Source organism: Bos mutus, chromosome 22, assembly GCF_027580195.1.
Source record: "Bos mutus isolate GX-2022 chromosome 22, NWIPB_WYAK_1.1, whole genome shotgun sequence".
NCBI classification, from domain to species: Eukaryota; Metazoa; Chordata; class Mammalia; order Artiodactyla; family Bovidae; genus Bos; species Bos mutus.
Window position 1 is genome coordinate 31,548,462 of NC_091638.1, and position 144,179 is coordinate 31,692,640.

The following is a 144,179-nucleotide window of genomic DNA, read 5'->3' on the forward strand; positions in this document are numbered from 1 at the left end:
AACAGCAGCTGCAGGGTGAACATCTAGAAAATAAATCCAGAGAGGCTTCCCTTCTTTGTTCTGTTAACCCAAATAGTCTACATATATTTTTCAGTCTCTTTTTTTCTACATCTTTTAATATTAACCATAAGTGATGAATGGCGGGTGTGGAAGGAAGGGGACTGGAGAAACCCCATCCATTTGAAAAGAGTTCATTCTTTTTACCCTATTTTGCAGAGTGTCATTTTAAATAAGTGCTAGCCAGGAGAAGGTTTTTATTGTTTTGAACCACAGGCTTTATATTACCTTAAAAGAAAAAAAAACCTCTCAGCCGCAAGTTAGATGCTTCTGGCAGCAATACAAATCTAGCACCACCCAGGGAGGGAGTGTATTTGCTTCTTCGCTCACTTCTGGCAGGGCAGAGGAATGCTGGACACCGAGAGATGACAAGGGAGGCTGTCCAGAGCATTGCCACGCTGCTTCCCCATCCCTCGCCTTGGGCCTCCTCCCCTGGGAACACACAGGTAAGGACATAGAGGTGCTGATGCAAGTGGAGCATCCTAGATCACTGTGACCAAGTCTGGGAGGAAGTCAAGTGCAATGCACTGAGGATGCTTACTGGGTCTCAATACCTCAGGAAGCTCAATGTGGCCTGGCGGAGGTCATAGGGTTCTCATTTCATCCACCACACTGCTAAAAAGGTCCTTCTGTGTTTCTTAGCCTTTCTATCTTTGTGTATCTCTCTGAAGCATGCTTTTCTCTAGACTATTAAGAAAAACATTGAAACAGCACTGAATGTTTGGATTTTGACAAATCGGAGGCTAGTTGTTCATCTGTTTTTCTTTTGTATTCAGAAATCAGAGCTTACAGCAATCTTGACTGCTGACAGTGAAATATCTCCTAAAGTTTCATTTTCCATGTAGTGTTGTAAAATACTACACGTGGATAAAATATAAAATTTAACATCAGACAGGGAGCTGAAAAACTACAGAGATAAAATGTTCCTATAATATGGCAGTCGTCTCTAAATATAAGGTTCCATGTTATAAATTTGGGTTCTTAATGAATTTTTTATATCATCAATTCTGTTTCCACTTAGATGTCAGAAACTGAGCTGGAAAAGATAAAAGTCAGAACAGCTAAGCATTTTGAAAATGACAAAAATAACATTTCTTGGTTGAAAGAAGGTAAGTTCTCTTACTGTTGATTTCTATCAATGTGAATATTGTGCTTTTGTTTATAAGCAAAAAAGAGTGGGCAGAATGGGGAAAACTGCCCTGCAGTTCAAATGATATTAATACTTCTGATTTTCTGTTTCTTTTTTTTTTTTTTTTTTTTGGCCTAAGTGGTAGATTGAGGGTGTTTAGTATTGAAATGCCTTTTGTATTTCTTAGGCTGCAGGACACTCAGATGATTTTATGGGTAGGGGAATATACACTTCCAGTTCAGATATATGTTAACTATAAGGTTCTTGTGCTAAGGAATTTTCTCCTTTGTACCCAGGAAGATGAAATCATTTGAGGACAGTATTTTTTAAATAATAATCACAGAAAGGAGTGCAGGCTATAGGAAGTCATGTCTACAAATAGAATTGTCATTCACTGCAATTACAGAGCCACCTTCCCAGGGGAGAGTGCTGTCGGCCACAAGCACTGTGTGCGTAAGATGCCTGCTTGAAATACACACACAAATCGATAAGTCCTCCTAGGAGGAGTACAAATTTGTGCACTTTCAAAAACACGTATAAACTCATGATTATTTACTAGAAGGCTTTATTTCATAAGCTTTTCTTTTTATGAATAACTTTAATGTTTCTTAAAGGAAACTGATTTGATATTTTATTTAAATAGATAAGTTGTCTCTTTTACACCATTTCCTGAATCTATTCAATTGTAAAAAGATGGCTCTTAAGTCGTTGCCATTCCTCAAAACTGTTTTCTAAGGTCACAGGAGACTTTAATATATATGTCAAGTAAGTTCTATAACATCAAACATCATCATCATTATTACATCAAACACAATGACAACATGCATTAGTGATTATGCTGAATCATCAAAACAACCTTAGAAAGCACTAATTACTCCTAATATTCAGGTGAGAAAACAGAATCTCAAAGAGTTTAAGTAAATTACCTAAAATTACAAAATTAGGAAGTGACAGAGCTGGGATTTGATCCCAGACTGTGTGACTCCACAGCATATAAATTTAACTACCACCTTTCACTGTCTTTCAAAGAAAAGATGTTTAAGTCACTTGTCAGGACATGATTTGTGCTCAAAAACTTTCCTAAAGTGTTTAAATCAACACCTTCACTCTCACATATACATCTCCCATCCACTCTTATTCTTAATTGCTCTTTACCACCACTGTCATTTTTCAACTGTTCACTTTTTTTAAAAAGATTATCCTTCTGCCCCAGGGCCCCATAATCAAATTTAATAGCTGGCACTCATCTCTAGTGAAGACTTCATTTCAGGATAAAAGTGGGTACAGACATGAAGTATTTTCAGAATCATTTCCTTCCAAAAGCCACAGAGCTAAGAAATCCTTTTTTTTTTTAATTAAACAATCTTTTAAATACAAACTTAAAAAAAAAAAAAAAAAACAGAAGTAAAAAACAAAAAGTGAACTCAGGCTAAAGAGTCCTCTGTGTTTTTGTTGGGAAGACCAAACCCACCAAGACAGAGGAGTTCTTTACTGCTACTTATAGGGAAGTTTATCTTGTTTTGCTTCAGCTGCTCCATGCTATAGATGTATCATAGAGAAATAATGACAAAATTGATAGACCAGTCAATTGCTTCCTGAAAATTTTTGTTTTTAAAAAACTGTCTCCATTAAGTATAATGTAAGATTGAATGATTGTATTCTACAAAATCTAATTTCCCAGGTGGCCTGTTTTATCCCATTTGGACACAGTTTAAGCTACACTCAAATTATGTTTACTGTATTTCATTAATTGTGAATGATCAGGAGGAGTTAGTTTTTGAACATAAATGTCTTTTCATTTACTGTTAAGAAAAAGTTTATATGTTGGCTTATTTAAAAAGAAATAGAGTGGTGCGGTGGTAATAGTAGAGGATCTGAAGTCAGGCAGGTGAAGTTTTAAATTTTCTGCTCAGTTGTTTGCCAGCTGGTGACTATGCTCTTACTTAACCTCTCTGAGCTTCGGATTCCTTAGCCAAGGAGTATAGTATCTACCTTGTGAAATTATGGGGAAGATAGGCCATTATTTTGTGTCTTTTATCCCCTCTTTAAAGCATGGTTCAAAATCAGATAATTATTTTTTGAGATTCTGGTTCATAGTTTGAACGATGAGCACCACGGTAAGTGCTGTCTGTTTTTATAGTAATGTCAACAGAAAGGACCTCTATAAAGAGGCGACAAGGCAATTTATCTGGGATCTTAGAATTGCAGTTTGGGGGATCACAGATTTGGGAGGAAACCAGAATAGTGTCTGATCTGAGAAAATGGGCAGAGGGGTTATGGGGAAGAGAGGAAGGCTACACAAGCTGGTGACTGAAGATCTGGACACGAGAATAAATCTGTTCCACACATGACTCAGTTATGGAGCTTACTTATCCTTTACTGGGGGCAGGTGGGATTTCCTTAGTCCAGAAAACACCCAGTTCTCAGCATTATTCTTTCCTTCTGGCAACTCAGCCAACTATTCAGTTGCTTTATTTTTCCATGTTCAAAGTTCAGCACGGGCAGCAAACATGGAGGTCCTTCTTGCATGCCTCAGTCATTCCTGCCATTGATTCTTTCACAGCATTTCATGTAAATTCCTTCCTTTTGTCCCTGTAACCATTTGGTGTGCTGTAGTATTGGTCCATTTTCCAGATTAAAAGACAGAGGCTCAGAGAAACTAGATCTTTTTTTTTAATCACACAAAAAAATGTTCTTATTTATTTAGCTTCTTACAATACTCACATAACAGAAACTGAAAAATTCGTGTTAATGTTTAGTCTCTAAGTCATGTCCAACTCTTTGGCAACCCCATGGACTGTAGCCCACCAGGTTCCTCAGTCCATGGGATTTCCCAGGCAAGAATACTGGAGTGGGTAGCCATTTCCTAGTCTTTCCCATTCTATTGTTTTCCTCTATTTCTTTGAATTGATCACTGAGGAAGGCTTTCTTATCTCTCCTTGCTATTCTTTGGAACTCTGCATTCAAATGGGTATATCTTTCCTTTTCTCCTTTGCCTTTCATTTCTCTTCTTTTCACAGCTATTTGTAAGGACTCCTCAGACAAGCATTTTGTCCTTTTATATTTTTTTTTCTCAGGGATGGTCTTCATCCCTCCCTCCTGTACAGTGGCACGAACCTCCGTCCAGAGTTCTTCAGGCACTCTGTCTATCAGATCTAATCCCTTGAATCCATTTCTCATTTCCACTGTATAAATCAAATCATAAGGGATTTGATTTAGGTCATAACTGAATGATCTAGTGGTTTTCCCCACTTTCTTCAATTTCAGTCTGATTTTGGCAATAAGGATGATCTGAGCCCCAGTCAGCTCCTGGTCTTGTTTTTGCTGACTGTATAGAGCTTCTCCATCTTTGGCTGCAAAGAATATAATCAATCTGATTTTGGTAATTGACCATCCGGTGATGTCCATGCGTAGAGTCTTCTCTTGTGTTGTTGGAAGAGGGTGTTTGTTATGACCAGTGTGTTCTCTTGGTAAAACTCTATTAGCCTTTGCCCTGCTTCATTCTATACTCCAAGGCCAAATTTGCCTGTTACTCCAGCTACTTCTTGACTTCCTACTTTTGCATTCCAGTCCCCTATAATGAAGAGGACATCTTTTTTGGATGTTAGTTCTAGAAGGTCTTGTAGGTCTTCATAGGACCATTCAACATCAGCTTTTTCAGCATTACTGGTTGGGGCATAGACTTGGATTACTGTGATATTGAATGGTTTGCCTTGGAAACCAGAAGAGATCATTCTGTTGTTTTTGAGACTGTACCCAAGTTCTGCACTTTGGACTCTTTTGTTGACTATCATGGCTACTCCATTTTTTCTAAGGGATTGTTTCCCACTGTAGTAGATAAATGGTCACCTGAGTTAAATTCACCCATTCCAGTCCATTTTAGTTCACTGATCCCTAAAATGTGAATGTTCACTCTTGCCATCTCCTGTTTGACCACTTCCAATTTTCCTGGATTCATGGACCTAACATTTCAGGTTCCTATGCAGTATTGTTCTTTACAGCATCAGACTTTACTTCCATCACCAGCACATCCACAGCTAGGCATTGTTTTCATTTTGGCTCAGCCTCTTCACTCTTTCTGGAGCTATTTCTCCACTGATCTCCAGTGGCATATTGGGCACCTACCAACCTGGGGAGTTCATCTTTCAGTGTCATATCTATTTGCTTTTTCAAATTGTTCATGAGGTTCTCAAGGCAAAGATACTAAAGTGGTTTGCCATTCCCTTCTCCAGGGGACCACGTTTTATCAGAACTCTCCACTTGACATGTCTGTCTTGGGTGGCCCTACACGACATGGCTCATAGTTTCATTGAGTTAGACAAGGCTGTGATCCAAATGATCAGTTTGGATGGTTTTCTGTAATTGTGGTTTCCATTCTATCTGCCCTCTGATGGCTCCTTAGAGGCTTGTGGAAGCTTCCCGATAGGAGGGACTGGCTGTGGGGGACTCTGGGCCTTGTTCTGATGGGCAGGGCCAAACTCAGTAAATATTTAATGAAATTTTCTGTTGATGGGTGGGGCTGTGTTCCCTCCCTGTAGTTTGACCAGAGGCCAAACTATGCTAGTGGTAATGCTGATAACGGTGACCTCCTCCAAAAGGACTTATGCCAGGACTGTTGTGCTCAGTGGCTCTGACCCCACGGAAGGCACTGTTGACCCACACCTCTGCTGGAGGCTCCTGGACACCCATAGGCACGTCTGGCTCAGTCTCTTATGGGGTCACTGCTCCTTTCTCCTGGGTCCTGGCGCACACAAGATTTTGTTTGTGCCCTCCAAGGGTCTGCTTCCCTAGCCCTATGTAAGTTCTGTAATCAAATCCCACTGGCCTTCAAAGTCAAATTCCCTGGGGGTTCTCAGTCCCTTTGCTGGCTCCCCAGGTTGGGAAATCTGTTGTGGGTCCTAGAACTTTAAGAACAGTGTGAGAACTTCTTTGGTATAATTATTCTCCGGTCTGTAGTTTGTCTGCTTGGTGGCTCTGTAGTGGGGTTCACACACCACACCTTCCAGGTCTGCTGTAGCCTGAGTGCCTGTCCCCATGGCAGGCCACTGCTAACTCATGCCTCTACAGGAGACACTCAAACACTCAAGGGCAGGTTTGGCTCAGTCTCTTGTGAGGTCCCTGGGTCCTCGTGTGCCCAAGTTTTTGTTTAAGCTCTCCAACCATCTCTGGTGGGTATAGGGTTTGATTCTAAACATGATTTCACCCCTCCTATCGTCTACTGGGACTTCTCCTTTGTCCTTGGATGTGGGTATCTTTTTTGGTGGGACCCAACATTCTCCTGTTGATGGTTACTTGCATCGGTTCCTTGCAATTTTGGGGTTTTCACAGGAAAAGATGAGCACACGTCCTTCTACTCTGCCATATTTTAGGGCTGTTTGTAATTTATCAAAACCCCCTCCCCCTTAACAAAGAAAAATAAATAAAGCAAACCTTCAGTATCCACCAGGGGATTGGATCCAGTACCCCCTGTGGATACCAACTCCAAAGATACTCAAGTCTCATATCAGATGGTGTGGGGGTCAGCCCTCTCTATCTGCAGATTCAGAACCCATGGATAGGGAGGGATGACTGTAGAGATCTGAAAGTTCTTCAAAACCTTCTTTATGAATAACAAATTAATTGCTTCTCCTATCACAGTGTCTCTTGCCTCCCTCTGCAACTCCAGCTGAATACCGTCCATGGTTAAAATATAGGGAATCACAGCACTGCCTGATTAGGGTTGGAGCAAATGCTCACTGGGTTTATCTACATAAACCAGTTACCACAGCACCTGACCTTGGAGTGAGCATGGAACCAAGAAGAGTCAGCATCATCACTTCCAACCTAAGTACTGATACTCTAACTTTTCATCTTCAAATACTCATTCGGTGTATCCAATTTGATTTACGTTTATTAAGGCATAAGCATAATAGTGCACATTTTAATTAAAAAAAAAAAGGAAGAAAGGAGGAAAGAAAGAAACACAATCTTGCACTCAAGAGTTTTACCTAATTGTCCTGCTTTGGCCTGAAAGGTGAAAAAGTTCTTTGGTTTCTACTTATCTCAAAGGGTTGGTTGAAGCAACATCCAGAGCTTTTTACTAACAACTAGGGTAAATAGTGTTTAAGAAACACATCAATAAACCTGAAAATGTATTCAGAGTAAAACTAACTGAATATAGTTTCATGTTCTATCAAACTACCAGGCAATCTTGTATCATTACAGCCTTTGAACTCCTAAATCCTCAAATTTTAGATTGATCAAATTCCTGACTCCCAATTTAAGGAATTCAGCAGGATATAGATGGAGAGAGGATATAAATGTTAAAGAGCAAGTAACATGAAGTAACACGCTCAAGGATCATACTCAGAGAAAACCTGTTTTAAGACAACCAGAAAAACAAAATATGATTGTGAAATATGCACCCAGGCAAGATGAGCTGTGCTGTGTAACTGTGGGCCAAGATGGTCTTGAAAGGCCAGTCTTGAAGATGGCCATGAGCTATTTGCACAGGGGGAGAGAAGGAGTTAATGCTGGGAGCAAAAGCATCAGAGGCTGCATGATGCGATGCCCGCTTTGGTGCCAGGGAAATGGGCATGTTGGCTAGTTATCTGTGTATGGGTTAACACAAGAAAGGGAGGACAAAAAGACTGAGTGCCAAGTATAAGCAGTTGGAGATGGCTTTTTAAGTTGTCAGTGCAGGCAGGTCTGAGGTCAGGGACCAATATACTGAACTGTGATTTGGGCATATACATCTGTAACTAGAATGCAAACTGGCATGGGACAGGCAGAGGAAAGTTGAAGGCAAGATGGATGATGATGGCTAAGACAGCCACGCACTCAACAGCCTAGACAAGAGGGCCACATGACTGGCATAAAAGTCATAACAAGGAGAAGAAGAAAATAGGCCCAAATGTGAAAAATGTTATGAAGGAAAAATTGATATAACATAGAAATTGGGGCGGGGGGGGGGGAATTACAGGTGGAATAAGATGGCATGTAATACCCCATTAAGCCAGGGAGCATTCTGGGTAACCATTTCAGTGCTTGCTCCTTACATCATTTGATACGGAAGAGAAACAGCAAAATGAAGGGATGGGAGCCTTTAAATTGTTGCCATTTACAGTTTAAAATCACAGCATTGCCAGTGTTTGAACTGCACACAATTTCTAGAGTGTCTCCTGATTTTTCAGGAGAAACTGGATTTCTATATGACATCGCCTGAATTCTAAAGGTTAACTAATAACAATGAACAGCAATAGTTATAAGAAAATACCATGCAGAGCAGATAAACCAGATTCTGTGAGTCTAGCTCAGCTCAAGGGCTACCAGTTTGTAACTTCTGTCCTAAAAGCTTGTATCTCTCAACAAAATATATTACAATTTCCTGAAAACTGGTTTTCCATAAATATTAGTCTCTCTCTATATGTGTATCTATATATATATATATATACACACATACACACACACACACACACACATGTATATACACACATACAAAGTCAAAACAAAGGTTCGACCCAAAAATGTAAAATTAAGAACATTGAAATAAAACTATCTTTCAGAAGACTAGCTCTCCGTGATTGGTTGAGTGAAGCAGTCTCTTTATGGGTGTAATAAATAGAAGAATAAAATTATCCCAAGTTACAAATGTATCCTCAACATATAAGGCAGAGTTTTATACTTCTGACCTGATGCTGACTCAGTCCCACAGCTGCTACATTGGGTGGTACCACACAGGGAAAGTTCATATTATAGAAAATACTTGATTTTTTTTAATGGCAAGGGTGGAGGAGGAGGGCAATGAATAAGTTTGGCTTTCACTTTCCAAAAATGCCAGGAAGAAAAGGTATGAAAGTTCTGTAGTTATTCTGAACAAACTATAGACCCTTTTCTATAAGAGTCACATAATGACTATAATCTTTGATGATTTAAAAATCATTATTTAGATATATTTTCAAGAAAATGTCCCTAAACTTTAGTATCAATGTAGAGAAGTCAGGTCACCAAAGAGCTGGCAACTTGAATACAGTGTTTATCATTTAATCAGAGTTCATGAACATTAGAGACCAATAATTCTAGTTATTAGAAAATATACAAGAAATTAAAAAAGCCATGTTCCACAAATTCCCTTCTCAATATAATCCAAAACCTGAAGTCCATAACACAAGAATCCCATCTCATTTCTGTTAAGGTCTGTTTGCAAATGAGATGGAGAAAGTATAAATCTTACATATACTGACATTCATAAATTCACTAAACTTCCCTTAATTCTAAGTGAAGACAATTCACTTCATTTGCTCAAAAATAATTTCAGATCATGAGGATTAAGACAATTCCAAAATGTGTTTTTATACAATCCAGCAAGCATTTGAAGAGGCTCCTCTTGAACTTTCAGATAATATATTAGGCAAAGAAACAAAGATGCCAAAAAATGAAAATGCCACAGGTTCTTCCCTCAAGGAATTCATGTAGTTTTTGAACTGTGGTGTTGGATAAGACTCTTGAGAGTCCCTTGCACTGCAAGGACATCCAACCAGTCCATTCTAAAAGAGATCAGCCCTGGGTGTTCTTTGGAAGGAATGATCCAAAAGCTGAAACTCCAGTACTTTGGCCACCTGATGCGAAGAGTTGACTCACTGGAAAACACTCTGATGCTGGGAGGGATTGGGGGCAGGAGGAAAAGGGGACGACAGAGGATGAGATGGCTGGATGGCATCACCGACTCGATGGATGTGAGTTTGAGTGAACTCTGGGAGATGGTGATGGACAGGGAGGCCTGGCATGCTGTGATTCATGGGGTCGCAAAGAGTCGGACACGACTGAGCGACTGAAATGAACTGAACTGAAGTGCTTTATTATAATGACTAAATATTAATCCATGCTAATTCTCTCACTCAGATAATTCTCATTTTTAAAGGGGCTACTTTTTGTGTGTCTAGCTTTAAAATTAAGCAAGCGATGGACATGAGTTTGAGTGAACTCCGGGAGTTGGTGATGGACAGGGAGGCCTGGCGTGCTGCGATTCACGGGGTCGCAAAGAGTCGGACACGACTGAGCAACTGAACTGAACTGAAATGAATGTCTATTTTACATTGCTAATGTGCACCAATAGTGTATCTTGATTTCCTTTTATTAAGTGCACACAGGAAATAGAATCATTAGCTCTTATTTCTGTAGTCTTCATGGACTTGTGAACATGTGTTACCTAATAACCAAAACACAAGTAAGGAGAAGGTAACAGCCAAAGAGAATGTTGTTTTGTTTTTAACCAGAGGTGAAAGGAGAAATTAGATGTGAAAATATGCCCTTAAAGAAGTAAACAAGCACAAGATCATTTCCAGAGTAATTATTTTGAAGTGTTAAAACAAGATGATATGAAAGAGACTGGCGTGGGGAACTATCTTTCAGAAGCAGCTGTCAGAGAAGTTTTGAATGAAAGATTATTGACCTGAAATTTAAATAACAAGAGGAAGCCAGCTGTCCAAAAGTCTGGGAAGAGCATTCCAACAGGGAAAAGAGCCTGTGTAATGACAGTATGGTTCAGAATGACTGGATGAGAAGGAAGAAAGGGAAGGAAGAATAAAGGAAAAAAGGGAAGGAAGAATAAAGGAAATAAGGGAAGGAGGGAATAAGGAAGGGAAGGGAAGGGGGGAAACATGTTCAAGTCATAAATAATGTTGAACATTTGCTGGCCATAGGCAGGAATTTAGATGTTTTTCCCTAATCTGAATTAGGAGTCACTGGAGATTCTAAGCAGGGGATAAAAGCAACTATTTATACTGGATGTGGTAAAGAATATATGCAGAAATAAAACAGAAGACCCTGAAATTGACCAAGCAAAAGATGATAAACGGGACAGGCTAAAACTGTGAAGGTGAAAGAGGTAGTATAGAATTCAGGATCTATTTTGGAGATAGAACTAATTGAACTGGCTGGTGCTCTGGTGTGAGGCAACAGAAAGGAGGCAAAGTTAGCTCCTGGCTTGAGACACTTCATGATGATAATGATGCATGAAGAATACGAGAAAATATGGCTGGAGATGGAGGAATCAGAAGATTTGGGTGGGTCCCATTAAATGTGAAATGGTGACATCCCATGAAGATTATAAATTGGGCAATAGGATACATGAGATCAGCTGTTTACTTTAAGTAACGCTAACAGGGAAGTTGGCTAGAGATTTTGCTTTAGGCCTGAAGATTGAGAAAGTATCTGCTGGTGGCAGAATACAGGAAATGAAATACCATTTCAAGTAGAAGGGCTAAGGCAGGAAAGAACGTGTCATGCTCCAAAAAAGTGAATGAAAATAAGAGAGGCTGGAGCATCTTGACCCAAAGGAAGGTTGGCATTTGATGAGCATGGGGAGTTTGCCCAGGAATGGAGCCTTGAAGCTTTTGTAGACCTTGGTCAGCATCTTTGATTCCAATAAACTGTCTACCCTGGAAATGCCTACTAGAGACATATTTTAACTTGTATTAATATATATCCCACTGATTTTATCCTCCAATGAAAGTTAAGTAAAGGACTATCAAAAAGGGAGAAGCAGGTGCAGAGGATGAGGTGGTTGGATGGCTCACCAACTCAATGGACATGAATGTGAGTGAATTCCAGGACAGAGGAGCCTGGCATGCTACAGACCATGGAGATCACAAAGAGTTGGACATGACTTAGCTGAAAAACAACAACAAACCAAAGGATAATGTACTACTTTCAAAATATCACAACTATAAAATGAGGCTTTCATAGTTCGTATTAATCAGGGTTCTCCAGAGAATCAGAACCAATAGGAAATAAAAATAAGATGGACAGATGGAACATAGATCAATGGATAGATAGGTAGAACATGGATGGATGGATGGATGGATGGATGGGTAGACAGATAATAGAGGATTTATTATGGGGGACTGGCTTACACACTTATGTAGGCTGGGTCATCCCATGGTCTGCTCAGGAGGCTCAGGAGAGCCAGTAGTGTAGCTCCAGGCTAAAGTCTCAACTTCTGAGAGCCAGTGGTATAAACCCTGGTGCAAGTAAGAAGTTCTGAGAACCAGAAGAGCTGATATCCAAGGGCAGGAAATGGATGTCCTAGCTCCAGTGGAGAGAGCAAATCTGCTTTCCCTCTTTATTTTCATTCTATTTAGCCCTTAACTCACTCTGGAAAGATGTTCTCTTTAATCAGACTATCAGTTCAAGTGCTAATCTAGTCCCTCAAACAACCACATGGACATGCCCAGAAATAGCATTTTACCAGCTCCCTGGGTATTCCTTAGCCCAGCCAAGTTGGCACATAAAATTAATCATCACATAGTTTTTGAGAGGAAAGTAACAGATACTTTTTCTAGCTAAATTAATGAAAAGAGGAATTTATTGGAAGTCTGAGAGTTGCTCTGCAGTCTACAAGGAAAATTCAGGTCAGGGTGGGCAGGGAGTAATCTAACTCTAGTGACACAGATGGCAAGATTTTACTCCTAAAACATAAGCGCCACACACTTTTCCTGCCCTTTCCTCCCTCCATATTCAAGACTCCAAATCTCAAGGAAGAAAGCTCAAGACATTTGGCTGTGAGTCCCCATCCTGGCGAGGCAAGGAAGGGTACTTTGACTGACAGCACCACAAGGCTATACACGATGGGGGAGAGATGCTTCTTCAGAGGAAATTCAGGGCTCTGACACCAGAATGGAAGAAGGACAAATGCTATGTGGCTTCCAAATAAAGTGCACTCTAAGGGTTGGTACCCACTATCACATTTTCAGTGCTTTGCTCCATAAGGGATAATATTTTTTTTAAGAGCCTGACATGTGCTGTTGTTGGAACGCTGAACATTTCAGGAAGGACAGTACTTACTTTAAATGTATTGGCCTTTTACTTAAAGTTCAAATGTCAGAATCATTTTGATTCTCTGATAACCTTATTTTATGTGGAGAATGTTCAGGAAAAGATGAGATCTTCTGTGTTCTCATAGGTCAACAAATTAAATTCCCATGGCATATCCTACAGCTGACGGTTGAAATTTCTCTCCAACTAAGCCTATAAAGTAGTAAGTTCATTTCTTATAAAATGATGATGTTGATCCCAATGGAATGGAAGGCCTGGAAGATGCCATGTCAGCCATGAGACTATAACCAGATGAATTAATCAGTGCAAAGTCCCTATAAGTTGTTAAACAGCAGATTTAAAGACTCCTTTTCAATGATGATAGAGCAGTACATCAAATCCAGAATGATCTTAGCTCACCATTATTAATTGCAATTTTATGAACTAGGAGTGAAGCCATCTGTAGAGACTGGGAACCAATCTTTCCTGTCTCAACAGGAAAAGAAAATTGTAGCTAACTAGAAACTTCAAGAGATTTACTCCTTTCAATTGAGATTTGCAGGAGACTCATTCATTTTCCTCTCTGTCACAACAGCTGTTGGTGTGACTCACTTAATCAACATTAGTATAAAGAGCAATCTCAGAGAGAGAGGAAAAAAAAAAAGGACCCTTATGTTCTATGGCTCACAAATAAGGACATTCCATTTCTTATAAATTCCACAAAGAGATACTTTATTTTTATATGATTATGGCCCATTTCTTTCAGCTTAGGAACAGCATTTAGAGGGAATATACTCTAATAAAATGCACCTGCACTAGGTGTGCACCAGACCATTAGTAAAAAAAAAAAAAAAATCAGAACGTGAAGCGAGCAAATGAAGACATCCGTCTACAGGCATAAATCACTTCAACCATTTTAGCCATTATGTAAGCCCGTCAAAAAGTAAATGTGAAGCAAAGGCAAAAAGCAAGGGCAATGACAGTAGTTCTGCCAGTGTATAACTTCAGAAAAGAGAGAACAACTCCTAGAGGCATAGGATTAAATAAGACATCAGGCAGTTTCTCCCTTTGAGCCGAACTTCCACACGAGTCTAGATCTGAAAAGAAACAGCTACATTGCAGAAGCTAAGAAAGGTACTTGATGTCTCATCCCAAAGAATAGACAAAAGGAGAGGAAAATCTGCACTTCAGCTCTTTCATTTGTCATTTTTTTCTTTCTTATATTTAGAATATTCAGCATTATAGACAGGAAACCAAATTTCTCTAACAGTTACTGAAAGATCTATGTAAATACTAAAACATTCTGAATGGAAATTTCACTGAAATATATAAAGTTTCTACAAATAAACTGTTCTGAACAATAAAAAATAGTTTATCAAAAATTATATTCTACCCACCTTCAAATAAATAAGATTCCACTCTACGTATGTGTCTTCAAACTAATTTCTTAGACCACTACATGAAAATGCAGACTGATAAGACAAAATGATTCATACCATAAAAGAGGCATTTGTTTTACAAAATAATATACAATTAAGTAAGCCAAATCAACAAATGTTTTGATTTCCTGTAAGGCACAAACTTGTACAAATAATATACCAGGACTTCTGTGCCCAAGGAACTTAAAATTCAGTTGGGGAAATAAAATATCAACATATCCCGTTTGCCATTAGGATTCAGACCAGACAAAAGCAAGCTTTTCAGCTGTATTTGAAACATAGTGTAATGTGCATAACCAATTTGGAGGCAGTTTTTCAGTATCAGATCCCTCATACAGCAAACCAAACGGGTACACAGAATTCCTTAAACAGATACAGATTTCTCTTAAAATTAAAAAAGAGCTGGTTGGTTTCCTTTATTTTTAATGTATATAGCAGATTTGGTCTAAAACAACTGTACTAAAAAATTCCCTTGAAACCAGAAAGATTCATTTGAAAATATTAACTTCTTACCTATGTCCCTTAAAAGAAAAGACCTTTTGTGTAAATATTCCTTAATGTATTAGCCAGCCTTTTTTCTTCAAAAAAAGGGGCGAGGAAAGAAAAAGAAAACAACTGATAGCCTTATTTTAAAAAGAGCAAAACTATAACATGAAAAGACACAGATACTTAATAGTAGTAAGGAACTTCACTTAAGTCTCCAAGGGAAATTCTTTATTTTTTTTTAATTTTATTTTATTTTTAAACTTTACAAAATTGTATTAGTTTTGCCAAATATCGAAATGAATCCACCACAGGTATACATGTGTTCCCCATCCTGAACCCTTCTCCCTCCTCCCTCCCCATACCATCCCTCTGGGTCGTCCCAGTGCACCAGCCCCAAGCATCCAGTATCGTGCATCGAACCTGGACTGGCAACTCATTTCATACATGATATTATACATGTTTCAATGCCATTCTCCCAAATCTTCCCACCTTCTCCCTCTCCAACAGAGTCCATAAGACTGTTCTATACATCAATGTCTCTTTTGCTGTCTCGTACACAGGGTTATTGTTACCATCTTAACATGAATGATTAGTGAAGAGGGAAAACTGCACTAAGGAAGTAAAAAAAAAAAAAGAATAACTGGAAGGCATAGCATATTCATAGGTCATGAACATATTGGTCTTTCCAATATTCTACTGTTAAATCTCTAAATTGTGTAGGCTAACAACCATTCATTAAGAAGCTACTCTCAGGTCTCCAGATTCTAGGGCAAATTACCAAGTCTGAGTTCTAAACTCAATTCATCACTTGCTCTCTAGTAGAAGAATGTAGGTTTTGCTTCAGTCTCTTAAGGACATCAGTCTCATCTTGAAGTCCCCTAGCAACTAGGAGAAATAACTTGTTTTCGTCACTCCACAGGTTAACAATGCTAATTAGAGATCAAATTTCATTTTTGAAAACTCTGAAGAGGGAAAAGTGACATGGTTAAAAAATAAATAATTATGTATTACATATGTATGTTCATATATCTAACATATATATATATATATATTTTTATGGAACAAAATATTTTATTCCATTCTTCTCTCTGCCTTTCTAACACAATACACTTCTTGACTATCTTCTCTAAGACTGTAACAGAGTATTTTATTATGAGACATAAATAACACTCCACATATTCACAATCAATGTGCATTGATATACCAGTGTGTGTGTGTGTGTGTGTGTGTGTGTATGATAAGGGAGAGGTGGTAGAAAAGGAAACTATCATAAGTAAACAGATAAAATAAAGAAAAAATGTTAGGTATTAGATTGTTAATTGCTCAAGGACAAAGGTGTATTACTTCTTACTTCTATAACTGGGAATCCAGATAGCCCCTAAAACATAGCAGATGTTCAAAAAATGATATGAATAAATGAATGAATATATAAATATATTCCAAAGATGATATGATATTCATAAGTAGGAAAGAACATATCTAGAATTCAGAGAAACTGGGGATGTGGTTGGGTTATACATCATAAGTAAAGTTTTAATAGGAAGTAGCATTATAAGCTGATGGAATATGATGGCCCAAAGTGGAGTCAGAGAAGTCTTGAGTTGTTCAGAGAACAGGAGCTAAGTTTGGCTGGGTCAAGGGTATGTGTGTGACAGGAAGAAATAAACACTGGCTCTATCATGAAAGACTTTTAATGCTAGACTGAAGAGCATACACAGAAAGTTCTAGGGCAAAAAGAAGCTATCAAATACATCTGGGATAGGGGTTGGGAAGGGGTACAGGATCTAAAGATGGGAGAAAACTCTGTGCTTTAGAGAACATTTGTGATTTGAGGACGTTAATGTAAATAGACTGAAGGGTAGAAAGAGAGGTGAAGGGTGGAATAGAGTGACTAGTTAGAAGCTTGTTGCAACCGCAGATGAGAAAGAATGATTTCTGAATTGAGTTACTGGTTGCTGGAACAATGAAAACAGAGACCGACGAGGAAGAGAGTGGTAGACCCAACACCTTCGCCATGGACTACATGTTAGAGCATAAGAGACAGAGTGGTTGTCAGAGATACTAGAAATCCTCACGATTTAAACTGAAATGTGCATATGTGTGTGTGTCTGTGTCCTTATGTAAGTAATCTGTTTATTTCAGGAAAATTAGAAAACACAAATGGCAAAAAAATTACTCCAAATCTTAACACCCAGAGGTAACCACTGTACATCTTTCTTTTTCTCTTTTATATGTGTACCACACAATATTTGGTAAATATAATGAAATCTGATTATGTAATATAGTTAATACTGTGTTTTCTTATTCATAAATGAACATCAATACCTTTCCAGGTTGATAAATATACATTTACAGCATCATGCCAATGGCTGTATGCATTGTATGCTGTGCTGTGCTGTGCTACGCTCAGTCACTTCGTCATGTCCAGCTCTCTGTGACCCCATAGACTGAAGCCTGCCAGGCTCCTCGGTCCATGAGATTCTTCAGGCAAGAAGAGTAGAGTGGGCTGCCATTTCCTCTTCCAGGGGATCTTCCTGACCCAAGGATTGAACCCATGCCTCTTGCATCTTTTGAATTAGCAGGTGGCCTGGTTATACACACAGTGCTCCATTATTGAAGTAATAATATATAATCAACATTTCCTTGCTTTCAGATATTTAGGTTATTTCCTCTTTTTTTGTTTTTTGCTTTGAAATCTCAAAAGAATACAATATCTATTGGGATTTCCTTTTACACGGACTAACCAGAAGTAACTTGTATAGTCCTCAAACCTTACCTTTGGCTGTCAGGGAACACTACATAATATACTGCATATCAGTGCTTCACTTATGTTCATAACAGCCATGCACAGAGGAGTGTAAAGGTCAGAGAAGTTTTTAAAATGTTCACAGATAACAGTCCCAGATCTCAAGCTCAAAATGCTGATCCCTAATCCAGTGCTTTTTCCATCACAGACTCTGCTGTCAAATACACTTAAAGGTAGATAACCAATAATCCCTCACCATCACTCATTAAAAGGACAATTAAAACTAAAGGAAACTGAAAAGTTTGGGGAAGTCTTGCGGGTAATGTATCTTTAAACCTCTAATTCATTTAGTTGGATTCTCTACATACCTGTCTTCAGCACAGACATGGTGATTTAAGTGGGAAAGAGGACTTAGTTATGACTTTATGCAAAGATTCAGAAGCCGAGTTATCTACAGATTGCAATGATTAAATAGTTCAGAATGAAGCACAACACTGTAATATTGCCACATTCACATTTAAGAGATAAAAGTTGGGAGTTCAGCTCACATAATATCCAGCCATTTAAGACACAAGAGAGTTAATCATTTTAATATCTTCCCGTTGATGTTGGCTAACCAAATAAAAAACATTGCTGATGGAGGAGGGAAGTGGAAATCTCACTTTGTTTGCTGTTCCTTGTGAAACAAACACTTGAAAAATAAAACATATCACATCAAAGTTGGGGGGGAGGGAATAACTCCAGTTGCAGAATCAACCATGATCAGATTAAGAAATAGCAATATATTTTTGCATGGCTAATAAACAGATCAAAACCCTGCAAAACTAAGGATGTTTGGATTCCAAATCTAACTTTAATTTTCAAATATCCCTATCTGGTCTTACCATCTCTCCAGCAAGAAAATTACATTAAACATAGCCCTGCTTTCTCATATTCAGCAAGTAGCATTCCATTGTCAATCTTAGATGTGACCTTAATTTTTCTTCTTGTAGTTAGAATTTTTCAAAAATTGTCCCCTTAAATCTTTATATAGTAGTAAATGATTTTAGCAAAGAATAAAAGACACCATTTTGTACTAAAAGCCTGAAGCCAGAAACAAACATAATGTATTTCAGATAGACATTATGGATACTTCATCCATTGTCTTTTTCATTTGCAAACTCAATTTGATTATACTTTGGTGATCAGAAGCCTGCTAGTTTACAATAATAATATTTTTTAGTTAAAATAATAAAGCTAACTTTTTAGGTAATCAAATAGCACTTGACAAACTACCCAAATTCCTACCATCTGTCCCACAAAAAGAAAACAACAACAATAACAAAATGCTTACAGAACAATTTTAATTTCTCACTTCACATAGTAAAGGAAACTAGGAAGTTTCATGCAACTCAAAGAATTCTGATTACACAAATACACTTACTTCCTGCTCCACAAGGCACCTAGACATAAGAAATGAAAACCATTCTTGTTTCTATCTAACCAATTGAAACTATGGCAATTAAATGAAATTGGCATTAGTAATAAGAGAAGCTAATTGAATAACTTGGGGTTAAGCAGAAGTAGAGTCTAATTACAGCCCTCTAGCGGCTCAGATACCTTAACTGTTCATTTTCACCAAGTCATCTAGTCTTTGTGATCTGAAGCAATTTTCATACAACCTCTATCTAAACTTTGTAGGCTCTTTGGTTCTTTTGCTTTGTTTTTGTAAGGACTCATTTTACAATAACCAACTACTCAGAGGGAAACAAAATATCTGCACAGTTATTAAGACTGTACAATATTAAATTCAACAAGGAGAGAATTGCACTTAAATGTAAATTTAGTTTGTTCTCTTTTTTAAACCTAAGCAGAGATCAGGGCAGAGAAGGCAATGGCACCCCACTCCAGGACTCTTGCCTGGAAAATCCCATGGAAGGAGGAGCCTGGTAGGCTGCAGTCCATGGGGTTGCGAAGAGTCAGACACGACTGAGCAACTTCACTTTCACTTTTCACTTTCATGCATTGGAGAAGGAAATGGCAACCCACTCCAGTGTTCTTGCCTGGAGAATCCCAGGGATGGGGGAGCCTGGTGGGCTGCCGTCTATGGGGTTGCACAGAGTCGGACGTGACTGAAGCAGCTTAGCAGTAGCAGAGATCAGGGAGAAATAGCTTTGTATCATTTCAGATTTTCATAAGGAATAATATACATACTAATTAGTCAATCAGAAATCACTGGCAAAACCATGATATACTGGGGGTGGGGGTAGGGGGGTATCTGATCAAAGCCTGGCAATAGGCTGGACGAGAGAAGCAGATCATAGTATACTTAGTACCTATGTGAAAGAAGTTACTTAACGGGTAATGAGAAAATATTAAATGGCCTTTAACACAGAAAGACAATTATTAGATTTGCTTTTTTTTTTTAAGACCACTATGGGTTTTTTTTTTTCTTTTTTTTTTTAATTGGAAGATAATTGGTTTACAATGTTGTGCTGGTTTCTGCCATACAGCAATGCAAATCAGGTATAGGTATACATATATGCCCTCCCTCTTGAACCTCCCTCCCACCCTATCCCCCATTCCAGCCTCCAAGGTTGTCACAGAGCTCCCTGGGTTACACAGCAGCTTCCTACTAGCTATCTATTTTACACACGCTGGTATGTATAAGTCATTGGTACTCTTGCAGCAGTGTGGATGTGAGAGGCTTCATAGTAGCTCACGTAGAGATGTTTTAAATGATACTATGAATGAGAAAATAAATTTTGATAATTTGCTGAAAATTACAATTGTCGGGACTTCCTGGTAACTTGGTCCTGCAGATGAAGGAGAGAAAGGTCAAGGACAGTATCTAAGTTGCTGGTCAATTACCAAGGTCCTTGCTCAGTTGGAAACCCAGGAACTGTGGTGTGTATTTCACTTGGTGTGAGTTACATAACTAAATGTTTTTCTTCTTAAAATTACCTTATTTGGAGAAGTATGCCCACCAATGTCAGGGTGTTAGAAGTGTTGGGTTCTATTAATAGAAATGGAAGTTGAGTATTTCTTAGACTGCAGACACTAAAATGGAGTGCATCACATTTTCAAGTAGTTTCTGGATGCTAAACTTAATAGGTAGGAAGCAGTATATTTAGAGTTCTTTCAGTTACTAAGTTGGAGAGATAACAAGCGGAAGATCTGGAGAAGGAAAAGAAGCATAGGGTTTAAATGAAGCTCGTTGGATTCACATATTTTAAACTTCAAGTTTATAGGCATTGGAAGAGGAATCTAAGGTTGTGCTGTGCTTAGTCACTCAGTCATGTCTGACTCTTTGCAACCCCATGGACTGTAGCCCACCAGGCTCCTCTGTCCATGGGATTCTCCAAGCAAGAATATTGGAGTGGGTTGCCATGCCCTCCTCCAGGAGATCTTCCCAACCAGATCTGGGATTGAACCCAGGTCTCCCACATTGCAGGCGGATTCTTTATCTGAACCACAAGGGAAGCCCAATCTAAGGTTAGTAATGGGTATACAAAATTTATTTTCTCTTCACGTTAATACAAAGTAAAGAAAGTATCTTGATAAGTAAAGCTTTCACCCTCTCCCCATCTGTAAAAATGCTGCTACTTAGAATGAATGATAAGATGTAAAAGAAATCTAGAATTCTGTTGATGTATTCAACAAGTTGACTCACACATTAGACATAGTCATAATGGGGTAAATAGAGGTTATGAGGTTTGCAAATCAAGCCTGTGTCTATTTTTACACATAATTTAAATTTGTTATTTCCATCAAGATGAAAGAATATAATGAGCAGGTATGGGAAGCAAAGAGAAAATAAATGTGGGGCAAGTGTTTTTACCAAATCATACTTAGTTTCATTAATTAAAGCCTGTATCAACAACAAAGACACAACACTTTTGCCTCAGATAGTCAGTATGAATCAAAGGATACCATGATCAAAAATACAGAACTTTAAAAACATTTCCATTGCATAATTTATACCTTTGGGGATGATGCCATCAAGAGTAAAGTCTTTGGAACCACACTGACCTGTATTTAAAATCAGGTTCTACTCCTAATTAAATGGTGAATTTAGGCAAATCAGTTAACATCACTGAGTTTCAGTTACCAAAGCTATAAATCAAAAATAATAAAGGCTGTTGCAGCAGATACAGTAGATGGCCTGCCCAATATCCATTTTACATCTCTTCTTAAGGAACCTCAATTTTGTTCAGAACCGACCTATTTCAGCTTGTTTCTAGCTTGAGCTTCATCCAACCCAGCATTCCACATGCTGTTCTCTGTATATAAGTTAAATAAGCAGGGTGACAATACATAGCATTGACATACAAGCTGAAATCAAGATTACAAGGGAAATATCAACCTCAGATATGCAGATGATACTACTCTAATGGCAGAAAGTAAAGAGGGACTAAATAGCCTCTTGATGAGGGTGAAAGAAGAAAGTGGAAAAGCTGGCTTAAAACTTGACATTCAAAAAACTAAGATCATGGCATCCAGTCTCATCACTTCATGGGTAATATATGGGGAAAAAGTGGAAACTGGCAGATTTTATTTTCCTGGGCTCCAAAATCACTGCAGATGGTTACTGCAGCCATGAAATGAAAAGACGCTTGCTCTTTGGAAGAAAAGCTATTTGCCAACAAAGGTCCATATAGTCAAAACTATGGTTTTTCCAGTAGTCATGTATGGATATGAGACTTGGACCATAAAAAAGGTTGAGTGCCAAAGAACTGATGCTTTTAAATTGTGATGCTGGAGAAGACTCTTGAGAGTCCCTTGGACAGCAAGGAGATCAAACCAGTCAATCCTAAAGGAAATCAGTCCTAACTATTCACTGGAAGGACTGATGCTGAGACTGAAGTTCTAATATTTTAGCCACTCTATGCAAAAAGCTGATTCATTGGCGAAGACTCTCATGCTAAGAAAGATCAAAGGCAAAAGCAGAAGAGGGTGACAGAGGATGAGATGGTTGGATGGCATCACCGACTCGATGGACATGAGTTTAAGCAAACTCCGGGAAATAGTGAAGGGCAGGGAAGCCTAGCGTGCTGCAGTCCATGGGGTCTCAAAGAGCTGGAGACCACTTAGCAACTGAATAACACCACCACCTGTTTCAGTGCAGCCATGCATTTCCAGGGAGGCTAGCTCTGTCAACAGTCCCTGAAGTGAAATGAATTCTGACTGGTTTAACTCTAACACTAACACTAACCAATCATGGTGATCCTGTTTTCCCTTGCCAGGAACAGTTTTAGACAATAGTGTGTGAACTAATTCAGGACAATGAGACATTAATCTGCTGGAGACTTCTGGTATGGGTTTTTGTCTTGTTTTATTTTGTGTAAGGAAAACTGAGTTGATTGCTTTGTTTATGTATTCATTTTTATTTAGATTTATTTGGATCCTAAGAAATCTTACGAGAAAAATTCTTCTTACTTTTGGATGCCGTCAAGTCTTTATGTGATGCGTGAAAGTGGGAAGCCACCTCATAATCCTAAAGGAAAGTCAGACTAATTATAAAGCTGCACATCCGACCTAAATTAACACAAGGGGAAAAAAAGGAAACAAAAATCTGTGTTCTTATGTGGGTTGTCTGAGCCACTGATTTAATCAACCCTTGAGCTAGTCTACTTCTAAAACTGACATATAAGAAATAAATTATCTTAGATTTTAGGCAAGTTTGAGTTGGATTGTCTGTTACTTTCAGCTGATGGCTACTTTGCAGAATGAATAATAAATGAAAGTACTGAATACCCAATAATAACTACTATTATACTTTAAACTTTTTTCTCATAATCACCTTTTAAGCCTCTTTCTCTCTTTTCCTAACCCTTTTGAAAGCAACAGGGAATGTGTGGTTTCTTAGTTCTTCCTATATTCCCCAACATACCTACAACAGTGTTTGTCAACAAAAAGGGCTTATAAATATTGTGAAATAGAATAGAATCAAATGAAATAGAATTGAATCAAAGTATTTTCATTCATTGTACTATGAAGGTCTATTAACGAACTAGAGTGGACAGATTTTGTTAGCAAAAAAGGGTATGTTTTATAAAGACTAGTATGAGGAAAATCTGTGTACATTTTATTCTAAAGAATGATATCTTTTTCACTCTAAAGAGAAATATAAATTTCCGTGAACCAAGTTTTAATGCTAGAACAATACCTGTTCTGAACAAGTGACATTTCTAAAGCACTGAAAAAGAAACTCAGATGAGAAAATTTAGAACATGAAAATGTCTTTATGAAAGCAAGCTGTACTTGCTTTCAATTATCAATTGATAAACTTACCAATTTTAATACAAATTGATAAATATTAAAAATCCATTCAACTGTTGCCCAAAGTACCATCCTTGATCTTATATTCATATTCCTGAGTGACAGCTTATGCTTTTAATGTTTCTTTATACCGTCTTTTATCAGACAACTCCACTTTTTTTTCTGACTCTAAGAGTCTCTTTAGGCCTCAATGTGTAACACAAAAATTAAGTAATAAAATAGAAAACAGTACAGTTAATTGTACCAATTAGCAAATATAAGCAGGTTCATAAGCAGGCCTTTTTCCTCCCCCTCTCTTTTCAGTAAGAGTCAGATATTCATTCATCTTTTTTTTCTTTCTTAAGCCTGTCTGGATGAATATTAGTGTCATAAAAAATTGTTACTTCTAGTAGAATCAAGTATTGCATTCAAAAGAGAAAATAGGAAGAAAAGGATGAGGCCTAGCAGGAAAATCTTATCTGGGGACAAATACCAAGCTAACACCATTTTATATCACTGTAACACCCAACTAAACTTTTCACTAAACTCTAACAAAACTTTAGAATTCCTTTCACTCATAAATAAAGGCAATATCATAATAATTTTTATTGGCAACAACTGTGACTAAAAGAAACACAGAAATCATGGATAGTTTCACATCACCTTAAAGTTGTTACTGATATTTCAAAATGTTATTTTTATTTCATCATTAGTTACCCAATTTCTGGATCTTATTGAGTTTATTGGGCTTCCCTGGTGGCATTAGTGGTCACGAATCCTTCTGCCAAATCAGGAGATATAAAAGATGCAGGTTCAATCTCTGGGTTGGGAAGATCTCCTGGAGGAGGAAACGGCATCCAACTCCAGTATTCTTGCCAGGAGAGTCTCACGGTCAGAGGAGCCTGGTGGTCTACAGTCCATGGGGTTGCAAAGAGTCAGACACAACTGAGCATCTGAGCACAGCACACTGAGTTTATTTGATGAACAGGTACATATATTACTTTATCAACAATTTTAAAATATTTTGATAACTATATGTAGCTGGTTTCTTCATAACCCCATGGATTTTATTTTATGCACTTAAAACATGATTCTGAAAAATGGTTATTAGCCTTCACCAAGCTTCCATGATTTCCAAAAACAATATTAAGGACACCTGAACTAAGGAAATGCAAATTAGAACATGTTCAGAAATCTAAAAAGTAAGGAGAGGGGCAGAGCCTAAGTCAGCTAAGACTGAATCTCTGCCCCTCCCATTGCACAATACGCTATATATTTCTTAACAACAAAAATCAAAGTCGACTGCACTTCCTACAAACAGCTTTTACTTCTGCAAAAGGGATAAATTCTTAAGTTTTCATAAATCAATTATCCATATATTTCTCCTGTTGGATAATTTTAAACCAAAAATATTCTAAGCTTATTTTGGAAAAGTTGATTATATTGAACTTATACCCACCAGGATAGTTCTACCATTAAAAGAAAATTTTGCATATAATTTCTACCTTTTAATTGCAATTCCAGTGTGTGACTATGAAATGAAAAATAATTATTTTTTTATCTATAATTTATCTGCAAATTATAGATAACACATTTATATATATATATACACAGATATAGATGCCATATACACATCATCAAATATGTGGTTTTCAATGTCTACACATTGAAAAGAGAACATTTCATAAGCTAAAGTACTGAAAATGAATTTTGATTTTATTAATATCAAATTTTAAGGTGGTATAAAAGTGCTGTTGCTCAAAGAGAAGACAATCCATCCCAATACAAGAATCCATATATTTAACACATATGTAAAAATATGTAACAATATGAAACACTCCTACATATAAAAGAAATCACAAGTCTATGAACTTTCTTTACTCAATGTCTCTCAAATTAAAGGAGCCAGACAAATAGAGCTTGAATTTCATCTATGCAATTGCTTCCAGATTCACCTTTATTATTGTTAAGTGATTAACAGTAAAATAATAGCAACTGCATTTACTAGGTGTCGGGCACGCTGATTGAAGCTATAGCTAGAAAAGAAACAGGGCAAGCCCGATAACTACACTCAGAGTTCTGGTCTGGTAAAGCAGATATCATATAACATAAATACTCAGGTAAACATAATCGCTAATATTATGAAGGAAAATTGTTGGCTGTATTCTCTCACTTAATTCTTAACAACAACTATGTGAGATAGGTCGTATTTTAATTTCATGAAAAGAAGCTTAAATTCAGAGATCCCATGTCATAAGGGGGCCACAGAGGTACGAGTATAACAGAAGAAGTAGAAACATACAAACTTAATTGTAGAGTATCAGCCGACTCTTTGGAAAAGACCCTGATGCTGGGAGAGATTGAAAACAAAAGAAGAGGGAGACAGAGGATGGGATGGTTAGATAGTATCACGAACTCGCTAGACATGACTTTGAATAAACTCCCGGAGATAGTGAAGGACAGGGAAGCCTGGAGTGCAGCAGTCCATGGGGTCAGAGAGAGACTTGGCGCCTAAACAACAACAGCAATGTTTAACTTCCTGAGGGAAGAGAATGATTCTTTATTCATCTCTGAAACCATCACGTCTTGTATATGATAGATAAAACTTAACAAATGAATGATGAAAAATAAATCATTGAACAAAACTTAAGTAAGAGGTAGAGAATGGGAGAATACAAACTATTATATTTCTACGTTATGCCAAGAAGCCAAAGATAAGATCTGTAGACTATATATTTTGGAAGAAAGCTAAGTTCACCTTTGGTTAAAACAAAAAGGTACTATTCTAATGAGTGATGTTTGTGATGGAGGAAGTCATGCATGCCTGGGGACAGAGGTATACAAGAAATCTCTGCAACTCCCTCTTATTTTTGTTTTACCTAAAAACACTCTAAAAAATTGTCTTAACACAGACATAGAGAACAAACCTATGGACACCAAGAGGGTGGGGGGGCAGGATGAAATAGGAGATTGGGATTGATATATATACACTATTGCTACTATGTATAAACTATGTAAGTAATGAGCACCCGCTAAATAGCACAGGTAAGTCTATTCAGTGCTCTGCGGTGATCTAAATGGGAAGGAAATCCAAAAAAGAGGGGATATGTATACATATACATATAGCTGATACACTTTGTTGTACAGTAGAAACAAACACAACAGTGTAAGGCAACGATACTCAAATAAAAATTAATCTAGAAAAATTTAAAAAGAAAATCTTAAAATTTAAAGGACAAAAAAAATTGTCTTTAAATTTTTTCCATCAATATAAAATGAAAATAAACACTGGAGACAGTGTGGAGAATAGGGAACCCTCTTGCCCTGCCGGTGGGAATGTAAATTGATTCAAGCACTATGGAGAACAGTATGGAGGCTCCTTAAAAAAAACTAGACATAAAACTACCATATGACCCAGCAATCCCACTACTGGGCAAAACCAGAATTCAAAAAGACACATGTACTCCCAATGTTCATAGCACATCTATTCACAATAGATAGGACATGGAAGCAACATAGATGTCCATCAAAAGTTGAATGGATAAAGAAGCTGTAGTACATGTATACAAAGGAATGTTATTCAGCCATAAAAAGGAACTCATTTGAGTCAGTCCTAGTGAGGAGGATGAAAGTAGAGACTGTTACACAGAGTACAGTAATTCAGAAAGGGAAAAACATATTTTGCATATATATGGAATCCAGAAAATGGTGCTGATGAACCTATTTGCAGGGCAGGAGTACAGACACAGATATATACAGAGAATAGACTTTGGACACAGCCGGGGAAGTAGAGGGTGGGACGAATTGAGAGAGTAGCATTGAAACATTCTAGGCAAGAGTACTGGAGTGGGTTGCCATTTCCTTCTCCAGGGAATCTTCCCGACCCAGGGATAGAACCCAGGTCTTCCGCATTGTAGACAGATGCTTTACCATCTGAGCCACCAGGGAAGTCCAACATATACATTACCGAATGTAAAATAAATCACTAATGGGAAGCAGGTATACATAACACAGGGAGCTCAATCCAGTGCTCTGTGACAACCTAGAGGGGTAGGGGATGGCGGGGGCAGGGCGGGGGGATGATTCATATTGTTGCATGGCAGAAGCCAACACAATATAGTAAAACAATTATCATCAATTAAAAATAAATTTTAAAAATGAGTAACTAGGCAAGGGAAATAGTATGTATCATTTAACACCTGATGAGCATCTATTATAAAGGTAACAAATACACTGATCTTGAGCTCTTTGGTTTCTAACTGGTTGCCAGTGACTCCTAGGAAGGCTGTGCTGAAGAGAACTCTGAGTGAGTTAAGGGTAGCAGGTAAGTACCAGAGGGGAGAATGAAAGGATGTTTGCCAAAGATTTGCCATTCTTGGCTACTGATGTTGCAATACTGTGCTAAGGGAACTGTCCTTCCTCAGGAGAATCTCAGAGTGTAGTGGGAGATGAGGTTAAAGAACGAGAAAAAGGGCTTCCCTGGTGGTCCAGTTAAGAATCTGCCTGTCAATGCAGGAGACACAGGTTCGATCCCTGCTCCTGGAAGATCTCACATGCCATGTGGCAATTAAGCTTATGTACAATGACTGAGCCTGCAGCCTAGAGTCTGTGAGCAACAACTCCTGAGCCCATGCACCCTAGATTCCATGCTCTGCAACAAGAATAACCACCACAATGAGAAGCCCAGGCACCTCAACCAAGAGTATCCCCCGTTCGCGACAACTAGAGAAAGCCCATGCATAGCAACAAAGACCCCGTGCAGGCAAAAAAAATAAATTTAAAAAGAGATTTAAGAAAGAGAGAGAGGGAGATAAAGCACAGAACACTGTGGTAAGTGCAGGAACAGATCTGTGTTTAAGATGTTAGGTCACTCCAGAGAAGGGACACAGGAGTTCTGTTTGGAGTTACTAGTGAACTTGATTGATTGGTGACAATAATAACAGTAACAGTGGGATACATTGCAAGCTTACAATTTGTCCAGCACTGAATACTTACATGTCTTAATTTACCAAATTATCTCAAAATTCATATGAGATAGCTGTTATTACTATCCATACACACATACAAAAAAGAGAAACAGTTAAGAAAACTGAGCTAGACAATGTTAATTACATTAATTGGCCCCAGATCAACACACGATAGTTGGGAAAGCAGAGTGCAAACCTTAGATAGTTCAGAACCCAAGATGTTACTCATTAAAGTATGTGATAAACACTTTTCTTAAAAAACACTGGGTGTGTTTTCTCCAGAGATAAATAAAATTACTTTAAGAATGTTCTTTTCCTTAGTAAGGAACAAGGTTCCTTACTTTGGAACCACAGTGCTTTAAGTTTAACCTACAAAACACAGTCAGTGAAACTCCAAAAACATGAGTCAGCTATACCAAACCATTCACTCCTGATATTTGTTGCTCTTCAAAGAAGTACCTTTCTGTCTTTGCTTTTGCTTTCAGATAGGTTAATAGAATTTTGTGAGAAATATATGAAGAGTAAAATATCAGTTTTGATAGTTTACCATTTGGAATCAAGTTAATCTCAACTCTATAAAATTGTAGGGCAGGATTATGGAAATAAACCACAAGGATTAACAAATACAATATCCTGGCTTCTTTACTTTTCCTGGTGGTTAATGTTTATTAAGCCTGTTTAATGAGATAAAAAAACTATAAAGTAAACACATGACCATAGCTTTCATGGAACTTTAACTAGAATGAGGTAACAGTTTTAAGAGTCACACTCATGAAAACCAGTCTAATTGGGCTTTAAATCCAAGCTTTATTCAGGATTTTAAAAAGTCACTAGCCAGTGTCTCTGTCACCCAAAGACAGTAAAGCCCTTTGTATGAGCGTGGGAAGACTACAGATCAGGGATCAGAAGCAGAGTTAATTATCTTGTAATAATTGTGTAAGATTATTAACAGCACATATATTAAGTACTTGATTTTTGACATTTTACACATTCTTTTAAAAAGATATTATTTACTCACCACCCAGACTGAACAGATGTTAACATTTGGCCATCTTTGCCTCAGATTCATTTTCTTAAAAAAGAAAAAAAAAAGAGCGCCACATACTCTTTATTCTCTCTTATTTTGTATGAAATCAGGATTCTAACTTGAATTCCCTCTGGAAATGTGACATTCAAACCCTTTTGTTAGGGTCACAGCTATGGAAGGTCGAACACAGGCATCTATCCCTTTCATATGTGCAAACACCACAGAGGTGGGACAACAATCATGTCCACTGTCCAGATGAGGCAGCCAGCTCTAGGAGAAGCTGAGACTTGCCAACTAGTGAGGGCATTTGAACTGAGCTCTGCCTGTACAGTCAGCAAAAAAAGACCGGGAGCTGACTGTGGCTCAGATCATGAACTCCTTATTGCCAAATTCAGACTTAAATTGAAGAAAGTAGGGAAAACCATGAGACCATTCATGTATGACCTAAATTAAATCCCTTATGATTATACAGTGGAAGTGAGAAATAGATTTAAGGGACTAGATCTGATAGAGTGCCTGATGAACTATGGACAGAGGTTCGTGACATTGTATAGGAGACAGGAATCAAGACCATCCCCATGGAAAAGAAATGCAAAAAAGCAAAATGGCTGTCTGGGGAGGTCTTACAAATAGCTGTGAAAAGAAGAGAAGTGAAAAGCAAAGGAGAAAAGGAAAGATATAAACATCTGAATGCAGAGTTCCAAAGAATAGTAAGGAGAGATAAGAAAGCCTTCCTCAGAGATCAATGCAAAAAAATAGAGGAAAACAACAGAATGGGAAAGACTAGAGATCTCTTCAAGAAAATTAGAGATACCAAGGGAACATTTCATGCAAAGATGGGCTCAATAAAGGACAGAAATGGTATGGACCTAACAGAAGCAGAAGATATTAAGAAGAGGTGGCAAGAATGTACAAGAACTGTACAAAAAAGATCTTCATGACCCAGATAATCACAACAGTGTGCTCACTCATGCTCACCTAGAGCCAGACATCCTGGAATGTGAAGTCAAGTGGGCCTTAGAAAGCATCACTACGAACAAAGCTAGTGGAGGTGATGGAATTCCAGTTGAGCTATTTCAAATCCTGGAAGATGATGCTGTGAGTGCTGCACTCACTATGCCAGCAAATTTGGACAACTCAGCAGTAGCCACAGGACTGGAAAAGATCAGTTTTCATTCCAATCCCAAAGAAAGGCTATGCCAAAGAATGCTCAAACTACCGCACAATTGCACTCATCTCACACGTTAGTAAAGTAATGCTCAAAATTCTCCAAGCCCGGCTTCAGCAATACGTGAACCATGAACTTCCAGATGTTCAAGCTGGTTTTAGAAAAGGCAGAGGAACCAGAGATAAACTGTCAACATCTGCTGGATCATGGAAAAAGCAAGAGAGTTCCAGAAAAACATCTATTTCTGCTTTATTGACTGCCAAAGCCTTTGACTATGTGGATCACAATAAACTGTGGAAAATTCTGAAAGAGATGGGAATACCAGACCACCTGACCTGCCTCTTGAGAAACCTATATGCAGGTCAGGAAGCAACAGTTAGAACTGGACATGAAACAACAGACTGGTTCCAAATAGGAAAAGGAGTACATCAAGGCTGTATATTGTCACCCTGCTTATTTAACTTACATGCAGAGTACATCATGAGAAATGCTGGGCTGGAAGAAGCACAAGCTGGAATCAAGATTGCATGGAGAAATATCAGTAACCTCAGATATGCAGATGACACCACCCTTATGGCAGAAAGTGAAGAGGAACTCAAAAGCCTCGTGATGAAAGTGAAAGTGGAGAGTGAAAAAGTCGGCTTAAAGCTCAACATTCAGAAATGTAATATCATGGCATCTCGTCCTTTCACTTCATGGCAAATAGATGGCGAAACAGTGGAAACAGTGGCAGACTTTATTTTGGACTGCAAGGAGATCCAACCAGTCCATTCTAAAGGAGATCAGTCTGGGTGTTCTTTGGAAGGAATGATCCAAAAGCTGAAACTCCAGTACTTTGGCCACCTCATGCCAATAGTTGACCCATTGGAAAAGACCCTGAACCTGGGAGGGATTGGGGGCAGGAGGAGAAGGGGACAAAAGAGGATGAGATGGCTGGATGGCATCACCGACTCGATGGACTTGAGTTTGAGTGAACTCCGGGATTTGGTGATGGACAGGGAGTCCTGGAATGCTGCAGTTCATGGGGTGGCAAAGAGTCAGACACGACTGAGTGACTAAACAAACTGAACTAAACTGCCTGTCTTCAAGGTTTCTATTCTTTGTGTATATCTATAGCCCCCAGGGGGGCTTCCCCAGTGGCTCAGCAATAAAGAATCTGCCTACAATGTGGGAGCTGCAGGAGACATGAGTTTGATCCTTGCGTCAGGAAGATCCCCTGGAAGAGGACACAGCAATACACTCCAGTATTCTTGCCTGGAGAATCCCATGGACAGAGGAGCCTGGCAGGCAGTAGTCCATTGGGTCACCAAGAGACGGACACAACTGAAGCGACTTAGCACAGCATATAGCCCCCAGGGATAATAATGACATCCATCAGTCATCAGATGGAATGGAAGTAACCATTCCATCCCTGCTACTGCTAAGTTACTTCATTCGTGTCCGACTCTGTGCGACCCCATAGACGGCAGCCTACCAGGCTCCCCCATCCCTGGGATTCTCCAGGCAAGAACATTGGAGTAGGTTGCCATTTCCTTCTCCAATGCTTCTGCTAACTGCAGGCCTATTTATACTACCCTTATTGAGCATTTACTATGCACCAAGAACAGTGCATTAAAGATGCAGACCAATCAAAAAGGAATCAATCAGAGTACTGCTGATGTTACAAGACTTTCTCAAATCTATTCCAGTGTCTTCTTTAGTAGTAAAGCTGGGATCACAGGCACCTCCTGCCATAAGACCACTTATGATCCCAACCATCTAGTGCTCTTCTCTTTGCCCAGAGAAATGGATTCTATTGCTTGATTATTAATCACTCAAAAAACACTGGTAGAGAGAATTCTACTGAGGTTCCCAAACCATGAGCCTCAAAAGCTTTAATGATTAGAATATCATTGCGTCATTCTGTCTTGTTACCAGAATTCAGTCTTGTCAACAAGCCTGTCTTGAACACCCAATTGCTACAAGTCTCATTTTCTAATTCCACTCTCCTTCTCTATTTCATATTGGTGAGATAATGTTGGCAGATTCATTTATTTTACAAATATTTACTGAACACTTCCATTTCCCAGACACTATTCTAGGCACTGTGGAAAGAACAAACAAAATAGTCACGATGTTTGCATTTTAGTGGAGAATGGCAGACAACAAGCAAACAAGTACATGGTATTTCTGGTGGCAAAAGGGCGAAGGAGTAGAAGTAGATAGGGTATGAACAGGGTAGTCGGTGAAGGTCTCTCTGATTAGGGAACATCCCAGCAGGGATGTATAGGCAAAGAACTTCCATCATGGTGAAGAGCAAGTGCAAACTCCCTGAATCAAGAGAATTCTTGACGTGTTCAAGGCCAATGAAGCAGGATCAGCCAGTCTGAGTGCTAAAATCTAAGGTCAGAGAGGAACAGAATCAGATGACAGAAACCTTTAAATTTTGTAATCATTAGTATGCATAAGTAACATGACCTGATTTACAAAATTTGGGGGGTTGGGAGTGGACATGTGGGCATTTTGGAATTTGGTGGGAGGACATAACAGATCGTATGGGGTTGGACACATCTTCTTGAATGCTGTTTCTATCCAAAAGGGCTTCTACCCAAGCAGCAACTTGCCATGGGTGATACATAGAACGTTCAAGCAGATCAAGGAGCCAGACACAGTGAAATCACCCCAAGTGCTTTATAAAACTTGAGTCCATGAGTCCAACTCAGACATGATGAACCAGAATTTGTCTGACCAGGGCTAAAGCAACTGCCTTTCAAACAAGGGACCCTAGTGACTTACACTTGCAACAATTTTGGAAAGCTACTGGGTCAGGGAAAGCTTTGCAAAGAAGATGATTCTTCAAATGAGTTCCAAAGACAAGACAGGGATAACTTGAGAGGGAGGGGCAGAGAGCAATGGTGGCAAGGATTCTTCAGGAAGAGGAAAATTATGGACAAGTACCTAGAGACATAAAATATTACCTGACATTTAGAGTCCTATATGCAATTTGACATAATCAAAGCAATCTTTTTTAACTTTTACCCTGTGCCAGGCATATATGTGACCTCATTTTATGAACCCAATCACCATGAAAGGGACTTTAAGGAAAATGAGAACTAGAAAAACTAAGGGATCTATTCAAGATTACTTAACTAGTAAATGGTAAAGGCAGAACTGAAGGAAATGAAGTTTAACTCTGAAGCATGTGATCTTAGCCATTAAAACTGGAGAGAGTCAAACAAATTGTGAGACGTAACTGAACAGATCAGGAGGTCCTTGAGTGCCTTTGTATAAGCCAAAGGGTTTGAAGGTTGACACAAAATCCATGTGGGGTTGCCTTGAAGAAGTTCATGTATGGGAATGATGTGATCAGATATATGAGTTTTGGCGTGTGACTTCTGGCAGCAAGAACATAGGCAAGAAGTGGTGATGGCTGCAATCAAGTTAATGGCAGAGGTAGCGCCTCCATTCTACTGCTCTAGAAAGTAGAGCTTAAGGCAAGGGTACAATTTTGATGGCTCATCTGAGAGGCACATACCTATGGTGCTGAAGGTAAGTAAATAAGGCAAGTGTAGCAGAATGAATAATGACCACCCAAAGACACCAGATCTTTGTCCCTGTAAACTGTAAATATTACCCTTTAAGGAAAAAAGACCATGTGCAATTGTCATTAAGTTAAGGATAATGACAGCGAAGCCTGGCGTGCTGCAGTCCATGGGGTCTCAAAGAGTCAGACGACTGAGCGACTGAACAATGATTGGCCATTAGAGATTATTGTGGATTACCTGAGTGGGCCCTAAACTCAATTGTAAGTGTCTTTATAAGAGACAGGCAGAGAGGGAGGGGTGACACACACAGAAGACAATAGATGATACAACCCTGGAGACAGAGATGGGAGTGAAGCAGTCTCCAGTTAAGGGATACTGTCATCCATTAGATGCTGAAAGAGGCAATAGATAGATTGCCCTAGAGCCTCCAGAGAGAGGAGAGCCCTGCTGACCCAACTGTGTTCACGTGAAACTGATTTCAGATTTCTGGCCTCAAGAACTCGGAAATAATAAATGTCTGTTGTTTTAAGCCACGAAGGTTTTGATGTGTTATAGCAGCTCTAAGAAATTAATCCAGAAAGCAAGGAAAGAAAGGATATGCAAAGCACTGTGACACGATGTATGATGCCTTACTATGCTGGTTAGCACTTCACGAAGAACCACATTAGGACATAAGAGGTGGGTTGGCTTGAAACCTAAGGGACTTCTGGAGAAATATACAAGGAGAAAAAACACTTCAGAGCAGCCCATGAAAGGACAAAGAGTAAGGGATTTATCTGCCTGAATGCATAATCCAGCCCTTAGCAACTATTCAAGAAATCCCAATCCACATCCTATGGTGTGGAAAAAAGAAGAAAAAGAACTGGTTATGTAAATAGGACCCAGCATGTGGTGCAAGAGACCCATGAAAATTTGAGCCTTCAACTCTGATTCGTTTGAATTGGGAGCTCACCAGGGGTGCCAGTAAAGTTGATGGTAGGTTACATGTTTGGCAAGAAGAACATTGTTAAAGGAACTTAGAAGGTGTACAAAATTTGCAGGTAATAGGGAGGTAAAGATGAAATTATATATTCAGGGATGTGTTGGAGATTGTCAAGAGGACCTTTTGACTAGTTCACTGTATTGAATTGTAGTTAATCAAATGAGCATCAGAGTCAAAGGGACCTAGTTTTAAATCTTAGTTCCACCACTTACTCTATGTGTGATCAAGGATAATTTGATCTCTCAAATTCTCAGTTTCTTCCCATCTGTAAGATGGAGAGAAACCTATGCACTTTGCCAGGTTCTAGTGAAGCAACATGTGTAAAGCATTCATTACAGTGTTTGGCACATCAGTTCAGTTCAGTCGCTCAGTTGTGTCCAACTCTTTGCGACCCCATGAATCACAGCACACCAGGCCTCCCTGTCCATCACCAACTCCCAGAGTTCACTCAGACTCACATCCATCGAGTCGGTGATGCCATCCAGCCATCTCATCATCTGTCGTCCCCTTCTCCTCCTGCCCCCAATCCCTCCCAGCATCAGAATCTTTTCCAATGAGTCAACTCTTCGCAAGAGGTGGCCAAAAGTACTGGAGTTTCAGCTTTAGCATCATTCCTTCCAAAGAAATCCCAGGGCTGATCTCCTTCAGAATGGACTGGCTGGATCTCCTTGCAGTCCAAGGGACTCTCAAGAGTCACATAGCACTTGGTAAATAAAAAACCAGAATGGTACTCATTTCTGTCATTATTGCATAGAGTGAGTGAGACAGAGGAAAGATTGTAGGAAGACATTCAGGAGTCTGGCTTGGGCAACAGAATATTTGGGAGGAAAGAAATCTTGAGAACATAGAAAATGAGAGGCTGATAGGCAGCTACATTGAGATGGATCTTTCTGGAGCAGCTTCCCTGTTTTATGTGACCACCCAGACCACTAAGAAGAGAGGAAAGGAACTATCCATTGAGTCCCAGCTATGTGCCAGGCACTATTTCACTACTTTACATGTTATTTCACTTGCTTCATGACAATCTTTTGATTTAAGGTGTTTTGCTATACTCTCCGAAAGAGAAATCTGAGGCATAGGGAACATGAGTTATTTTACCCAGGCCATTCATTTACAAAAAAAGTAGAGACAGAGATGTCAACCTAAATTCCTCTGATCCCAAAACTGGTGTTCTCACCACCTCCCCATGGCTCATGGTAGTCTCTTACACATGTTCAAGTGTACTTAGAAAACATATTCCCAAGCCAAGTATATTTTTTCTTGAATTTCTTACACATGTAGCATATAAAGGCACTCATATTTATTAAAACAGTATTGCAACTGACAATATCAGCTGTTGACAACAACACAGAGCAGCTAGCATTCTCATACACTATTGAAGGATGCCCAAACTGCAGCCAGTTAGGAAAACTGCTAAGCTATATTTACCTAAAGCCAAAAATGTGCCCATTCTACAATATAGGAATTCTATTACCCAGTTTATTTATACTCAATAGAACTGAGTAGGGTTTATGCCCACCAAAATAATGTATGAGAGTGTTCAGAGCAACTTTATTCAAAACAGCCAGTCAGAATAGCCAAGTCACCCAACCATAAAATGGGTAAATAAATTGTGGTGGAGTCCTACAATGGAATACTACACAGCTGTAAAAAGGAGGAACTGCTGTGGTTACACATAAAAATGTGAATGAATTGGTGGTACACATTAAAACATGAATGAATCTTTCCAGAAATAATGGTTAACAAATAAAGTTAGGTATGGAAGAACATACATCAAGTAATCCCATTTATAGGTAAAACAAACAAAAGCAATCTATGGGGATAGAAGCCCAAGTGAGTACTCACTCTTGGGGCAAAGGTCTGAATTAGAGTGTCTCATGAGGGAGATGTCTAGGGTGCTAAAATTGTTCTTTATCTTGATGGACAGTGGTCACATGATTGTACATTAAAAAACTAAAACAATCTGTATACTTAAGATTTGTCAACTTCATTCTATGTAAGTTATATCTCAATAAAATTTTAAAATATTGTTGCTGTTGTGGTTCAGTTGCTAAATCATGTCCAGTTCTCTGCAAACCCATGAACTGCAGCACACCAGGCTTCCCGGGCCTTCAGCATCTCCCGGAGTTCGCTCAAATTCATGTCCTTTACAGTCAGTGATGCTATCTCATCCTCTGCCATCTCCTCCTCCTTTGCCTTCAATTTTTCCCAGCATCAGGGTCTTTTCCAATGAGTCACCTCTTTGCATCAGATGGTCAAAGTATTGGAGCTTCAGCATCAGCACTTCCAATGAGTATTCAGGGTTGATTTCCTTTAGGATGGACTGCTTTGAACTCCTTGCAGTCCAAGGGACTCTTAAGAGTCTTCTCCAGCACACAAATTGAAAGCATCCACTCTTCAGCACTTAGCCTTCTTTATGATCCAACTCTCATGCCAGTACCTGATACTGGAAGGACCACATCTTTGACTATACGGAACTGGAACTTTGTCTTTGCTTTTTTAGGAAGCCAGTGAAATCTAGCTGGCAGGCCTTCAATCATCAACCCCTGATCAAAACCAGTTCCATCTTAGTCAAGTCTATGCTAACCTTTCATCCCTACACCTGGCACACAGTAGCATTCAACAAGCATTTATGTAACAAGTGAGCACATGCCTAGGATATTAAGCAAGTTCCCACCCATCCTTAACTACATCCCTCTCTGTTCCTCAAGTAACCACAGACTATGGTGGCATCAGACTCCATAGCTCAGAAGGTGGTGGAACCATCCCCATACCTGGTCATACTTTCTTAAGAAGAAATAAACCATAAAACCAAGCAGCAGTTTTGCAGTATGACACAGCAGTATTGCTTGCATTAGGCCAATTTTCCACTTATGACAGCAGTAATAGCACTAAAAGCCAATAAAAGCGGTCTGTTCATTCAGAGATCAGCTTTTATGGCTTACTCTAAATATTATCAAGTGAATCAAGAGCCGTCATTATAGTGTCTAAAAAGCCTTCATACCTTGTAAGCAAACAGTGTGACTCTGACAAATAATCATTAGCGTGCCTGTGAGAGGCCAAAACTGAGGGAAAAAAATCAAATAACTGATATTTCCATTTACATAAGTCATTAGGGTAATTTTGGTTAGTTTCAGAATAAACAAAATGGACTGCATATGTAAAATGATATACTATTGCTTTCAACAATCCCAGTTATTTTTTAAAATCTTATTTCCAGGCAGCTGAAGACACCGGCTTCTTAGATTGTTGAAGCCTTCTCAAGCCTTATAAGTAGAGAACTAAAGTTTGAAAAAACTACCGAGGGCTCAGTCAATTACACAGACTTTGCCAATATTTCTTACGTCTTAGTTAAAATATATCTCAATATCTCTGATTGCATTCAATTTCAGATTTAGTAATTACTCATGCTTGCTTGTCTATAAAGACAAGGACAAAATTTTTCTTATTTTCTTAAGAAAAAATAAATAAATCCAGTATCCTCTTCTGAAACTCACTTTACTTACCTGGCTTTCATATATCATACATATACATACATAATATATGTATATATACATACATAATATATGTATGTATATACACACACACATATATATATGATGGGCTTCCCTGGTACTTCAGCTGGTAAAGAATCCAACTGCAATGCAGGTGACCCTGGTTGATTCCTGGGTTGGGAAGATCCACTGGAGAAGGGATAGGTTACCCACTGCAGTATTCTTGGGCTTCTCTGGTGGCTCAGCTGGTAAAGAATCTGCCTGCAAGGTGGGAGATCTATGTTCGATTCCTGGGTTGGGAAGATCCCCAGGAGAAGGGAATGACCACCCACTCCAGTATTCTGGCCTGGAGATTCCATGTGTATCAGATCAGATCAGATCAGACGCTCAGTCGTGTCCGACTCTTTGCAATCCCATGAATCGCAGCACACCAGGCCTCCTTGTCCATCACCAACTCCCAGAGTTCACTCAGACTCACGTCCATCGAGTCAATGATGCCATCCAGCCATCTCATCCTCTGTCGTCCCCTTCTCCTCCTGCCCCCAATCCCTCCCAGCATCAGAGTCTTTTCCAATGAGTCAACTCTTCGCATGAGGTGGCCAAAGTACGGCAGTTTCAGCTTCAGCATCATTCCTTCCAAAGAAATCCCAGGGCTGATCTCCTTCAGAATGGACTGGTTGGATCTCCTTGCAGTCCAAGGGACTCTCAAGAGTCTTCTCCAACACCACAGTTCAAAAGCATCAATTCTTCGGTGCTCAGCCTTCTTCACAGTCCAACTCTCACATCCATACATGACCACAGGAAAAACCATAGCCTTGACTAGACGAACCTTTGTTGGCAAAGTAACGTCTCTGCCTCTGAATATGCTATCTAGGTTGGTTGCATATATGCATATATATAGCATATAAAATACACACATGCATCCACATCTGCATATCTTATGCTAAAGACTGCTCTAAGTACTTCACAAATATAAACTGATTTCATCCTTGTAACAACCCTATGAGGTAATCTCTGATTGACAGATGAGGATACTGAGGTATGGGAGGTGGGACAAGGGACTTGCCCAAGGTCACAAAGCTAATCAAATGCAAGGCCAGAGTTTAAACACAGGCTGTACCATTCTGCAGCTTTTATTTTTAATAATTTTGAATACTATCAATATTTGGAAATGTGATATATAAAACAGGGAATAATTCTTTAAAATCAACTTTTTCTGTAAGTTAAAATTTCCAACACTGATAAAATTATAAGATCAGTAAGAATGATGTGGAGGCGTTTCTGATAACTATAGGAATTTTTGTTTGGAAGTTATGAGTGACAGCCACAGACTTATATCACCCTGAAGGGACAGTTTATTTTTGCAATTTGCTTTGTAAGACAAAGCACTGAGAATCTTTATTATAAGACAAATGATAATAGATTTTATTCTCCCTTTTTATATAATTTATATTTCGAAACTGGCAAAAGTCTTCAACAAAACTAATCCAGAGCTTATAGAAGGAATAGGTAAAAAAAAAAAAAATGATTGGGTTTTAAAGTTAAATCACTAGCAAAATCTAATAATTATTATAACGTTTCTTAATGCATATTGAATTTGAAGGTTCCTAAGTCCTGTACTCAGTTTAACATTATTTCCAGAAATTACTTTGTAAATGTATCTTATAATACCAAGTTGATGAACAGTGTCATTGAAAAATTATATATATCAGTGCTCACTTCTGTCAGATGCTCACTCTATTTTTCAAAAGTTTATTTTGTTGAATCTGACGACCCTAAACCTTGTTTCATTTTCATCAATCATAATTTACCTGCAATCAAAAGCACCAAAATATTATAATCTGAATCACCTAATTGAACTCCCTGAGATGAAAATAACCAGCTCTCTCTCTCTCACTACACACACACACAGCTATTTCTTCATTTTAATTATAATATGTACACCAAAACCTCTTGCTCTGAAAAGGTCAATGAATTTTGGTATCAAAAAGCAAATTCTAGACCTCTGTACATCTGACTACTAAGCAACTATAAAAAAAGCTATCCTTTAAAAAACTATGATCAATTTGTAATGCCCACCACTGGCACAACACAAGGAGAATGGCAACATATGTGTACCAAGTATTCCTGAGCCTCGCCTTTTTCCCCTCTGACACTAGCAAAATACTATTACTACCAAAAATAAGACTCCTTCCTCCTTTTGTAGAAAAAAAAGATCCTCATAACACAGACTTTACACAAGAATTGACTTTTTCCCAATTATATGATATTGTTGTATTATCTGGAGTTTACTGTTTTAGAGAGGATTTTTCTGGAGCATCTCCCAGGTGGTAGCAATCATCCTAAAAATACTCCTGCAGAGAAACAATTCTGTGATCTCATCCTGAAGCTTTTAAGACTTCCCTTCGGATTAAAGGTTTTAGCATCTCATTTTTTTAAGGAGAAAAAAGAGGTGATGAGTACTATATAAACACATATTTTCTTGAGAGTAATCTTCAGAGGAATTGTGGAGTCAAGTAAGTTTTAATGAACTCGCTGGGCTTAGCATGCTTGTTATTCTACCTCTGGGACACGCATTCGCATCTGCATGAAACCTCATGCATACCTTTCATGTCTCACTGATCACTGGGGTAAATCTCAGATTTGGCAGTCCCCTTAGGATCTTATTCATCTTCCTTTTACAGATAACCTTTCTGAGACAAAACTTAGGTCTTTGGCTGGACTTTCTTTGGCAACAGGTAGTCAGGAGTGTGAGAGAGAATATATGAAGCTAGAAAGAGGAGCGAGAATGTTATGTGATCGGGTTTGAGGTCTTAGGGCAACAGTTAAAAGGCACAAGGCCAGGAAGTGTCTTGGGGGAGTCTGTGCAGAACGTTACCTGCTGGCTGTCTCCTTAGTCGTTTACTTCAGTGACCTCCTCTGATCTCTTTTCCATTTCCTTTCCTTCCCAAAATCTTGCTGAAAGAACATTCTAACCCAGTGACCCAGGAAACATTTTCATTGAGAACTTGGCTGAAATATGGAAGAATTTAGAGGAAGGATAATAGGGTTTTGGTATTTCAGCATTTTCAGTCAGTAAAGAATCTGCCGGCAATGCAGGAGAACCAGGTTAGATCCCTGGGTCAGGAAGTTCCCCTGGTGAAGGGAATGGCAACCAGTACTCTTGCCTTGAAAATTCCATGGACAGAGGAGTTTGGCAGGCTACAGTTGATGCGGGCACAGAGAATAGACATGACTGAGCGACTAACACTATCACGATCAGTATCACTATATAAACTCACAATGTGCCAGGAAGCATTTTTACATATGTTACATGTTGAACATATACATGCCATACAACCCAGCAATTCCACCCCTAGACATTTAACCAAGAGAAGAAATGAAGACAGATGCCCACGGAAAGGCCTGCACGTGAGGGTTCATAGTAACTTTCTTCATATTAGCTCTAAACAGGAAATATCCAATGCTTCAATCAGAGGAGGATAAAAGAATTATGGTTTATTCATATTAATATGATGAACTATACACCTTAGCATTACAAATGAATGACCTCAGCAAAGTGGATGAATCTCAGAAACATTATGCTGAGCAAAAGAAAACAGACACAAAAGGGTACACACTGCACGGCTCCACTTACACGAAATTTGAGGAAAGGCAAATTTAATCTACAGGAACAGAAAACAGATTAGTGCATGGCTGGTAGGTGGCATGGTAACTGAAAAGCGAGAGAAGGAAATTTAGGGGGATGATAGGCGCTTCCCACGGAGAAGGCGATGGCACCCCACTCCAGTACTCTTGCCTGGAAAATCCTGTGGACAGAGGAGCCTGGTGGGCTGCAGGCCATGGGGTCACAAAGAGTCGGACACAACTGAGCGACTTCACTTTCACTTTCATGCATTGGAGAAGGAAATGGTAACCCACTCCAGTGTTCTTGCCTGGAGAATCCCAGGGACAGGGGAGCCTGGAGGGCTGCCGTCTATGGGGTCACACAGAGTTGGACACGACTGAAGCGACTTAGTAGCAGCAGCAGCAGGGGCTTCCCAGGTGGCACAGCAGTAAAGAATTTGCCTGCCAATGCAGGAGATGTAGTTTGATCCCTGGGTTGGGACAATCCCCTGGAGTAGGAAATGGCAACCTACTCTAATACTCTTGACTGAAAAATTCCATCGGAGGATCCTGGCGGGCTATCGTCCATGGGGTCGCAGAGAGTTGGATACAACTAAGCGACCAAGCATGTGCACACATGCGGGCACACACACACACACACACACACACACGCACACATGTTCTGCATGCTGATCATGGTGATGATTTCATTTGCCAAGACCCCACCGCATACTCAGGTGCATTGTATGTAAATTACACTTCCATAAAGTTGACCAAAATAAATGTGCTAAACAGCCCTTTGTGATGCAGACTGTCCTTTTTCCTTAAAAAAAAAAGTGAACCATCACAATTTTAACCATTATCATTCAGGACTAGCATGCCATTCCTTTGTGCCTTTTGATAGGATCTTCACTGCAACTCAGCCTTGGCAAGTGTGATTCAAGAGGCTGAGATTCCAGGGGCACCCTTGCCCCCAAATTTCTCTGTGAGGCCTTCCTGGATGGATCGGTTACTTACACAGGTTTCAGTTTTCCCATCTGTATTATGAAGGTAATAGAGCAGGCCAGAACTTGCAAAATGGTGGCTTGTGGATGGGTAACATTCGGGCAAATTTGCAAGTCTCAGTCTATTGTAATTCATGCAGTGTGATTCTTATGAAATATTTGAATTAAGTAGCAATATTGAAAAAATCTGAAATTTTTCATAGAAATTTCAAATTTCTAGCATCTTTGAAAAGCAAAAATCTGATAACACAATCTGCATCTCAAATGGCACCAATTAGCTGGAAATGATAAATCACAACTCAGGTTAGCCATGCATAATACCCTCCAGTTGCCCTTGCCTTCTCCCAGGCCTTTCTTAGTTTACATACCTGCCTGTCTCCTGGTCATGTTGAGTTTGGAAATTCTAAAGTAGATTAATGATGAATAAGTGGAAACCTTGAGATGTAAAGAACTTTCCAGCTCTTTAGGAATAAAATCTTAACATATTTAAAAATCAGTCCTGCAAAGCCACTCACTCAGATATGCACAAAGAGAAAACATTCATAAGTTGTGAAGTTCCAGGCAGCCTTTTGCAAACACTGGAGTAGGACTAAGGAAGCAGCCATATATGTAATAGAGAGAGTTCCAATAATTAAAATAGTCCAGGACCTAGACTACAATAATCAGCCACTAATCTACCAGGGAATGAAACATTTAGCCCTGAAACAGATGCTGCATTTATATGGGATTGCTCTGAGTTTTTCTTTTTTGTTTTTTCAATTTATAATTTGGGGTTCAGAATTATATATTCTTTGCAAAATTATGTTGAAAGCTGTTCTTATTTAACTTCTCTGCTTTTAAATATTTTACAAAGTTCTGGAAATAATTGTATCTTAGAAATTGGAAAGGAATCATCTATAAAATCAACTGATAGTTGAGACTTCAACCACTTCTTCCAAAGTTCTTAGCCTATTCTGCTTGTCTGTGTATTCCAAATTTTAAAATAATCTAAAATTTCTAATTTATTTGCATAACTGTATGGTTTGCATTACAATATTTCTCAGAAGTTTGTGTTCTCAGTGTCTTTCCCTCTCTGGAGGAAAAATAAACTCTGATTTATTTATCTTTGCATTCTCATCCAATTTTTATTTTTCATTCAATGTGTTTCCCTTTTCTTCTCTTTTAATGACTTAGGATCATTTTCTTTTTAAATTTTCTTGAGTTGAATACTTATTTCAGTAACTGTCACTTAAAAATAGTAATTTTCCTTAAGTTTATATTTGACTTATGCTTTAAATTTGGATATTTAGTATCACAGCCTTTGTTTTTGAAACACAATATAACTGTGCTTTGATTTCTTTTCTGATCTAATAAAAGTTTGGAGAATAATGTTTAAATTTCCTATTACCTAGACAGCTCTTTATAATTGCTGTTCTTTAAATTTCTAATTTTAGGTAACCATAGTAAAAAACAATCTGTACATTCTTACAGGTCATATTTTATTATAGTGATCTAAAAGAAAGGCGATGCCAAGGAATGTTCAAACTACTATACAACTGTGCTCATTTCACATGCTAGCAAAGTAATGCTCAAAATCTTTCAGGCTAGGCTTTAGCAGTACATAAACCAAAAATTTCCAGATGTACAAGGTAGGTTTAAAAAGGCAGAGGAACCAGAGATCAAATTGCCAACATTTGTAGGACCATAGAGAAAAGAAAGGAATTCCAGAAAAATATCTATTTCTGCTTCATTGACTATGCTAAAGCCTTTGACTGTGTGGATCATAACAAACCGGAAAATTCTTAAAGAGATAGGAATACCAGACCACCTTACCCTGTCTCCTGAGAAACGTGTTTGTGGGACAAGAAGCAACAGTTATTAATAGAACAGAACATGGAGTAACTGACTGGTTCAAAATTGGAAAAGGAGTATGACAAGGCTGTATACTGTCACCCTGCTTATTTAATTTATATGCAGAGTACATCATGTGAAATGCTGGACCAGATGAATCACAAGCTGGAATCAACATTGCCGGGAGAAATCCACTCTAAGGGCAGAAAGTGAAGAGGAACTAAAGAGCCTCTTGAAAATGAAAGGGGAGAGTGAAAAAGCTGGCTTAAAACTCAATATCATGGCATCTGGTCCCATCACTTCATGGCAAACAGAAGGGGAAAAAGTGGAAGCAGTGACAGAATTTTTTTTTTTTTTCCTGGGCTTCAAAATCACTTCAGACAGTGACTATAGCCATGGAGTTAAAAGTTGCTGGCTCCTTGGAAGAAAACCTGTGACCAACCTCAGTTCAGTTCAGTTCAGTTCAGTCACTCAGTCGTGTCCGACTCTTTGCGACCCCATGAATCGCAGCACGCCAGGCCTCCCTGTCCATCACCAACTCCCGGAGTTCACTCAAACTCATGTCCATAGAGTCAGTGATGCCATCCAGCCATCTCATCCTCTGTCGTCCCCTTCTCCTCCTGCCCTCAATCCCTCCCAGCATCAGAGTCTTTTCCAATGAGTCAACTCTTCGCATGAGGTGGCCAAAGTACTGCAGTTTCAGCTTTAGCATCATTCCTTCCAAAGAAATCCCAGGGCTGATCTCCTTCAGAATGGACTGGTTGGATCTCCTTGCAGTCCAAGGGACTCTCAAGATTCTTCTCCAACACCACAGTTCAAAAGCATCAATTCTTCGGTGCTCAGCTTTCTTCACAGTCCAACTCTCACATCCACACATGACCACTGGAAAAACCATAGCCTTGACTAAACAGACCTTTGTTGGCAAAGTAATGTCTCTGCTTTTCTAGACACCATATTAAAAAGGAGAGACATCACTTTGCCGACAAAGGTCCATATAGTCAAAGCTATGGTTTTTCCCGTAGTCATGTATGGATGTAAGTTGAACCATAGGAAGGCTAAGCGCCAAAGAACTGATGCTTTTGAATTGTGGTGTTGGAGAAGTCTCTTGAGAGTCCCTTGGACAGCAACAAGATCAAACTAGTCAATCCTAAAGTAAATCAACCCTGAATATTAACTGGAAGGACTAAAAGCTCCAATACTTTGGCCACCTGATGCAAAAGCTGACTCATTGAAAAATATCCTGATGTTGGGTAAGACTGAAGGCAAAAGGAGGAGGAGGAAGGGTCAGAGAATGCAATAGTAAGATAGCATCACCAACTCAATGGACATGAATCTGAGCAAACTCTGGGAGGTAGTGAAGGACATGGGAGCCTGGCGTGCTGCAGTCTACAGAGTCTCAAAGAGTCAGACACAACTTATGGACTGAACAACAACAAACATTTTTTGCTTCAGGGAATTTATTGGTATTTTCTTATGACCCAGCATATGACAGGGAACCAATTTTTAATTTTTGTATATACTGAATGTCGATTTTCAAATAAATATTCCACAAATATTTTAAAAGAATATGTATTTTCTGCTATAATTTCACCTTGTAAGCCAAGAAATCCCAAATATTACAAATTACTTAGAAGCTAGAAAGAAGCAAGGAAGGAGCCCTACTACAGAGTCCAGAGGGAGCACAGCTCTGCCAACACCTTCCATAACTGTAAGACAATCAATTTCCATTATTTTGTGCCATCTAATTTATGGTACTTTGTGATGGCAGCAACAAGACTCTAATACAGGGGAGACTACTGATGCAGTCTATACACTTCAGACTTGCAGCATCCAAAACGATTGGAAAAAAGTTGAAAGCGAATCTGGAGGAGTAATTAGATACTTACACATCTACAGCAGAAGAGTAATCTAGAAAGCCCTGCTCAGTGCTTACTTCTGAGATGCCCATGAATGGAGCAATTGTGTCCCTGCTCTTCAAGTGCTTCCAGGCTTGTTCAACACAATTTATGCTCAAGTCCAAGACCTGGCTGATTACTTTCTCTAGACTGAATAAGACCAGTTTTCTTGACAGATTATGTGAAATGCTAACCCTTACTCTCTCTAGCATTGACTATGAATAGAGAGTATTCTGGGAAATGGCTAGAACCAGGGCCATAGAGCAGAAGGACAAAGGGTAAATGATAAAGAACCTTGTCTTCTATCCTGAGACATCTGGAATATAAAATAAGAACTACTGGGTTAAACACTGGATAAAGTAGGGCCTGACCTGATAGGTATATTATTTTGATTTAGTTAATTAACACTAACATCAAGATTTTTCTCTTTTATATCTCTGGTACCTTCCTTTACCTTTTTAGTTGTTTCTAAACTTTACACTTAAATTTTAATAACAGGTTCACTGTTAGCATATGTTCAAAAAATTTTTAAGAAAAAAAATCAGCCACACCCCTCACCCACTGTCAGCATTTTTGCATGCTTCCTTCCAGTTTTATATTTTATTGGATAAATAACATTTTATTGTCTGGTTCTATACCCCTATTGACAGCTATTTATGTAATTTTAAAGTTTTCATTATTTAAAACACGCTTCAACGCACACTCATACATAAAGCTTTGACTGTGTGGTTTCTTTTCAGGTTTTATGAATTTCCAGTAGTGTGAGAGCTATGTTAGAGCATATGAATATTTTAAAAGATTGTGCCAATCAGAACTCCCCATGTGCAAATGGCAGACATTCAGAGCATACTAACTTAAAAGTGAGACTCAACTGCTCTTAAGACTGATCTACAGTTATGACTGCAACCAGAGTTTATGAGCATCTGTGCATGTGCGTGTTCTCAAATGAAGTTCTTTTCAAATAAATATACTGCAATTATTTTCTCCATATGTAATCTGCCTTTTAAATTGCTTACAGTGTCTATCAAAGAGCAGATAATTTTAATTTTGATAAGCCCAATTTATTCATTTTTTATGGTTCGTGCTTTTGAGATCCTAGGAAATCTATCCTAACATTCAAGTTACAAAAACTTTCTCTTATGATGAATTCTAGAAAATGACAGTTTTTGCATTAACATTTAGATCTATAATCCATTTCAAGTTAATTTTTTTGTGTATGAGGTGAGGTGAAAGTTGGGATTTGTCTCTATGAATACCCAGATGTTCTACTAACAATTAGTTGAAAAGACTACTTCCCCTATTGAATTACCCAGTCTCCTTTGTCAAAAATCTATTAGCTTGTAGATTTCAGTATACAGGCTGTATGCATACATCCTTAAATTTACTACTCCAGTATTCCATGGTTTTTGATGCTATTGTAAGTGGGATTTTCTTCAAATTCCTTTTCCAGTTCCTAAACCTAATTCCTTAAAGCTCATGGTCCCAAAGGAGATTTTTCCCTGTTGACTCTTTTCAAAAAGTTCCCCAAGAAGTTTACTCTTAACTGCCCTGAGTGACCAAATGCAACAGGTTTTAAGAGATAAGGAAGATTTTGCCAAGGAAAGTCCTTTCCAATACTGAGTGGCGGTGGAGGGAAAAGGTAGGGGCATTAGGAAGACAAAAAGTGTAATTAACCAAGTCCTATACAATAATCACACCTATTTTATCAAATTACCTCCTAGAAAAGTTGTGCTGGTTGACCCGTCCATAAACACTGTATGCTCTAACATTGATTTTCACCATCATATCTCTGAATTTTATAATACTGACCAGATATTCTTCCTATCACTGGCTGTGTGCTCCTCTAATTTGGTTAGTCACAAAGTCTGGCTTTTCCTTGGGCTTCACAGTGGGGACAAATTTTAATCCATTTCCCAAGGGACTGAAAGCATCTGCTAAATGCCAAGTATTTATCTAGAGAAGTTCATCTAAGTCTCTAGTTGCCTATGAACATAGGGAAAATAGCCTCTATCTACTTTGAATTGTAGTATTAGTGTGTTAAAACATGTTTAGAAGCTCTCAACTTGGAAGTAATGATTAGTAGGGGAAAATCTCTTAGAATAAACTAGAGGACCAATAATAATCAGTTGACCCTTTCCATTGCTTCCCCTTACTCTGGAAAAGGAGAGACATATTTCATAACTTTAGACTCTACTGAATAATGCATTTTTTATTTTACTGATGGAACAGAAAGTGGCATAGATTTTCCAATGTTATATTAATTTCATTAGTCAATAGGATTCCAGCACTAAGAAGAGTTAATTAAGCAATGGGGTCCTGAGACCTGCAAAGCGCTAGCATACCACCCTAAATTAGAACTGGGATTACAAGCTTTTAATAGTTACAGTTTACAGTCAGCATTCTATTTTAAAGAAACTTTAGAGATTGGTTTATACACTGGATCATCATAGGGAAGGTTGATAAGAAGGCCAAACCATGTCTCTCAAGTAATGAGCACATTTCTGTGTGACTCAGAGAACTTGTGACAGAGATACATGTTATCTTGATTTCCAGAAAGCAGCTTTATTTTTACCAGCAGCAAACAGCTTATATGTAATTGTTTTAACAGTTCCATCTTAATTACAAGGACCCATTTCAGTTTTTAGGAAACATAGGGAAACTACTAGATAAAATTCTTTTATCTTGTTGGGTCTCACCTCATCACCTAGAACTCTGAACTTTCATTTTTATTTGTACTGTAAAAGATTTCCAGGTGTTATTATTACCTGTGTTTGGTTAAATTTTATGAGGAGAGAAGGGGGAGAGAAGGTTCTGATTTTAACTCACATATTTAAAATGATCAATTCTCCATGTAAGTAAGACTTTTTTTTCCCCCCACAAAATGTTCAGGATCCATAATTTGCACATAACCAAGGAGCTAAAGCATTTCCCAAAGTGACAGAGGCTTCTGTCAACTGGTGCGTGCTTTCTCCCCAGTTCTCAGTGTTCAGAGAGTACCTAAGGCATAGTTGAAGAACGGGCCGTGTATTCACTCCTGAGTCACAGAAGCAACACATTCCATATTCGCTTGTTATGAACCAAGTGTCAAGGATGGTTCAGAATCATCTATGATTCTTTTATTTGTGTGCCTATGATGCCCACAAAATCACAAAGTACTTTTCATAGTTTTGTTATACACACAAAAAAAATGCATCATACATTAGTACAATTCTGTTCTTTATTCTATAGCTTACTAACATTTTTGTTTGTTTGTTTGTTTTACTTGTTTGGTAATGCTATGCCTCAAAATAACTTCCCTGATATCAAAGAAGCAGCAAGGTTAAATCAGTTTACTCTTTTGTTAATTGAACTATTTACTTTTAATTGCTCCATAACTTTCACTTGCACTTTTTTTTCTCAATTTGCTTCCCCATTCATTCCAAAAATTATTACAGTCCTGCCGGACTTCCACAGGGGATTGGTTTCACAACCCCTGCAGATACCAAAGTCTGCCAATGCTAGGTGAAAAGTGTTAGTCACTCAGTCGTGTCTGACTCTTCAAGAATCCATAGACTGTAGCCCGCCAGGCTCCTCTATCTATGGAATTCTCCAGGCAAGAATACTGGAGTGGAGGGCCATTCCCTTCTCCCTGGGATCTTCCTGACCCAGGGATCAAACTCAGGTCTCCTGCATTGTAGGTGGATTTTTTTTTTTCCCCCAACCTGAGCTTATATTGAGCTTACACAATATGGCATAGCATTTCCATACAACCTATGTGCATCCTCTCATATACTTTAAACCATGTCTATATTACCAGTAACACCTAATACAATGCAAATACTATATGAATAGCTGCTAATGCAGTATAAATGCTACATAACTCAAGTTTGGTTTTTTGGAACTTTCTGGAATTTTTTTTTCCCCCAAATAGTTCCAACTCATGGTTGTTTGAAGCTAAAAATGTAAAACTCATAAAATCAGAGGTCTGTTTTACAAAAGTATAGGAAACAAGCTAAATGCCATAATTCTATTACTAGTCAAATACAGGGGAATACTATAAAGTTATTAAAGAACATGTTAAAGTAGCAAAAGGGAAAAATAAACATCACTCTATATAATAAGCGTTTATTTTTACAATAAAAATGGGAAGTGCAATATATGCATAAATCATGTACAGAGAAACATAAGAAACTGCCCAGAGTCTAACCATCATGCACAGGGAGGTGACTGGATATTGCCACTGATAGAGTGATTAAGTGATGAAAGGATTTCTAATTTCATTTTGTAATTGCAAGGAAAAGACTACCTTTTCTATCACAGTGATAAACTTAAGTAATGAACTTCTTGGAAATTACTGATTTCATAGAAGAAAATTGCTTTCCACATTTTGGTTTGTAAGTGAAACTACCTTTGCCACCTCCCCATTGGGGAAAATAGACTTGTATTTAGTGTTCCAAAGCTGTAGTCCAATGTTTATTGGAAGGAAATCCCCAAGGGAGTTTATTTTTGTTTTATATCTTTTGTATCTAAGGTGGATTATATTATTTCAGATCATACTCACATCTGTTTATAATAATGTAAAAGAAAACTTGTATAAAACGAAATAATAATTGCAGATGGAATAAAAATAAGCAATTTTAGAGTGTTTAGAGTTGAGATTTTTTTTTAAAGATTCTTTTAAGTAGTCTTAAAATATGACTTTAATTTATCCATTAAATTCAACAGAAGTCGAAAACAGACATTACAGCTATTAAAATTATGCAATTGACCCTAATGTTTTTTCATTATTATTTAACATACAATATTTTATGTGTCATTGGAACTAGGTTTTATTACGTACAATTACCAAAAAAATTAATGTTCTGAAAAAAATATTAAAAATATAAACATGCCTACTAAATTCCTGCTGCTGCTGCTGCTGCTGCTGCTAAGTCGCTTCAGTCGTGTCTGACTCTGTGCGACCCCATAGATGGCAGCCCACCAGGCTCCCCCGTCCCTGGGATTCTCCAGGCAAGAACACTGGAGTGGGTTGCCATTTCCTTCTCCAATGCATGAAAGTGAAAAGTGAAAGTGAAGTTGCTCAGTCGTGTCCAACTCTTAGTGATCTCATGGACTGCAGCCCACCAGGCTCCTCCGTCCATGGGATTTTCCAGGCAAGCGTACTGGAGTGGGGTGCCATTGCCTTCTCCGAAATTCCTGCTATACAGATTCAAACTACATAGATTCATAATTAATCTTACATCTGCATTTCTTAACCTTTCTCTTAACTGGACTAACTCAGTTTTACCAATGAGCAAAACAGAAAAGTTCTTGGATTTTGTTTTGCTTTTAGATGTGACTGCACATTTTAATATATTTAAATATTTTTATTTCATGGAGTAGAATATTTCCTTTTAGGTTTATTCAAAGCAAAAATTTCAAACTTCTCTAAAAGAGGTTATGCCACAGTTTTGTTGGCTGTTTTGTGTTTTGTGTTTTTCTGCTATTTTTTTTTCCCTCTTTACCACTTAACACCACCTAAATTTTTTTTATTTCACTTAATTTTTTAGGGTCTGTTTAATTATCAGAATATCAATGCCATGAAGATTTCTGTTTGTTTTGTTTACTATTGTATCTGTAGTATCTAGAATAGTTTTTGGCACATAGTAGGTGTTCAAAGACCAGTGCAGTGCCCTGCATGACAAAATTAGAGCCAAATACCCACTAAAAAGAGCCTCTTGATGAAAGTGAAAGAGGACAGTGAAAAAGTTGGCTTAAAACTCAACATTGAGAAAACGAAGATCATGGCATCTGGTCCCATCACTTCATGGCAAATAGATGGGGAAATAGTGGAAACAGTAAAATAAAGGAAAAATAAAGGATGACTTTATTTTTCTGGGCTCCAAGATTGCTGCAGATGGTGACTGCAACCATGAAATTAAAAGACGCTCACTCCTTGGAAGGAAAGTTATGACTAGCCTAGACAGCATATTAAAAAGCAGAGACATTACTTTGCCAACAAAGGTCTGTCTAGTCAAGGCTATGGTTTTTCCAGTAGTCATGTATGGATGTGAGAGTTGGACTATAAAGAAAGCTGAGCGCCAAAGAATTGAAGCTTTTGAACTGTGGTGTTGGAGAAGACTCTTGAGAGCCCCTTGGACTGTAAGGAGTTGCAACCAGTCCATTCTGAAGGAGATCAGTCCTGGGTGTTCACTGGAAGGACTGATGGTGAAGCTGAAACTCCAATATTTTGGCCACCTGATGCAAAGAGTTGACTTATTTGAAAAGACTGTGATGCTGCGAGGGATTGGGGGCAGGAGGAAAAGGGGACGACAGAGGATGAGATGGTTGGATGGCATCCCTGACTGGATGAATGTGAGTTTGAGTGAACTCCGGGAGATGGTGATGGACAGGGAGGCCTGGCGTGCTGCAATTCATGGGGTTACAAAGAGTCGGACGCTACTGAGCGACTGAACTGAACTGAACCCACCTCCTATAAATAGGGTACATGTTATCCACTTTGCCAAGCATGTCCCATTTCTATCATCTGGCCCACTTAACTGATTTATGTTTTTCGCCTGGCTTTACTTAACTTTTGAGATTATAACTCTAGAATCATGCTTCTAACCTATTAGTCTCTAATCTACTTTAATCCATTTGACAGCTATTACTACAACAATTTATACCCTCAGTTAAGGCTCATTCTTCCTCTATCACTCATTTTAAAAAAGGTCATTAAAAAAAAGTGAATATGTTAGTCGCTCAGTCATGTCCAACTCTTTGCGATCCCATAGACTGTAGCCTGCCAGGCTCCTCTGTCATGGACTTCTCCAGGCAAGAATGCTACACTGATGCAAATGAAGTAGTCCTTGTGAAAGGTGTATGAACCACTAGTATGCGCCACCATACTCCAGTGGAAGTTACAGCATATACTGCTTACATTTAAACTAAGACTTTACATACTTTTAAACCTACATGGTATGTTGGGGAAGAATTACACTCAGAGTTTGTGTAGCTCCATTTCAAAAACTATTTCAAGTTTTCAAAAATCTCCCATTTTATTCTCTTTCACTAAGAAATCAGTTTGGCCACTGATCAATTACACATGACTCATATATGTATTGAAATGTTTCAATCTGTACAGAGCCTGAAGTCAGCTTCAAAGGTAGCATAGAACCAAAAAAGAACAGAGTAGATGTTTTCCCGTACATCAGCACCTGACACCTCTGCAGATGCTGTTTTGAAGACTCTGGTTAAGGAACTATAACCAGGCAGAGTGGCTCAGTCAGACAATGCTATAATAATGTTATATAACAATGCCAGTGAGCATTTATTTCTTGCTTGCATATCTGTGCAACAACTACAGTTTGGCTAATGTGGGCTGGGTACAGGAGGGCTTAGTTCAAAGCTGGGTCCAGATCTACCCATATGTTCTCATTTTTCTTGGAAAATCAACTAGTCGTGTTAATCTCAAATTAAAAGGCACGAGTTCACATTTGCAATCACAGTGCTCGTATTCCATCCCTTATATTGGTCAAGTCAACTCACAGTACTAGGCTCTCCATAAAGAAGGAGTCTGTAAACTCCATCACCCATCATGAGCCAGAGCAAGGGTGTACAGGTAAAATGCTGTTTTAGGGAAGTGAAAATTTCAGACCAATAAACCACTCTAATATACACCCACTATTATATGAAAGTAGACAGTGCCAGTTTATCTATAATCTTAGACCTTTGTATAAACAGTTAGGCAAAATAAAAATTTCAGATGGTGCCTTTATTATAGCAAAGATGAACTACCAACATAGAATATTAAGGCTCAAGACTGTGGTAAATGACTTTACCTTCTGGACATTAAGTTCTAAGAACTCAGATGTTAGAATTGAAACTACAAAGGACTGGCATCTCAAAATCCTGAGACAGCAATAACCACAGAGGTTATTGTGGTGACCACTGAGGAGTCGCTTTGTCTCCAAAGATGTGGGCAGAAACCACCTTTCTGCAATTTCTCAAATGAAATTACAATTAACCACAGGCTTGTTGTGGAATAAGGGTCCACTGGGTATTAGAAGTAAGCTTAATGAATACAATTCAATAGTGTACAGCACGTTCTCTCGGTGTCTCTGAAAAGGTATTTAAATGGTGATTTCACACAATATTACTTTTAATCAAATCACATTGAGACATGTCATTATTTTATAGTTTATCTTTCTCTAAATAGATTAAACTCTACTGAAGATCACTTTTTTCAGCCAAACAAGCTATGTAGCTTTGGTTGAATCCTTATTATTTGACAATATGCCCATTAAACCTGGCTTCCCCTGAAAAGAACTGTGTGCTGAAGAGGAAATATGTATGTTCTTGTCTATAAATCCAAAGGGAACACAGTATTTTCTTGGTTCCATATTGCAAGATGCTTCCAGGACAAACGAAGGATTGCCAGTGGAAACTCTGGATATGAGTTTGTGAAGTGTCCTGGGGAAGCTGGAAATTTTTGTAAAATAAAAACATACAGTAATTTGAAATTACACACATACACAGAATAAACCTGGCCAAACTGGCTGCTCTAAGACTGTTTTTCCACCCAAATAGTTTAATGGTTTTTCTTTTAAGTATTAGTTGAAAATATTTACCTATGAGCTCAAAGGAATGTCCTAGAATTGACTGAATTTGGTTGGAAAACATTCTGAGTTTTTAAAACAATCATTCATTATGAAGAAAAATACAGAATGCTTTTTGGTCAATAACAATTAAATCTGAAACACAGAACGTGGCATCTTCTCAATTACCTAAAAGAATGTCATTGAAAACAATAAAACTGCAAGTAATTGAAAAATTATGTACTAAGAATAAAATAAATACAATGAGAGATTTAGGGCATCAGATACATGAGATGAGAAGAATTAAGAGGACAAACTCAAGAAGTTACGAGAAAATGTTAAAACTTCAAATCCCTCAAAATATTTATGGAACAGAGAAGAATAACTAGCAACAGATTGAAAAAGAAATCCCTTGGCTTTAACCACTAAATAGAAAAAGGGACACAAAATTTGCACAACCTGACCATTTCTTTGTTTAAAAACAATACTTTAACAAACAACTCAAAGGCAGAAGTTCTCTCTTGATTTTTGACCAAAATAGCTCAACATCAGTTGGACTAGTGGATCTAATTATGTGCTAAAACTTAGACCACTTTGCTCACTGCTCACTTTTTTTGCCAAAAAATTCCCTCGCCCCCTCAAGAATGTTTTTTTATTAGCATTAGCAAATAAAGGAATTTTAGTTCTTTATTTTATGACCACTGGCATCGGCAGTTACAATTTGAAATCACTACCGTATCTTAGCAACTTTAATCTTAACAAAATAAATACAGTAAGGAGCAAACAGGCTTCATGCCACATGAGAGTCTCATCATCATCCAGAAAAGGCAAAAGAGGAAATCAACAAAAGATGATTCTCAACGTGCTGGTACTCTGGAATTGGCAGCTCTCCAGTGGCCCAAAACACTACATTTTTTCCCCTTTTCATAGCAGGGGCACATACAAGGCTGCATCTTAGGGAAAAATTCACTGTGATCTAATGGGGCAGTCATGACAGAGGGAAGGGAAAAAGATGATTCATCTGAAAAGAAGGATATGAAGGGAAAATTTGAAATTCAATTATTTTCTGTTCCTTTTCCTCCTGGGACTTGGGGATCACAGCAATGGTTGCATTTCCCAAATTGGATCCAAGCACACTAGCACAACATAAGTTGCTTTCATTAGACACTAATGCTCCAAATTATGACTGAAAATAAGAAAGAGGGTACTTACTAGATATTGAATGAATGAATGAGTCAATACATTTCTGAACTTTCAAGCCAGTTAGAAAATATTAAAGACACAAAGTTCTTGAAATTACTTCATACTCCTGCAGAGATTACTTTAAGTATCTCTGACATACAATTAAGTCCTCGTTCAACTTGGTCCAAACACAAGCATCCCTCTGAAGTCAATCCTAGGCTGTGAGATTTAAAGGAGAGATCAGAGACCTTGTGGTTAGACAGACTTAAGTGGGGACCTCCACACCATCACTGTCTAGCTCTGTGAATTTACAATATTACATTTAACACCTCTGAGTTTTAGGGTAATCTTCAGCCAAATGGGATAAAATTCCATAGGGGGGAAAAGATGGTTGTGAAATTGTCAACTGGAATACTGAAACTAAAGCTGCCTGATCCATTTCCTTTTAACATGATTTACCATCAATAAATCTGACTCACTTTCCTTCTCTTGATATCCTTTCCTTTGAGTTATAGAGACCACCATCAGCAAACACATCACATATGGCAGCCTCCTCATTGCAATCCTGTTTGATGTTAACCAGGTTTATCACCACTCTTCAGAATGTGCAGCTCTTGAGTTCTTTGGCTTATTAAGTTCTGAATTACAAATGGACATCTTGGTTAAGCCTTGACTATCTCTTATCTGAAGAGATTCCCAAGTGGCTCAGTAGTGAAGAATCTGTTTTCAATGCAGAAGACATGGCTTCACTTCCTGTGTCAGGAAGATCCTCTGGAGAAGGAAATGAAATTTGCTTCAATATACATCCCGAGGAAATACCCTGGACAGAGGGACCTGACGGGCTATTGTCCACGGGGTCACAAAAGAGTCGGACACAACTTAGTGATTAAACAACAAGAAATCTCTTACCTGAACTAATGATTGGAAAAGCCCAAACCGTGCTCTTACCTTGTCTTTTCCAATCTGCTGTGAGCATTCTCTTTCTAAATTTGACCATATTTTTGCTCCTTCATATTCTCTTTTCCATGATATTATGGGGCCTCCAAGTTCTGAGTTATGTCTATTTCTCAAGCCCATTTCCTGAAATTCCTGCTATGCTCTAGTCAAACCAGTCTGCTTCTAATGCTACTTCAGACTCAATACAATTGTTGAGATTGTTGCACTCCCTACATAAAATGTCTTTTCAATTTTTTTTGGCCAGTTGATAATTGCATCAGAATCCAACTCAACCATTATCTCCCCAGTGAAGACATTCCTGCAGTTGCTTTACAAGGGCGATAACATTCTACGTTGGACCATGTCTGTACAATATACTCTGTCTTTATAGCACTTAATTATAGTGCAGAGTAATTATTCACTTTCTATCTCTCTCATTAGATCATGAGTCAAAGTGTCCTGAGGTCAGAGATTCCGGTTTAGCATTGGCACAGTGCCTACGTTGAGCAGATAGTAAATGTTAGCTTAGGTCCTCTACCGCTCTCTTCCCTATCCTTCAAATAATATAAAGACGGATTAAATTGATCTGTTTGGACTTTTATTTTGATGAAGTTAACTGAAAATTCTACCTTATTTGTTAAGGTAATGTCTAACCTAATCTAAAAGAAGAGTAAGCATCTCTTTTTCATAGAAAATAAATAGAAACTTACATTTAAGAAACAAAACATTGGTATTATCTTTGTCCTTGATGAACTTCCAGCTTCTGGTTTCTTGATGACCATAATCCTGTTTTGTATGGTTGTTACCTTGGATCTTTTTTAAGGCCCTAACTTACTCTGCTTCTTGCTCGTCTCCCCTACATCTCTCTCACGTTATACCTCCTTGGCAAATGATCACAGCATGTTTACAAGAGGAACAAAATCAATGACAATGATGATGGGAATAAAAAGATTTACCTTTTGCTATTAAAGAGTCATTAAATTCTGAGTTTTGAAACAGACATAATGTTATATATCAAAATTCTAATACAATGTAGTTGCTGCTTGGTTCTGTGGTTCAGTGAAAAGTTAGTACAATGCCTAAGATAAAAATTCTATAAAGTCCTCTAAGAAAATTCTTAACTCACTTGTATAATAGATCTCTCTCTCTCTCTCTCTCTAGTTGCTAAATCATGTCTGACTCTTGTGACCCCATGGACTGTAGTCTGCCAGGCTCCTCTGTCCATGGGATTCTCAGGCAAGAATACTGGAGTGGGTTGCCATTTCCTTCTCCAGGTGTATAACAGATAATATACATTAAATAATAAAGACTACACATGAAGTGCTCAAGAATATAGTTGAATAGCTGAAGTTAAATATTTCTACAACTTGCTTGGTGGCCTTAAAAAATAACTTCACTAATTCTCCCCATCACCAGGAAAGTTACCCCCAATCATCCAGACCTAATCTAGTTCTATCCTTATAAGAAATATTTTCTATACCCTACTGCTAAGATGGTATGACACATCACCCTGTGTATGCTGAAGAATATCTCAAAATGGAAATTCAGCTATAGAGGGAATATTATCAATGTGTCTGAAAACGGAGGGAAATGACAAAAAGTTGGAAGGAAAGAGAAAATCAATTCAATGGTGAGGGAATAAATTCATTTAAGCAGCATAGCTTAGACTCCTACCATTTGTCCTGTATCTAGTACCCAAACAATACATTTTTTAAAAACTATCTATCCTTCATGGCAGCCATGGAGACAGACACCAACTATGATATGACCTGAGCCTTATATTGTTAAATAGTCTGTGCAGGACTTATAATCATAAAATTTTGAGCAGAGAGTCAAGTCTAAACATAATATTATATATTGCTATTCTTTGAGGAGAAAAGAGACTTAAAAATTTTAAGATAGTAAGGCTGTTGTAAGGATAACAAAAAGTTAAAGTTCTATTGGTTTTTCTCTAAAACTTTCTTTACCCCAATTATAATCTATTTTCTAAACAGTACACAAAGCCTTGCTTTTATGGTGAAGACTGCCAGATTAAATACAGGATGCCTAGTTAAATTTAAACTTCAGCTAAATGATGCATATTTTTTTAGTATTAAGTATGTTCCACATATTGCATGGGACCTACTTCTCCTAAAACTTATGCATCATTTATCAGAAATGCAAATGTCACTAAGCATCCTGTATTTTTATTTGGTATTTTTAAACTTAATATGGTGGTGGTGCAGTTTCCTAGGTGGTGCAGTTGGTAAAAGAATCTGGTAAAGAATCTGCCTGTCAGTGCAGGAGACACGAGAGATGTGGGTTTGACCCCTGGGTCGAGAAGATCCCCTGAAGGAGGAAATGGCAACCCACTCCAGTATTCTTGCCTGGAGAATTCCATAGACAGAGGAGCTGGCGGGCTATAGTCCATGGGATTACAAAGAGTTAGGCACAATTAAGGGCACGTACATACAACCCTGTTTATAGGAATGCCTATCCAATCATCAGACTCCCCACTTTGAGTTCACTTGATGTGGTTTTAATGAATGCGATGGATCAAACACTGGCTGACACAAAGCAGTCTATTCAGCCTCATGTTTACCACAACACTGTTTGTCAAGGCCTGTAGACTTGGACAGCTAAGTTCCCAGCTCACTTTTCTAAACTAGTTCGGTTAACAAAATGTGACCTTTCTATCCTCCTCTTCTCCTGAAGAAAACAGAAATTTTCTAAAGGGATAAAAATATCCAAAATTAAAAATGACTATGAACTATTTCAGAATCTTGAGGCTGTCAATACTTGATGCTTTTAAATAGTTGTCATGGCTCGCCCTAGACGCATCTGCATATTTCTGTGGTTTTTTTCATGGTGTGTAGTGAACTTTGATATCTTGGGGGAATAAAAGAACTCTCTATCTGTCTATCTACACATATATATTTAACAATGCAAGTTACTGTTATATAAATGTAGGCTGTTGTCAATTTCAGTTCCCTGCCATATCAAAAGAACAAAGCAGGCAGGAAGAGCAAGAGGATGATCTAATATGCCTACGCTAATAACAAACTCAGTGTCCTAAATTGGCAATGGCAGCCCTCTTCTGCGGAGATTGTTTTTAACACCATCAGTAGACATTTTAAAAAATTGGATGGTGACAGGAAGAGTACATTTTAAATTGTCAACCTTCATGATGTCCTTTTGAAGAATAGCAATTACATAACTCAGGGAGCTTTATTTTGCATTTGAAAAAAATACATATATCTAAAGGAGTCTGCAGAGTTGTGCAAGACTCCATATCCTGAATTCTTTGTAGAAAATAAAGCTCCTTATTTTTTCCTATAATCTCTCTCTCTCTCTCTTTTTTTTTTTACTCACTTCCTAGTTAAGGTGGGTATCAATATTAAGTAAGCAGTACAGAATTAAAACTGCTTTGGATTTAAATTATTAACAAATCCATTTAAAAAGACTTTTGACCATATGCTACTTCTTAACCATATTTAAAGTCCAGTTTTTAATTTTCTAAGGGTGGCATACTTTTTTTTTTCCATCTCTATGGCATTAGAAAGTTTACTTATAGTATTCTAGTATTTTGTTAAAGTTTTAAATTGTTTCCTCTTGGGCAATGAGAGAAGGAAATGTTATAAAAGAATAAGTTTTTATCACACAGAAGTCATTTGGTCTTTTTCTGCTAATTCTCATCTTTTAAAAAAAAAAAATTTAGAAAAAAAACTCTTTAAAAAATGCAGACAATGCCAAGAGAAATGCATTTCAAGTACCCTAAATAGTTAATGTATTTTCTAAATGAATGATTTAAAATAGCTATTAAAGGAGAGGAAATGAGCTTAGGTTTCTAGTAATGACTTCTCCTCTTCAAAATGAAATCTGTAAATCCCTGATTGCAATTCCAAATCCCCAAAGGACCAGCAGTTCTGGGACCAGGGCTCACTGGCTTTATGTCTAATAGCACCAGATAAGTAGTATGATTTTTATATATGTAATTTGGGAGAATATTCAGAATTTATAGTCCTGGAGACAATTTATGAATGAATTTCCTTTTTAAAATACATTATTCTAAAAATCAACTTTTCCATCCCGATTGTAAGCAGAGCACATAGGAATGTGGGAGGCATGGATATATACACAGAGAGACATATATATATATATATTTATATATGCATGCACACACATGCACGAAATATAAGTACCATTTTATTCATAAGAGCATAATGATTCGGCCTGTGATTGTTAATAAAAATGCATTTCTAACCATCAAATTTGAGTCTATTATTCTAAGTTAATTGCATTTGCCCTAAAGAGACTTACAGCTGGCTGTCAGCCTGTTTGTGTCAGTTTCATTTTATTCATCAGTCAATCTTGTCTCCTCTTCTTTTTATATTCCATATATTGATCAAACAGATTTGTTAGCATCCCTCCACAGCTTTCACATCATCAAAAAATTAAAAAATAACCTTGATTTTATCATCAAATACATTTGATGACTTCATTCATTTGTGGGCTATCTTCACTGCTATTTCAGCAGCAAATAGATACCCTGTGGACAGGCCCATAAGACTGCCATTATATATAACAGATCTAAATCACTCAAAGAGGCACTGAGAAAAAGTCAAACAGGAGAAAGTTTACACGGTAGAGGTCCACGGCACCTCCGCTTTTCAGTTGGAATAGAGATACACATCGCCGTAAACATTAGTTCTTTACTGGAGTGTACTATGCAGTAAAAAGCATCTTGTTAAAATTCATCCTCAGAGTAGAATGTACTATGAGGTGGTGAAGTGGATTAAAGAAATAAATGGGCACCATGTTCCCAATGGAGCCAAAGAAAACCAGTGGATGAAACAGAAGAGCAGGGAGGTTAGGGTAGAAACGTAGTTAAGGTGAAAATCTGTGAAGAATTAGAATTTTACTTATGTGAGTCAAGTTGCTTAGAGGGGAGATAAAAGGCATCACAGGGTGAGGAGATAATTAGCTGATCAGAAGCAAAGCAGTTTAAAAGGTGACCCTTACCTCCTCTGTTACTCAGTCTAAGAAACTATAGACAATTATTACAGTATTTTCTCCAGGGATGTGTGATACAGTTTCTCCACGTATCCTCTAAGACACAAAGCTCTCTCAGCATTGTCATTGCGTTGCCTGAGTTCAGTGCTTTTTATGGAAATTCCTTACATCATGCCAGCCTTGTCTTTCAACCTTGCTTTAGATCAGTGATTCTCAAATGGGGTGATTTCACGCCCCCCAGGGGACATCAGGAATAAATACCTGCGGATGCTGGGGGAAGGTGTTACTAACATCTGGTGAGTAGAGGCCAGTGATGCTGCTATACACCCGGCAACGCACAGGACAGCACCCGCCACAAAGAACTATCCAGCCCCAGAGGACAACAGTACCAAAGTTAAGAAACCCGGCTTCAGATGGCGGACTGAAATACAGTTAAAGCTACACAACAAAAACTACATCACAGTTCAGCAGCGGTGCAGTGAGGAGGATTTAGCAACTCTGAGAAGCAGAGAGCAGTCCAGCTATTGCACACAGAATTTCACACTCACCTATTAAATAATACAATTCATTACCCAGACCCCAGGAACAGCAGAGCAAAATACAACCCCGATGTTAAGGAGAACAAAGAAAAATGAAAATCATTGCTTTAGATAGAAGATATTTCAAAGACTTCCAAGACAAACCAACTGAAAAATCCCCAATAAAAAGACTCAGCAAGAAAATTGTGTCACAGCCCCTAATCCTCAACAGACCTTAACAAGATGTTCATGAGCCAAAGACTCATGTCTGCAGAAGACAAAAGACATAGGAGACAATATAGTCTAGAGAAGGATTATCGTTAAGAGGCAGGAGAAAGATAAAATGGATTCCTCCACCTTACAGTTAGAACTCCTAAAGAGAATAAACAGAAATGGACTCAAAAGCATGTTACAGTAACTGTTAAGTCTTTCTGCTCTTGGGAAATTAATATTTAGGTTAGACTCGGGGCAATATTTTTAAAACGTTTTTTTGATGAGTGCTTTTACCCCACCTGACTAGACACCCCTGCCTGGCACAGATGGCCAAGACATTTGCTTTTTTAAATACTCCATATTTCCACAGCCACCCACCAGACAAAAATTAGATTACCAATGCTTGTGTAAACTTTCCAAGCTCTGACACAATAAGATTCCAGGAAATGTACATGCACAGCTAAAAGAAGCATTATACATAATGCACTGTAATTCCAACAGACAAGTTGCTATCTTCGATAGATATACACATTTTCCATGCCAAACACATGAACGTCAATACATTTTTCTCAAGTTAAAATGGAAACCATTTAACAGATATAATGGGCACAATGAATTTCATTTTGCATTACTAATGCAGCAGAGGAGGAGGGAAGCTTTGGCAAGGACTGCAGTAAGACCAAGAAAAACAGGAAACAACTTAGAAGCTAACATGGCTGTACAAGCTATTGCCCCAAAATGCAGTCATGGAACCCAAGGGCAACTGAGACTTCATAGTCTCAAAACTCTAAGTTCATGTAAACACATTTTCGACTTATGGGGAAAAAAGTAAAAAAATGGACAAAAGAGTGGTTGCATTTTTGGAAAAAGGTCAAGAGAGTGTTATCATTTTTGTTTGTTTTTTAACCACCATTCCTGAAGAGATGTTATCACGACCAACTTGAATTTAGGGGAGATAAATTGGAAGTGAAGGAATTAAATGATGTGTCGTGTCAAAGGGAGTTAGAAAAGTAATCCAGGAGCCCAAATCCCTAACTTCTGCTTTCACCACTGGAAATACGTATCCCCCATGACTCTTGGTCATCGTTGTTAAAAAAAATGCAACACCAAAAACAGCATTTATCTCATTGGCCCTTACCTTTAAGTCTTTTGGCACCTAACATAGTTTATTTCAGCCACTGCACACCAAAGAATTTTTTTGGTGCCATCTACTAGATTGAAATAGTAAATTCTGAAGCTTTAGACAAATGCTATTATTTAGACAAATGCTATTTAGACAAAGCCATTTAAAATAAAGGTTTTGAGCACAGGGTTACTGCAGTCAGGCAGCCCTCACTTCCAACCTTGTGTCACCAACACAATTTCATGGGCAGGCTGAGTGAATTTGAGAAATTGTTACCAGAGTTTCAGTTTCTCTATTTGTAAAATGGGTGTATAATAGGCCTTATATGAATATTTTTTGGGGGGTGTCAGACAGTGAAAGTCACTCAGTCGTGTCCGATTCTTTGTGACTCCAAATTCTCCAGGCCAGAATACTGGAGTGGATAGCCTATCCCTTCTCCAGCAGATCTTTCCGACCCAGGAATCAAACCGGGGTCCCCTGCATTGCAGGCGGGTTCTTTACCAACTGAGCTTCCGCCTACGGTAATGGACAGGGAAGCCTGGCCTGCTGCAGTCCATGCGGTCACAGGGAGTCAGACATGACTGAGTGACTGAACTGAACCAATGCAGGAGATGCAGGTTTGATTCGTGGGTTGGGAAGATATCCTGGAGAAAGAAATGGCAAGCTACTCCAGTATTCTTGCCTGGGAAATCCCATGGACAGATGAGCTTGGTGGGCTGCAGTCCATGGGGTTGCAAAAGAGTCAGACACAATTTAGGGACTAATCAACAACAACAACAAAGTCTAGCAGCAGGAGGGACCCTTTCCAGGCTTCAAGTCTATGCTGCCACAGCTTCCAGGCTCTGTGAACTAGGATACAATCTTAGTTCAATCCCCTCTAAAATGAGGATAATAAGAGTAATATCTAAAATAATAATATATATAATTATATAATAATACCAACAATATCTAGGATTGTTACAAGGATGAAAATGAGATAAAAATAGTAGACTTAACAATTTCTAACCTAAAGCACATTGCATTTTATCCACACATGTTTCCATCATATTTACAAAGAGGATTTAACATCTTTAGTATTAGGCTCCAAAATAATTGATGAAAGTGTCTCAGAATATAAATGGAAATAAACCAATTGGAGACAAAAACATAAGACATTCTTCATTATGTTTATCATGAGTTCCATCAAGGACTTGCATTTCTTTGATTTTCTTTTTCTCTTAGAAAATAAAAAGCACATCTCAACGCAGTGAAGCTTTAAAAGTGGATATATGACAATATTTGAAAAGATTTGACCTAGCAATTCTTTAGAAAAGCTCCTACTTCCAGAAATTGATGACTTTTTTGGCTAATGTGCAGATGTGGTACTTCATGTAATGACAGAAGCCGGTACCACCACAGTCAGTCCCGTGGCTGAAAACGATGTGCCAGCAAATTGGTTACGAGGTGTAAAAAACGGTGGACACAAAAAGTGAAGAATATCTTTGACTGTGAAAGGTCAAGATGACTTAGTAAGCTATTAACTTGGCTCATTTTTCAAATGATGAATCAACTTTTATGAGAAATATTCAGTGTTTTCAAACTGCTTATCAAGATCCTAATTCTGTCATCATAAAGACCTATATAACTCAAAATTTTAGAATACCACTTAATATGTTAATTGTTAAATTACAGTGATGTGAACTGGAATATGAAGATAACTCAAACTTTCAACTTGTTTCTCTCTTCCGATACAGAATAAACTTTTCCAAATAAGGGGCTTCTAAGGTGCACAATGTTTAGCCAGATAAAAAATAAAACAGATTGGTATGATAGTCAGCAATAGAAAGAGAAACAAATTAAGTACTTATAATTAAAGCTTGAGGAATGAAAGCATTCACACTTTCTCAGAGCTATTATTTCAGACAGTCTGGTGTCAGAATTAAAAGCCAACCAGTGCATCTGTTTATATTGCCAAGGATTTTCACAGTAAGAAGGGCTAGGAAACACATATTTTTTAATTAGGGTCCAAATCCCAAAGAACACCAAAAAAATAGTATGTCAAAAATAAATGTTCTTGTGATTTGTATTGTCCAATGTCCAAACAAAGACAAAAAATTATGTTTCTTACTTCTCCTTCACAAACACAAGTGAAAGAAAAAAAAAAAAGTAATTCTGTTGCTTTGGCCACAGACTCCTTTTTTTTGTTGTTATTCTGCTTGCTTCTGGCTTAGCTACTGCTTTTCTTTCCCAGGATGAAATAATATAGGAAAAGCTGATTAAGGAAGGTTTCATTCACAGGAAGGTTCACCAAGATGGCTCAGTTACCAAGCCTTAAAAGCTGAATTACAGTGACATCCTAAAATGACCATTTTACACTTTAAAGTACATCTCCTATCTGAAAACTGTGAGTTAACTCTTTGCTTATCTTGAGCTCTGAATTAAAGGAAAGTCCTCTTTAAAATACACACTGATGGACTGAGCACCATAGTACTCAAATCTTCCATCAGCTTAGTTTTACTTCTCACCAGCAAAATTTCAGGTAATTTCCTGCAATTTCAAAGATCACTCTTTGGTCAGTAGAAAAAAATATGTTAAAAAGTAGTATTCTAGATGCAAAAGTGAACAGACTTCTTTCCCTCATCTATTTATTCAACAGATATTAACTGATCATCTATTATTTGTCATATGCTGGGTTCGTTGTTGGGAAAGACATCAGTGCATATAGCATATAATCACAACACAGGGTGTTACGATCTCTAATAGGAGAAGTATAGAGTTCGGAGAAGTGTGTACCCGCAGAAGTAGACTAGGATAGATTTGAAATGTGATTGGCCCTCATATCTTTTATTTGACAGAGGAGGAAGCCTAAGATCTAGAAAGACCGAACTTCGTAACCACAGAGCTTTCCAGTGAAAAAAACATGTATCACGGAACTAGAATTAACATCTCCAAATTCAAATCTCAAATCCCCTATAGAGCAATACACTTCTCTCCAGAACATAATTTCCCCCCAAACAATAATGCCAAACCATGAATGTCAAAGCAGTTGACTAAAAGTTAGAAATGTGCTTTGAGACCTAAGAGTCAACATTCTTCCTAACTGTATAACATTCCAGATGGCGGAGAGGGAGGGCTCAGAGGTCAGACCCAATTGGATCCTAATCTTAAATCGACCACATCTAACCAGCCAATGACCTTCAGCAAAGCACCTAATCTGAAAATCACCTTGATTTTTTAAAAATCTTCTAAGTCAGGATCAGAGTACTTACATGAGAGGGGTAAATGTCATGAAAGAGTTGAATTGAATAGAAACTCAATACACATACATTTTTGTCCCCTCTTCTCACTCAAGTAAATTGAATAAAACTGGTGAAAGACCAGGTCACCAAAAACCACATCTCAGTTTATTTCTTACCAGACATTTCAGCACAAAATCCAGCCTCCAATTTCTACTCTGTGAATGTTTTAGGAGTTAGAAAGAAGAGACTAAACAAGTAAATTTACAGAATTTCATCAGCACACATCCTGTAAAAAAGATATGGGAAGGAAACAGAATCAGATAAATACTTAAAGTTATTTAAACCTCCTACATAATGTTGCGAGCCTCTTTCCATTATGGAAACCCAAGTAGCATAGGTAAAGGGAACTTACTACTACTACTACTAAGTCACTTCAGTCGTGTCCGACTCTGTGCAACCCCATAGACGGCAGCCCACCAGGCTCCCCTGTCCCTGGGATTCTCCAGGCAAGAACACTGGAGTGGGTTGCCATTTACGTCTCCAATGCATGAAAATGAAAAGTGAAAGTGAAGTCGCTCAGTCGTGTCTGACCCTCAGCAACCCCATGGACTGCAGCCTTCCAGCCTCCTATGTCCATGGGATTTTCCAGGCAAGAGTACTGGAGTGAGGTGCCATTGCCTTCTCCAAAAGGGAACTTATAGATTCTCATATCTAGGATCTCCAAAAGTAGATGAGTTTCAGGAGTAAGAGAATCCAGGCACTCAAATGACAAAGTCAATGCCCTTCTTTGATGGTTATTTGGCTCCTTGTTTTAGTTTTATTCTCAGATTTTTATACAAGGCAAGAAAGATAACTTTTATCAGTTATCTTCAACCTCACAAAAGAGGAGAGAACTCTCACTTTCAGGGAACAACCTGACTGGTACTACCTGATTCTTAGAGCCATCCCACAAACCACCACCATGGCTGGGTTTTACAGGATGTGGGTTACCATGTCTCTGCACGGAAGAGGTATGGACAAGACCATTCCACTCAAACTATGTGGAACAGGTCTTCTTTTGGAAAGTGGGGTTCTCTTCCCTGAAAAAAAAAAGGTAAATGGATCCTGGAAAGACAAAAAAATTGGATATTAATGCAAATAATTATTTTTAATTTCCTTTCTTTTAGGATTATCCAGTTCAATTCAAAGTCCTCTGGAAGACCCTGGTAGGTTCATTTGATTTCTTTGCAATAGCTTCCTGTACTAGATAACGGGCACTTTGGGGTAATGTGTTAAGGGAAGGACTCCATCTTTGTCAGTGCCCACAGTATAGTGGCCACAGCACTGGCATAACAGCATCACACATCTGCATTATTCAAAGTACACCACAATCATTTTTTTTCCCTTGAAGGTGCTTATAAGCCTATCTCTACATACATGTTATATAACAAAAGTTGAAAAATCATGTTCTCATTTATACATTACACTGATTCAGAGTCTTCCTATTTAAGACCCTGTGTTTAGCTTTAAGGGATGAAAAAAAGCTCAGTCTCTGTCCTTGAAGGATTGAGCAACTTCTCTAAGAAATCACTTTAAGCTAGAATTAGCCAAGAAGACCCCATGTATAACTAACATTTGAGCTGGGTTTGGGGGGATAAGTAGAAGTTTCACTGTTAGGCATGTACAAAGAAGCCAAGACAGAAAATGTGAAATGTGATTTCTCATTTAGTTAAAAGATGACACAGATAAATGGGGAATAAATAGCAAGGGGGCTTTTAAACATTTAGCAATGAAAGTCTGCCTAATATGTCATGGTGCTCCTGTAGGAGCCACAGTCCTCTAGGAAGAGGTTGGGCTAAATGAACAAGACGTTAACAAATGCAGTATGGCCCATTTACATTAAGTAAGCATCAGACATGTATATGTTCATCAATTTAGATGAAAAATCTAGAAAAGAGTTATCCCTAACTGAAAATAGGAACCACCTCCATAAAGAGTAGTAAGAATGAAGCAAGCAGCAGGGGTGAAGTGAGAATTTTGCTTTTCTTTTACACTTCCATATTGCTTGAGCTCTATTTTTTTTCACAATAAAATTGTAACTATGTGTTGCTCGCTTAAAGTATAAATATTGTTTATATAAAAGGGAGTTTTGATTAAAATAAGGGTCAAAAAAAAAACTGGCAGGATAAGAAGTGTGGACTTGTAAGAATTACAGTTCTTGTTAGTTTTGGTTGTCATTAGGGCAGGTAGCTAAAAACCTGAGCTATACATTAGGAAGAATAACATTTGGTAGATGGGAATATCATTAAGCCAATCAACAGATAGGCAGGTAGACCTCTTTGGAGGTCATTACATAGATAAACACATATATTTTGTAAATGTATATATAAATTAAACAAATATATATACTTTATACTTGAAATATACACATATTTATATACTTGAAATATATACATATTTATATACTTTGAATATATATATTATATATATATATATATTTATTTTGGGTGTGTATAGTGTGCAGTATGCAGGACCTTACTTTCTCGCCAGGGATTGAACTCATGTTCCTTGCATTGGAAGTGTGAAGTCTTAACTACCAAACCACCAGTGAAATCCCACAAATATATTTTATATAGCAGGCTCTTCCAAATATATATAATGAATATATTAAAATGAATAATAAGGGTTAGGGAGAGAGAAGACAGACTAGTTCTTTTCTGAATATAGTGATTTTAAGATATGCAAGAAATGCCTTTTGGGATGCTTGCTTGGGAAATGTCTTAAAGACAACATATCTGGATATGGAGGGCACAACAAGCAGAGTCTGGTTTCATTTAGATGTGGTGGTTATCTACCTGAAGAAGAGAGGTGGAGTAATAAGTGATATCAAAGGTCATCAGGAAATAAATGAGGTCAGCAAGGAAAAGAGTGAATAGAGCCTAAGGCAAGGCTTTGAGAAAGATCATCCATTAAGAGAAACAATGGACTGGCTCATTCATTCACCTTTTTTTTCAAGGATCCTGAGCCTAACACTGTAAGTTTCAAGTATAGAACACAGTGGTGGAAAAAAATGGCCTAGTGACTGCCCACAGGCAGCTTCTATCCACTGCAATGCAAACATCCACTAACATTAACTGAGCACTTAATGACTTCGCAATGGCACTGAAGTATCATATCAATCTTTAGAGCAGTGTTGTCTTATCTCCATTCTATGGATGAAGAAATGAGGCTTGGTGAGGTGGTCAATTTGTTCTAAGTCATGCAACTATGAAGTGGCAGGGACTTGATTTGATGACCAAGTTTGTCTGCTTCCACAACCCATACACCTGTGTAACACTGTGAAGTGGCCAGCCAAGGGGTCGTAGAAGAAATATCAGAATGGGGTGGGGGACAACAACAGCATTCTCTGCTAAAAAAGACAGGGTCAGAATCATGGGCCTGACTACCCATGTTATCAAGGAGGGGGGAAACTGATGAGAGATCATTAATTTGATTATTATAAAGTCATGTATTCATTTATTTTTTCACTCAACCAATATGCATTAAGCAGCTAGCATGTATTACCACAAGGACTTTGGAAGATCAGTTTTACTTGGTAGGCATAGAAGCCAATTGTGAAGGATCAAGGAATGAGTAGATAGTAAAATCGCTTGTGCTAAGGACCCCTCTGAGTAATTGGGTGATGGAAAAATTAGCTTAAGAAGGCTTTTCAGGCTATAGCGCACCTAAGTCAGCCTGCGGAGGCAGGACAGAATCAGTAGAGAGACTGAAAATACAGGGAAAGGGGATCATGGTGAATAAAGACGCATCCTGTGGACAGCGGAAGATAAGGAGATGCAAACTCCTGATCCAAAGGTCATGTTGAAAAGGAGAAGGACCCATTTTCCTCTCCTAGGGGAAAAAAGGAAATATAAAGGATAAATGTTGCTGCAAAATGCAATCATAGGACACTGTACCAATAAGATTTATTTGCATATGTTTGGACAGCGGTTCTCAACCCTGGCTACATACTAGAATCATCTTGGCAGTTGTTACAAACTGTGATACTTTAGACTGAACTCTAGACCAATTAAATCAGAAAAAAATGTGAGGTTTCTTCAGGCTGAGGATATCCAAGGCTGTACAGAGGACTTGGCAAGGTGTGACTAGGTGGGGAGAGGGGGGAGGCATTACTTGAGCAAAATCTGAAAAGCTAGGAACCAATAAAGAAATTAATTTGCCAAAATAAAGTAAGGAAGAACTGGTGGGTGGGGGCTGCAAAACAGAAACTCTGCTATGTGTGTAGATCACAAAGGATCCCTATAAATTTTCAAATTACTGCAAAGCAGACACATGCACATCCCATTACATACAACCGTAACCTGTACTAAGCACAGGTCATATCAGTACTACTCTCTTTTGTATTTCCAATTTCCATCAAAGTCCCTAGCATGCAGTAGATACTCAATAAACATTAGGTAAATGAATGACTTAATAAACAAATGTGTAACTCAGATGGCAGCACAACCCTCTCTTCAAGTGTCTAGAGTCCTTGAGAAAAGCAAAATTGTCTCATATTCAATCCCAACCCACTCACTGCAAATACCTTCCATGTCTCAGATCTACATGGGGTCTAACAGATTTTTACTAAAGTTTAAAGTAAGAAAACAAAGGGGAGAAGGGCTTTATCAGCAAAACTTACAAGCAATTTAAAATTTGCTATTTGTTGTTCAGTCGCTCTTGTGTCTGACTCTTTGCAACCCCATGGACTGCAGCACACCAGGCTTCCCTGTCCTTCACCATCTCCTGGAGCTTGTTCAAACTCATGTCCATAGAGTAAATGATGCTATCCAACCATCTCATCTTCTGTTGTCCCCTTCTCCTCCTGCCTTCAATCTTTCCCAGCATCAGGGTCTTTTCTAATGAGTTGGCTCTTCGTATCAGGCGGCCAACGTACTGCAGCTTCAGCTTGCTGAAAATCAGTTCCTCCAATGAGTGTTCTAGACTGATTTCCTTTAGGATTGACTGGCTTGACCTCCTTGCAGTCCAAGGGCCTCTCAAGAGTTTTCTCCAACACCACAGTTCAAAAGCGTCAATTCTTCAGCATTCAGCTTTCTTTATGGTCCAACTCTCACATCTATACATGACTACTGGAAAAACCTTAGCTTTGACTATACAAACAGCCATATTGTTAACTATATCCCTTGGCCATTCTCACTGGCCACTGTTCCATGGTGAGTCCTTACCTCCTGCCACCTTGCTGTACTTTTATTTCCTTCAAGCTTTACCAGTACCATCCAAATCACAAATTTCACCTGTTCTTATTTAGCACAGTTTAACTATGACTATCTCCTACACCATGGCTTTGAGGGGAACTCACTTTGAGTATCCAAACTTTCCCAGAATTTTTTTTTTCACCAAACCAAATGGTAAATATTAACCCTATCCTTTTTAGGGCCCCAAAGTTTTATGGCCAATTATGATTTTAAATGGCCATTTCCTCCCTCTTTTCATATAAGAGAATGAATCATCTGGAGAAGACAAAAGGAAAACCTCCAACCCAATAATGAATGAGGCCCAATGAGAGAATAAACGTTTGTTATTGGAAGTCCATAAAATATGTATATAATTACTGTTGAGAATAATCCTTACCATCCTTACTGGCGAGTCTCAAAATCAATGTCTTTGTCTGTGAATGTCATCACTGTACCCCGTCACATGAGCAGCGCTGTGAATACAGTGGGCACTCAACACACCAATCATGAGGATAAAGGGTGAAGATGAGATACTCTCTGAGATTTTATACCTTATAATAATAGTGGTAATAATAGCTACTTTCTATGTCCAAAGCCGTTTAAAAGCATTAACATTTCACATGGCCGCATATCCTCAGAAAGCAGATCAATATTTATTCTTCCAAGTGTGTTGAGTACACAATCGGGGCACCTCGAGGTGAAAGCGTCACCCTGCAAGTGTCAGCCTCAGAACTTGGAAATCACATCCCCAGTTCATTATGTCAGAATAATAAAGTGACCCTGGCCGGTTGAATGTATTCATTAATGGCTGAGGAAGGAGAGGGGCAGCAGGAGCAGACAATAAAGCTTGGGGAACTCAGTGGTAACTAGCCAGCAAGGAAACTCTATTATTTAGTATTGCATCAGTTCCAGAAGAGAAACGTATGCATACACACATATATCAGAGCAGGCCTGTTTAGTCCTTTTCAAGGAGAATTTTTTTTTAATTTAATTTAATTTAACTTTACAATATTGTATTGGTTTTGCTATATATCAAAATGAATCCGCCACAGGTATACATGTGTTCCCCATCCTGAACCCTCCTCCCTCCTCCCTCCCCATACCATCCCCCTGGGTCATCCCAGTGCACCAGCCCCAAGCATCCAGTATCGTGCATCGAACCTGGACTGGCGACTCGTTTCATATATGATATTATACATATTTCAATGCCATTCTCCCAAATTATCCCACCCTCTCCCTCTCCCACAGAGTCCAAAAGACTGTTCTATACATCAATGTCTCTTTTGCTGTCTCGTATACAGGGTTATTGTTACCATCTTTCTAATTCCATATATATGCGTTAGTATACTGTATTGGTTTTTCTTTCTGGCTTACTTCACTCTGTATACTAGGCTCCAGTTTCATCCACCTCATTATTTTTTTAACTCCTAGTCCAAGTAATTTTACTATCAATGATTGGATGGGGTGAGGGATAGTAGGAAGAACTTTCTTCTGAGGTCTCTCTCTCTCTGTGTCTCTGTCCCCTTACTTTGTGTTTTGCTGATTAAGCAAATCAACCTTAAATAGTAACTAACTAGAAAAGAACTCTACAAGGTTTCCTTAAGCAGCATCAAAATGACCATGGCCCATTCTCAGAGCCTATTAAGAGTCAACCAGCACGACTAACAAGTCACTCAGCCCAGACTTTCAGAATTTGGCTCTTTTGTTCTGTCAGTTTGAAGAGTGCCCTGCGAGTGATGTAATTTAGAAGGGAGCTCTTTCAGAGCTTTCACTCAGGAAGGCGCTGGGAGCTCTGAGGGTAGAGCTTAGCTCAGGAAAAGGGAAAGAATGCAAGTCTGCATTGACAGCTTGATCCCAGAGAGAGGTGGCAGGGCTGCTTGTCTGGCGGGTCCTCTGGGTGTGGATGAGGCAGGGGCAGGGAGGAGCCTTCATCTTAAGTGAATGTGTGACTCCAATACTAAAAGAACAATTACCTTCCTGCACACCGCTTGCTGTTTGCTACTGCTGTTTCCTTCAATAAAACCTCTTTTCACTTGCCAATGGGGGCCTGTCAGGCAATAATATTTTTCAGGCATGATACACATACTAAAATGCCCTTGTGAGTTTTTAATACATTTACAGTTAATAACAATACGGCTGCTTTGTCAGGAAAGGTAAAAAAAAAAAGGATTTGTTAAAATTGCAGAGCAATAGCGAGACAGGATGGACCAGTGTTGGTGTGCTTCATGCTGCTGGTCCCTCCTAAGGGTCAAGCCAGCCGCCTGCAAGCAGGGAAAAGGAGCAAAGTGTGACCGGGATGTGGCCTTTTTATTCAAATTGAAGTTCACCTTTTTAATAAAGACCTTTGTGTGTTCAGATCCTCTTCTCTCACGTGGGAGGAGGATGATAACACAAGTTAGGTGAGATGTGTGCACAGCATCCTTATATTTGAACATATATTCGGCTCATGGATTTATCATGGAGCACTGTCTTTATAACTCAAGCAGGATGAAGGGATGGGATGAATTGTTCCCAAGGAGAAACCTCTACTTAAAAGAGATTTCCAGCAAAAGACTAGAATCCTTGACTCATAAATTACAGTTTGCTGTGATCACAGCTCAAGTTTGTTTCATCAAATGAAACTAGACATTCAGCTCAGTTCAGTCACTCAGTCGTGTCCGACTCTTTGCGACCCCATGAATCGCAGCACGCCAGGCCTCCCTGTCCATCACCAACTCCCGAAGTTTGCTCAAACTCACATCCATCGAGTCGGTGATGCCATCCAGCCATCTCATCCTCTGTCGTCCCCTTCTCCTCCTGTCCCCAGTCCCTCCCAGCATCAGAGTCTTTTCCAATGAGTCAACTCTTCGCATGAGGTGGCCAAAGTACTGGAGTTTCAGCTTTAGCATCATTCCTTCATTAAGGTATAATAAATAATATAAATAGATAACATCTATCAGTCAATTTCAAGATAGATTTCTATTGTTATTTTCAAACATCCATTTGGCTAGAGTTTTTAAAAAATGTGTGTGTGTATACATGGACTCATATGTATGAGTCATCAATTATGTGCATAATGCTAACAAGCTTGTACAGACTTTGAAAATCAAAAAATAGTTCTAGTGGTCAAAAATAAACGTTTTGGTACTACCACACAAATAAATACATATTTTCATGAAGGGACATACTGGGGAAAAGAATTTCTCTTAAGGGTGAAATGGAGCTTCTACATAATCCTGCAGAATAAAGGCACTTGTCCTGACTGTTGTTAAAATAATTCATGGTATTGGTTGTTCAACATGTATTACAGGATCTACCAATGGGAGACCATATACAGTTAAGTGGATAGCTACCACGTGTGACAGCATGGATGCAAATCCTGGCCACACTACTGTTAATTCTATGACCTTAAGTAAAATGTCTCCAACTCTCTGAGCCTCAATTTCTTAACCATTATAGTGCAATGACTTCTGTTGCTGCTGCTGCTGCTAAGTCGCTTCAGTCGTGTCCGACTTTGTGCGACCCCATAGACGGCAGCCCACCAGGCTCCCGCATCCCTGGGATTCTCCAGGCAAGAACACTGGAGTGGGTTGCCGTTTCATTCTCCAATGCATGAAAGTGAAGTTGCTCAGTCATGTCCGACTCTTCGAGATGACTTCTACTGTTATACAATTATATAATACTACAATTATAGTATCTACTAAGTACATTTCATATAGGGGAAAATCAGAAAATAAATATATTGTATTTTGTACCAATCCTGGCACTCAATAAATAGTATTTTGATCATAATTACTCAATAATAATTACTTAAACATAGTTATTGATTAACTTACATATGAGTTGTATTCCAAATTAACATATTATTAACCAGATTGATAAACAGTACCTGCTGTAAAGTGCTCTTGCTTGGAAAATCCCATGAACGGAGGAGCCTGGTGGGCTGCAGACCATGGGGTCACTAAGAGTTGGACACAACTGAGTGACTTCACTTTCACTTTTCACTTTCATGCATTGGAGAAGGAAATGGCAACCCACTCCAATGTTCTTGCCTGGAGACTCCCAGGGATGGGGGAGCCTGGTGGGCTGCCGTCTATGGGGTTGCACAGAGTCGGACACGACTGAAGCGACTTAGCAGCAGCAGCAGCTGTAAATAATCCCCAAGTTTCTAGGGCCTAATTTAATAAATGATCTCTCTTGGCCACCCAAAGTTCCATGCAGATAAATATCTGAGTTGCCTTCCACCACATGGTGACTCAGGGATCCAAGTTTTTTTCATCCTGTGGCTCTGCCATCCCTATGCGGACCCTCAGAGTTTTCTACTGCATTCTCTGCTTAAACCTGTCCAAGAAGTAAAAAAACAAACTGTGAAGAATCACAGGGCATATTTTAGGGGACAAACTAGAAGTGAGGTACTTCATTTCTGCCCACATCCCTTTTGCACAGAACCATGTACCTAATGCAAGGAGGCCAGAAAATGTACTCTGTGTGTCCAAAAAGAAGTAGATTGGGCTCAGCGGACATCCAGTCAGTCTCTGTCAACAACATAAATCTGTATAAGCTAAAATCAGTATAATTGAGAGTGTTTTCTTTAGCCATATTTGAAGCACTGGGGATACCAATTTATGCAATAAGGAGCTTTCAGAATATACAATGTCCCTATTACATGCACTGGTGATGTTGACCGCTAAATTGTTTTATACACTCACCCACTTTCCTTGGCTGTCTCTGAATTTTTTTTTTCTATCTGCTTCTACCCTCCTTACTCATCTTTGCTGGTTCTCCTTTTAACATGCGTACCAGAATGCTTGCAATTGAACTTTTTTTTCATAGAAAGTTTTACACTTTTTTCTTTTTTAACAAAAGAAAATGGGCATTCTTCCTATGCTTCCTCAGATTCAACTCTTGCCATCCTCTCTGGGAAGACCTCCTCCATGATGGAGACAGAGCTGGGTACCACTCACCAGTATCCCTATAACCTAGGTCAGATCATTTGTTACATGGAATTACCAGGGTCTCCTGAGTGGAGTCTGCTCTTTGACTGGAAGAAATTTGAAAACTGACTTACGTCTTTTATCTGAGTTTCTCCTCATAGAGTATAGTATTGTAGCTGTCACAGAGCAGACACTCAACCCCATTTAAAAGAAGGAATTAAGGAACTTCGAGGTATAATTCAGCCTATACATCTCAGTCAATAAAGAAAACCAAAATACAAATAAAACTTCAATCCTATCAAAAGAAGTCATGTAAAAAAATTAATGAGAGGAATAGACATTTACCTCTATAAAAGTATACAAAACATTTTTTTCAATTTTCAACATTTAACACCATATTTTTTAAAAAGTAAGCAATTTGAGTATTGCACCTAGTTCCAGTAAATTGACTTTGGAAATATTTTTCTTTCCTATGTGTATTCATACACTGTAACTTGAAGGCAGAGAAAAGACAACTCCGAACAAGCCTACCAGAGATCCTACACCCAAAACTTTTGTGCTATCTTAAAAAAAAAAAGGCCATCTCTGAATTTCTAGAAGTGAAACTTTTTTTTTTGAAGCCTAATATCAGTTGTAAAACACGCAATTTCTTCCGAGATATTAAAAAAATGCTAAAGATGAGTGACTTTTCGAATTAAATTCTAATTAGATTTTTATCAAGATTTTTTTCATTCATTTGCTGTGAAAATAATATAACATTTTCTTTAATATATTTGCATTATTTTCCATTTGAGATAAGCATTTATCTCTAAAAAAGTAACAAAACTCTTTATAGCAAAACTTCTAAAACTTAAGGGTAGTACAGACAACTGTTAGTACCTTATTCAGTTCCAAATATATAAATACAAAATATTTCACATGAAATCCGAATAATTGTGGTGACCTATTCAAACAGATATCATTACAGTTTCTCCTTTGCATTGCTATAGGAGATCAGCCCTGGGATTTCTTTGGAAGGAATGATGCTAAAGCTGAAACTCCAGTACTTTGGCCACCTCATGTGAAGAGTTGACTCATTGGAAAAGACTCTGATGCTGGGAGGGATTGGGGGCAAGAGAAGAAGGGGACAATGGAGGATGAGATGGCTGAATGGCATCACTGACTCGATGGACGTGAGTCTCAGTGAACTCCGGGAGTTGGTGATGGACAGGGAGGCCTGGCGTGCTGCAATTCATGGGGTCACAAAGAGTCGGACAGGACTGAGTGACTGATCTGATCTGATCTGATTATGAATATTAATTATTATATGTACTATGAATATCATTATCAGCCTGTTTAGTCTACTATATCACAGGCAGGGCACCATAACAATTTAAAGCTCATCTTCTTTTTTGGAAGATTTATACCCAGACTTTCTGAGTATAAATCCCAGCTTCACCATTCAGTCTTTGCAATTACAGTTCATGACTTATATCACCTATCTGTGCCTCAGCTTCCTCATATGTAAAATGTAGATAGCTTAGCCTACAGAGCTGTGGTGAGGACAAAGCTTACTTTCCTTCCAGTTCATCCTCCATATTGGTATTTCTAAGACAAATACATGACCTTGTTTTATTTCTGCTTAAAATATTTGTATATTTTAAAATATCTTAATATTTTAATACAGACTATATCCATGTTTGGGGGTAAGGGGTTGGGAATCTATATTATATGTCTGTGTATGGTGCATTTCTCCAAAGAAAGGGTCCATATGTTTCCTTGGGATCCATTCCCCTTAAATCAATAACCACTACCCAACGGCCTAAGTCTAAAATCCATAGGTAAACATAAAAACTCCACCATAGCTCCCCTAATCCTTCTTCTCACTTTTGCTTATTCCTCCCCCATGTTCTTACTATGCTCTGCTAAATACTAGTTTTCACACTTCTGTGTTTTACAAATTTTTTCTTCTTCCTTGAATATCAATGGCCACCTGGCAACTAAATACTAATTTTTTGAGATCCAGTGAAAACGTCATCTCTTTTAGATATCTATCTATGTTACACCAAGCATTATTAAAAATCCCTGAATTTGCATCTGCAGAACTGCAGAATAGCCCCTATCTATTATCCATTTGTCATATGCTACTGAAGTCAGCTGAATGTCTGACACTCCACTGACGGGTAAACTCAGAAGACAGGCACCAGGTCTTATTCACCCTTATGCATCTACCAACAATGAGTGTATTGCTAAGTACTATATAAATAAGCCATAAATGTTTCTCAAATGAATGAGTGAATTCCTGACTATTGTCTTGCTTCAGATTCATCTGTTAGGTAGATATTACATGATATTTTCTGAAGGATCTTTTTTTTAAATCAATGTTGGTTAATCTACATGAATACCATATTTATGAATTCAGGCATAAGATGCTATATTTCACACTCTTTCTAAAGTGTTTTAAATCATGTACATACCATATAAAAAAATAATTTGATAGTTGGTGATGGAACAAAAATTCGATAGCATGATTTTATGTCCTAGGAGGTCAACCCTCTTTCTATTAGTAACATGTTTCTAAATGGGACACCTTGAAGCTATTTCAACAAAACCGCCACCACACATTGATATCTTGAACTGAGCACAGCAGTGCTGCAGTAAAAACCACATACACAGAGAAACAGGGAGAACTGATGCAGAAGAAAATGACATATGTTTAAAAGCCATAACAATGTCTAAAGTACTTTTCCTTTATATTAAGTATATTTTCATTCCTCTGTTTCATCTTCATGGATTCAAAGCACCAAACTTCTTTTGATCCAGAAGAGGAACAGAGTTTTCTTACAAACGTATGAAGAAGCTAGGATTAGGCATGCTTCTGGCATCTTCCCTTTTTCAGAAAACAGGATTTTGAAGCAAGAAGAGCATAAACAGAACACACTGACTCTTGACACACCATTGCATTCTTCAACTAGAATAATAAAAATTTGCAAATGAACAAAAGAGTGGGAGGCAGATATCTGATTTACAATGTTTTTGAGCTAAAGAACACTATAAAAAAAAAAAAAGATCCATGTGAATAATAAAGCATTGTTAACCAAGTCGTGACATTTCTATTCTAGTGATGACTTGAACAGCAGAACTGCATGCAGGCGCCTTGTGCCATTTTCCAAGTGGGAGGAAGACATATAATTATAATTCTTACAGTAATGAGAATTCAAGAAAATCTGGGGAAAAGTTTATTCAAAAACATATTGACATATCAGTGTTATAAATTACTTTCTCTTATTAACCTGCCCCCCTCAAAATTCTTTTGTTGGCTAGCTCATCATGGCACAAAAAGGTATTTCAGGAAAAGAGAGACCTACCTCGAAAATCTTTTCATTGCACTGAAAAATACCTACCATATATTTATTCTGTAGCTTGCTCAACACGTGAGATATATGAGAGAAAGATGTTTTCAAAACAGTTTTAACCTCCATTGTCTTGAGCGCACGTATCAACTCTGTCACATCACTTATCGAAAATCCTCACAGAAACCTTGCATTTAGTCAAAACTAATGAATCTGTTTTAACACCCTTTGCGAAAGTCAAAGAGGATATAATATTATGTTTTCACTTAACATACATTTTTCTTCCATTTCCTTTCTTTGTTGGGTGGTTAAGAGGGGGGAAATACTGCAAAAATTACAGTGATGTTATCAACTGCAGTGTTTTAACAGAGAACAGAATTGGAAATGGCATTTTGCTGAGTGAACTTCTAAATGAAAGAGGGGGGGGGAACCCACAGACGGATGGATTTTCTCTTGGTGTTTATCTCCACTGAAGTCTCAGAGGGTAGACTCCCAAGTGTTGAAGGAAGCTCTCTAACTGACCCCATTACTGCCTTGGGCACTGGTGAAGGTGAAGAGGCAGTTGTAAAGTCAGCCTCTGAGTGAGCGCTTCGGAAATTATAGGGCTGTGTTAAATGCATCCTCTGCAGGGTGCTTCCCTATCTTCAGAGGACACGCTCATTAAGTGCTGCCAATGAGAAAACTAAGCATTTTTCTCTATAAAAAGTGCCCCTTTTTGTGGAACATCTGGAGCCTATCCAAAGGCCTTCCAGTCTAGGTGGAAGAACATAATAAAGCAAAACACCTCCCTCATTGAGGCATCAGCCTGAAGGAGTGAGTCGTTGCTGCATATCCACCAGGGTCACTCACCCACCATCATCACATGCTCCCTAGACCGAGCAAGAAGGCAGGGTGCCGGATCCAAGTAGAATGTGACAGAAGGGACACTGAATCAGTATGCAAAAATGCTCACTTACAAACTTAGAAGAAAACATATATATGCTATTTCTTGCAGTTTACTAATCCCATTTCATCCACACTCAATTATTTTTTCCCTCTGCCTGTTAGTTATATAGATACACACGAAGATTTGGTTTCTACATAAATCTGGTGCTTTCTACAATGTCTCCTATGATAAAGAATAAAGATACATGGGAGAAATAGATAAAGACTAGAGATATTGCACTCTTGTATTGGTGTATATTCAATATAGAGAGTGTATCAGCTTAGTCAAACAAGAAAGAAAACCACAAGGATGAGGGAAGAATGTATACAAGTCAGATGGAGTAAAAGGTACCACAGAAAGAAGCACCGTAAAAAGTCCAAAACTGGGTCTCAAAAAGTGATAAAAGTAAATTATCACGGAGGGAGAAAAAAATTTCAAAAGAACCCAAAGAGATCTCATGTTCATTTGCTCATTTTTATGTGAATTAAGTTGACCGCATGTTACTATGTTGACCTGGTTCTGTCCTAAGATGCTCTTAAAACTGGGTAGTATGTTGGGAAAAGAAACATTTCAGAGTTAAGTTCTGGTGATGAATCTAGGACAGGGCTCCAGGCTTTAAGCCTCTTTATGACAGTACGAGAATTTAATAGATTTCTCATTTCCTAGGAGAGGAGAATTCTCATCTTTAGTAATTGAATCACTGCAATTAGTTTCCTTGAAATCTAGAAAAGTAACTTTTTCTCGGAAAGGAAAAGAGAATCATTTCTAATTCTAACTCAAACATCTTCTTAAACATATGTGTGCCCAAAGTATTGGATGAAAGTCTTTATTATCAGTGCTCTGCACTTATCTCAGCTGATTTTAAGGAATCTGTGCAGAGATAGACGGTAACAAGAAAGAAAACTTCAGTTAGAACAAACTGGGTTTGAATCTTTGACAAGCTGCTTCACATCTCTGAATTTCAGTTGCCTTGTGACTCATAATAGGTACACACAAAGTTTGAGAACCACTCTCCTAGATATTATAAAATGAGGTATACACAAGCTCATGCCAACAAGATGTATAAATGAGGCAAAATTACCCTCTGGACTCAACAAGCTGATCACCTGTAAAGATACTCCTCTCAGAGCAACCTTAACAAGAGCAAATATACTTCCTTTAAAACATCAGGACTATCTTCTGATGACTTATGGAGCTCTCTCAGAGAAAGAAAGAAAAAATCCTCTTTCCAGTCTGCCACAGTTATTGAACTGGAATCACTGGGTATATTTATACCTGTTTCAAACAAAGTATGGTTGGCTCATTTCAAGTTTAAATATTCCATTAGCTAAGTGGTAAAGAAACTCATGTAACCCAGGAGGCCCTACGGTTCCACCTTAAGTATTATTCCTTTAGAATTTCTGTTACTGTTTTCAACCCTTTGAGCTCTTGCAAATGTATCTGGCATTCAATTAAAGTGAGATTAATCCAAAGCAGATGCAGCAGTAGTAAAGAACTGCTTTGTTGAAAGCCTACCCATTTAACATACTAAATTGTAAGCACATAGACACAAACAAATCCATAAATATTAATTATTTAAAATTATTTAAAATGCATAGTTTTATATAACTCATTTGACAAAAATACAAATGCCAGTGTACTCTTAACAAAGAGCTAAAATGACTAGTTTTATCTTTATGGCACTATAAAAGTATTTCAGAAGCTGAGAACCTAGAATCTCAAAGAGTCTTCGTCTTCAGTGACTAAGAACAAATTTTACCCAAACTTTCAACTCTTCATGGCTGTAACTGTTCTTCTATTTAAGTTCTTAGATTTCCAAAGTAGTGGTTCTTTGTTTTATAAACCTTGGGAAGAAATTTGGACCATATAAGCACCTACAGGAATTTAAAGCATAAACAGTGGATGTGATTGTGGTTAATATTATTGTTATTTTCTAAGTGAGATAGAGAGCTCATCTGAGAGACACAAAAGATTTCAGCCAGGCTCAGGGGTTCCTTTTCTATGACAACCTAATTGATAGAGGCTCTTATAGAGAATTAGGAGATTAATCTACCCAGCCAATGGAATGAGGACTAACACTCATCATCTAATATTGCAATGCCTATAAATATGAAAGACCTCAACAATGATAGCCAGATAGAATCATATGCATCAGAGTCCCAGGGAGTGGGACAAGAGCCAAAGTGCCTTATCTTTCATCATACATTGTCTTTTCTGTCCCTTCATTTGAACCTTGGCCTCAGTAGGGATTTCTGACCAGCCATTAGTCATTAAGGGGAATTTCATTGGTACAAAATTCAGGTTACAGATGGCAGAGAAGGGATACCTGTGGGCAATCTGTCTGTTGACATGTTTGCCTCCTATAAATAGACCATAAAGACCCTAACGGCACAACCATGACACATTCATCTTTTTGCTCCTGTATCTTTGTTAAAGGAAAGGACAGCAGGTTTCATGCCTCAGTTCAAAATCTTACTCCAATCTTTTCTAGCTTAGAAACATACCAATGAATAAAGCACAGCGCCCTTCCCCTCTAAACTGCGTTTTCCTTGCTAGTTAAACTGTACTTTTAATAACCTCCTCATTGGGTTACTACAGGAATTAAAGGAAAATTCATTTAAAGCCCTTAGCCAAAGCTTCTCACAATGCAGAGCAACTGTTAGTTATCATTATAATCTTTATAATACTTTCATTATTATAGCAGGTGCTAAGTGAATGAATGGATGGATGAATTGGTGAGTGGAAGATGAAACTAACACCTATGGTTTATCCAACATCTGAAATTCTGTAATTGGATAAAGTTTCCCAAGAATTTCATATCTGAAAACTTACCTGAAAATATTTCACCATCCCTGGGTATTATTGTATCTGTTCTAGATGCAATATAATATAGAGGAAAGAGCACACAGCTAGAAGCCAGGAGAACCAGAATTTAAACATTGCATTGCTTATCATCAGTTAGCAAACACCTCTCAACATTCTTTCAACCTTTACGCCAAGTGCTATGTGAGCTCAGGAATACCAAGGGATGGACAGCTTTCCTCACAGTGGGAAAGACGCACTCATAATGGAAGGACAGACAGAAAGGACCTATTTCACAAGTCAAGAAAGGCTTCAGAGAAGTTGAAATGTCCGTGAGGATGGGAAATGGAATTTGTTAATCTCCATAGTCCCTGTACCTGGCAGGTACAGGAGCAGATAACAGGTAGTTATTAAATAAATAAAGTACCATTTCCTCTGAGTTTGAGGGATGAGGAGAAGTTGAGTAAGGTAGGGAAAGAAAACAGTAACTCGAAGCAGAGAGAACGGTACTTGTAAAGGGCATTCATAAAGTTGGGGGAAGCGAATGTCTGTGGGTGTGGAAGGTGCTGTTGGGAGGAAAGGAACTGCAGATCAAAGAGACAGTGGCTCTGAAAACCCTATGAATTGAAAGTGCTGTCTAGGACAGCTGTATTACTTACACTGCTGATCGCTGCCCTGATTTTCTGAGTTCTTCAGCATCCCATATGGTTCTGAGATGGGTTCCTCACCCAAACATTCACTGGCTCCAGGGTCTTCTTCAAAATGCCTGAAATCTCTCTTCCTCCTTTCTTTATGAAAATATTTTAGAGAATCACTGAAAGATAAAGATATAACAATACTTGCCTTCATCACTCTTTCATTAAACAAAGGAAACAGTTATAACACTTTTCAAGGAATAACATTATCAATGCATGCACAAAACATTAGTGCAGACACTAATGTTTCCATTGACTACTTTGGATTCTAATCCACATGATCACATTAGGACATTATAACATTCATTTTAAAGAACCCCGTTCTTAATTGGTCATTTTGAAAGGGAGTATTTTTTTCAATGAAGAAATCTATTTTTCTCAGCTTTTACAAAAGTATTTTGCATTAAAATGCTCATTTAAGAAAACTTGAAAGATTCAGAAAATTTGGAAAACTCATGTTCGTTACAAGCATTTGGAAAATTCAGACACTTTTGTGAGTGGAGGTTTTATCTGAGAATCTTTCTTATGTACAATTTCCAGGTAACTGCCATAATGAAGAATAAAAATTAATAATGCAAAAGTTGCTTTAAATTATACCCAGATACCATCCTATAAGGAGACCAAACACTTCTAAACACTTCCTGGTTTCTGGCTCTGTCACCTCCAATCAGAGTTAGTTTTGAATGACGATATTCGCTTCAATGCTTTCACTAGAATTTAAAACTTGTAACCATTGATCATAACCATTGATCATTTCTCAGGACAACTATCATTCTTTCCTTGCCCCAGCACCTCAAAACTTGGGTTCCTTACTTTGTTCTTGCTTTCTTAGGAAGTGAAAATATAACTTTTCTTTTCCCAAAAAAAAGTTTTGTTAGTTTTATTTAGAGTAGTGTATCTTCTTCTGATGAAGCATTATAAGAACACCTTAGTATACTTTTTCACACAGAAAAGACAAACTGATTGAGGATAAAATGGTCAAGACCTAATCTCACCTGAAATTAAAAAAAAAAAAAGTTGCACCACTGTTTTCTGGCACTTGACTTTGAACAAAGATAATTTGGGGACAACTTAAGAACAATTCTTTCTTATATGATCTAGTTTTGCTTGCCTGGGTGCTTGAAAGAATATTTTTATTTTAAGTTAAAATACTTTGCAGGATTGTTGGTCTCTTTTTAGTAAATTTTAGACAGGTTCGCACTCATAAATTGTTTCTGCTCAAGACATACATATCAAGATTATCTTTAAGCAAAGTCTGTATTTAAACTGTTTTGGTTTCTTCAGGAAACTATAGCTCTTAGGTGAGACTTATGTGCTCTGACCTCTATATGTAGTACCATTTTTTATCAACTTTAATCCTCTGTCCTTTGCTTTTAAACTATGGGAGAGTTGTTCATATTTACTCTCTACATGACTACTGATACTTGCTGTAGGGTTAGTTCTGTGTTTTACTGTTCCTAAGGCAGATTTTAACTCTGTCATAATTTTGACATCTTCAGAATCTCTTAATTCACTGTGTCCCTATGGATGTATCCTGCAGGTTTTCCACCTCCGTTTCCTCCTTAAGATTTTCTTGTCTTTTCTTCACAGAGTTCTTCAGGTAATCTAATGAAAACCTCAAACAATGCTTGAAAATCTTCTGTTTATTGCAACAAATCATATCTGGATTGGTTAGAGTGGCAAAGAACTACAGCTCTCCAATCAGATCAAAAAGCATACCTCTTCAAAGGAGAGGGAAGCCCAATTTTCCAGTTAATATAAAATAGTCATTTCCAGACCATGACTGGGGGTGCTGATGGGGAGGAACAGACATGGTTCATTTCCCTCTCAGCAGACCTAGCCAAAGTGCCAGACTGATCGGATTCTTCAGTTCAGTTCTAATGAGTTGATACGTTGCATCAATTTTTCCCAGAAAAATCAAACCCATAGTTTATGGGCATAAGAATTTTTCTTTTTCTATCTTGTCTGAGGTGTTTGAGAAGAAAGCTAAGAGAAGTTGTATCAGGGATTGCTATAAAGACAATATTTTAAACTTGAAGCTATGACCAAAGTGTCTATTTGGCCTATGGAGATAATTTTTAAAACCTATTATGATTAATACATGGATTAAGTGGAGACTTTTTAAAATAAGACTTCTTTCCTTGAAATGGTCCAAATACTCCATAGAATTGTCCTATTATGTTTTTTAAGACCTGGAAATGTAAACTGACTTTGTGCTAGTTTGTTCCAACTATTCTAAAATATATTCCGAATAGGCTACCTTCACATGCTAGTACTGAATATTTTATGCTTGGACAAGGAGCAAACTATAGGTCTTTCGCCAAGCACCGTCAATGCACTTGAGTATGGGTTACCAAAAACGCTGGAGAATTTTTTTTTTTCTATTTATTGTTATAGCTCAAATCCTTGTGTCTCTGGTAGGCTTTAAGTGACATAAATATGCATTTCCATCTGCACGTCCTTGTCAGGAATAGTTCTGCTGGGAGGTGTTATGCCACCCAAGTACTTCCAGAATAGAGTCTGTTAATCCTGTTACCACTATAGAAACTCAGAGGAAAAGTCTACTCAGGCCACTACTGCAGCTGCTGTGGCTGTCAGTGTTCCAGCAGCCACACCCTCAGTACAGAAAGGAAGTCAAACAAGATGGATTTTCCTTCAGGTGGAGGGGGCTGTAGAGGGCTGACCTCACTCTGTTATTTAGACCAGCAGTCTCTAAGTTTTTCTTGTAAACCACTATTATTAAAAAAAAAAAAAAGGGTGGGGGGGATGAGCAAGCCCATCTTGGGCACACATACACACATACACACACACGTGGGCACGTACAATAGAAATATAAGCTGCCATATTAATTACTATATACACTAAAAATATACCAAAATATCTATTATGTGAGCATTTCCTTTAAAAAATAAATACAAATAGCTGTTTTAACCTGCACTGGATAGACTTGTACTCTATTGCTAAGTTGCTTCAGTCCTGTCCGACTGTGCAACCCTATGGACTGCAGCCCACCGGCCTCCTCTGTCCCTGGGACTCTCCAGGCAAGAATACTGGAGTGGATGGCCATGCTCTCCTCCAGGGATCTTCCTGACCCAGGGTTCGAACCTGTGTCTCTTACATCTCCTGCATTGGCAGGTGGATTTTTACCATGAGTGCCACCTGGGAAGCCCTGTACTCTATTAGCTGTGTGTATATATACGGAGGGAGACCACTGAGCTAAACGTCTACCCAACAGACCACAAGGAACAGATCGAAGACCCCACTTAGGCTTCTCAGATGCCACAATACCCTGGGCACACACGGTGGGCCAGAGGAGCTGTAAATGCGCATGTGCTTCACTCCGCCACTATTCCCTCCTGTTACCTCTCGCCCTTCCACTAGTGCGTCTTGACTTCCAGCCTCCAGGCTCTCTGTACAGATGACACCCCTGTCCTGCGTTCATACAGGCATGTCATGGATGCGTACGAACCTGTCAAGACCTACAAGCCAACAGGCATCCTTCAAAGTCTGTCAACAGCCATCTCACCTCGGAGGCCTCAGGATACAAAGGCAAGAACCAGCTAAATAAACCAAATCCAACCATCAGTCATCCAATAAATATTTTCCAACAAAAGTTTATGGATATATAAACCCAAAATGAATGTCTTTCACTGTCTAATTCCATATAATGCAGGAGAGCTCAGAATTACCCATGAATCTAGCTGTGGAACAAAAATTCTTCAGAAAGGCAGTGAATATGAAAAAAAAAAAATCTCGCACTTCTCATGATAGTGAAAGACTGTCTTTTCAGATATAGAAAACCGAAGACTTGGCTCAAAGTTCCGCTCGAATTGATAAAAATAAATTATTTTATTGGTAAAACCTAGAGTCAGCCAGAAAAAAGTATGCAAACTTCCCCCAATCACTATCAGTGTGGGTATAAATTGACATGATCCTTTTGGAAGGCAATTAGTAAATTACATGAAAAGCTTTAGAAATTTCACCATTAATTCAGTAAGCCCCTACTTATGACTTCAACCTATATAAACAGATAGATATATGAAAAGATTCATGAAAATGTTTAAGAATATTTATAATAGCAAAAATTGTCAAGAATCTACATTTTTATTGAATGGTGGAACTGTTAAACGCTTTATGATATGTGACATAAGAAATGATATACATTATTTGATTTCTTATTTATTAAGTACCTATTATGTACCAGGCACTCTTTCAGGAGATTGCAATTAATAAATATAGACAAAGCCTTCATAAAGGTGATATTTCAGTCAAGGGTAGAAGAGACATATACTACAAAATCAAGCAAATAAGTACACATGCAAAATATTTTTAGAGCAATAGAAAGTAGTAGAAAGCTGAGAGCTGAAGAATTGATGTTTCTGAACTGTGGTATTGGAGAAGACTCTTGAGAGTCCCTTGGACTTCAAGGAGATCAAACCAGTCCATCCTAAAGACCAGTCCTAGGTGTTCATTGGAAGGACTGATGCTAAGGATGAAACTCCAGTACTTTTGGCCACCTGATGCAAAGAACTGAGTCATTGGAAAAGACCTGATGATGGGTAAGATTGAAGGCAGGAAGAGAAGGGGACGACAGAGGATCAGATAGTTGGATGGCATCATCAACTCGATGGACATGATTTTGAGCAAGCTCCAGGGGCTGGTGATGGACAGGGAAGCATGGCATGCTGCAGTCCATGGGGTCACAAAGAACTGGACACAACTGAGCGACTGCTGCTGCTGCTGCTGCTAAGTCGCTTCAGTTGTGTCCGACTCTGTGCAACCCCATGGACTGCAGCCCACCAGGCTCCTCTGTCCAAGGGATTCTCCAGGCAAGACAATGGAGTGGGTTGCCATTTCCTCCTCCAATACATGCAAGTGAAAAGTCAAAGTGAAGTCGCTCAGTCATGTCCCACTCCTAGCGACCCCATGGACTGCAGCCTACCAGGCCCCTCCGTCCATGGGATTTTCCAGGCAAGAGTACTGGAGTGGGTTGCCATTCCCTTCTCCTAACTGAGCAACTAAACTAAACTAAATAGAAAGTACTATGCAGATAATAAAGTAGTGATAAAATAGAAATTGCTGGTGGTGAAAGCTAGGGATTATTTTATACAAGGATTTCTCAACATATGCACTATTGACATTGAAAACCATATTCTTTGTGTAGGCTTTTTTTGTTGGGGGAGGGCTGCGATGGTTCCTGTGCATTGCAGGATGTTTATTTAGCAGTATCCGCCTAGATCTGATAGATAGAGTGCCTGATGGACTATAGAATGAGGTTCGTGACATTGTACAGGAGACAGGGATCAAGACCATCCCCATGGAAAAGAAATGCAAAAAAGCAAAATGGCTGTCTGGGGAGGCCTTACAAATAGCTGTGAAAAGAGGAGAAGTGAAAAGCAAAGGAGGAAAGGAAAGATATAAACATCTGAATGCAGAGTTCCAAAGAATAGCAAGAAGAGATAAGAAAGCCTTCTTCAGCGATCAATGCAAAGAAATAGAGGAAAACAACAGAATGGGAAAGACTAGGGATCTCTTCAAGAAAATCAGAGATACCAAAGGAACATTTCATGCAAAGATGGGCTCGATAAATGACAGAAATGGTATGGACCTAACAGAAGCAGAAGATATTAAGAAGAGATGGCAAGAATACACAGAAGAACTGTACAAAAAATCTTCATGACCCAGATAATCATGATGGTGTGATCACTGCCTAGAGCCAGACATCCTGGAATGTGAACTCAAGTGGGCCTTAGAAAGCATCACTACGAACAAAGCTAGTGGAGGTGATGGAATTCCAGTTGAACTATTCCAAATCCTGAAAGATGATGCTGTGAAAGTGCTGCACTCAATATGTCAGCAAATTTGGAAAACTCAGCAGTGGCCACAGGACTGGAAAAGGTCCGTTTTCATTCCAATCCCAAAGAAAGGCAATGACAAAGAATGCTCAAACTACTGCACAACTGCATTCATCTCACATGCTAGTAAAATAATGCTCAAAATTCTCCAAGCCAGGCTTCAGCAATATGTGAACCGTGAACTTCCTAATGTTCAAGCTGGTTTTAGAAAAGGCAGAGGAACCAGAGATCAAATTGCCAGCATCCACTGGATCATGGAAAAAGCAAGAGAGTTCCAGAAAAACATCTATTTCTGCTTTATCGACTATGCCAAAGCCTTTGACTGTGTGGATCACAATAAACTGTGGAAAATTCTGAAAGAGATGGGAATACCAGACCACCTGATCTGCCTCTTGAGAAATTTGTATGCAGGTCAGGAAGCAACAGTTAGAACTGGACATGGAACAACAGACTGGTTCCAAATAGGAAAAGGAGTATGTCAAGGCTGTATATTGTCACCCTGCTTATTTAACTTATATGCAGTGTACATCATGAGAAATGCTGGGCTGGAAGAAGCACAAGCTGGAATCAAGATTGCCTGGAGAAATATCAGTAACCTCAGATATGCAGATGACACCACCCTTATGGCAGAAAGTGAAGAGGAATTCAAAAGCCTCTTGATGAAAGTGAAAGAGGAGAGTGAAAAAGTTGGCTTAAAGCTCAACATTCAGAAAACGAAGATCATGGCATCCAGTCCCACCACTTCATGGGAAATAGATGGGGAAACAGTGGAAACAGTGTCAGACTTTATTTTTCTGGGCTCCAAAATCACTGCAGATGGTGACTGCAGCCATGAAATTAAAAGATGCTTACTCCTTGGAAGGAAAGTTATGACCATACTAGATAGTATGTTCAAAAGCAGGGACATTACTTTGCCAACAAAGGTTCATCTAGTCAAGGCTATGGTTTTTCCTGTGGTCATGTATGGATGTGAGAGTTGGACTGTGAAGAAAGCTGAGCACCGAAGAATTGATGCTTTTGAACTGTGGTGTTGGAGAAGACTCTTGAGAGTCCCTTGGACTGCAAGGTGATCCAACTAGTCCATTCTGAAGGAGATCAGCCCTGGGTGTTGTTTGAAAGGAATGATGCTAAAGCTGAAACTCCAGTACTTTGGCCACCTCATGCGAAGAGTTGACTCATTGGAAAAGACTCTGATGCTAGGAGGGATTGGGGGCAGGAGGAGAAGGGGACGACAGAGGATGAGATGGCTGGAAGGCATCACTGACTCAATGGACGTGAGTCTGAGTGAACTCCGGGAGTTGGTGATGGACAGGGAGGCCTGGCATGCTGCGATTCATGGGGTCACAAAGAGTCGGACATGACTGAGGGACTGATCTGATCTGATCTGATCTGGCTGCTAGTCACTGAAAGTACTCATCCCAATCATGACAGTAAAACATGTCTCCAACCATTGCCAAACGTGCCTTTGGTGGCAAAATCTGACCCAACTGAAAATCATTCCTTTAGATATAGTGTAAGTAAAGCTTCTTTGTGGAGAAGGCAAGGGCACCCCACTCCAGTACTCTTGCCTGGAAAATCCCATGGATGGAGGAACCTGGTAGGCTGCAGTCCATGGGGTTGCTAAGAATCAGACACGACTGAGCGACTTCACTTTCACTTTTCACTTTCATGCATTGGAGAAGGAAATGGCAACCCACTCCAGTGTTCTTGCCTCAAGAATCCCAGGGATGGTGGAGCCTGGTGGGCTGCCATCTATGGGGTCGCACAGAGTTGGACACGACTGAAGTGACTTAGCAGCAGTAGCAGCAGCAAGGCTTCTTTGAGGAGGTAACATCTGAGATGAGATGTATGCTTTGAAATAATCTTTAGGATATAGAGAAATATTCATGATATAACAGTAACATATATAATATAGTCAATAAAATGTTGATGTTGATCAAGGTGGATATCCTTTTTAAATCTCTATCTAGACAGAGAATATAGCATGATGGTAAGAACCATAGGTCTGTAACCTTGCTGCCTTAATTTCAATCACAGTTCCACTGCTTTTTATAGGTGGCCTTGGGTAAGTTACTTTACATCCTTGTGCTCTTTGGTCTTCATTCAAAGAGTGTGGATGATACTAGTAGTACTTAAATAAGTAGTATTAAATGAGTGTTAAGTACTACTAGTATCATCCCCATGGTAACTCAGAGGGTAAAGAATCTGCCTGCAATGCAGAAGACCAGATTCGATCCCTGGGTTGGGAAGATCCCCTGGAGAAGGGAATGGCAACCCACTCCAGTATTCTTGCCTGGAGAATCCCATGGACAGAGGAGCCTGGTGGGTTACAATCCATGGGGCTGCAAAGAGTTGGACATGACTGAGCAACTAACACTACTACTACTACTACTACTACTACTAGTATTAAACGAGTTAATACCAACAACAGTTCTAGAAGAGTGAGTGACACATCTTGGAAGCACTATATACAATATATGCATACATATTATTATATATACAATATACATATATATTATATGATAATACATTAAAGTTACATTAATATATATTCTAAATTTAATACATACTACGTAGTATAAATCTGATGCATATATAGACACATACGCTAAATATATATACCAGATATTTCTATTGTCTTTTGGTGAGACAAATAAAATGTGTTAATAATGGTAGAATTACAGGGGATTTTATTTTGCTTGTCTTTTTGTATTCTTCACAGTTTTATAGACACAAATGTAAATTCTGCATTCACATCAAAATAAAAATCAATATTATTTTAGCACAAAGAGAGAATTTTTAGACTTTCACCAGGATCAACTGGCATATTGAGAGTGGGATAAGAAGGCCAATAGAAGACATGATCAGAAAAGCCTGTACCAAGGAAAATGAGTCAATTGTCAACTGAAAGTTGAGACACCCCACATTCAATCTGTCAGTCAATTCATCCTTCATCTGAAATTTAACACGTGTTTTTTGCCAGACACTGTGTTAGGTGCTGGAAAATCAAAGACAAATAGAGGTGCATTTTCTGCAAGGAACTCACAGCAGAAAGGGGAAGAGAAATACATCCAAAATTAACCACTGTACACAGAACTATAGGATATAATGAGGATACCTGCCCAGGTCTCTGGGGGCTCCCAAAGGAAACAATTAGTTTCAGCTGGAGTAGGGGGTATTGTAGGAAACTTCACCTATGAGATGTCACTTGCATTTGTCTTTGAGCGATAAATTTGGAAAATGCAATCATTTGTAAGAATTCTGGTTCTAGGCAATCACATAGCATGCTTCCTAATCAAACACCAGCAAGATCACCTAGAGAGGGAAATCACAAAGGACAAAGGAGTTACACTTCAGAAAAGTGTCTTGATCTCATATCAGAGTGCCTGGTTTCATAAAGCAATTTGTGAAAATAAAGTTTGACTGTCATAGGAATTAGAAGGCATAAGTTCAAGTACTAGCTCTGCCCCTTACCAGTCGGGTAATCTTGGGCAAACCATTAAAATCTCTGACCCTCCATCTACTTCCTCATTCATATAATAGTGATAATAATACTTTGCAATAGTGTTGTGAGCGTCAAATGAGATAATGCAAATAAGAGACTTTCAGTGACATTCAAATAGTTGGGATGATAAACTGTGATGGCTTTAACATAATAGCGACAATTGTGAATAATTATAATTTAATTTTTAACATTTATAATTAAATACAAACAGTAAGAAAAGAAATCAACTGTATATACAACACCAATTAGACATGAGTTTATAGCCTGATTGGCTCCATTTATTTTTTCAGAGCTCTTAACCTATTACTAATCCAAGTGCATCAAGCTATAAAAACTTTATACAATTCTTTCCCTAAGATAATATAATCTTTATTTCTTGAGACACTTTATACTAACATTAAACTGAAAGTAACTGGATAAAAATGAAATGGAGACTCATAATTGCAAACTGTTTTCATGTTGAAAGAAGATTCAACCACATTCTAGGACTGAATTGCTCTTGCTACACAGTTTAGGATCGAGCTATAAAAGTATATCACTTAGCCTACATCTGCCTACCAGTGCAAAGTATTGCGGCAAACAGAAAACAGAGGTAATTACCTAGAAGCATTGGGCCAAACACTCCACTTTGGCCCCTAAGACTGAAGTTGCTTTGCAGGCAGCAGGGAAACCTAGGACGGGGCCATGGTCAATTTCCTCTTAAAACTTTCTTCCCCCTGAATCCTTTTCACCTTGAACAGTCAGCCCTATCATATTTGGAGAAATGATACTTGCTTGCTTTTTCTCTCTTTAAAAGAGCGATTTACGAAGGCTGATTGAAAAGGCTTAAGATGTCCTCTTGTCATGGCCCTTGATAAATATTTCATCTAATATTTTTTGAGACAGTTATAGTTGAAGCACTGGCAGAAGACAAATCAAAACAACAATACATAAAACTGCTGCTTTACTTGAGTGTCTTAAAAAAAAAAAAAAAAAACAACCCTGAATGTCTTTAAAGGACATCTAACCAGAATTGGCATCTGAAAAATTAAAGAAAAAGAAGACCCCACATACTCAGTTTATTTCTCCCCCATTAAAAAAAAAAAATTAAAAACTCCAGTACTTTGGCCACCTGATATGAAGAACTGACTCATTTAAGACTCTGATGCTGGAAAAGATTGAAGGCGGGAGGAGACGGGGATGACAGGGGATAAGATGGTTGGATGACATCACCAACTCAATGGACATGAGTTTGAGTAAACTCTGGGAGTTGGTGATGGACAGGGAGGCCTGGCATATTACAGTCCATGGGGTGAAAAAGAGTTGGACACGACTAAGTGACTGAACTGAACTGAAAAAACAGAGGTAATGAACGTAAGATTTTATGTGGTCCTATCTAACAGGATATAACAATGACACATTCCATGAATTACTGACTGCCATTCATCTCAAAAGGTGAGATACTTAGGAAGCCTTCAACTCTCACCTTGAGTAAACTACCCAACTCAGCTTTGAAAAAGAAAATGTGTGTTTTTAAAATACAACTTCTTTAAGTATCAGTTACCTTGTATTACACTTTTGACACTACTAGGGAATCCTTATCGTCCTCATTTTGTTCTGTCGTTAACCATAGTATCAGATCTCAAACTTAACTCAGTTTAAGAAAAACAGTGCTCTATACATCAGGAAAATGATTCTAGCTCTTTCTAATAATTTTTCACCATGTGTGATCATGTATGCTTTTTTCTATTTTGTGTATTGTGTCATTACCCACCAAGCTGTGGAGAAGACAGTCCATATATTCTAACAAGAAGATATCACTTCTGACATTTGTGTGAACTTTACAAACTTTACACACTAAGGGAGAAACTTTTTTTCTTACCTGTACAGTGTCAGCTTACTAATCATACTTATCTGTTAATGGCTTGGTAACTTATACTTACAAATGTCACTTCTCTGTTTTGATCAGATTTCAACTACAGATAATCACAGTACTAAATTCTAAGTTAGAGGACAATTTAAATCCAAAGGAAAATGTAATTCATCATCACAGCTTTAAAAAATAGTCCAAATATTTGAAATGCACACTCACCTTAAAATTCTGGTGCAGAATTAAAATGAAAATCATCCTTCCTTAAAGTCTTATCTAATAATTTTCATAGAGACTTCTGGAGTTTATTGCTCAGAAGGAAAACTTAAAAGCAAGCTACTTTTTTTCAAAAGGCCATTTGTCAACAGAACTGAGTTAAGCCATTGAGAATAAGAGAATGGGAAAGAAAGAGTTACTGACATTTTGTGTGTATGAATGATGTGTGTGTGCTTTGTTTTGCTTTTTTATGAGTAATATGATCAGGAGAATATTGCTCATGATATCATTGTGATCACAGTGTATAAGATGTCTTGGGAGAGCTGCTATTATGGTTGAGATCAATGGTACTGAAATACAGGTCAATCTTGTTTTGTTTTGCTTTGCCGTATAGCGCTTCCCAGATACTGCATTTTTTACAAATTGAAAAATGTGTTAGTTGCTCAGTCGTGTCCAACTCTTTGCTATCCATGGACTGTGGCCCACCAGGATACTCCGTCCATGGGATTCTCCGCGCAAGAATATTGAAATGGGTTGCCATTTCCTTCTCCAGGGGATCTTCCCAACCCAGGGATTGAACCTGGGTCTCGTGCATTGCAGGCAGATTCTTTACCATCTGAGCCACCAAGGAAGCAGTCTATGGCAACTTTGCATGAAATAATTCTATCAGAGTCACTTCTTCCAACAGCAGTTTCTCACTTTAAGTCTCTGTGTCACATTTTAATAATCCTCAGTGCATGCTGTGCTAAGTCGCGCTAGGTTGCTTCAGTCATGTCTGACTCTATGTATTCATGGACTGTAGCCCGCCAGGCTCCTCTCTCCACAGAATTCTCCAGGCAAGAATACTGGAGTGGCTTGCTGTGCCCTCCTCCAGGGGATCTTCCAACCCAGGGATTGAATCTGAGTCTCACATTTCCTGTAGTGGCAGGCAGGTTCTTTACCTGGGTATTCTCACAGTATTTCAGACTTTTTCATTTTTACTATATTTGTTATGGTAATCTGTGATCAGTGATCTTTGAGGTGACTATGACAAAGAGATTACAACTCACTGATGCTTAGCATTTTTGAGCAATGAAGTATTTTTAAGTAAGGTATGTACGTTGTGTTTTTTGACAAAATGCTGTTACACACTTAACAGACTATGCTGCTGCTGCTGCTGCTGCTGCTAAGTCGCTTCAGTCGTGTCCAACTCTGTGCGACCCCAAAGATGGCAGCCCACCAGGCTCTCCCATCCCTGGGATTCTCCAGGCAAGAACACTGGAGTGTGTTGCCATTTCCTTCTCCAATGTATGAAAGTGAGAAGTGAAAGTGAAGTCGCTCAGTCGTGTCCGACTCTTTGCGGCCCCATGGACTGCAGCCTACCAGGCTCCTCCGTCCATGGGATTTTCCAGGCAAGAGTACTGGAGTTGGGTGCCATCGCCTTCTCCAAAACAGACTATAGTATAATGTAAACATAACTTTTCAGATGTGCTGAGAAAGCAAGATTCACATGACCTGCTTTACTGCGATATTTGTTTCACTGTGGTCTTTTGCAACAGAACCAGAGAAATCTCTGAGGTATGCCTTGGAATCCAGAAGTAAGGGCACAGAAGATTAAACCTGACTGGTAGTTTGCAAATGAAAAAACAGAGATGGACTTGTGAGATATTTAGAAGGAAGAACAAATAAGAACTGGTAAATAATATGATGGAAGGACGGACGTGTGTGTGTTTGGTGAGTGTGCTCAGTTGCTTAGTCATGTTCCACTCTTTGCAACCCCATGGACCGTAGCTCACCAGGTACCTCTCTCCATGGAATTTTTCAGGCAAGATTACTGGAGGGGTTGCCATTTCCTACTTCAGGGGATCTTCCCAACACAGAGATCAAACCTGCATCTCTTGCACCTCCTACGTTGGCAGGCAGATTCTTTACTATTGCACCAGGTGGAGGGATGGAACAAATCAAAGAATACTTTAAGTTTTAGAAATCAGCCAAAGGGCAATACTTTGAAAAGAAATTAATTGTGAATTCTTCAGGGATATTCAGAAATATCAAGTTCAGGGAGGAGAATGAAAGTCCAAGTAGAAAGAGACAAAACAATTGTAATAATTTGGCTGAAAATTCAAATAAAATATCCAATAGTCAGCTGCATGTCTGAGATTGCAATCTGTGATGACTGTGGGTCTCTTGAGGACCAAGACTATTTGCTCTTAGTCTCTGAAATCCCAAGCATATCTAGGCACACAGTTATGTGCCTGGCTGACTGACTGCATAGAGATTTGGTAACCAACTGCACAAAGAAAATGAGTTGTGAGTGAGAATTAAGACCAAGGAACAAAGCAAGGAACTAAAAGGACAAAGTTTGAGGAATATTGAAGGAATGGGAGGGGGAAAAACAAACCAGTAACAGAGGTACGAAAGGTCTGTCAAAGAAGTAAACCCAGAGAGAGAAAGGGGAGTGGAAGGGAAGAAAAAAAACAAGAAGAGAATCAGAGGAGTGCCTGTGGGATAGGGTGGGGGTAATGCTACTTATTCATAATTTGAATAAGTAGTTCATAAGTATATTCATAATTTGAATATACATATGTATAGATATATGTATAAACTCTGAAGATGCACCAATGCAAAAATTCTAAAGTCACAATTAGTGAGCAAAAATGAAAATCATTAAAATGTTTCCTTAAAAACTTCAAATAAATAAATTAACATCTCCTCTCACATTGATTCATCCATTGCATGTGGGTACTCAATAAATGTTAATTGAACTAAATTAATAACATTTGCTCAGTGGTAATAAAAAATTAATTAACTGTCTTCTCTGTTACTCACATTTATTCCCACTGCTTCTGCAATTACTTCTAGCCCAAACAGAAATTTTCTATTTCCTTGACTTTTAGTATCCACTTTAATATTTTTCCCCAACAATACAGATGAACTTTTAATTTTTGTCCTAATTTTTGTGATCTTTTTCCTGTTGAAAAAAATTATTTTCTCTAAGTTAATGTCAAGAACTATGTATAACATCCCAAATATAGTTTCACAAATTCCTTATTTAATTCCAAAATAGTTTTCTCTGCAGAAGATGTGATACCACTTTTTATGTGTTTCTCCTTTTAGCTTATGTTACTTTGTAATACTTTGGGTACAAAGTCAAATAACACCACAAAAGAAGGAATCTGGGGAAATTATTGTTAGCACTCCATCTACAAAAGACGGAAGATGTCAGTAACATTCACCCAAAATTGTGACTCATTTCAGATGTCAGAATTCTGGGTTGAACAGACTGGGTTCTGAAATGTGTGTTTGTCAGATGATTTTCTAATGAGTAACAGATAGTTCCCACTGGGGAGTGGAAAAAAATAAAAATATAAACAGATATAGAATTAAAATAACTTTATGAATGGCAGCTTAACTTCTCTATAAAATTCTCTCAGTACAAGCCCAGTGTCTCCAAATGGTTGCTTAATGTAGCACACCACTTAGATTCAAAATGCTATACTTAAAAGTGTCGAGAAATTAAAAAGAGAATCATATACCACTTGGCTGTATACTGTATTCTCCGCATGTTCTTACATTCCAGTAACCTCTATCCAACTTTTTTTGTTACTGAATTACTTTGTGCAAAAGCAATTTACATTACATGCTGCCTGACTACGTGTGATAATTTGCACTGATTGTTAATTAATTCTGTAAGTAAATAGCTGCTGTAATCTCTATACTCATCAAGGTTTCGCTATCTATCAGCTCTTCCTGAGGATAGAGCAGCTGTAACTAAAAAGGCAGGATTCCCTAAATGTGCGAGAAGGTAGTCCTGCTTTGTAAAGACTGCTGAGGGAGAGATGTGTCTATAAAGTGATGTTATTTGTAAGGCTTGATTTCCAGTAGGTGACACATCAAAGGATTTAGAGTGAAAAGGGTTTTGCTGATGTGCAGTTCCAGTGGTGAGGAAGGAGAGAGAAAAGCTAAGAACAAATAGGAGGAAATAACTGAGTAATATAAAGAGACAGGGATAAGAGCAACGGTTTTGGAATCCAAACGGCCTGGGTTCAAATCCCAGGTCTATCGTTTACTAACAAGGAAGCCTCAGGCAACTTATCTAAATAAACTTTCTAAGCCTTGGCTTTACTCATCTGTTAACTTGGGGTACCAATGTATGCATTTCCTATGTATTCTGGGAGGCTGACAATAACTGCCTCCTAGTGTCTTTGTGATGCTTAAATAAGGTACATAGTGGTAACACAGAACACTTGACATAAAATGTATACAATTCTGTGTGTGTGTGTGTGTGTGTGTGTGTGTGCATGCGTGTGTGTGCACGTGCATTTAAGGCAGTGGTTTGGTATTCAAAATGGGTGATTTTAACCCTTGGAGGAAATCTGGTAATATCCACAGACATTTTTGTTTATTGTATCCTGGGGTAATTGGTGTTACTGGCATCAAGTAGGGAGAGGACTGGGATGTTGCTAAACATTCTATAATTTCCCTGTGACAAAGAATTATCCGGCCCCAAATGTCAGTACTTCTCAGAGTACTGAAGGCATAATTTTAATGACTATTTGTGATCATAGGTGGTTAGTCGACACTTTGATATCCAAGTAAGAAAAATAAACTATTCTTTTTTATCATTATCATCATTATCTTAAATCCATGAATCTCTCTTGAGTTAGAGTCCAAGAGTTTCTCAATCTGTTGAGCTAATTCTATCAATTCAATATTACATTGTTATTACTGTTATTCAGTTGCTAAGTTGTATCCAACTCTTTGCAACCCCATGCTGCTGCTGCTGCTGCTAAGTCACTTCAGTCGTGTCTGACTCTGTGCGACCCCATAGACGGCAGCCCACCAGGCTCCGCCGTCCCTGGGATTCTCCAGGCAAGAACACTGGAGTGGGTTGCCATTTCCTTCTCCAATGCATGAAAGTGAAAAGGGAAAGTGAAGTCGAGTCCGACTCTTAGCGCCATGGACTGCAGCCTACCAGGTTTCCCTGTCCTTCACTATTTCCCCAAGTTTGCTCAAACTCATGTCCATTGAGTCTGTGATGCCATCCAACTAACTCATTCTCTGTCACTTCTCCTCTTGCCATCAGTTTTTCCCAGCATGACAGTCTTTTACAGCGAGTCGGCTCTTTGCATTAGGTGCCCAAAGTATTGGAGCTTCAGTTTCAGTATCAATCCTTCCAATGTATATTCAGAGTTGATTTCTTTTAGGATTGACTGGTTTGATCTCCTAGCTGTCTAAGGGACTCTCAAGAGTCCTCTCTAGCACCACAGTTAGAAAGCATAAATTCTGCAGTGTTTAGCCTTCTTTTATGGCCCAACTCTCACATCCATATATGATTACTAGAAAAACCATAGCTTTGACTATATGTACCTTTGTAGTCAAAATGATGTCTCTGGTTTTTGCTGTCTAGGTTGATATTACATTAAATGCTATCAACAATAGATGTTTTCCAGAACCTGTTTCTGCCAATCCCTTTTAACGTGAATCAAACTGCATCTAAGAGATTTAAAGCCAAGAGCATAAGAGACAGAAAAAAGAAATTAAGCACTGTTAAAGTCAAGTCTATTTGGAGGCTCAGAAAGAAACAAAAAAGGCTGAAGACAACTGTGTGTGCAATAGTGTCAGCTCTCACACAAGTTAGGAGCCTTTGGAGAGCAACTGTTTCATAATTAGCTTCTGAAAATCACTGATGTACCTATCAGTAGGCTGTCCTCTCCTTTTTCCACTCTCAAAAGCAGAAGGTCACTATGGCAGTGGTTCCCAAACTTGTCAGCATGTTGGAATCTCCTGGGGAGCTTCCAAAATCTCTGAGGAACTGTAATCCAATCTGTTAAAGGGATAGAGGGGATGCCTGATCTTTAAAATATTTCCAAGTTTTAAAAGATTTCCAAGATGATTCTACTCTGTAGATAGGTCTAGGAACCCCCGTCCTAGCAGGTAGGATCAAGTAGAGATTTTCATCTGCTTCAAACCAAAAAGCAGCTTCTGAAAGGACAATGACAATGGAGTTGGCAAGAAGATACTTCCTGCACTGAGCTGCCTAACCACAGTAAAATTAAACCAGGTTGCCAACTCTTTTATTGATTTCAGTCACTCAGTGAGCATTACTCAATCAGGGACTGGGCTAGTGATGGAAAAGGAAATCCTCCAGAAAGCATCTTCACTACCTCCCAGTAGAGCTGCCCGATCCCCAGGACTGGTGCTTGTTGAGGTCTGGAGAATTCCCTGGGAATCAGTCTGGATGTATGTGTGTCTCACATCTGTTAACCCTTCTCTGCATCTCTGGATCACTTCACTGGTGCAGTTAAGCTATACATTAACTGCACCACTACCCTGTCTTGTCTCTCTCTAACCTGATTTTGTGGTATGCTTCTGTTGTACGCTCCTCAACATTTTACTGCATTGCTAATTTGTTCGACATTTCTAAAAGCCAGTGACCATACCTCTGTTGCGTTAGTCACTCAGTCACGTCTCACTCTCTGCGACCCCATGGACTGTAGCCCACCAGGCTTCTCTGTCCATGGGATTCTCCAGGCAAGAATACTGGAATGGATTGCTATTCCCTTCTCCAGGGGATCTTCCTGACCCAGAGATTGACCCTGGGTCTCCTGCATTGCAGGAAGATTCTTTATTGTCTGAGCCCCCAGGGCAGCCCCAGTTAGGCAGCACTGAATTCTGAGGGCCCAGCCCAGTGCTAACACCCTCAATTATTATGTGGGAATCAGTAAACAAACATGGGAGTTGTGAACCACATGAAGCATCTAGGTCTCCTCAGCCTGCCCTGTGCCTCTCCAAACCAGGATCTCAGTCAAAGAGCTTGCTAGACATTCCCTCCCAGGGCGTTACATGGAAATAAAAGCCTGTTCCCCAAGAAGCACACTCTCAAAGCCACAAAGAAAGACTATCACCTTTATAAGGACCTAACAAATGGCAAAGCAGAGAAAAGACTGGCAACCAAAGAGTCTTCAAGGCAGACATGGAAATGAGCTTATAGGCTGGTTATGTGTGACCCCTTTTCTTATACAGGGAAGGAAACTGAGGTCTGTAAAGACAAAGGAATGCAACAACTTGATTGAGATCATACACATTATTAAACAGTACTGTCCAGCATTTAAAAATCTGTTTATTGGCCAAAAAGTTCATTTAGGTTTCTCCAGGAGATGTTAGAGAAAAACTCAAACCAACTTCTTGGCTAACCCAATACTACTTCTGAGATTCACAACACATTATGACAATAAGCTGACAACATTTTATGAGATTTTTGTTAATTCTAGTGAATGAACACCTTGCTTCTCCCACCCATTACTACAAAGACCACCATGGAAATTAGTGTTACCAATTACCATGAAATGTGAAAATTGCCATGTGTTTTAAATTGTATAATTATTGCACGTTTATTCTTACATATATTTTCATTCAAAATAATCCTATTCAATAACGTTGCATACTTTCAAATAATATTTTAATCTTAGAAAAGTCTAGAATGGGGATTTGTCCGCAAACATCCATCTTTGGATCCCTAGGTCATGTCAACTATAGTGGGTGTCTGTATGTGTGTTTTCTTTTTTCATCTAGATGTGCAACTCACAAATGAAAAGCAGGCAGACCAGAAAGCCATTAATGCTATCGTTATAAATTCAGTATCCGAATTCAATATCACAGATGGACCAGCCAAGGAAACCCCCAGTGAGAAAAAACTGTCAGAATCCAGCATATCACTGTCCTCCCTTGAAGAAAGCCAAACGAAATTTTCCTACCTCCAAACTGATACTTCAGTTCATCCGAGAGACACTGATGGTATGTTTCTCACAATCAACCTATCTCTAAATAAAGCTCCCCAAACCCCAGCCCCTGGAAAATCATCACATATGCTGTTAGGGGGAAAAAAAAGTCTTTATGAATATTAAACAGGAAGACTTTGATTTGAAAACTCTGGTGAATGACACATGTCAAGGTCACCTTGCAATTATGAGGTGCTTGGTAGGTTGTTTGCTCTCCAAGGTGGGAGTCTGAGGCAAAGTGTTTTAAATAGCTTGAGTGAGGTATAATCATCCTGGCTATGGAGTGATGAAGTAAATTTTTTAAATGGCCAATTTTTTTCTCTTCTTGGATCTGGAACTATTCAACCTTTGAGTCTAGACTGAGAGGACTGAGAGGAGAAGAAGGCAGAGTGGAATAGTATCAAAAAGTTGAAAAAGTGTAAAAATAAACTTCTTTAACTATAAGGATGCTGACATCAGCAGCCTGTGGGAAAAGGTTGGTTCCTCTGGTAACACTACCTCCTAGGCGTTTGAATCAGTGCAAAGCTACACCAAACCATCTCGATGTATAACATAAGAGGCATGTTTCATCTGCAAAACCAATTTCAAACTGAGCTGATGTTAAATGATCAGCATAGTCAAGTTCAAAGTAATGGACTTCAGACTAAGACATATGGAATTTTAATCAGGCTAACTTTGCAGTGACCTTTACAGAAGATGCAAATCACTCAAGAGCTTTATAATATTCCATATTGATATTTGCATTTAAGGAAAACTCGAAGTTTCTCAAAGGAAAACATAACAGGGTATAGTTTCTGGTCTATATTTAAATTCATATTTGCCTTTCAAAATAAGACAAAAAATGAAATGAACTCTGTATAACAGGAACTTTGAAATCACATCAGTTTCATTCCTGACTCAAATTTATTCACTGTATAAAACTGGATAAAGTTTTACCACCTATGAATCTCAGACTTTCAGTTATATAATGGTGCTAGTAACATGCCATACGGTATTTTGAAGATCAAATGAAACAGCACGGGAAAACATCCCAAAGTCTATCACATAATGGGTGTCTAATTTTTGCTTTTATTATGATTAGGGTTTTAAAAAGTACGGAAAAGATTTCTAATACATGTTATATATGATCTTGTGAAAATGTCATGGATGCTTTGGACCAGAAGCCACAGACAGGATCGCCTGCAAATGCAGTTGCCAGATGATAATGTGAATAATGAAGCATGGAGGTAAACAATAGACATTGGCGAGTATTATGGCAAGGTAAACAGCACCGCCTCTACTCAGCTCCAGCTAATTGTTGCCAGAAGGAAAAAGAGGTTCAGAGTTGCCAGACCTAGAATGTTACACGCAACCTCTCAATTTGTAAGTGTTGGCAATACTTACGATGTTGCCAGCTTACTTTATGAAGCCCCAGATACTCACAACGAGACATGGATTTTGGCTAACTCTGGCCAGGTTATGACCTTGAGTCAAGATGATGTCCATATTTCTCGTTTTGTTAGAGCTTGGTGCTAATCAAGAAAACAGGCAATACAACAGCATTCTCAACATTTTGACACTAAAGAATTCTGTCAAATCATGTCAGGGTTACACAGCTCTTGTAATGATTTCAGAATCAGGAATTCCCATTACATGTATCCACACACACACACACGTATAGCAGAACCACTCTAACCTGTCTTATCAGGTGTCTTGGCAGAATGAGAAGGCCAATGCAGTCAGCATGTTGCCTGAACCCTTGTATTCTCAGGGAAGACCCAAATGACTATTCTATTAAAATGGCAACTCTACTCTGGTGCCTCATGTAGGAAAAAAACCATTCACTCTGCAAAAGAGCAAAGGAGATTCATGAAGACCACTGAATTAGACTGTCTTGTTAAGGCCTGGACCGAGGATACTGTGGTCCAGGAAATTCCAATATTAAGCTAACAGCCTAGGCAGTAGTTTACCCTTCATTTCCCTAGCTGTAAAAAAAAAAAAAAAAAAATCTCCCTACCATGGTAAGCACTTTTGGTATCTGGTTAAAAGACAGTAAAACATCCAGACAAGGGCCCACAAACAGTGTGAAGAAACTCTTATTATCCTAAACAGCAAACATCAAGGAACTAAAACAGTTAAATCAGATTCACTTCATTTTAGGAAATTTTGATAGTAATTAATTTAAGGATGCAGAAATTGAGAGCTGGGGTCATTGTTCATACTGAGATAAATACAGAAATATCTTTCAGGAACAGCAGGGGAAACAGAAGGGAAAAGAGAAGATTGCATCCACTTCCATGTAGTTTGTGGTTAATTTATTTTCAAATATATAAATGAGTGCATAGGAATGGGTGCTTAATTGCTAATATCTATTATTTATATACATTTCCCCACTTAAAACAAGGATGGAGAAGCCTCACACATGCAGATTTTGTAAAATGTGCTTCATCCATTAGCACAGTTCATGGTGTGTGCACTGATGGGAATTTAAGAAGGATCTTTACTGCGCATCACACACTATGTGCTGCGACATTATTATTAAATCATGGCTCATCCGTGTGGTCCCATTCCTGGAGAAAAGGGGAGAAGTCCAGAGCACTATCTGTGCTTCTGCTTCTATGATCTGACTGTAAAAGCATCCCGGTGGATGATAAAACCAGGGATATACATGCTATGAGAAAACAGGCTGCTTAAAAAGATTCCTGAGAATATACCTAATGGATGTATAATTTTGAATCTGAGGTGTCTCATCCAAGTGGAAAAGGAAAATCATAAATATAAGACACCTCAAAAGAATAGTCTTAATTACACCATGGACTACTGAATAAAATGATTACATTTTCTACACTGTAAATTTCATACAATTAAATGCAACAGTGTCACCTTATAAAATGTTTCAATTTTATAATTATTTCAGTTCATTTGCTCAGAAAAAAACATAAGCACAAATTTACTAAGTATCACCCAAATCTAGTCATTCTAGTTCTAAAGAACTAACTTGAATGTTAGTTGTGCTTGTCTGAACTTAAATAGATCTTGACATATTTAAGTAGCTATTAAAATTGATCAAATCAGGGATGATACCCCAGCTAGAGAAAGGCAGTCACACTTTATCTATTTCCATTCTGCATTACAGACTTTTTTGAAGAACTTAATGTTGGGGGAGTGGGAACCAATTTTTATACTTTTGAACCCAAAACTTCCAGTAACCAGTTGGAGCCACCATGTCATGAATCTTGTTATTAATGCCAAGTTCTCTCGGTGACAGAACACTAACCATAATGTACCAGAATATGCCATTTGGATGAGGTTCATCTTGTCCTTTGCTTTGTTTTTGTTTTTAATTTTGTTTTGGGAGAAGAGGATAGGATTTTTTTTTAATCTGTATTTTTTAAAATCATGTTCTTGCTACTTTGGAAAATGATTCCTGAAGATGCCGGAGCTATGCTTCTGGAGTTGAGAAGTGTGACAGGGACCAGAGAGGGCAGCTACAGCCACCTCTGGCTCCGCCCTCCTCCTGATTCCAGACATGGCGGTGGCAAGAACGACAGCTAGAAGGGCAAACTCAGAGAGGACAGGATCGTGAGTGAGGGACTGACCTCAGGTACAGTAGTGGAAATTCCTTTGCACTGTTACCTTCCCCATTTTAACTAAATATGATCTTTTCTAATGAGGCAGATTCTGCCTCTCTTTTTCTCCCATATTTATTTTTTATTTTTTGGCCGTGTGGTGCAGCATGTGGGATCCTAAGTTCCCTGACGAGGGATCAAACCTGTGCCCCCTGCATTGGAAGTGCAGAACCTTAACAACTGGACCATGAGGGGAGTTTCCTGCCTCTTTAAATGTGAAGTATGCTTGATTTCCAGGACTGTGTTAGCTTCAAGTATATAGCATAGTGACTCAGTATTTTTGCAGATTATACTCTACTATGCTGCTGCTGCTGCTAAGTCGCTTCAGTCATGTCTGACTCTGTGCAGCCCACCAGGCTCCCTTGTCCCTGGGATTCTCCAGGCAAGAACACTGGAGTGGGTTGCCATTTCCTTCCACAATGCATGGAAGTGAAAAGTGAAAGTGAAGTCGCTCAGTCGTCTCCGACTCTTAGCGACCCCATGGACTGCAGCCCACCAGGCTCCTCCGTCCATGGATTTTCCAGGCAAGAGTACTAGAGTGGGGTGCCATTGCCTTCTCCGATACTCTACTATAGGTTATTATAAAATAACAGGCATAATTTCCTGTGCTGTACTGTACATCCTTGTTGCTTACCTATTTTATATACTGTAGTTTGTATCTGTGAAGCCCGTACCCCTAATTTGCCCCCCTTTCTATCTCCCCTTTAGCAACCACATTAAGATATGGTGTACCTGTACACGGGAATACTACTCAATCATAAAAAAGAACGAAATGCTGGCACTTGCAACAACGTAGATGGAACTACAGAATATTATGCTTAGTGAAGTAAGTCAGGCAGAGAAAGACAAACTTTATATGTGGAACCAAAAGTAATACAAATGAATGCATATCCAAAACAGAAACAGATTCTCCCCCTTAAACAGCCAATATTCTAATTACATTTGGAATGGTCCAGAGGCTGCAGTAGTCCTTCAGGATCATAAGAGTATCACTTAGCACTTCACAGTCTTCACATCCTCCATGCACCCTAGGGGTGAAAGTAAAGAGGAAATGCTGCTGCTAAGTCGCTTCAGTCATGTCCGACTCTGTGCGACCCCATAGACGGCAGCCCACCAGGCTTCCCCGCCCCTGGGATTCTCCAGGCAAGAACACTGGAGTGGGTTGCCATTTCCTTCTTCGATGCATGAAGTGAAAAGTGAAAGTGAAGTCGCTCAGTCGTGTCCGACCCTCAGCGACCCCACGGACTGCAGCCTTCCAGGCTCCTCCATCCATGGGATTTTCCAGGCAAGAGTACTGGAGTGGGGTGCCATTGCCTTCTCCGAAAGAGGAAATAAAAGCACCCTAAGAGGAAATAAAAGCACCCTAAGAGGGTTTTTGTCATGGCTTATTGCTCAAAGGCAAATATCACATTCGGCTGAATGGCCTGAAGGTCTCAGATCTCCTTTAAGGCAGGTTTAAGGAAGGAAGAAGTGAGAAATGAGATGGGTATCCTGACAGCAACATGCAGAGCCTATGCTGTGATGCCAGGTAGTTCAATAAAAGGAATTTAATACGTAAGGAATGTGCCACAAAGGTATGAAGAGAGCCGAAAAGCCAAGTGAGGAAATCAGCAGTAATAGGAAAGCTCTGCCACCTCTTCTTTTGGTCTCTCCTAGTTAGCAGTAGATCATCAGCACGCACATTAGCTCCTCAGCCACTAGCAACTGTTAGTAGACAAAACAGAAGTAAGTGGCACCAGCAGAAGCCACAGCGAGCAGGGCATTTGGAAGAAGATAAAACCAAAGAGAAGATTCAAAGCAGAGAGCTTTGTAGCCTGAGGTAAGGATTTAGGACCTACTTCTAAAGGGAGAGTGAGATGTTCTAATTTATGATTTTAAATATCACAAGGGCTAATGAATTTGAGGTGGGCTCATGTGGAAGCAGTGTCCTGGACAGGAGGCTGTTACCATGGACCTGAGAGTGGCTACAGCTAAGACAGAGGACAGAGGCTGACGAATCTCAAATAGGACTCTGCAAGGAAATCAGCGAAACTCAGGAGAGAATTGGGTGGAGAGGGTATGATGAGGAAAAGAAAAATGAGAAGAATGAGGTGCAGCTTTGAGGCAATTCATATGTGCGTTCAGGAGCCATTCACAAGATACAATTAGGGAAGAGACAGGTTTGTGGAATGTGGGAAAGAGGGAGCTCCATGATGCAAGGTGGCCTTGCTAAGTGAGAGATGTTTTGAACACAGTGCAGAAGAGATGAGACGCAGGCGGCTGGATGGATGCTGGGCACGAGGTCATGATGCTTTAGATCGGCCACGAGGAGTGCTAATGATAGGCTATGGAACATCAAGTTTATGCAACATTAAAGTCCTAAGGAATACTGCAGGCAAAGGAAAATATACCCATTCAGGAGAATGGAAAGTCCAATTCTCTTTTCAAACAGTTGAGACTTTTCCCCTGAACTGCTTATGCTACTTCTGTGCAAACAAAAATGGGCCATATGCAAAACAGTTTCCCCTGATCATGCAGAATTATTTAATACGTCTTTTAGGAACTGTGTGGAACACGCTTGAAAGTTGGGGAAAAAAATCTGTTTTCAATTCATTAATATTGCTGTGTTTTTCTGGGCTAGAGGCTCTGCCTTTTATAACCAAATAAAAAGGACTGACTTATAAACAGAAAAAGAATAATGGGCTCTATTCTCAAGTGCAAGATAGAGATAAGGAAGGAAACAAATGCCAGCTTGACCAAAGGATTAGGTCAATATATATATAATATTATACATAAAATCTATGGTGTACATCAGAAGCAGAGAGCTCCAGGGTCTGACCACTTGAGGAGCTGTTGGCAAGAGGATTCAAACCAGTTATATACCTACAGGAAATTACAAGGCCATTTTACAAACAGGTTTTCACACTCTGATAGGAAATACCAGCTCCCATCCCCAGAGGACACCCTGCACCCAACCTGACTTATTTCTAAGCCAAACTTTGAGTCTTGTAATATTTACAAATGACAGGATCTGGTGGGTAAATTATTTTTATATGGTCACAGACCTGAGTAAGTCTCTGATTCTCCAGTCTAAGAGATCAGGGAGCATTTGCTTGGAATATTTTCTCCTGAGAGCCTCTTCTTTACCAGGGGCTGCTAGAGCAGCAGTCTTGGAATTAAAAAAAAAAGTGATGAGGCTTTATGCCCAAGATCTTTGACCACCAACACGCCCTCTTCAGAAATGCATACTGAGAACAGTCTATGAACGGCACTCACTCACTGCTGAGTTTTTGTGGATGATTTGTAGTGACTTGTGAGCTATGGGTGGGTTGGCCACATGCTAGAAGCTGGCTCTAAGGGAATAAAAATACACCCTGTCTGGCAGAGAGATGAGTACACACACCATAGACGTATTATGAAATAGGCCACCTAAACTATAAATACTGAGTAATGGCCACAGCACCTGCAACAATACATAGCAATTAAAGTGGTCATAAAAGTTATGGCCTGGTTCTTTACCACTCTGTCTTACTGGGAAGAAAGAATCAGAAGGTGAGAGGCTGGGGAAGAGGGCAGGAGGGACTGAGGGATGAAGGAAGATTTTTGTTTATCTGTATGCAGAACTCATTTTAGACCTTTATATATATATATTTTTTTAAATAAATTAGAATGAGTGTATTTAAAAAATTTGTTCCCTTTCAGAGAATTTCCATGTTCTCCCTTCTCTTAAACACTAAGCAGTGTTGTGCAACAGAACAGCAGTTCTGTTACGAATAACAGAAAAAAGTTTTCCGGAAGATATTCTTAAGAAGTCAATGGATGGGGACCTAAAAACACTTAGACAGCACTGGCAGATGATGCAGAAGGCAGAATTTGCAAGCTTGTGTAGTCAGTCAACTGAAGTCTGAAGACCAAAGATTACTAACATTCTTAATGGAGGAAAAATAGATTACAAAAGTGTAATAATGTTGATTGACTGATACGCCCATTAGGAGAGGGGAATTTTCCCCAATTCACACTAAAATGTTACTTTCAACCATCAGCAGTCTTCAGTATACTGATTTTAATTACTTAGATGATATATCATATGAACACTTACCTACCCTTTTTAAAGACCCTTACATGTTTTTGACACTTTCTTAACTTAAAAAAAAAAAGAAGAAGGAGGGAGGAAGAATGAAGAAAGAAAAGGAAAGAAGTTATAATTTTAACAAAAGAATTACTTCATCTTCTAACTAATTCCCTTTATAGAAACAAACAAACAAAAATAATCCATAACCCATCACAGCTGCTTGGCTAGAATTACCAATTACCTTCGATGCCTTAGAGATACTTTTCATATTTTTACAAGTCTGCATAGCAAATTTCTAAAACAGTTTTCTTACATAGGATTGATAAGATTTATACCATTTTAAGTGTATATGATGATGTATTTCATTTAACTATATAAAATCAAGGCTGATTCCTCCTTGATCTCCTGGAGGAAAAATGAGACAGGGCTTAAAAATAATATACTACCACAAACAACTACAATTATTTAAAAAGTAATTTATGTTAGGTTTTGAAATGTGCTTTTCACTGGCACTGAATATGGGTGTGGCAGATTTACTGGAATCCACATCAAACAAATAAAAAAGCCTCGTGACGAGAAGCCAGAAATGTGGATGGTCCCTCCTTGTCCCCAAATCTAATTGCTCCTGAAAGCTCCCAGCACTTGAGGAGGACTTACTATTTTTCAGACCACTGCAAGGTTTCAAGAGAGGTAGCTAATTGTGCAGCTTCCCAGCACCTCTATACACAATGTAAATATAGGAGTTTAGAAAAGGGACAGCACTTTAAATAACCAGATTATGTGGAATCAATAGGAAATGCTCAGGAAGTTAATAAAGCAATTACTTAAGTAGAGTGAGTACTGGACAGGGGGTGGGAGCAGCTGAGAAAATAACGGTGTACATCACCTCCAATACGGATAAATAATTAAGAGTCGGCTATAAAGTTATCAAGCACACCACTGCACATGCTTGCCCTGCATCTGCGTCCCCAGATGAGCCACATATAATTGTCTTTCTTTCTTCTTTCCACAGAGGACTGCGCCTCCCTTATCCTCACCTGTCTGTTCTGCCAGTTTCTGGACTGTCTCCTGATGCTCCCGGACACGTGTGAAACGGTGTGTATCAATGTTTGCTGCCCCTCTCTCAGGTACCATCACACCTCAGATGAAAGCCACTCCCGGAATGACTGCAACTGCAACTGTGACATTGACTGCAGCCTTTTTGAATCTTGTCATGAGACCAGTGACTGTCTGGAGCTGGCCATGGAGATTTCCGAAATTTGTTATCGTTAGCACAACAAAGGAACCGTGTTCAGGCAGACCTTTTGGCCCTCAGGGGAAACTTCATGACAATGAGCCTGTGATTTTCATGTGCTGAAATGTAAGGACTGTACACATTTCACCATTTTATTCTGCACCTGTCTGGGGAAAAGCTAGTATTGTCAACTCAATGGTCTTGTTCCAAATTTCCCCACCGCATGGCTCACTGAAAAATCAGATCTTGATCACATGTGATGAACAAATCTTACATACTTCTTAAATGCCATAGGTACAAGATGTTTCTTGACTGCAAAATAGCATGCAGAACCATTCTGTGTTATTGCACTCATTGGCTTGCATCATGGATTCAACTTCATTCACAAATTCAGGACAAATTAGTGCATTCTTTTAGAATTGACATACATTAGCTTGTCTTTCTAATGGACTCATGCATAAACATTATGCATTGTTGGTTATTATTAATAATGTATTGTATAACATCATTTTGTAATTAAAAATTTATTTATACAGTCTCTTAAAATTCACTTATATGTACAGTTTAGGTAGGAAAGGGAATTAAATGAATTAGAAACCGTGTTCCTGTAATTACAACAGATGTCTCTAAGACATACCCAGTGAATTTTGAATATGATGTACTTTGAGAGAGTACTGTAATTCTAGACCATATTATTATATGCTTATGACTATGTCATAACAGGTTATGCATATTCTTAATTTGCTACAGAAAATCTTTTCTTTATTCTAATAAGCAGAAATGGGAATTATGTGCAAGTTTCAAGAAAATGACCCCAGATCGTTAATTCTTCATTTTCCTCATTTCTGTTTGTCAGGTACAATAAGCAACAGGATATTAAAACAGAACCAGTTCATTTTACTAAATGATCAGTTGTGTAGGAACCCGAAAGAAATTCATGTGCAGGTACTTATTCAGCACTGAGTTTCCTAATACAGAATGTGCTGCAGAAACCATATCTTTTTTTCTTTTTCTGAAAATTCAAGTGATTCATAATTATATTGAGCACTTCCTCATATTTATAAAAAATCTTTTAAGATGTGGTATAAACTTAGAAAGTGACTTTTGACTCCAACAAACTAAAACAAACAATCAAACAAATTAAAGCGATTTGTGGAGGTTGAAGTCACTTGAATTTTCTTCGGTCTCTGTAGGCATGGCGCTGCTCACAAACGTGTTCTTAAATATTCTAATGACGCTATCTCACTACCTTCATCGAATGTAAAAAAAAACACACTGTCAATAACCAAAGAACACGAAAGTGAAATGAGTCAACAGAACTTTTTATGATCGAGACAAACAACAACAATAACAAATCCCAAAATATCTATCTTTGCCTGACTTTGGCAATTTGGGACAAAAGGCATGTTTGGTTTGTGTCTGTAGCCAACTAGCACATTTTTCTACTATGCGATAACTTCCTCAAAACACTGAAAACTCTTAATCTTTTGAAAATATTTTAAACTGCCCATATAAAAAACATTGAACTGCTCTTGTCTTATTCCTGGTAACACAGTGCATCTACGGCTCCTGCAGGCTTCGTCCTTGTTCAATTATCGTGTTATCCACAAAGCACAGAGCAAGATAGAGCCCAACCCTTATGAAACACTGTAGTCCCAATTCTTTCTAGAAGCTTAGAGACAACTGTATGCATAGAACTTGCAGATCTTTAGGATGGAAAAATGTAAACTATTAAGAAGGGGACCTAAAGTTGTTGTTACCCAATATTTTCAAAAGAGAAAACAGTCCCCCAAGTACTGACTGATCCTAGATCATACAGTGATTTAATGGCAGTGTCAGAAACTCAAAGTGGTGGTCTAAGTTTCTAATGGCCGTGCATTACCCCAGGATTCTCTACTTATTAGTTCCGCTCTACACAGCTATATACCTGTTCCAGTTGCTCAAATATCAAAATACTACCAGACTGGCTCATAAACAGTTGCTACTGTGAACCTCCTTAGGGCTTCTCCCATACCCCTAACCACCTGGCCCCTCTCCGAGCCCCTACCCACCTCCTCACAGTCCAGTCACTCAAGGAAGAACATCTGGACCTGTAGAGGGTCTTTGGGATCCTGTCCCGATAATATGGTATCTCATTCCATTCATCAGGCCATGTCATATTAAATGTTAAATATTTTGACTATCATCCCCTTATTCTTTCTAGTCTACATAACCCTCAAATTGGGCAAAGATGATCTATTTCAGAAGTGAACTGAATACTTGTCAATTAAAGACATAAAAATTGTCAGGTCTTATTTTATACTGTGGTCAGAATACAACAAGATCCTTCTGTGGCCTCTCTTTCCACGGCTTGTTAACTTATTCCTCACTTTCAGAATTTGCCATGCTCTAAAAGAAAGGGTCGGTTATACAAAGTGTGAAATTTCTTTTCTTTATCACCAATAATAAAACATCATCCTTTTTGCAAACATGAATGGCTCTTTCAATTGAATTCTTACACAATAAAGCATACATAGCTGGGAAAATGCAATTGCAGAGGTAAGACAGATGAAAAAGGAATGTGGTTATTGATTAAATACAAATATCAGGGTCTGAGAAGGTTCAGATTTTTTTTTTTTCCTGCCATGATGAAAGCCTGTGATCACAAATAAAGATAATGTTGTTCTTTAAGGTGGGCTTCTTAGGGAAAAGAACATTCTGATTTAAGGAAGCATACTAGATAAGAGAGCTCTGAGAACATACAACCTTTATAGGGATTCCAGAAAGAGGTTTTTTTTTCTACACAATATAACCAGATAAGTACATTGTCTTTGCTCTGCTCAATGGATTTTTATAAAACCATTGCTTCCCTAAAAGCCTACAAAATATGGGAAGCCATGAAGAAACGAAGTTACATTTAACTTGCTAATGAAATTTTCCCACTACATAAGCTGATAGGCCTACAAAATTAATTATCAATGCTGGACAATCAAAGTTAATAAAGCAAAAGTCACCTCAGTTTTTTCTTTTTTTCCCAAAGAAGTGAGACAACATATTCAGTCAGGGAACCTTCACAAATAGGAAATACCACATGAAGGCATATCAGCATTTTTTCAAGGATAAATGTGTAGGTGGAAATGTCTGAAGGGCAGAATTCATTATCCAATGCCTCTAAATTTCTCCCTTTACAGAACTGAACAAAAGAATAGTACATACACTTAATTAAGGCACTTTGACTCTAAGAATTTTGCCCATTACATATTAAGTTCACCCAGGTTACACAAACTGATGACCTGTGATAAAATTATAAAATTTAAGTACTTGGTTTAATATTTTCTTGGGTGTTCTTCAAAAAAGATACCTGAGTTAAAACCTGAAGAGGAGCCATGTAGAGGCTCATGTGAATTGTTCAGAAAGGTAGGGTGAGTAGAGCATAATGTTCGAGTGATTATAATCAACACTGGACCAAAAGTGCATTATCGGTATTTTCTACATAGGTCTAGACAGCTCGTTACATCACCATGAAGGAGCCCAGGATGTGGGAAGGGATGAGGAATGGAGATAAGGACAGGAGCTGCATCGGTACTAGATACAAGTGCCACTTTCTTGGGCTTTCCTGGTGGCCCACTGGTTAAGACTCCATGCTTCCAATGCAGGGGGTGTGAGTTTGACCTGTGACCGGGGAACTAAATCCCACATACCATGTGGTGTGGCCAAAAGAGTAGAAGAAAAAAGAAAAAGTGCCACCTTCTGGTCTGCTATCCTGATATGCTTCATAGCCTGGCTTTTGCTACTGTCTCTAAAGCAGTGGTTCTCAGCTAGCGGTGATTCGGCACTCATCTGGCAATGTCTCCAGGCATATTAATATTTGGTTGTCACAATGGAAAGAGGAAAGATGCCTTCGAGCTTTAGTGATTAAAGGCCAAGAATGTTACTAAACGTCCTACCACACACAGGACAACCTCCCAAAGAGCTCTAAAAGCTTTTCTATCAGTCTCAATAAATCATTACCAAATGGACCTTAAAAAACTGTTAGAAACAAACTTGCCAGGTAAATTTAAACTTTAAATTTCCAATAAATAACAAACAATATTTTAGTATAAGCAATGTCCCAAATATTGGACATGACATATTAATACTTATACTATGAAGCAATTCCTTGTTTATCTGAAATTCAATTTAAACTGCGTGTCCTATATTTCTATTTGCTAAGTCTAGCAGCCCCAGTGCAACAGACTCCACACTTTGAGAAGGAATTTAGGAAAGTGATGATCCTTTAGCTTCCTCCCTGCTGTCACAAGAGGAAGGGTTGTTGATCTCTTTGGTCAGAAGCCAGGACATTCATTGGGCCACATTTTACAAAGTGGTGTAGTTTAGGTCAGGGAATCTGGTTTAAAGATCAGCTCAAGAGCAGGACATTCTCATTTTCCCTGCTGTCTAAGGTTGCTGCAGGGCATACTTCCTTAGACTAAGCTGGTCATGTCACATCTCTGTTGGCAACTGAGGAACCACCTTAGCCAGGGCTATCCTGATTTAAGAAGTAGGATTGGGGCCAGGAGGAGAAGGGGACAACAGAGGATGAGATGGCTGGATGGCATCACTGACTCGATGGACGTGAGTCTGGGTGAACTCTGGGAGTTGGTGATGGACAGGGAGGCCTGGCGTGCTGCGATTCATGGGGTCGCAAAGAGTTGGACACGACTGAGCGACTGAACTGAACTGAACTAAACAGAGGTCTTCACTTAACCTTGACATCTAAACTGTATTTTCTGATTCAGTCTTAGCTGGAAAGACCTGCCTTGATTAGTGCTTACATCGCTAGAAGAGAATCTGTTCCCCATCTAGCTATTTTTCCTATCCATATAACTCCCTCTGCTGAACTCAACAGGGGGAGAAAGGGGTGAGTGGGAGGGTGAGACCAAGGCATTCTTAAACCTGGATTGCAATACCATCTACAAACTTCACCACACGCTCTCAGTAAATAGTTAGGAGGAGACCAGAGAGCCTGACAGTGTTCCCTTTACTGCATTATTCTTATTTTATAGATGAGAGAAATATTAAGTAGAAAATATAATATTTAAGTGCTTTATATACATTATCACTATTCTCTAAACAGCCCTATGAAACAGATTCTACTAACATCTTCATTTTCCTAGAGAAAACAGAGACTTAAAGAAATTAAGTAACTTGCCCAAGGTTCACACCAAATAAGCAATTGTCGCAAGGCTTGAACCACTTGTGTTCATGTCAAGGTTTTCACTTTTTTATCCCTAAGTCTAAAAGTTGTACATATGAAAAATGATTGCATCAAAATAAAGCCCAAGTATCACTTCAAAAGCAAAAGCAATCATAAAAATACGACACTATTCAAAGAAACCCACTCGCTGTTTTCTGAGTTGTTATCCTATGCAATGATGAGAATTTGAAACATCTTCAATATGCTTTTAAGATAGGTACTCTAATAAGTAATAAATGCATAAGTGAATGTATAGCAACTTAATCTTTATGTCAGGAGCTCTGCCCCATTCATTTCTGGTTACAAAGGCTTACATTTTAGTGCTCCATTTTAGCAAAGCAATTTTGATCTCTGCCTCCAGAGCTCATCCTGCACACAGGACCTGGACCAGTCCCTCATCAGCATTCCATAAGAGCACGCATTGTTTTTAATCAGTCAACAACACTACAGTCAACCAAATGCATTCTGATACTGAGACCTTTTATCTCAAAAGCTATGCAGAAACCAAGGTCACAGTAACCTCTTTTATGGTTTATTGTTCCTCAAATGTACTTAGTGAATTTACAAAGCCACAACTTATTTTGTGGATTCAGAGCTTTCACTACGTTCAGCCCTCTCCTACATCATCTTTGTTCCCTCTTTCAGCACTTGCTGCTTAAGGGTCTTCATTGAACATCAAGTTCCCGTAAGCATTTTAAAAAATAAAACAAGAATATCGAACAAGATTCTCTCAGCAGCTAAGATAATCATCATTTGTAATTGAGGCTCTTCAGAAAACTGCATGAACATTTCAAATCACTGCTGTACAGCTTTGCAATTAAGATGCAGGCAATGGAAGGGGAAGGCAAGAAGGTAGGACCTTGCTGGTGCTGTCGCTCTGCCATTGTTACAATCAAATAACTGCTGACGTAGCCAAGGCAGTAAGCCTTGATCTAGCCCAGGGGGTGAGTGTGTGAAACTGCCCTCGGGAGGTGAGGTAGAGTTAGGGTTCTAAATGCTGTAGAAGTGTTTCAGCAGACCCACAAACCTCATGAGGTTACCCTCCTAGCTCATGTTTTTGATGACTCTCATTTAAGCAATAATGTGGATAAATTCATGGTCTTGATCTACTAGTGGTATTTTTACAATAAAGTATTAATATGTGATTAGAGATAATTTTGAAAATAAAAATGTGTCTGTGTACACAGAGAACAAATGAATGGACACAAGTGGCAGGAGGAATTGGTAAACTGGGATTAATATATATATACGCTACTAATAGTATGCCTAAAATAGATAACTAATGAAAACCTACAGTATAGCTGGGAGAACTCTACTCAGTGTTCTGTGATGACCTAAGTAGGAAGAAAATCCAAAAAAGAGGGGATATATGGATATGTAAAGCTGATTCACTTTGCTGTATAGCAGAAATTAACACAACATTGTAAAGAAACTATCCATCAATAAAAAATAATTTTTAAAAATACTGTCTGTGTAGCACCAAAAATCATCTTGCATGCTACCAATGGTACTGTAATCATAAACTGGGCAACAGCGGGTTTAATGAAAGAAACTATGTAAACAGTAGGGAGGTTATTGCCCAACTCTAGGAAAGACTTAGTAAAGGCCTGAAAGTGGTTAGGAAGTGAGTGACTGTGGGGAAGGAGGAAGGGGCAAGGTTCATATCTAGAAAGGCCTTTGAATGTTAGTTTGTGATTTACTTTGGAACAAATGAAACCCACTGAAAAATGGCACGGGATTACATGATTAAAGTGGGGGTGGGAGGAGGATGGGCCACGACACAGTGTACAGGTCAAATTAGAGCAAGGAGGGATTGGAGACTGACAAAGGAGCCACTGCAGTGAGGCATGGGGTGCTGAAGGCCTGAAATAGGATGGTGACAGGGAAAACAGGAGGAAAGAGATGGATGGGAAAGAAATTAGAAAAGGGCTATTAGTCCTTTCTCAAACTCTTCCTATTTTAAGACTCAAATATTCCCTACTGTCTATCATGTCTATGAGTCATGAAGCCATTATTTTCATTAGGGAAGGAACGGGTTGGGGAGGGGAGAGTTTTATTCCAAGTGGAAAGTCAAGGTATATTTTTAGCTACATTAAGCCAGCCTTCTGCTGCTCTGCACACTGATGTAATTCCAACATAAAACATAATCTATAATATTCCAGGGGAACAAATCCAATTCTTGGTCATATAAATTTTCATATAAGTCCATCACAATTCATTCCCAAAACATCTCATTCTCTTTGAAAGCTGGAACTGCAGCAAGTGATCAAAAAGAGTAGTTTAAAATTGCTCTGGAATTTCCAGAGATGCTAAATCTAACCTGCCGACGGCATAGGACCAATCCCCCAAACTTTAAATCAGAGGTAAAGCATTTTATGTTTTAAAAGATATATTCCTCAAAGTTTATCACAGTGTATTAAAGTCAAATGTGAGTTATTACTCACCAAATCTGGAGCTGATGTCGCCTCTTGATTACCCTAGGTAGGCGAGAATAAGTATCTTCCAACCAACATATTTTTTACCTTTTCATCTGCCTCTTGCTATTTACAATAGAGTGCTAAATAATAGCCAAGGAGTGACTTTTCAGGGTTGGACGAAGTGCAAATCCCATCTGACTAGAGTCTAAATTGTATTCCAGGCCCCTGGCAAGTTCTGCCACATGGGGAAAAAATAATGGAAACTGACTTCTCAATAGCTGGATTGGTCCTGTAGGAATAATCAGTGAAAACTCATCTGATGAACTTTCAGCACATTTGCACTGGCTTAGAACCCATGTATTTATTGTTGGTCATGCTTGAAATTTACTCCTCTCTGTCCCTGCTGGAGTTTTCTGCATGAAGGTGAGCCACACCATGATCAAGATGCCTGATGGAACCCCAGAGTGAGCAGAAATTTTATAACAAATACCACTGATACAGAAATTCAAGATTTCTTCCAAGGGAGGAGGGAGTTGGAAGGGTGGAGGATATGTTTTAGTTTAAAGTGATCTTAGATCCTTTTCTTTTTAGTGCCTAGAATATTACCTAGGCACTCAATTAGAGGAGCATCCCAAAGGTTCACCGTCCTAAAGGCCCCACTTCTGGTCTTGGGGTGTTTGCATTATCAGGACACTCCTCTTCTAGAATGCCCCCATTATAACACAAGTAAATTCTATGAAATGGCTTCAAGAAGCCATATAAGAGTAGATAAGAAGGTTGACGTCTACAGACAGACATGGGTACCAGTCCTTTCTCTGCTGTTTACTAGCTAAACAAACTGAGTTAGTAACTAAACCTATTTGAATCTAACATCATAAAATGTGTCTATTAACACCTACCCCATGGGTCACTGTTAAGTAGAAGAGATTATTCTATCAAAATCTTTTGTGTAGATTTAGTACATGTGTAGATTTACTACTTTCATTAAAATTTTCAGGGACTTCTCTAGTGGCCCAGAGGCTAAGATTCCACGCTCCCAATGCAGGGGCCTGGGTTGAGTCTCTCGTCAGGGAATTAGACCCCACGTGCTGCAACCAAGAGTTCACACGCCGCAACTAAAGACCTCACATGTCACATATTTCGCAGGCTTTTAGAGAAGCAATGGTTTTATAAAAATTCATTGAGCAGAGCAAAGACAATGTACTTATCTGGTTGTATCGCTTAAAAAAAAACAAAAAGCACCTCTGTTCTAGAATCCCTTTAAAGGTTATATGTTTTCAGATCTCTCTTATCTAGTGTGCTTCCTTAAATCAGAATGGTCTTTTCCCTAAGAAGGCCACATTAAAGACATCTGCCATGGAGGAAATTTTCACATAGCCCTTCCTTCTGTGGGAAAATCCAATTAAGGCTTTCTTAGGAATGGAGGCAAATTCACATTTTGTAGGGTGTGGTGCTTAAAACAAGAAAGAATCATTTTAAGATTCAAGGCTGCAAAAATACCTTAATTTTGCACTTTTATAAAACCACAGTCATGAGTTGAAAAGGGTACCCTTTTTTTTTTTTTTTTTTGCAATCTATGATGGAGATCTAGAGATCAACAGGACAAGCAACATCACACCTAATGGGAAAGGGTCTTAGCAGGGATTTGCATACACTAGCATCCTTTCTGGGTGTAGACAGTCCTTTCTCATAGGAAAAGGGCACAGCAAACTTTGCCCATCACACTTCAGATAAGCACACAATGCATTAGTGTCATCTGACAACTTGAGAAGTAAAATATACGATGCCAAGAGGCATTCTGGACTCCATTTCAGGATTCTTCCCAAGGATTCCCCATAAAGGTGACACAAAAGCACATAGTTATTCCAGCAAGGGCTTACAACTAAATTATTCAGTGAGAGCTGAGACTCCAAATTTCAGTTCTGACTTACCCTACTGTTTTCATTTCTTCTTTTACATCTTTAATTTATGGTTGTTGAAAAATCTAATTAGTTATTAATCCTTAGGAATTATGTGTTCCAAGCATGATAAGAAACCAAAAAGGACTAAAGAGAGGGAGAAAGGAGAAGAGTTAACTGTGAAAAACTCATTCACAATGAATGTCCAAGTGGGTGGGGGCTTAGCCTCAATTACTCTGAAAATGAAAACGTCAGACCCTTCTTCAGCTAAGCAACAATACCCCAGCATTTCCCTACCTGTTTGACTGCACAGTAGTTTCAAGTAGACGCTTTTGTGGAAGAAGCATTCTAAGATCAAGGGGTATAACATTACATCTTCTTGGAGACTCATAGGGAATATTAAAGACTCTGAGAAGTCCTGCAGCAAAAAATACCCTACACATATGTGTTGAACTCAGCATTTTCCAAACATATATTAGCCAAAGAATCATGTGTATAAATAAGGGCAAATAGATTTGAGACATTGGTTGAAGCCTTTATTTAATATTTTTAAAAGCATCATGGATGGTGCACTTCATGGGGTATCGTAATTCTTTTAGACAGCTGCAAAAGACAGTACTTCAGAGGAAATCAAATGACCACCCCATCCGTGCAACCACACTGCTTCAAACAGGAATCTGTACCAACATGGAACATCCATCTGCTTTAGCTCACAAACTGAGATTTGGGATTCTTTTCATCCAAATGAAGATTTCGATTCTGCCATGGGGAACTACTGACACACTCATCTTTCTCGTTTCACGGCATGTGATGTGCTCGCTCCTTCTCTATCTCATTATCCCTCTAAATAGATATCTATGGTTCCATTATTTTTTTTCTTTTACTTGCTCTCACTTTGAGAACTGAGAAAATACTCATTTATTTACTGATGGAGTTCATAAGAATAGAGTCTCAAAATTGAGGGCCATGATTCACATTATGCCATGTATATGATGACTAACTTATTTCAAGAAGGGTATACTTTTTGTCACAGTTCTGGCACCCCAGGAGACACTGGGTATGAGCTGGCTTTCAGAGAATGCTACTTCCAAAATAATAAGGAACCTGTAACATCCATATTAAGCAACTCAGGTATTCAGTTGCATATGCCATGATTTCTCTGTTTGAGAAAGGAAAGTCTCAACCTCTGAGAAACCTCCTCCTCCGGGAGCATCATGATTTTTAACTCCATTCCAAGGTAAGTCATTATATAAGCCACTGACAATAGTGAAGTGGATACAACAATATTTACTCTGGGAATATTTTGCTCTTCATGGTTTCTGAAAACTTTTTTAAAGGACCAAACAATAAATCCATAATGGACATTTATAATCATCTCTTTGGGCAAGTTACTTAAATTTCCTAAACCTCAGTTTCCTTACCTAGAATAGGGAGATCAGACTTAGATCTTACAGTTATACTGAAGAGAAAATGAAAAAGTACATCAGATGTCTTTAGGAGAGTGACTGACATAGCAAGTATTCAATTTAAAAAAGTTATTTAAATCCAAAGGTCTGAGGAGGATACAAATGTCTGCTGCTGCTGCTGCTAAGTCACTTCAGTCGTGTCCAACTCTGTGTGACCCCATAGATGGCAGCCCACCAGGCTCCCCTGTCCCTGGGATTCTCCAGGCAAGAACACTGGAGTGGGTTGCCATTTCCTTCTCCAATGCATGAAAGTGAAAAGTGAAAGTGAAGTCGCTCAGTCGTGTCCGACTCTTCGCGACCCCACAGACTGCAGCCCACTAGGCTCCTCCGTCCATGGGATTTTCCAGGCAAGAGTACTGGAGTGGGGTGCCATTACCTTCTCAAATGTCTGCTGCTGCTGCTAAGTCGCTTCAGTCATGTCCGACTCTGTGCGACCCCATAGATGGCAGCCCACCAGGCTTCACCGTCCCTGGGATTCTCCAGGCAAGAACACTGGAGTGGGTTGCCATTTCCTTCTCCAATGCATGAAAGTGAAAAGTGAAAGTCAAGTCGCTCAGTCATGTCCAACTCTTAGCAACCCCACGGACTGCAGCCTATCAGGCTCCATCCATGGGATTTTCCAGGCAAGAGTACTGGAGTGGGTGCCATTGCCTTCTCCGTCTCAAATTGTCCCTAAATTGTTAACAGGGACATTTTACGTTCAAATTTCAATTTTGATTAACTCTCCTGTTGGGAGTTTTTTTCTTTTGCGCTGTTAATATATACTTACCAAAAAATCTAATTAGTCACTAAACCTTTGAAATTACAAGTCATAAGCATGATAAGCAGGCCAAAAAAAAAAAAAGGATATAGAGAAGGTGAAAGACAAAACATTAACTATTAGATGTTCATTCATAATGAACTTGTATGCGGGTGGAAGCAAAGGCACAGCTGCCCTAAATTAATGAAAAATGTATATCATTTAAGAATGATTCTGCCATCTCCATTACTTGGAACTATTAGATTTATGTTTGAGTAAAATTGAGCTAAATTGGGCTCAGGTTGCACTGGGGCCCTCCTTATACATTAACCCGTGATATCACTGAAATTGAGGTGAAATTTCCAAAAGCTTCATCTTCTCTGGGAAAATGAACAGACCAACAATTCCCCGGCGTTAGCTCCACCCCACTCCAATCTGTTACTTTTACATCCAACGTCAAAGGCAAGCTCTCCCCATCCCAACTGTACCCTGAACACTCTCCCCCATAAAATACGGTTTAAAGGCCAGCTGCAGTGTGGAGCCTTTTCTCGGAGCCTACAGTTTCAAACGAATGACTGGGCAGAAGCCAGGATCTATATGGGCTCACGAAGACTGTAAAACATTTGGTGCGGAGTGGAAAAAGACGCCTGAGAGCGCTGCCAGGCGTTTTCAGCTTTCTTGCACCTGTGCCAAGTGTTTTTCAGCTCCCCTACCCCTTTCTTTGGAAGGGGGGGCTGGTGGGATGGAGGCGGGGGTTGGGGAGATAAGCAAGCTTTCTGAGGGCATATGCCATGGGCATTGAAAAGCTTGCTACCACCATTAGACACTTGTTTCCTGCCCAGTCCCTTCTCTGAAGGCAAAATGAGGACCTCCAGCCAATCTTAGTATTGGAATTCTGAGCATTGAGTCTACTTGACATTTATTTTATCCTATCGTGCATCACCATGGATTCCGAAGACCACTTCCTCCTCGGCCCCCTCCCTGAAAAGCTCCTCAGCCCCCTCCCTGAAAATCTCTCCCCTGAGCTCTCAGTTGAAGCACCCCTGCCCATCACCGACACCAAATTGCCAATTATTTCAAGGAAATAATTTACACATTGAGACAGTTTGTAATATGCAAAAATGTGTGTGGAAGAAAGTATATGTTTCTTAAAGGAAGAACACCCAAAATGTTTTCAGATGAAAGTGTGAAAATGTCTAAACATAGATGACATGATACAGATCATGAGAAAGTCGATTTGAAATTATCCTGAAACGTTGTGATAATGTTTTCAAAAGAAGGAGAATTCAGGGGAAGGGAGGTGCTACTCGGACCCTGCACGGTGGTACTGAAGATAAAAAGTTCTCCAATGGTGTATCGATTCCCATGCATTTTTTCAGTTAATTCAACAACCCTATGAATTACTTTCCCCATTTACAGTTAAGGAAACCAAGGGTTAAGAAGATTAAATCACCCATCACACACCAAGGAAGCAGAGCTTGGACTTGATCCCTGATCTCTTTATCTCTGAGCTCTCTGTTAGGCAGGCCACATTCCTCTCCAAAAGAAGCCCTTTCAGCTCACTGACATATTGATGCAAAGAAAATCACATATAGAGATTCATTCCTTTGGCTGAAACTTGGATCTCCCTTAAGATATAAGTGTTCTCTCAAGACCAACTATACACCTTCTTCAGCCACTTAACCTTAGGAGTGAGAAAACTGGGCCTTTTCTCTGGGCATCTCTTATTAGATAGAGAGGGTGGAAACCACTGGGCTGCTATAGATGGGAACAGAGCAATTGCTGGTAGGAAAATGGTAAAAAGAAGTCTCTTAAGGGATTTCCCGAGTGGTCCAGTGGTTAAAAGATAGCCCTTCCATTGCAGCACACATGGGTTCAGACCCTCATCTAGGAACTAAAACCCTACATGCCACAAGGCATGGCCAAAAAATAGAAGAAAAAAAAGAAGTCTCTTACAAATGGAATGGGAACTAAAACTTGTCACTTCCTTGCTCCTTCAATGATTTCCCATTGTTTCCCAATGAATTCCAAACTCCCCACCATGACTTATGCCATGATCCTTGCATAAAACTTCCAGCCTTAGCAGAAAAAGTCAGTTCCCCCAACTTAAGGTGCTCCTGTCTGCCTTGGGCCATTAGTACGTGCTGTTCCTTCCTTTGACTAGTTTCAATTAACCCTTCAGGTCACAGATTTCTATTCCTTCCCTCTGAAACCTCAGTTTACATTAGGAGGCCTTTGTTTCACCATACCTTAGCACTTTGCTTTTCCTTCATGATACAGAACTAAATTTGTAACTCCAGAGCAAGAGAAGGAAGAATATATCTTGTATACACTTTATATACCACTGTATACCCTGTGGGGCTTCCCAGGTGGCTCAGTGGGAAAGAATCTGCCTGCCTGTGCAGGAGACACGGGAGACACAGGTTTAATCCCTGGATCGGGCAGATCCCCTGGTGCAGAAAATGACAACCCACTCAAGTATTCTTGCCTGGAGAATTTCATGAACAGCAGGGTCTGGTGGGCTACAGTCCATGGGGTTGCAGAGTCAGACACGACTGAGCACTTACACACACATGCACGTATACCCAATAACTACTATTAATATATTCCCTGGTACATAGTTGGCACAGATTAATATTTTGTGGCAGAATGAATGGATACAGGGTAGTGCAATCTACCTTTGTACTCCATGATTGTTCAGTGAGGGATAGCACAGCTGAAAGTTCAGTCAAGGACTTGAATTGATTGGACAATGATGCAATTAGAGATTTTTTCCTAAGTAGGTATATAAAAGGTATACAAAGGAGACCCTGACTTTGTAAAAAAGTTTCAGGTCTTAGATATCTATTTTCTAAGGCCTAAGTATCATATATATGTATATGGGTGTTATCTATACACAACATGCATATATATTAGTATTTATATTACATATTATATACATATATTAGCATGTATATTAGCAATTATCAACATGATTATTATTTTGTCATTATAATTTTTTTTATTACTTTTGTTACTGGACTAGCTCACATTGGCCCAAGAATTTGCTACATGGTAGGCACTGGACACAACTGAGCGACTTGACTTTCACTTTTCACTTTCATGCATTGGAGAAGGAAATGGCAACCCACTCCAGCGTTCTTGCCTGGAGAATCCCAGGGATGGTGGAGCCTGGTGGGCTGCCATCTATGGGGTCACACGGAGTCGGACACGACTGACGCGACTTAGCAGCAGCAGCAGCAGGCACTGGCCTAAGCAATTTATATATATTATTTAGTTCAAGCTTCATAAAAGAAGCCTATAAAAAGATATTATTAGCTTCATTTTACATATGAAGAAATATGGCTTATAAAAATTAAGACATCTGAGATTCTTTTCTAGCTAAGATTAAAAGCTAAGTCTCTTCAAAGTCATTTATCTTCAAGGACAACTGATAACCAGTTCATAATTCCATCATTCAAAAATTCAAAGAAAATCAAAACTCTCTCCCCTTAATCCATCTTTCTCTTTTCAAACACACACACACACACTCCAAGCTTAAGTAAAACAACAAAAACCTATCCCATGATGAAACAAAAAAAGAAACACAGCAAGAAAAAGAAGGCCACAGACAGTTGAAACTGTCCATGAACATCTCACTCTCACATCCATCTCATCTACTCAACAAGGACATATACCTGTGTTGTACTTTTCCCTGAAGACTTCTGGATACAGCAAGCCTGACATAATAATCCAAGATCTCATGAAGAAGTGTATTGACTCCATTCAGCTAGAACAGGAGGTATCCTAACACCTAATAGGCAGTTAAGTGAACTCAAAAGTTTTCTTCCAAACTTTGGAAATGACACAGTGATTCTCACCAAGTAAAGACCTGCTTAGAGGCAAAGCTCAGAGCTTGTCGATAAAGATCCTAGTAATGCTGTGTGTGTGCTCAGTCTCATCTGACTCTTTGTGACCCCATGGACTGTAGCCTGCCAGCCTCCTCTGTCCACGTGATACTGGCCTTCAGCAAATAAGTCCCTTGGTAAAATGTGATACTGGACACCATTGGGGTCTACACGATATGGTGTTTTGAAGGGAGTCAGTAAAGACAGGGTGGTGGCCAAGGAAAGCTGATTAGACAAGATGCCGGGCTGCCCTTGCCCTGCAGTCCCTGTAACTTAGGTACTATCGTCCACATATGATTTCATTGACACTCATCTAAGGTTCATTCAACATACACCAAAAATGCACTCATAGAGCACTATGCTATAGGAAATCTTTAAATGGCTATAAATTTCATTTCTGAAAAGAAGAGGGGCAGGGGGTTCAGAAGGGAGGAGGAGAAAGAACAAGGGAAAAAGCACACTCATGAGTGCCTCTCTCATGAAGAGAGAGACGCACCTCAGCAGCCCTTCCAGCCTTGACTTTCTAAGGTAGACATGCAATCCACCTCATGTGCCTCAGTTTCCCCCCTCTTTAAAGTGGGGATAGTTACCCTGCCTCAGGCTTCATGAGATTGTTGTGCTATTCAAAAAAAAATGTAAGGTGAAACTGCTCTGTATCCATTGTAAAGGTCCTATTATTGCTCCATGAGCAACACAATTTTTTTTTTCCCCTCATGAGACATTCAATCATTTCTCATGACCCAATCAGGGGGAAATTCCAAGTGCCTCCCCAGTAGTATCTGCTGAGCTGGAAACTCCCTACAAATACTGGCTTCCCAGTACTGCACCCCAGTTACAAAACATTAGTGCTTTCTCAATTTAATGTATTTTCTTGCAGCAACTGGTCCACTAACAGGCAGAGGTGCATTAGTGGGAGATTTATGCTAATATCTCAGCAGTGGAAAATCATGAGCCTCACTATATTCTCATTCGGTCCGAGACAAGTAGCCAGGGTATGTCCTTTAACAGGATTTCCAGGAAGGATACTGCATCTTAAGAAATGCTGATTTGCTGGCATTTATATATTCCAGGAAGAGGGCTGTCTTAAGTGTATCAGAGCATCAAGCAGAGAATTATTTTAATGCCCTCTGCCTCCCTCCACACATCCCCAGCATAAGAGAAGAGCAGAAAATATCCACTGGCTACAGAAATGCTGGCACTGGAGAAGAGGCTGGAACCGTTCTGAAGAGCCCTCATAAGACAATAAGACAAACGTCCTGGAGAATGGGGTGCTATCCATCCCCAGCAACTGCTTCTACGATGGCCCTGCCAGCATGTGTAACGGCCAACTGGTTCATCTTGCTAACTATAACGCTCAGCATATGGGGCGGGAGTGTTTATAGATATATACATACACCATACATTTTTCACAGCAAGTACATATAGAGACCATCCAACTGTATATTTTGCAGACATACAAACACGCACATATATTGTCCATATGTTCAAACAATTTTTAAGCTATATCATGAACAAATAAAGATCTCTTTACACAAAAAGTTGCTAAAGGTACCATAGCGAACACTTCAGAGTGTGGATTTTAAAGATGAAAAAAAAGTGAACTTGAATCCAGCCTGACCTTTTGCAGGTATGTGACCTCTTCTATAAAATGAGAATAACACTGGAATCTTCCCTGAAGGATAACTTCAAGGATTACTCAGGACGATGCGTGTAAAACACTTAGCACAGCATCCGGTGTAAGGTAAATTCTCAACAAATGTTGGCTTTGTTTCTTCTAGATACCATGTCAGGTGGTAATCACCAAAGTTCTTTTAGAATTAAGAGAAGTCAAAACAAATGGCAAGATATTATACACTGCCCATCTAGGACCTCCATCAACAACTTGATGTCTCTTGTCTGTTTCTCACCATATCCCGAGCATGCATCTGTCACTGTACTTACCCTATGGCAGCTCTCTTCCTTCACTAGCCTATGACTGTCTTGAAATAAGGAACTGTGTGTTTTTCATCTTTGTTTTCTCAGCCTGTGGATCAGAGACCAGTTCATGGTAGGTGCTCAATAAATATTGACTGAATAAACTATTCTTCATAGATGACATGTCCTATGCAGAAAGACCTGCAACTGGGACTTGTCAGATTTGGCCCAGCAGGGAGATGTACAAATGCAAATTATCATAGTAAAAGCTGATCTCTTAAACAAAGAAGTACAGATAAAGCAAAACAGTGATTTTTTTGAAAAAGATTCTACTTTCTTTAGATATTTTCTTTCACTGAGAATATATGAATGTACATATTTTCTCTCATCTTCTTGGGTAACGCCAAAGGACAATTGGATGTTTGATAAAGACCTGAATCCTTTTTCTTGCATATACCACCTCCTTAATGCATAATGTATTCTAGCCTCAGATCTTAAAGCAAAGATCATACAGACTCTTTTAAAAACCTGTGTGAAGAACTCTTCCAAATTTTATATTTTGTCTCTCAATGAATTTGGTGAATTCAAATTCTTACCTAAAGTGTGAAACCCTAGTGCAAGGAGATACTGTATGTATGGTAAATTTAAGTCTTGAAACATGGACAGAAATATCTATGGAAGAAATGTTTATTGAATGGCAAACAATAAAAAAAAACAGTAAGTGTAATGACTATGTGGAAAGGCATTTTGGTGGCCCAGTGTAGCATCAACCATGAATTGTCAGGATACCCCAACTTCCCACTAGCTTTTTCTTAGGGGATCACAGGATCCAACTTTTCACCATCATCAAAGGCAGTTTTATTGTAAGAGTTCCTTGCTCTAATGCAATAATCTTGAGAAGCCAACCAAGTGAAGTCATACTAAGCCATTCTCACCTCATCAGGAATTTATCATCCAGTCATTTGGCACAGTTTCTGGAGGATACTGCAGCAGGAATGGGTAAGAGAAAGGATAAATCCAACTCCTTGGATATTATCTATGAAGTCTCAACACACAACATCACTTTTTTTTCCTAACCACAGTAAGTTTCTATACTGGGCTCAGCTCACACATATCCACTTCCTTAAGATGGACCTTAAGATGGACACTATGAGTTGTCTGCACCTTCTGTCTCTCATGTGACTCCAGGGACACAGGTAAAGCTTCAGGGGTAGAGCCTGATGAGAATAAATGAATCTGACTGGTGAGGATGGCCAAACGGCCTAAACTGACCCTATCCGATTCAGAGGAAGGACTTAAATATCAGGGTAAGGGGAGAGGTGTACTTTGTCATTTCATTTGGTATGAGCTAAAATGTCTTGCATAAGCTAACATTTCATGCTAAGATAGGCTATAAAGGACAGAAACAGTAAGGACCTAACAGAAGCAGAAGAGATTAAGAAGAGGTGGCAAGAATATACAGAAGAACTAAAAATCTTAATGACCCAGAAAACCACTATGGTATGGTCACTCACATAAAGCCAAACATCCTGGAATGTGAAATCAAGTGGGCTTTATTCTTAAAGCATTACTATGAACAAGCTAGTGGATGTGATGGAATTCCAGCTGAACTATTGCAAATTCTAAAATATAATGCTGTTAAAATTCTACACTCCATATGCCAGCAAATTTGGAGCACTCAGCAGTGGCCACAGAACTGGAAAAGATTAATTTTCATTCCAATCCCAAAGAAAGGCAATGCCAAAGAATGTTCAAACTACCAAACAACTGCAATCGTCTCATATGCTAGCAAAGTGATGCTCAAAATCTTTCCGGGTAGGCTTCAAAAGTACATGAACCAAGAACTTCCAGATATAAAAGCTGGATTTAGAAAACACAGAGTAAGAAGAGATCAAATTGCAAATCACGTTTGGATCCATTGGATCATAGAAAAAGCAATGAGAATTCTAGAAAAATATGTACTTCTACTCCACTGACTATGCTAAAGCCTTTGTGTGGATCACAACAGATTGTGGAAAATTCTTAAAGAGATGGGAATACCAGATCACCTTATCTGTCTCTTGAGAAACTTGTATGCAGGTCAAGAAGCAACAGTTAGAAGTGGACATGGAACAATGGACTGGTTCAAAATTGGGAAAGGAGTACGTCAAGACTGTATATTGTCACCCTGCTTATTTAACTTATATGCAGAGTATATCATGCAAAATGCCAGGCTGAATGAATCACAAAGTGAAATCAAGACTGCTGGGAGAAATATCAATAACCTCAGATATACAGATGACAGCAAAGAGGAACTAAAGAGCCTCTGATGAAAGTGAAAGAGAAGAGTGAAAAATCTGGCTTAAAATTCAACATTCAAAAAACTAAAATCATGGCATCCAGTCCCATCACTTCGTGGAAAATACACGGGGAAACAATGGAAACAGTGACAGATTTTGTTTTCTTGGGCTCTAAAAATCACTGTGAATGGTGACTGCAGCCATGGAATCAGAAGATGCTTGTTCCTTGGGGGAAAGCTATGGCAAACCTCAAAAAGAAAGTGAAAGCAAAGTTGCTCAGTCATGCCTGACTCTTTGTGACCCCATGGACTGTAGCTTACCAGGCTCCTCTGTCCATGTGATTTTCCAGGCAAGAGTATTAGGTTGCCATTTCCTTCTCCAGGGTATGTTCCTGATCCAGGGATGGAACCCTGGAGACAGTTTACCATCTGAGCCCCCAGGGAAGTCCAAGAATACTGGAGTGTGTTGCCATGCCCTTCCCCAGGGGATCTTCCCAACCCAAGGATCGAACCTGCATTTCTTACTTCTCCTGCATTGCATGGTGGATTCTTTACCACTAGCACCACCTGGGAAGCCCCGGCAAAACTAGACAGTGTATTAAAAAGCAGAGCCATCACTATGCCAACAAAGGTCCATATAGTCAAAGCTATGTTTTTACAGTAGTCATAAACGGATGTGAGAGTTGGACCATAAAGAAGGTTGAGTGCCAAAGAACTGATGCTTTTGAATTGTGGTGCTGGAGAAGACTCTTGAGAGTCCCTTGGACAGCAAGGAGATCAACCAGTCAACCCTAAAGGAAATCAACCCTGAAAGTTCATTGGAAGGACTGATGTTGAAGCTTAAATTCCAATACTTTGGCCACCTGAAGCAACCAGCCAACTCATTGGAAAAGATAGATTGAAGGCAAGAGGAGAAAGGGGCAACAAAAGATGAAATGGTTGGATGGCATCACCAAGTCAATGGACTTAAGTGTGAGCAAACTCCAGGAGAAAGTGAAGGACAGGGGAGTCTGGCATGCTGCAGTCTACGGGATCACAAAGAGTCAGACACAACTCAGTGACTGAACAACAAAAATGTCTTGGTTGCTATTGATGGCCAGCTGATGGCCATGATGAAATCAATGCCATATCTATATTCATAACACTAGCAGAGTAGAGATGAAAAGAACTAAGGTCTCTAATTTTGTTAAACCATCATATCAATTAAAAAGCAAATCTGTTCATCTCTGGACTTTCTAAGTGTGATAAATTTCCTTAAGCCACTTATATACCAGCTTTTGTGATATAAAAGAAAAACCACTGCATTAAATGTCCATATTGATTTTAAGATGTAGTTCAATTTGAAAACATTAAAATGTAGATGGGAAGGTAGGGGCAGTACTTATTAGAATTTGGGAAATAAGAGAAAAAATATGTCTGAATTGGCTTGGTTCATGATTCTGAAATTAGAATGTCCACTTAGGATTTATGATCTATAATTAGAAGTGGTTCCAGGCCAGTGGCTGCTCCTTCATAGATAGCAGCCTACAAAATCTTAGACCTTGTTGATATTAATTGATTAGAAAACTGAAAGGAGAGAAGATTAACCATTTCTAGATTTTTTATTGGTAGGCAGATGAATACAATAAAGCTAGATTCTATAAGAAAAATAGACTATTGAGAAGAGTTTAAATTCCTTTTAGATATCATGAAGTACCTATAACGAACATATTTGTTCTTCTCATAATTAATGGCCATTTGCCTAAATGTAGAGTTAATAATATCTGTGACTGCTTCCAGGTTCCTCTATCTCCACATTCATATTTTGCTTATGAGTTCCTTTCCTCTACATGCCATGTATATTCTACTTTGGCTGAATTCTGAGCCTGAGTTTCAGATTCAACTACTTCATAAAGCAACTAACACTTTTCTTTCTCTATCCAGCCACTTAAGCTCTCTCCAACATACTTAAAAAGAGATCAAAACGTGATCAATTTACTCCTTAGATTTTTTTCCAAAAAGTAGTTTCCTAGCATAAACAATTTCTATTTATGGCATGCTCCAAACCATCTTATTAAATACTTGAGTGTAGAGGTGCTTGCTTTAAGTCTGAGAAAAAAGTATAAATCAATACAATCATCCAAAAAAAAAAAAAAAAAAATAGGACGATCAGTCAAAAAAGAACACTTTATTCGTTACCTAGTTAAGATGTAAGACATTAAACTGGACTGGATCTTTGATAGAAAGTACACCCAAATAATTAAAGGGAGGGTATAATTTAGAAGTTCCCACACTGAGTCACTCTCCTAGGGAATTTGTATTTGTTTTGTATTTTTTGTCTTTTTCAAAAAATCAGCATTCTAATTTCCAGCCATTCTGCATTCCTTAGATACAGAAATTTGAATCTTGGTAACATTCCCCTATAAATTTAAATGCATACAATTATTTTTAAACCAAAAATTAAGAAAATATCACCTCCAGGAGAAAATTTTATGAGTATTAAGGAGAAAAACTAATTAAAGTACCTGTTAATATAAATAAACCTTTTGTTATCTTCAGAGAACAAAATTAAACAGAGACACAGTTTTTAGCCTGGCTAATGTGATTAACAAGATAGTGAAAACAAAGTAGGAAAATTTTTAAGTATCAAGTTTTATCATTTTGATGGATGAACACTGCAAGTAATCAACAATTCAGAGAAAAGTGTTTTTTAAAGTTTTTGCAAGAATCTTCTAATGTGAGCATACACAAATTCTATTAAAAGTACATATAACAGTAGTGGTGTAGGAAGAAGTGTCAAAGATAATATAACATCTAAACAAGAGACTTACAAGTTAAAACACACTTATTTTCTTAGTTAAAGTGGATTTTGCCTTTTACTGCTGTGAAAAATTGGGGCAAATTATACAGCATTTTTGAAATATTCAAGAGCCCTTTTAAAAAATGTGATTTTGGAAAACCACAGCAAAGAATATGCACTCAGTAAATGTTTTTAAGAATTAAACTGAAATGATTAATTCAGCACTACACAGACCAGGTGACAAAGAACAGAGGCTATTTTAAAGGTAATTCATGCTGAAAAACAAATGGTTGAAGAAACAGGAGCTTGTATTACAATCTATAAAACCTCCAGTACATCAATATGATAGGGTAATAATATCTCTATCAGCATAAATTTAGGCCTCTTATATTTATCTGAGAAGAAAAATACAGTAGGCTGTTAGTGGCTAAATATGTGAGCAATAATTCATAAGTACGCCTAATCCCTACATAGCACTGGATCATCCTAGGTGGATGGTTTCAACATCGTAGGTAGGAAAGGACCAATATTAAATTTATAAAGATGCTATGAGACAAGCTGAACTAAGGTAAAACATTCTTAGAGAAAAAAATTTTAATAAAGAGAAAATAATTTAGTTGTAATCTGCAGATTGGACCTGAACTGACGTTTATTAAAGATAAACAAATAATTATTATTTCCCTAATACTGTTCCCATTTTAAATCTCCCTAATATTGTTTCCATTTTAAGTCAAGAACTCAGATTTTGTGCCCAGCTAAAATCCTGAATTTCCCAGGCTCCCACCTGGTTCTAATAGACCAGGAAAAAAAGTTCTGTGCAATGAACTTTTAGGGAAAACAAGGTTATCTTTAAAAGGAATAGGAACTGCCTTTGCCCTGAGCATCATGTTTAAGCCACACTTTTTTGAATTTTCTTACCTGCAGCCATAAGTCATCCCTAACCCAAACAGGGGTCTGACATCTTACAAGCAATTTATTGTTATGAAATAGGATGTCGTTTCAAATTACATGAATAAACCAGCACATATAAGCTAACTAGCATAATAAACTTCTAAAGCTGACAGTAGCAGTATCTTAATGGAGCAGAATTTCCAAGGACTACAAAATGAAGCTTTGTTTTCTCTTTCTCGTGAATGCAGGTGTGACAATAAACTCTCTCTAGCCTGACTCAGAGAACTTCCCTGGTCAAACTGAGATAGTTACTTAAAAATAAATAAATAAATAAACTATTCATGAAGCCAAGTAACAACTTGGGTGGGGTGGGGGAGGAATCTAGGTTTCAATATAACCAACCAGCTTGTAAGGAATATAAAAATATTTTACCTGGCCTGTGGTTACTTATTGAATAAAAGGCAAAATGTGCTTTAAAAGGGCTTCCCAGGTGGTGCTAGTGGTAAAGAACCTGCCTGCCAACACAGGAAACATAAGAGATGTGGGTTCGATCCCTGGGTCAGGAAGATCCCCTGGAAGAGGATTTGGCAATCCTTTCCAGCATTCTTGCTTGGAGAATCCCATGGACAGAGTTAGCCTGGTGGGCTACAGTCCATGGGGTCACAGAGAGTCAAACACAACTGAAACGACTTAGACATATTTTTAAAATGAAAATTAATTGAACAAAGCTTAATAGAAAGTTTTCTTTGATAGAAAACTTTCTTTAATAAAAGCGTATGTCTAATGGATTAGATCAGCTGACTAGATTAAGGCACTGTGATTAGACAGTATCTCCTTGTCAGGTTACTTTCCAGAGACAATATGACCAAGTCACTCCTTACTTTCCAAATCATTTATTGGCACAAATTGAATCACTTCTTGGCACAAATTAAACCACTTCCAACACAACCTTAAAACACTGAAACCTGCGAACTGAAGCTTCTTCAACTTAATTCTGTATCTCTCATTGTCTAGTCTGCCAGGTGTCTCCCTAAATCCATGGGGGAGGTTAGAGGATTTGTTCATTTTGAATATCCACTGATTCTTATTTTGATTTTTCTGGGATAATGATTATGTTGTTTGAAAAGAGTATAGAAGGTTTAAACAGGACAAACTTCTAAACACACCACATGAGGTTATAACAGAAAAACATAAACATCCCTCATGCTTTATTAAGTGAAGATCATTCATATTTTTGAGTTTTTACCTGCGAGTAAAACTCCTCCAAAAGATTGTGCCTTTTAACCTACACCAATGTCCAGTTTTGGGGTGCTTTTTCAAAATTATTTTAACCAAAAATAATATTCAGATTTTCCACTTTCCACAGGGCACATCCTGAAAAAGTATTTTTATTTATAGCATTATACATAAAACCTATAAATGCTCTGAACAGTATGGGTTTGATATGTCTGAAGGTTGTTTTTTTTTTTTTTTTAACTTATATTCACAAGATCTTCCAGGAGAAATATACGACAATGAAGTTAAACTTCAGCTAACCTTCTAGACATAACTCTCAGGTACTCCCAGATTTACTAGTGATCAATTCTCCACACTTGTGAAAAACGTAGAATAGTCTCTGACACTTTGATATACAAATTCCACTTTTAAAATTACGATGTTCACAGAGTTGCTGGAAAGAATAGACTTCTTCATTTGTGAGAAGTAGAGAATAGAGAAAAGGTAACAAGGGAATTTTTTAACATGTGTTTTCTGGACAGCAGGCAAGCAACCAGTTATTTCTGGAACTCTTTCATTGCATTAAAATATCACAGAGCCAAATTCTGCCCTCAAATGATTTTTCTTAAACTTATTTGAGTCCATATGTTTCTAGAAGCTGAATTTGCTTCAGTGCATTTCAAGGTCTAATCTTGCTGTTATTACACAAACAGAATCTCCATGAAATTGAATTTTTGTTTATGTAAGAACAGTGTATTTGAATATTTCCTGAAGCAAAATGTGGGCAAAGACTGTGAAGAATTAGGGTTAGTGGAAAATAAATTGCAGATCATCAAAACATCTCTGAACTCACTAATTTTTCTTACAAGATTTCTCCTTTACTTGGAGAATGTTTTTTTCTTCTTTTACAGGAGGACATCTGAGAACACAGAAAGGAGTATCTAGAGGATTTTTATTTAAAGGTATCTCTTAAAAACTTAACAATGTCCCTTACAATTTCTTTTAAAAATGTTTTTATCTCCATTTAGTTATTAAATAAAATACAAATTTCTATGTAAAGCATCGTCAGTGCAAAATAAGGAAAAAGAAAATGTAGACTGTAAGTAATTCTGCTTAAAATTGTTATTTTTCATAGTCTGGTTGCCAATTTAATACCATATGGCCATTAATTGTGCAGTATAAAGTAAAATATTATGTGCTTTTCTGTATAATTAATGAATCTTAAATTCAAGAATTTAAAAGAGGCAAAAATTATTCCACCAGATTCCAGACATTCGGGAACCTCTATATAATATCACAATCTTCTTTTAAAGTTTCTGAACATTTGTCATTTTCCTGTAAAGCTATATTCATCTTCATACCAAAAGTACCTGTTTCATTTTTCAGATAATAAGGGGGAAAAAAAAAAACCTCTCCTACATCTGCACAAAATATGTCTATCCTCATTAGATCCATTTTTTTCAATTAAATTCAAGTTTCTCTGTCCAAAAAGCATAAATCTGGGTATTGATTTAACTATAAACTCATGAAACTCCCGGTAGTCTTCTAAAACCATTTTACTTGGATGAGCATATAAGCTTTTAAAATATCAAGTTATTCCAGTATTTAATACACATAACTGCTTCCAGAGGGCTAAAGGCAGTAAGGCACAGCTGCCCATTCCATTTGAAGAACAACTAGACTGCTAGCCAGTGTCTCACCACTTTGTTGTTTTTTTTTTTAAAGCGTTTGCTTCTATTTTATTCAGTATGAGTTTGATACCTTCTGAACATGAACCATATTACCAGCAGCCAAAATCAATAACCTATCTAATCAAGGCCCTATAAACTAACAACAGACCCTTGGTGCTCTGTTCCTATAAAATGTAGTTCATTCGAAGTCTTTCCTTCCAAACCAGTCTAACTCTAAATTTATTATCCTCTTCTGACAAGGTTAGAGCATTGTCTACCCTAGACTTCTAGAAAGACCCTTTTGGGGAGAAAATCAATTACCTCTTGAAAAGAAAAAAAAAAAGACCTCTCTGAAATTTTTTTCTTTGCTTCATTTTTTTTTTTTTTTTTTGAGAGCAAGGAATCTTCTCCATGAAACTTTCATACAGCAAGCAGCTACTTCTTTTCAAATAAAAATCATGTGTAAATATTTCACAGACATGTCTCTACTGTGAATTGCACAATATGAAAAGGAGATGTTAAAGAAATATTTCCTTAAATCAAACCAAATAAGAATATAAACATTTTCCTAAATCCATGAAGTTTTGAAGTCTAAGCCACAAATTCTCCTTGTATAAAACATCATATGTTTTTCTGATATCCTGTAAGCTGTGGCTGAATAGCCTTCTCTCAATGACTTCATAATGTATCTGATACTCATGTTTACTTTAAGCTTCTTCAAATGATATTTTCCATCTTAAAAACTGAGAAGGATTTTTGCCTTGAAAGATTATTCATAGGTAGCAATATAAGCAAAACCAAAAGTTTATCCAAATTTTCTTTTCTCCCCTAGATCTGTGACATTAAACACATGTGTGCAAAAACCCTTTAGATGATAGCGATTTTCCTTTTATATTTTAGGTATTTAATGACTCTTTCTCCTCACTTTCACTTTCTCCTCAGTTAGATACGCACAGCTACTAAACTGGATGGAGACCAGCAAACTCAGAAAACAGCTAGAAAACTTGAATCAAATGTCAGCAAAGACACTGGTATGAATTCCACATGTTACCCATTGTTTCTTGATAAAACATAATCAACAACTCCCTTTAGAATAGTGTATGAAATTAAAATTCACTTTAAATATAACAAGAAAAGTGCTAATAAACTAATGGACAAGCAGAAATGATACTATTTATTGAGAATACTCTTTTAAGTAAGCCAAATGTTAGAAAAGAGAGGCCATAAATAAGTATTGATATGGAAACATTAATGCTGATGTTGGCTACCAACACCAAGTCTAAACGGTATTCTTATCTGCGCTCATTGATCTTACCAGCTTGTGTTCTTTCAGGATCTACGGATGGCCCCATATATCAAAGAGCTAATCTCTTCTGTTGCTTTTGTTTACTGGCTTTGCATCTATTCTCAGCTTTAGTGCCAAGTTTTCAGCGAAAACTTACACAGTCCAGTTTATAAGCATCTGACTCCTCCTGATGGTATAATCTCTATGTGCTGCTTTTCTTTAAAAGATGTCACATGCCACTTCTGACCCACACTCCACAGGTTCTGAGTTGTTTCAACACCAGGAGTGATGAATGGTCCTTATCTACTACTACTTAGTTCCCTTAGGACTAGGTACACAGTCAACACAGCAGCTGGAGGAAGGAGAATGATCTGTGGCTGGGAAATATTGAAAATCACTAGCCTGTATGATGACTGAATCTGTGCCCTTGAACTTTTCAAGCCTTCTGACTAATACTCTAACCAAGATATCCAAAGACAGAACAGGGAAGCATGAGAATACCTTTTCCCCTCAATTCAGAATACATGAGTCTTACAAGGAGTGTTCCCGGGCGACTCCAGGAGACCTGGGTCTGATTCCTAGGTCAGGAAGATCCCCTGGAGGGGGAAATGGCAACCCACTCTAGCATTAGTGCCTGGAAAATTCCATGGACACAGGAGTCTGGTGAGCTACAGTCTATAGGGTTGCAAAGAGTTGGACACAACTGAGTGACTGAGCACGCAGCTTTAAACACAGAAATGCTTTATTTTCCACTACTTAAAACTGCTTCAGTAAGGGTGGTGGTGTTCACTGGGAGTATATCTCTCCAAGATTTGAAACCATCATCTTTTTCACATTCAGAAGGAGCTCAAAATCAATACTTTAGCCACTCTCATTACAAGTTGTGCAAGTGATCCTTGGAAATCAGCGATAAGATGGCATTAGCACCACCTACAATGACCACAGGCTTCTTCCAGCATGAAGCCTATCACTGCAGCCATCTCCAGCACAGCCCATTACCATGAAAGATTTAGCAGCCAGAGTGTCATAATGCAGTCAGTGCTGATGTTCATCTGGATCTGTGATGCCCATTTGTTCCTTTAATGCTCTTTATGCTGGCAAGAAAGCTGATCCCATTTTGTTGACCAAATATCCAAGAGATATAGATCTCCAAGTAGGAGAAAATCCAGTTTCCTTTAGAGGAAATTGAAGGGAGAACACTGGCCATATTTTTCCCAGCTCAATCTCTTAGTCACCATGTTCTTATAGGCATTTTACTATATTTATATTGTTCAAAAGACAGTATATAACTCTCCATGTCCAAAGGCTGTGAAAATATAGATTCAAATGCATTTTGAAAATCTTGCATTAAGGCATGACCTTTATTTTCAGGTATAACATATCACAAGATTATTTGTCAATATTAGAAGATGCTAGCATTCTGCTCAAATGTTACTTAAATACAAAAATTAACAACTATATATTCTATACCTATTACTGTGTATCAAATAATAAGCATGTTTCCACCAATATGCCTATTTCATATTTACTAGGTAACTACAGTTTTATATGTAAGGATATAGAACTGTAATCTCCAACACTGTAGCCAATAGCCACCTGTAACTACAGAGCACTTGAAATGTGACTATACCATTGTTGTAAGTATAAAATACATCCCAGGTTTCAAAGACTAAATACAAAAAATAAGAGAGAATGTTCATGTGGATGACATGTAGATTTGATAATATTTTGGATATGATGGGTTAAATAAAATATATTATTAAAACTAATTTTACCTGTATTTTTTTACATTTCTCATGGAACTACTAGAAAATTTTAGTTACATATATAGTTCACATTTAAGGCTTACCCTGTATTTCTGTTGGACAGGGATTATGTAGAAGATAAGTCTAGTTCAGAGATCAACTAAAGCAAAATATATCCATAAAATACAACAATTTCTAGCTTTACTTATTTCCAGTATTCTCTTTCTCTGGAGGAAAAGGAAGAAAAGGTCTGTTAAGACATTTATTGTACAAACTTTGAACCTTAATGATCTAGAATGTACTAATTTGCTCTAGGTAAAAACTTCATGTTAAAGATTAGAAAAGAAAATTGCCACTTTTTAAATTGCCACAGCCAATTTTGACAAGTTTGGAATAAAAGGGAACTTCCTTAACATGATAAAAGGCATCTATGAAAAACATACAATGAATATCATGCCTAATTGTGAACGAATGAAGGAACTGTCCTAAGATTGGAAACAAGGTGTAATTGTTTCTCATCACTTCTTTTCAGTGTTGTACTAGAAGTTCTGTGAAAGTGAAAGTTGCACAGTCGTGTCTGACTCTTTGCGACCCCATGGACATGTAGCCTGCCAGGCTCCCCTGTCCATGGAATTCTCCAGGACAGAACATTGGAGTGGGCAGCCAATCCCTTCTCTGGGGGCTCTTCTCAACCTGGG

The 144,179-nt window shown here is 38.5% G+C and overlaps 1 protein-coding gene across 2 annotated transcripts; it reads left to right on the forward strand.

Annotated features, from left to right (window-relative positions):
- Positions 1 to 1,078: 1,078 nt before the first annotated feature.
- MDFIC2 (MyoD family inhibitor domain containing 2) lies at positions 1,079 to 114,330 on the forward strand. Of its 2 annotated transcripts, XM_070359762.1 has the most exons (4): positions 1,079 to 1,166; positions 69,291 to 69,329; positions 104,984 to 105,205; positions 113,861 to 114,330. In XM_070359762.1, the coding sequence occupies exons 1-4, from the start codon at positions 1,079 to 1,081 to the stop codon at positions 114,118 to 114,120; spliced, it is 609 nt and encodes a 202-aa protein (XP_070215863.1). In that variant the 3' UTR covers positions 114,121 to 114,330. The 2 variants fall into 2 exon arrangements, with proteins under 2 accessions (XP_070215863.1, XP_070215864.1); XM_070359763.1 differs by lacking the exon at positions 69,291 to 69,329.
- Positions 114,331 to 144,179: the final 29,849 nt, after the last annotated feature.

Coding starts and splice junctions, on each gene's coding strand:
- MDFIC2 (XM_070359762.1), top strand. CDS start 1,079: ATGTCAGAAACTGAGCTGGAAAAGATAAAAGTCAGAACAGCTAAGCAT. Junction 1,167..69,290: donor CATTTCTTGGTTGAAAGAAG/GTAAGTTCTCTT, acceptor CCTTTCTTTTAG/GATTATCCAGTTCAATTCAA. Junction 69,330..104,983: donor AAGTCCTCTGGAAGACCCTG/GTAGGTTCATTT, acceptor TTTTTCATCTAG/ATGTGCAACTCACAAATGAA.